A 133,757-nucleotide genomic window follows, 5' to 3' on the forward strand; every position below is an offset into this window, starting at 1 on the left:
TGCAGTCTCATGATTACCGTCAAACATGTACGAAATGACGAGAACTGAAGTACCAGGAGTTTTTTTTCCATCAGTTTCTTGGTTCAAGTTCTACCAACGATGAAGTAAAAAGATTAGTCTTACGACTAAAACAAGATGTAAAGGCAGATGAACATTTTGAAGAAAGACGACAACGATGTTACCATGCAGTACTACTATCAGAAGAAAAGTCTATGTGGACGATAGGCGAAAGAGCTTTATTTTGGAAGCTGCGACAGATTATTTGTAAGATGTAAGCTACTACACATATGACTTACGGACATACGAAAAACAATTTATTGACGCATGGTAATCGAGAAGATGGTTTATATTACGACAAGACACACATGTTGTCAACGTCGATTGAACGGGGAGGGGGGGACAGAAGGTGACATAGAAATACATATGCGAAAACGGGATGATATGACAAGTAAGCTGTTTGGGTGATGCTATGATAGATGGCATTAGCATTATCCCCGATAACAAAGCGCTAATAACTGTTTTAACAAATGAGGAGCGAAACTATTCCAAAAAAACTCACGTTATCTCCGATAAGAGTGCGCTAGTACATAAAAATTTTATGTCAATGTAAGAGGAATGGAACGTCATTAATATATTATATCCCTTAATGTAAGGTAGAAGAAAGAACTGCTAAGTAAGTGTTTTGTACATAATAACTGATAAAAAGTAAGCGGTAGATAACCGCGTCCATAATTTAAGAAATTTAAATCTAGTAATAATGAATATGTTTTACGCAAACAGCCCTTAAAGATAAGTGCCTCAGAAGCAAAGCTCAGGGTTAAATATTTCGATAGTATGTGCTTATGTGTGAGTAATGGCCTTACGAAAATTGAAAGAAAAAAGATATAAAAGTGGAAGTAACGAAATTTGTGTTTTAATTACCTAGGTAAAGTCACTAGGTTGCGTTGACAGGTCTAAGAGGAAAAGTCAGAGACTTTACATAAGTGAAAAACTATAAGATTAGGTATATCTGGATGTGTTGTACACAGGGGAGAGATGATAGATAGGCGAACCCACATAAGGGATAGTCCAATCCGTGGTCAGGTGATTCCATGGAAGGAATGACCTGAACCCTTTTTGTTAGGAAAATAAAATGAAGGAACATTTACATCGAAAATACAACAATGCATGTACACAGTGTCTGCCCAATGAATAAGTTTTAAGTGAGGATAGGACATAGGTACGAAGCTGTAAACTAGCTGAGAGTCACACTAATGAATTATTCTCCAAAATAGTTATGAGCAAATAGACCTACCTGTATGATATTCATCCTTCGAATCTTCATTTCTGTACACGTTGGATAAAATACAGATCCGAGATTTGAAACAATGGAAAGAAGAATAAATTACAATGTCAGCATTTAACTTCTTATGGTAAATAAAGATTGAAACTTTTACAGGAGAATAAAGTTGATGTAGTTATGCTGTTACAAGCTAATGACATGGGATTACCATTGACTAGGAATAATGTAATCATGGTAGAGGCTGATCGCTCACGGCGAATGGTTCACATGAGTTCTTGTGACAACGTGAAGATGTATGAGCAAAGGAATCGTTTGTTAATAATAATGCACTAAAATGACCAATGAAAAATTCGTTTATTGTATTGTAATAAAGGAAACAATTCCCTGTTTAAATCAATAATCCCTATTAATTTAAAAATGGCTGTCTTAATATGTCTGACCGTACATGTTCTGTTGTGTCGGGAAATGAAATTTAATTCATTCAGATGAGACATTACTTTGGGCAATGATAATAATTTACTAAACTTTCCAGGCACAGGCAGTACTATGATGGTAATGAGCATTATAAGTTATTTTACACATCTTTCATCTTAGTAACGGGATCCGTAGTGGTACATACTGTTATTATGTAACCACATACTTCCCTTCTTCCTGTTAAAATGATGAAAGATGGACGAGGAGAAAACTTGTATAGATAAGTAGTGTATCGATAGGACTTCTTACTGTATGCACCTTTTTTTTATCTGTGTACAGATATACAAAGGAACATGTAAGCGCAGAGCATCCAACAAGGATGGAGCGATGGAATATCCCCACTTAGGAGGGAAGGGTCCTTTATACTTTGGCTTCACGGCTTGGAGGTGTCGTGGAAATTCACAGAACAAGGTGAGGTGGCGACAATAGCCGCATCCCGAAACAAACATAGAATATTCTGTAATCTGTCACTTACTTCTGTGATGACATTCTGACAGCATTTGTTACCATCTTTGCTACGTAAATGTAGTCGAATATAAATCTGCATAGCCGACATAGTAATTGTTTTATGAGAGAAGCAAATTACAGGAGAGTTTTTTAAGAGTGGTTACGTGATTTCGTAGCTAGTTGGAGCAGGTGAGAGCTCTCTTACAGTCACATAGTACAATTAGTGCAACTGAACAGCAGGTCCACAGCATCAAGAAACTACTAGAACGTGACCGTAAAAAAAAAAATAAACAAGGTTAAATTTATCACGAAAAGCATCAGGTTGACAGGTCTCTGGTGAAGCTATTGACTCAGTTAACGACTCAGAACTTAAGCCGTAAACACTTCAGTATAATTGTTCATTGAAAACATATCTCCTTTCGTATGGACTTTAAGTAACTGTCCATGTAAACATATACATAACAGAGGAGTTCAATGACAGTTAATGTTTAATACAATCCACATATTTGGATTTGGAGACAATTTCTTGGTTCTCATGCGCACTCTTTCCGCATTTCTAATTACTCTACTTGATGAGGCGATCTATGGAATACAATGAATGAAGGAACCAATGAACCCATGTCTGAAAGAAAGTAAAAGTAAGTTATGTACGTTACGAATACGGCATTATAAAACTTTTTTCCTATGTCGATTCAAAAATATTCATGTGTCTACGGTCATATGCAAACGTTTTTATTTAGTATTATTGCGGGATATTTTCAGAACAATTTTGTATATGACAGAGGCATTGAATATAAAGGAGTTTCTGTTGAAGAGAGGTTTATTAATTTTTTATATCACAAAAAAATCTTACATTGGTCTAATAGAAAATAGACTCTTATCACAGCTTATGGAGAGACGCTTCTCAAAACTGAAGCAGAAACAAGAGACAAGAAAATTTTCACAGATATAATAATGGATTCCTCAGATCCCTCGGTCTCGATGGAATCACATCCTTGTTCATCAAAATTCTTTAGATAATTCACACGAATATCTGATAATACTTCATGTTAAGTTACATTAAGTTATAGTTTCATAGCCACTTCTCTTATATCAGAACTGTCAACCTTCTGTTGTAGGAGTGTTAGTTCATGTATGTTATGATGTGGATACTACATTTTTAATTAGCACTTATAAATTTTGTATCGAATGAAATAAAATATGTTTCCTCCAACCGACGTTGGTATGTTACTCGAGCTGCGGAAATTCTGTATGTTTTGCGTAGTTTTGCTTCCTTGTGCCTTCTTTATGTAGAAAGTTTTATTGCGAAGACACTTATGTTTCAGACACAACTGACGAAGAGTTCCGTAGCTCTCACTATATTCCATGAGACTACTGGCGTCACTTAGACTGGCTCATGCAGCAACTTTCTCTGTAGTTTCTGGAAATGAAAAAAAAAATTCATTTGTTAGTTGTGAGTTAACAATATTGTTCACGAGTTTAAAAGTGCTTCTCATGTATTTCCCGACAGCACAAATTTAAACGCAAAGCTCTCAGCACTCACAAGTGCTCAATCCAAGCATTTGCTTGAACATGGAAGTGGAGAAAAATGGAGACCTGACATTTTTAGGTGTCTTGGTCCGCAGAAAAGATGGCGGTTTCGTGGGTCACAGTGTGTTCTGTAAACCAACTCACACTGAGCTATACCTGCAAGATACGAACCGCCATCACCCATCCCAACGCAGTGGTACATTACGGACTCTCGTTCACAGAACTAGAGTTATCTCAGTTCCAGAGAGCTTATCAGCAGAGCTTATTCATCTTCGCTTTGTATTTGTACAGTACTGGCACTCTGATAAACAGACTCGAAATGCGTTTCAGCCGGCACTAAACCTCAATAACTGCCAGAAGGAACGGAGAATTCCACGAGGATGGTTTTCTACGCGATGTTGGTGTGGGTCACTTCAGATCTACGGACTGTTCAAGAAACAGCCCCCCTCCAGCTAGGTTCTGTTAAGGATAACCCAAATCGAAGGAGACCAGGGATGCACAATATCGCGTGCCAGTGTAGGAAATCATACGTTGGCGGGAAGTGTCGCACAATTAAAGATAGATGCGCTGAACACAGACGTCACACCAGGCTGGGTCAGGCAGGAAAGTCTGCTGTTGTTCAACACCGTCTTGAAACGGGACATAGCATGAAATGTGGAGTGACTAAGATCCTTTCATCCGCCTCCATAATATGGTACTCCACCATTAAGGAAGCCGTCGTAATGCGTATGACTAACAGAGACGCGGTAGTTCAACTTAGAAAGGCATGGTAACTAACACTGACAGTACTAAGACATTTACGGTAGCAGTCACACGAATCATGCAGAGTCCGGACACTTAAATCTGGGCCCCAACACAATGCCTGCGAGCGCGCTGGGCCGCAATTTGCGACCGCCCTTCTCCCTCGTAGCGCATGTGAAGACGGTGGCCTGTTTCTCCGGCAGGAGGCACTGGATGTCGTCGTCCTCTATGATTAGTCTACGGTGACGTTATATCCCCCCCCCCCCATTTGGTGCCTGTGCTTTTCTAGCGAGCCAGCGCACGTATTGGCGAGGCAGGGCAGGCAGCAACACGTCAGTTTGATCAATATTGGGCCAATGATCGAAGCATATGGGAGTCCCATTGTAATTTCTACCCACGCAGATGATGTGCCGTACCTCCGCATTACTCCAGCAGCTTAACGTAACTATCTGCATGCCGTTTCTTAAATAAGAAATAAAACCCAGCATTAGCTGACCTACGTATTCCATAAAACGTCTTTAATAGGACAGAGAAAATAGGAAAATGCAATTACGGGAATTACGTTCCTGTATATGTTGGAGATCTGGCTTTCCACATAATTGCGAGAACATACCGAAAATTTCACAACAGGGCGGAACACCATCTTTGTGACATCTGCATGTTAGAGCGTTCTTTAACAATATCGTCCGAAACAAACGTACGGATCTGGCCCTGCGCCACTGGCATCGAAAGTCGTCTAAATTCACGCTATGTGATTTTTTTCCTGGTGGGGGGGGGGGGGGGGAGGGGAGGTTGTGAACCACTTTGTCTATGTTTCCAACAATGAAACAACTTCGGCTGCATTAGTGAACGCAGTAACTGCAGATATGCTTGCAAAATGTATAGGACGAAGTCGTCTAAAGTCCAATGAAGAGGACACTGAACACGTGCGAAAAGCAAATGAAAACTTTAAGCCTATACGTAAATACAAAGGATAGCCGAAGATTGTATGAGCATACGTGTAAAAATAGACGCTTGTCAAATGGGATGGTTCTTTTCGAAATAACTTGGCAGTCATAACCGTAAGTTAAAATTAAACCCCTGTTTCTATCTCCATTCCCGTAGAACTGTAGTCTTATGAAACAGAATGGATCCTTTGAAACACACTGTATTAGTGACTAGCTGTTCCCAACCACACATTGCTTTGGCTCCGTCTCGTTAAATGGAAAAGGAAGGGAAGAGGAAACATACGTTTTTGAGGTGTCTGGGAATTGGATGTACGTCCTAATCTCTTTTTCTCCCATGTCTCTGTCCTCCTCCTTCCCCTCTCTCTGTCCACCTCTCTCCTTCTGTCCATCATCTCCTCCCCCATCTCTCTGACCTTGAGCCTTATTTATAGTTATTGCATATTCACACTTCCAATGTATTAAGGAACTCACCTGTTTTCTTTTCTTTAGAATAGTTAGGGTCGTTCCAAGGTTGAACTTCGCCTTTAGCAAAAATAACGAAAATCAGATTGCCCACAAAGTAGACTCCAGCTGCCGAGAGGAACACAGTTCCCCACTCTTGAATGGTCTGTTTGAAAAAAATTAAGAAAAATTCTCATAATTTGACAGTAAAGATCTCTAGTCACTAGTTTACATATTATACTTTAACTAACCAGCTCAGAAGTCACAGCCAAAATAAATAAAACTGGCTTCTCACTAATTTATGCAGAAATGCAGCTGTAGTAGTTACAGAAGTAGTGAGATAAAGAGTGTTCTGGCATACTTTTGATATCAAATTGATATGAAATTAATTAAATTGAAAAAATTAATTGCCCTCCCCCTTAACTTATTGTTACATAAATTGATTCAGGACTCCCTAGGTATACCTATTGGTATGGTAATTTAGATATGACCCTCAAAGAAAATCTATCCATCTGAGAAAACCCCCCGCCTTCTCCCTTCCACTCCACCACTCCCCTGGGAAAGAGACGCTTTTTTAACAGCCCTCCCCATTTCACTTCTGAACCTCATTTCAGCCAACTAGGAAATCTCCCATCCCTTCCCTCCCTCCCCCACTTTCCCTCTCTCCATCCCATCTGGAAATTGATGGCAAAAAGTTTCAGTCTGTGCTGAGAGGAAAGATTTCAGGATACGATATTCAAATCAATGTCAGTAATATATTATTTAATTCAATTTGCATATTCTTCATTTAAGGAGAAGCGGAAGGCAAATGGGCTCAAAAAATGGATTTTTTGACTCTTGCATATTTGAAATGCTCACTGATTCCTGCATAAAACAGTCTTTGTTTCATATAAATACGACAAATTGGTCATGAGTTGACGCCTTGATTGTTTTCCTGATACTCTGTGCCATCTGGCATTTAAATGCCATGTCTTCTCTTTTGCACCACGCAGAGATAATGAACAGGTTTCTTTTATTGCTTGAACATTATTTTCCTACTTCTATAGTTTTATCGTGTCAGGGTTTCCTATCCAGTATCTTCTATCGATATTCATCGTTCCGACCGTGTTTGTTATTGTTTACGAGCACTATTGGTTGTACTTAGTGAAGTTTGGTGTGATTGCAGTAAATGCTGATTTATGTTTTCTCTGGATTTGCATGTTTTCTGGAAAAAAAAAATGGCTCTGAGCACTATGGGACTCAACATCTGTGGTCATAAGTCCCCTAGAACTTAGAACTACTTAAACCTAACTAACCTAAGGACTTCACACACATCCATGCCCGAGGCAGGATTCGAACCTGCGAATGAAGAAAGCAGCTGAAAAAGCACTCAAGGAAAGTGATGACAGTGAAAGTGGTGATATTTGTGCATGTTTCGATGGGAGCTGGCTGAAACGTGGCCACACTTCACTAAATGGTGTCGTAACACCTACATTATTTGATACAAAATGAACATAACTGTCAGATGTATTGTATTGGTCCAAATGGTGGGATGTAAGTAGCAAGAGTACTCAGACTTTTTAATCATTCAGTGGCAAACAGAGGTGTTAGATAAACATGTTATTTAGCAGACGATAAGAGCAATGCTTATGACTGGATATGTGCAGAACAACTCTGTGGTCCCAATGTCACAATTTCTAAAATGGAATGCATTGAGTGTATCCAGAAGATAAAGGGGTCCAGGTTGAGAAGATTATTAAAATCAAAGTCAAAAACATTACTGTAAGATGGTAGGAAGGTAGGTGGTAAAGGTCGCCTGACAAATGTTGAGATAGATATATTACTGAATTAGTATGCTTGGCCATAAGAGACGTTGGGAACTTAGAAAACATGAAAAAGGTTTACGGGCTATGTTTTTCCATAACATTTTCACAAGTGAAAATCCCCAGCACTGCCTTTGCCTGAATGAACATGACCCTTGGAGCAAGTACAGGAGAAGTGCAAAATATGATCACAAACATTCTTTACCGGCAGCAGTAATAAATGAAATTAAACCGACATTTAGAGAAATTCATAAAGATGCTTTGCTGAAGAAATGTCGTTATGAAGACGCAAAATGTAAATGAATGTGTGAATTCTGACATTTGGACCCGGTTACGTAAAACTGTACTTGTTCACATTACAATTCTCAAATTTGCTGTTAATAATGCTATTTCATGTTTCAGTGAAGGTGTAACAAGTAAACTGGATGTTCTGCAAGTATTTGGCATTAAATCTAGTGGGAATGCTGCAAATTCCTTGGCGCAGATAGATAAAGAACGAATCTGCAAAGCAGAAATTTCTAAGTTAAATGCACAGAGAAGCCAGATAGATAAGAAGAGGGACCAAGAGAAGAAAAGATGTACATGGTTCAGATGATGCTCAGTATGGTGCAGAGAAATACTGGTGGCAAGTAATTCTTATCAATAACTACACTAAAATTGCAATACTAAACTTTAAATTGATTTCTCTGAATACTATGTTTTTTTTACTTTCTGGTACCATTATTTCCTAAAGTGACTGGGTAATAACTATGAAATTTGGTCAATTTGTACTCAGGATGGTAATAACTTATTACAAGTAAACTGAGAAGCACCAACCCAGAAGGAATTGTTTTATTATAATTACAGTATTTAAAAAAGTTAAATTTTATTAGCGAAAGAATAAAAAAAGGTTTCAAATCCATAAGAGTTATTCTGTTCATTTTAGTTTTAAATGTAAGTATATACGTAATATACACTCAGCGAAAATTTCACTATTTTAACACTTATAGTTCTATTAAAAATGTACCTTTTCAAAGGGTAAAATAGCATTGGCAGAACAGGGATAAAAGTTGCCTTCCATCTCCCATTAATAAATTTGTGGAAGACATGTCCCCTTACCCCTCCCCACCCTCACTTTCCATGATGTAATAATTGTAAGCACTGAGGGATGGAATGAACTGTGGTATATTAGCTGCCGTTTTCGATACTTAACACCACCAACGGTTGACCGGAAGACAGCGTCCTTGGGTATTCGATATCCGGGAAACCACGTCTGCTCTCTGTCATGTGACTTCTTCCCGTCGTAACATCTGCACCTCAAATCTATAGACCAAGGTGACGAGCCAAGGGACCTCCATTCGTTCTTGTGGCTTCAGAACAAAGCACCAGGTGGCGGCATTCCTTTGACCGAGAAATTCCAGGCTCGCTTCCTATCTCTGCCTTGCTGTTGGCGTGAACACATGCATAAACCAACGTGTCCAAACACGCAGCCAGAAGTTTACATCCAGCCTCAGAATACTGCGCTCCTATTGGCTAATAGTGACGACAAAAGAAGAGCTGGCGCAAGTGTGATATCAAAAATAGTGGAAAATAGTCAATTTACACTACGCAACCAAATTAATTGTTCAACAATTTCCAGGAGCCAAATAGATTGCTACCAACACTCACCATCTTATGATGTTTCTTCTTTGTAATAAGACACAGTTTTAATATTTTAGAACCAGACACAAAAATTTTTAAAAGCAAGTAATTAAATTTCCACCACAAATAGATCATAGCACTAAACATATCCGAGGTCTTATATGCACCGACGTTTGAGAACACATGGACCCTCCTCGACCACAACGTTTCTACTAAACACTTCCGACGATAACCTTCCGGTCGCACACACAACTGCGAAGCACGCGAAATCCGCTGACTGCCGTAGAGGATCTGTAGCGCTGGTCCGAAAGTGACAGCACACAGATTGCCTATGTCAGCGGTTGCGTGTACATCTTCAGCCGTATCAGGCGCTCAGAGGTTGTAGAGACTGTCTTTGTGACAGCAAAGAGTCAAGCGACCAATTTACATGGCGGGAATAATCGTCCAGCGCAAACGCTCGGTATATTTCCAGAATGAGATTTTCACTCTGCAGCGGAGTGTACGCTGATATGAAACTTCCTGGCAGATTAAAACTGTGTCCCAAACCGAGACTCGAGCTCGGGACCTACGCCTTTCGCGAGCAAGTGCTCTACCAACTAAGCTACCCAAGCACGACTCACGCCCCGTCCTCACAGCTTTACTTCTGCCAGTATCTCGTCTCCTACATTCCAGACTTTATAGAAGCTCTCCTGCGAACCTTGCAGAATTAGCACTCCTGAAAGAAAGAATGTTGCGGAGACATGGCTTATCCATAGCCTGGGGCATGTTTCCAGAATGAGATTTTCACTCTGCAGCGGAGTGTGCGCTGATATGAAACTTCCTGGCATATTAAAACTGTGTGCAAGACCGAGACTCGAACTCGGGACCTTTGGCGTTCGCGGGCAAGTGCTCTACCAACTGCACTTGCCCGCGAAAGGCAAAGGTCCCGAGTTCGAGTCTCGGTCTGGCACACAGTTTTAATTTGCCAGGAAGTTTCACTCGGCATATTGAATCTTCTCACACAGCTTATACGTACGTTTTTTTGCAGCTCAACCAGAATAATAGTTACTTCGCTATCAGCTATCCAAAGGGCGCTGCCGCTGGGACACTACAAGACAAGCAGGTGCGACTTGTATGTATAGTTCCAGCTGCAGTTCCGGCCCAACAAGATACACCACAGTTAAAAAACGAAATAGAAAACCACTTTACCCTATCCGAGACAGGGATGTTGTTGTCCATAAACCTCGAATTTCACACGTGAAATGTAGATACCTTCTTTTTATATCAGTTATTTTCGAAGACAGAAGAAAAACATATTGTTCCACAGGAGTAGAATATTAAAATCATTTTTGGCTCAAGATGCAGTGTTACGAGCATGCTCTACATCTGTCACAGGATGCCTCCTCACTTTCGAATTCTCTTAAAGTAGTCAGATGCCTCGTCTTCTATGAAGTCTCTTTCGGTAGCATCTCAGACGAGTTGTAAATATCAGGCTTATACTACTATCAGTTTGTAAATCCGATAATATACCGGGTCTAGGGGTTGTAATAAAAACTGAGTGAATGGATCAACAATGAACTTCAACGGATGTCAGGGGACGTCCGTCCAGAACAAATGCAACGAACGATCACGAACTAAATGAGAAAAAAAGGGGGGGTAGCATCTTGCCTTAGTAATCAAAGCGTTCTCGGTGCCGGGTTCGAATTCTGCCACTGCTTAAATTTTGATTAATAATCAGCACTGGCGGCCAAAGACTTCCGGCATAACAAGACACCCTCATTCTGCCAACGGCCTTGCCATAGAGGGCGGAGGGGAGGACAGAGGTTCAGGGCACTCTCTTATCCCAGGGGTAGGAAACTGTCCCTAAAGGCAGCAATGATCAACGGCATGAGGATGCAGAGGCAAGGAAAACCACTGCAGTAAAGACACGCAACGCGTTTGCACAGGACATGTGGCTTGTAATTGAAAAAGTGTCATGATGATCTCTCCATTGGCAAAAGATTCCAGAATATTCCCCAGTTCGGGTATCCAGGAGGGGACTGCCAATGGGAAGATGACCGTGAGAAAAAGACTGAATAATCAACGAAGGGATAACGTTCTACGAGTCGGGGTTTGGCATTTTAGAATCTTGAACGTGTTATGGAAACTAGAAAATCTTAAAAGGGAAATGCAAAGGCTCAATCAAGATATAGTACGGGTCAGTGAAGTGAAATGGAAAGAAGACAAGAATTTCTGGTCAGATAAGTGCATGGTAATATCAACGGCAGCAGAAAATGGTATAACGGGAGTAGGATTCGTTATAAACAGAAAGGTAGGGCAGATAGTGTGTTACTGTGAACAGTTCAGAATCGACAGCAAGCCAACACCGACAACGATACATCAGATATACACGCCCACGGCGCAAGCTAAAGATGAAGAGATAGGGAAGTACGTAAGCATATTGAATAGGTAACAAAGTACGTAAAGGAACATGAAAATCTAATAGTCGTGGGGGACTGGAATGCAGTTATAGGGGAAGGAGTAGGAGAAAGGGTTACAGGAGAATATGGGCTTGGGGCAAGGAATGAGAGAAGAGCACCACTAATTTAGTTCTGTAATAAATTTCAGCCAGTATTAGCGAATACTTCGTTCAGGAATCACACGAGGAGGAGGTAGACTTGGAAAAGGCCGAGTGATACGGGAAGATTTCAGTTAGATTACATCATGGTCAGACAGAGATTCCGAAATCAGATACTGGACAGGCGTGACCAGGAGCAGATATAGACTCAGATCACAATATAGTAGTGATGAAGAGTAGGCTGAAGTTTAAGACGTTAGTGAGGAAGAATCACTACTCACAGAAGTCGGATACGGAAGTACTAAGGAATGACGAGATACGCGACTATACATACAGCAATAAGGAATAGCTCAGTAGGCAGTACAGGTTAAGAGGAATGGATATCTCTGAAAAGGGCCATCACGGAAGTTGAGAAGGAAAACATAGGTAAAAAGAATACATCTGCGAAGAAACCATGGGTAACAGAAGAAATACTTAATTTGATCAATGAAAGGAGAAAGTACGAAAATGTTCCAGGAAACTCAGGAATACAGAAATACAAGTCGCAGAGAAACGAAATAAATAGGAAGTGCAGGGAAGCTAAGACGAAATATCGGCGTGAAAAATGTGACGAAATCGAAAAAGAAATGATTTTTGGAAGGACAGACTCAGCAAATAGGAAAGTCAAAACAACCTTCGGTGACATTAAAAGCAAGGGTGGTAACATTAAGAATACAACGGGATTTCCACTGTTAAATGCAGAGGAGAGAGCGTATAGGTGGAAAGAATACATTGAAAGCCTCTATGAAAGGGAAGATTAGTCTGATGTGATAGAAGAAGAAACAGGAGTCGATTTTGACGAGATAGAGGATCCAGTATTAGAATCAGAATTTAAAAGAGCTTTTCAGGACTTAAGATCAAATAAAGCAGAAGGTATCGATAATATTCCATCAGAATTTCTAAAATCCTTGGGGGAAATAGCAACAAAATGACTATTCACATTGGTGTGTAGAATGTATGAGTCTAGCGACATACAATCTGACTTGCGGAAAAATATCATCCGCTCAATTCCGAAGACTGCAAGAGCTGACAAGTGCGAGAATTATGACACAATCAGCTTAACAGCTCATACATCGAAGTTCCTGACAGGAATAACGTACAGAAGAATGGAAAAGAAAACTGAGGATGCGCTAGATGGTGATCAGTTTAGCTTTAGGATAGGTAAAAGCACGGGAGAGGCTATTCTGACGTTGCAGTTAATAATGGAAGCAAGACTAAAGAAAAATGAAGACAAGTTCATAGAATGTGTCGACCTGGAAAAAGCGTTTGCGATGTGAAATGCTGCAAGATGTTCTGAATTACGAGAAAAACAAGGGTACGCTATAGGGGGAGACGAGCAATATACATAATGTACAAAAGCCAGGAGGGAATAATAAGAGTGGATGACCGAGAACGAAGTGCTCGGATTAAAAAGGATGTAAGACAGGGACGTAGTCTTTCGGCCATACTGCTCAATCTGTAGATCGAAGAAGCAATGATGGAAATAAAAGAAAGGTTCAGGAGGGGAATTGAAATTCAAGGTGAAAGGATGTCAATGACACGATTCTCTGATGACTTTGCTATCCTGAGTGAAACTGGAGAAGGATTTCATGGTCTGCTGAATGGAATGAACAGTCTAATGAGCACAGGACATGGAATGAAAGTAAATCGAAGAAAGACGAAAGTAATGAGAAGTATCAGAAAAGAGAACAGTGAGAACTTAATATCAGGATTAATGGCCACGAAGTAGATGAATTTAAGGAGTTCTACTACGTAACCAGTAAAATAACCAATGACGGGCGGATCAACGACATCAAAAGCAGACTAACAAAATGGGGCATTCCTGTCCAAGAGAAGTCTACTAGTACCAAATATAGGCCTTCAGTTGCTGAAGGAATTTCTTAGAATGTACGTTTCGAACACAGCATTATAAGGTAGTCAAACCATGGACTGTGGAAAAACCGGAACAGAAGAGAATCGAAGGATATGATATGTGGTGCTACAGACGAATGTTGAAAATTAGGTGGACTGATAAGGAATGTGGAGGTTCTGCGCAGAATCGGAGAGGATAGGAATATGTGGAAAACACTGACAAGGAGCAGTAGACAGGGAAGCTTCCCGCAAATCTTTGTTGGAACTGTGAAATGGGGACTGTTTTAATTTACTTCTTGGACAATCGCTTGCAGGCAACACTTATATACCTGACACTCTGAGTCATTACTGGCTGGTTTTGTACAGATCTGCAACCCGCTGTGCTTATCTAAAAAGTGTACACAACAGAAAACTATGGTACTACAGTACCTTCGATGTGGATAATAAGTATGTGCCATTAATATTAACTGTCCTTAAGATGAATGAAGATAAAACACATGGTATTAGATAATGTCAACTAAAAAACTTCGCCCCTAAAAAATGTTTCTATTTGTGATAGGTCCACGTTCGATATTTTTCGGGACACTTTCGCTTTGGCGTCATAGGAAGCAGACTAACAATGCCGCTGAATTACAGTTTATTAAAATAGAGATAACAGTTCTATCAAGTGCAATACAGAACCCAAAAAATAGCGAGAGGTATCCCTTCTGTCCCCATAGCAAAAAAATAAGTAAATAAATTAGCAAAAGATGAACTGTTCTTGCATTTATCTCTTAAACGTTTTAATCCAAGTCCATTTCAGATGTAAAATCCAACTAATTAAAATGTTTGTGACACTTGTGTACAGAATCTGCGGTATTTTTGAAAGGAATCTCTTGTGCACTAGTGTTGTAATGACATTCAAAATATGCAGACCCCTTGCGGGCAAAACATTAAGCCATGCCGTAGTCATGTTAATTTGGAGGCACGAATGCTAGCTATAAAAATACTCTTGTGCGCATTGTAATGTTCAGCCCGTACCTATTCATAGTGTAAGAAAAATACCACTGTAATCAAGTATATATGAAGGTGCCAATAGCAGATACACAGCAGCTACTTAGTATAACAGAGGAGGTAGACTCTTTCCTCGAAAAAGCTGTCATCTTTCTGATGCACTCGGTCAGATTTAGGTGGCACAGTTATAAGTAGCGTTAAGAACTATAGCGATAGTGTACGTTTAATATAGGATACAGGCTAAGTTTCTACGATTCCTCTCTCTTTTGTTCGTGTACTCGTTCCACATCCCTTTTTTATAGAATCTACGTAACAGATGAACGAACCAATGATGTCAGGTAACCTTATAGGTTTCAACACAGAGGTTCTGTAGAAATCCTTTATTTGAAAATAATTTAAAATGTAGAGAAAAAATTATTTTAACGTTTTTCTAAAGTAAATGGAGCTTTCTATACAAGGTGGTGTAGCGATACGCAGTGCAAAATATTAAATCGTGCGACAAAAAGTCAGACACGAAACGAAGTAAAATGAAAATTGTAAAAAAACTCTGAAAATGCGCGTGCAATTAGCTCCCATAACGGAATTTATAATGCAATGAAATAATAATGCTACAAACAGAATCTGTAAGGTAACTGTATAGGATCTCTGTGCTAATTAATTATTCTTTCACTCGCTGACGAAAGAAACTAAAAAGACCAGCGTTATTACTCACTCTTTGTCCTATTCTTGAAGCTAACGCACGCTTCGGCGGACATTTCGCATTGTAAGTTGTAATTTTTAAATAATATATGGTAATTTATTCTGATTGTGTATTTTTTCCTTCATATGCCTAGTGAACTGCATGCAGAAATAAAAACATTATTTGTAAAGTTTTCAGCACGCGGGGTAAACGACAACAACGGTCGAACAATCGACCATTCTTTGCAGTCATCTCGCGTAGGAAAAATTTCATTATATATTTCATTCGTCATCAACGGACGCGTTAAAAGACTCGCATCATAATTATGAAGGAAAAGAAAGTGAATATACTATTTTATATTGTATGAAAGTAAAAACTAAGAACATTCCATTAAGTTCAAATATTGGCCGCTTCTCGGCAAGACGAAGATTATTACGTTAAGAAAGAGAGAAATACTTTATTTCATTAGAAGATTTCTTTTAATTAAATTTCACTGCAGTAAAGATATCCTGCAGCAATATTTTAATGTGATAACACGAAATACAATCCCTGAAATTAAGTTTACGTTTTTTTGTCAGTATGAAAGCTCCGCGTATACCTCTGTTTAAACTAATTCTAAAAGCGTCTCGTGCAATCTTATATTACAAGGCGGTGGGTCGCGCGCTCTTAAATAACCAGGGTTCAGAGAACTATTTTACGAAAGTATAGATTCAGGTTCCACATATTTTCATGATTCTTTCTTGTGTCCGCCCCATCAAATAAGTGCTCTATTCACGCTCTTGTCGGGCGTAAATATCAGTAAAGTTAGGCGGTAAGATCTGACACTCTTTTCGTCGCATTCACTGTGTACACCGTAAGTATATTTGAGACGGTGTTCGGACCTGGGCGGTAAGCACCACAGTAGCCAGAAACAGTCTGAAAATCTTGTAAGCATGTTGTGGGATAGGTAATGCTAAGAAATAATCGTTAAGAAAAAAACTCGACACGTTGTGCCCTTTCCGATTAAATTAATATTGAAGTTAGCCAATCAGGTTGTCGCGCACACAAATTCAAGCACTTGCACGCACTAGCAGAATCCATAGGTCCGTGAGCTGATACTTGTTCAAACGCTCATTACCAGTTAAAATGTGCCTTTTTCGGATGCGATAAATTTAAGCTAGGAGAGCAAAAGCTATGTTTTTTCGCTTTGAGGAAACCGGACGAAGAAGACATTTGGCGACACCTTCTGTGGCAGGCTGCTTGAATCTGAACGCGTGACGACTCGATTGGCTAACTTCAGTGCTAATTAAATCGGAAACGGTGCAAAGTATCGAATTTTTTCCTTAACATTGGTATCTCAGCATAATCTATCCTGCAACATCCTGACAAGCTGTTCAGACTGTTTGTGACCACCTTGTATTTTATGAGGTACTAGCAAAGGACATTCTTCTAAAGCGTCACGTATTAATATAGGAGTTAGAATTGATCAAGAATAGAAGAAAAATACCTATAATACGATGTCCAGAAAGCAATACCTGTTGATACATTGACTAACCTGGCTTCTTATTCCCATATGTCTGGTCACAGAAATACGAGTTAAGAGTATAGTCTTCAGTCTGGAACCCTACGACCACTACGGTCGCAGGTTCGAATCCTGCCTCGGGCATGGATATGTGTGATGTCCTTAGGTTAGTTAGGTTTAAGTAGTTCTAAGTTCTAGGGGACTGATGACCGCAGATGTTAAGTCCCATAGTGCTCAGAACCATCTGAACCATTTGAACAGTATAGTCAGCACTGCAGTTGGTTACTACGCATCCTTACACATCCTTCATCTCTTCGTAGTGAAGCACACGCTCTTTCAGATACACCTGGCTGCAATCGAATTGCGTCACATACACTGGTCACAATTTCCTGTAATGCCAGCATATTGTTGATGGGTTGGGCATACAGCAATGCGTTTGAAAGTCCCATTAGACAGAAGTCCTACATGTCCAGTCCCGCACCCATGGAGTATTGTGGTGAGGCACTGTCACACGATCCTTAGAAAATGTGTCGTTGCCCTTTCGTGCATAAACCATACTCAATGTCTTCCTGCAAGCGTAACGTTCTCCAGTATCTCGGGGAATTCATATAACGCATTACTCGTTGATAGACAGTACCTGTTAGTCTAGAAAGTGTAGTTTCTTCACCGACAATTCCTGACCCTACGCTAATACTGAACCTATCCTAATGCTTCACATCCATGATTGTTCGTGTTTTGGTGATTTACTCATGCATTTCTTGTTAATCCTGCGTCGTACTACAATATTACTCGTCACAAGCAAAATGGTCCATATCTCACAAGGTATTGGTTTCCAGGCATATCTTTATGGGAACTTTTCTTCCAGTTTTGACCTATACCAATACCTGTAGAAATATGTGACGCTTTCATAACACTCCACATAAGTTTCTTTTTATTTGTTTTCTAAAAAGAATATACGATGTTGCCTGTGAGCAATTAGGTACTACCATTCCGTAAAACGTTACTTTACTTATGTACAAATCACAGTAAACATAGATATACGTTTCATCAAAAGTTAACTGACAAAGTCAGCATGAAAGTTAGTCCTCGTTTGCGATCAATGAAAGTAATCAGAAAAAAAGCACATGGTATCCAGCAGCTCTCAGTTCTCGTGCAACCTGTTGTATAATTGCCGTCTGGTGACAACATATTGCACTACGAAAATGAGAGCAGCTGCCAGCTGTGCCCAGCCAAAGGATGACTGATAGTACACTGCCATTTAAAATACTTTAGAATATTAGGACTCCTACAATAACTGATGGAAAGAGGTGCTCCTTATGATATATATCATCAATTAAGCGGTTAAAAAATATGTGAAGTGAGAAATTCATTCCGCTAAGAAGCCGAAATTGAATTTTACTCTGTGAAGCCCGCTGTACTTACGTTCTCGTTTACTATAGCACCCACGTAGAGTGGTGCAGCGACGGACATCAGTGTCCCGATACAACCAGTAATACCCATCATCAGGCCAGAGAAGTTCGGTGCGATGTCGATAAGGTTCATCTGGAAGCCCATGATGGTGAAACCATTAAAACCAACGGAGACAGTCAGCAAGATCACAGCTGCCGTTGGGTCCTCCACTGAGATGAAGCTGAGGGCAACTAAAGCCGCGGCTGGGAGCCAGTAACCTGGAGCACACGATGAACAATATTTTCCCAATCCACAATGATAAAGCTGACTTCATTAAAGAAATAACTGGTAACTATTATGAAACGCAATAAGTAATTTATGTCAGGAGTAACCACGCAAAGTAGAGAAATAGAGATACTATCGGAAACTGCTGTCAAGGCAGAGTAACTAATCTCAGCCATCCGAAATGCCTTCACAAAAGAAGACGAAGTAAATAGTCCAGAATTCGAATCGAGAACAGCTGCCAACATGAGTAAAGTAGAAGTAAATATCCTCGGAGTAGTGAAGCAACTTAAATCACTTAATAAAAGGAAGTCTTCTGGTCCAGACTGTATACCAATAGGTTCCTTTCGGAGTATGCTGATGCATTCGCTCCATACTTAACAATCATATACAACCGTTCGCTCGACGAAAGATCCGTACCCAAAGACTGGAAAGTTGCACAGGTCACACCAATATTCAAGAAAGGTAGTAGGAGTAATCCACTAAATTACAGGCCCATATCGTTAACGTCGAACCTCGAAAAAAACGGTCTATTGACACACAGTCAACATGGGTTTAGAAAACATCGTTCCTGTGAAACACAACTAGCTCTTTACTCACATCAAGTGTTGAGTGCTATTGACAAGTGATTTCAGATCGATTCCGTATTTCTGGATTTCCGGAAGGCTTTTGACACTGTAACACACAAGCGGCTCATAGTGAAACTACGTGCTTATGGAATATCGTCTCAGTTATGTGACTGGATATGTGATTTCCTGTCAGAGAGGTCACAGTTCGTAGTAACTGACGGAAAGTCATCGAGTAAAACAGAAGTGATTTCTGGCGTTCCCCAAGGTAGTGTTATAGGCCCTTTGCTGCTCCTTATCTATATTAACGATTTTGGAGACAATCTGAGCATCCGTCTTCGGTTGTTTGCAGATGGCGCTGTCGTTTATCGACTAATAAAGTCATCAAAAGACCAAAACAAACTGCAAAACGATTTAAAAGAAATATCGGAATGGTCCGAAAAGCGGCAGTTGACCCTAAATAACGAAAAGTGTGAGGTCAACCACATGAGTGCTAAAAGGAACTCGTTAAACTTCGGTCACACGATAAATCAGTCTAATCTAAAAGCCGTAAATTCAACTAAATACCTAAGCATTACAATTACGAACAACTTAAATTGGAAGGAACACATAGAAAATGTTGTGGGGAAGGCTAACCAAAGACTGCGTTTTATTGGCAGGACACTTGGAAAATGTAACAGACATACTAAGGACACTGCCTACACTACGCTTGACCGTCCTCTTTTAGAATACTGCTGCGCGGTGTGGGATCCTTACCAGATAGGACTGACGGAGTACATCGAAAAGGCAGCACGTTTTGTATTATTGCGAAATATGGGAGAGAGTGTCACAGAAATGATACAGGATTTGGGCTGGACATCATTAAAAGAAAGGCGTTTTTCGTTGCGACGGAATCTTCTCATTTAATTCCAATCACCAACTTTCTCCTCCGAATGCGAAAATATTTTGTTGACACCGACCTAGATAGGGAGGAACGATCACCAAGATAAAAAAAGGGAAATCAGAGCTCGTACGGAAAGATACAGGTGTTCGTTCTTTCCGCGCGCTATTCGAGATTGGAATAACAGAGAATTGTGAAGGTGGTTCGATAAACCCTCTGCCTGGCACATAAATGTGATTTGCAGAGTATCCATGTAGATGTCGATGTAGAGTTCTTGACTTACATTCGTGCTGACTTCCTTCTCTGTCAAATAATACAATACAATTTTTCACGAATATTGGATAGGTGGAAATGGAAATGTTTCAGTTTGAGTTCCGAGCTCTATATGAATTCAACATTATCTTGAATCACCTGTTGGTGTTTTTAAATAGTTCATTACGTGCTATTTCACCTTCTTTATTGTCTTTCTGGTGCCATCTGCCTCTACGTTTGGTGGTGTCAGTAGTTTTAACTTTATTTCATCCTTTTGTTTACAGCAGTCTTATAACTTCTCATATACAATTTAATACACAGGGGCGAGTGTTCTACCTTCACATTTCAGACTTTTGTCTCTATGCAACCCAATATCAGAAGTTTAATATATTTCCTTATCCCGTTTTCACAGATGGTATTAACTTTGTATATGCTCCAGTTTTTCTCTGAAATTATAAAAATTACTTCATAAAATTAAAGTTTTTCCAAATGTGAAAATATGTTCGAAGGTAAAACATGGTCATGTACCTATGAATAAAAATTAGGTGGAAATTTAAAAGCACTGCAACCGAGAAAATCTTTTCAGTGCTGTATTTAATAGTCTACCTGTTGTATTATTACTCAGATACATACCAATAATTAGTAAGTGAAATCAAATTAAGCAGAATTATTCTCAAAAGCGAGTTACAAGTTAAAATAAATACATTTTGAAATAGAAGCTATTGGAAACTAAAACCAACTTATTTAAAAAGAATAGTTCATTTGAAAGTACTGTGTGTACCATGTTAAAAGACCTTCTGTTTCAAGGTGGAAGACGGTCCAAGATCGACGCAGTATGGCTTAACTGTCAATATGTTACATAAATAAATCTAAAAACAAAAAACATTTTAATCACCATAAAATTCTGTTCCTCAAGAATTAACAGTATATTCCAAAGAGCTTTAATATACTGTACAGCACTTAAATCAGTTTAACGATAAATATTTACAAATGCTGTGCAAAACACAGTCCCATGTCTAACAACAACAAAACTGTAGAAAATGGCAAAAACTGCTTATGACGGTGTATAGCACCCTTCCTTTATGTGATTCTAAAATTCATCACAAGACTGAAATACCGAACAAAAAACATTGTGTTTTCTTAGGTACGCTATCCTCACAGTACAACACTCCCACCTACAGATCTGTGTATACCCTACTGGTCATTAAAACTGCACATCATGGAGAAGGCCCACAACATATTTAAAATGTACATGAAGCCTTCTGCATGCTTTTATATGCAGGTGTCAACGTTTCAGCGCAACAGCCTAAAGCAGGTTGGAAAATGCCATCTACTTGTTTACAAGAACATGGTTCGTGTCGGCATTAGACAGCGGTTTATTGATCTGCGATATTGCTGCTCGCGTTGTTAGGATCCCACAACTGTCATGCGAAAATATAATTGATGGGTTTCAGGAGGACCATACTCAAAGCCATGCAGGATCTCAACGACCCCACGCTACCAGCGCCCGAGAAGATAGACATCTTTTTCACTTGGCCCTGAGTGTCGTGCAGCCATCTCACGTAATCATATTTTAAGACAGGAAAAAGATTTGCTTGCAGCAAGACAAGTATCCTTATGGGCATTCAGTTGGATCATCTTATGGAACTGTGTTGCATCAATATCAAGGCAGCACTGTGTTAACTGACTGTGATTCCGTAGTCTGTCCATATTTGTTGCTTCTGATAGCATCAGTGTGAAAGGACTCCACTTATCTAGTTCCACAAACCACCCACATGTCAGGATTCAGAAAAACTAATCCCATTCCTTGAGATTCTGACCCTCAAATGAGGAGTGCGTATTGGCACTGCCAGGGGCCGAGGCTGCTAGAGCAGCACCCACGGTGGCCGACGTGGGTGGGGCATCAACTATCAGATCACTCAGCTTCTATATCTGTACAGTGGGCATCGTGATCGAACCTGCAACCTGTAGAAGGATGGGTCCACAGTCGGTCAGACCCACTCACACTCAAGCACAGGCAGCCTTGGACTCATCACTTTTACTCAGTTACGCCAAACTGAACCACAGATTCTAAGCAATGATGCCAAGTCCTTGATGGATGGGACTTGGAATTGAGTCTATTACTACATGTGTCAGAGTTTGGTTCCATGGCATTTGACAAGTAACATTTAAAAACAAATTAAAAGATTTTCTGAATTACAACTCTTTCTACACATTAGATGAATTTTTAGAAATGAATTAGAGACTGTAAAAAAATTAAAAAGTTAATAATTTTGTTTAAAGAAATCTTATGTTAAAATGACGCGCTCCACGCCATTACGAAATGGTTGTATTCATGATGTATGGAACAAGTATTTATGTATGTTTTTGTGTATGTATGTATGAATGAATCAGATCCTCTACTGCACATGTGATAGACTGAGAACGGCCATTACCCTGAAACCAGGGATAGGGCAGTTTCAAGCAGCCATGTAATTTTCCAGCGTGTTCATTGCGTCTCTCAAAGAGAACACAGATACTAGTATACCACATGTAGACTATAATCTCAGAAGACTACCCCAGCAGTTACCTCATGACTCCCTTGCCAGAGCAAATCCTGTACCTGAAGAATTAACAATATATTCCAAAGATCTCTAATATATCATACTGCCCTAAATGTGTATAATGTGAAATAATTACAAATGCTGTGCAGAACACACATAGTTTGGATCCTAGTTCATACTACCTCATGAACCTCTAACGGCAATACCAGCTTTTAACAATTGTTCATATGGCGTTTAACCACCACACTTCTCTCGCTGTGTGTGGTGAGTAACCCCTGAGGTCTTCGACATGAGCCTCTATTTCACTAAAGTTTCTGTCGAGACCACCCTTTATCCTAGCAAGCTAGGAATTTCGTAGATAAGAGACAGTTATAAGGGCAATCGCCTCCCAGTTGACAGGACGACTATCTGGCCACTGCACACTGGCACTCCGTTACTAGCGATTCCCACATTTTGTAACGTGGCCAACATCTCAAACGATGGCTCTGGTTGGTTGTCCTAGTTCCTCATGGCGGAGGGGGTTATTAGGTAATAACCATATTCGCCCATAACCGCAGGGAGTGCACAAGAGGATGTCCCCTGATCCTCGCCCAGCTATGCCTCCTCATATACAACCTTGTTGAAGATCTGAAGCTAGTCACCTCGTGATCCAATAAAACTAGGCTCCCAGAGAGACTGCACGGACGACGAGAGGCTGATGACAGGCTTGTATGGCTGCAGCTTATTCGGGGAGCTAAGCACCTTTATTAACACTGACCCAAAGGTAAGCTCTGAGAGTAAGTCCCGTTATCTGCCGCCTACAGACCCGACTGGTGGCGCGAGGAAGCAACTCCCAAGGTGCCATGTGCCCCCAATTGCACGCCTCGTCAGTCATCACGCCAGAGCGGAAAACTCAGCCAGCTATCAGTTACAGCCGTCCAGTAACCAACACGACAAACATGGTAAATATCCTCACGGACAGCGTGGCGACCACCGAAGCACCATAGATTGGCAGCAAGGTCATCGTTGTTGCAGCTTCCCTTCATTCGACAGCAGTGGAATGTGCGCTTGTAGAGGTGGCACCATGTTTTTCTTCCAGAAGAGTCCCACTTCTGTGCACAACATCACCATGGACGTAGCTGTTTGTGGAGGTTTTAAGTTTTTTAACGTTCCTAGGCTGCTGTCGTCATCGTCATACAGACCTAGCGCCTGGCGCAATCGTATGGGAATATCATTGGGTACATTTCACAATCGCCCCTGGTAGCAGCTAATTTGCAAAACGTTTTAAGACTAGGCCCACAGAGTTTATTCTCCTGTTTCCCGAGCCGGGAACAGCTCCAGATCTCTCGCCCATTCAAATCATCTGGTCGTGGGTTTCCGAGACACAGACTCATCACCACTCGTCAGCATCGTCTGCATAAGCACAGTAACAAAACTTTTCATTACTTGCTGTAGTTTCTGGTGTTGCAACTGCTAATGTATTTTCAGATATTCCCTTGCCTGTCATTTCACTTATTTTCTACACCTTTGGTTATGTCATCGTACGCATATGCGTTTAATAGAAGCATATTTTACTTAGATTATCACTACAGACCCTCAAATCATTTTAATACTGTGACACCTGGGTTTCTCCCGTGGTACACAATGTTCATGTAAATTATGGGAATACAGCCTGGTGACGTCGTCGACAACCGCCGATACTTCGACGGAGTACACACTTCCATTTTCAAGACATAACTGCAGCAAATAAGCGCTGTGCAAGGGAATTTAAAATCTCGGTCTGCGGAGAAACTCCGGACAGATAATACAGACACACACGCTGCAAACACTAGCGCCATCACACAATCCAAAGATGACCTATGTCAGAAGTTATCGGTAGTGAAATTAATACTCAACAGGTGAGGCAGCATTAACTTAGTCACTCTGTTTTTTGACAAGGGCGAGGACCTGATCCCAACAGAACTTAAAGAGAAACTACCACCTCTGTTTATCTGTTTATATAGTTACTTGCTAATTTGATTTCAGCTGCCGCCTTAATAATAGTTTCCCAACAGCTGAAACTACGTGCCAGAATCTCCGTGTTATTATGTTCCATAGGAACACCAGTGTGGCGGATTTTGTCGGTTGTTGTATGCTTGTGTGGCGCTTATCTTCAGTATACCGGTACTCCACGGTCCTGATAGTCCGACCAATACATGACATGCCACAACTGTAAGGAATACGGTAGACACGAACCTTTGACAAACCAACAACATTCTTTACAGAACGTAAAAGGCCTTGGTTGTTGATGGTGATCGGGAAACACATTTCACGTCATACTTTTGCAAAATGTGACCAGACCTGTACGAAATGACTCCGCACAAGGCAAATAGCCTGCAGATTTTGGTGCCACCTCGGAAGTACCATGACTCACCCGGAGGACAGTTGGTCGGTAGTACAACGCACGTCTGACGTGTCTTTCAGTATAAACATTCTGACGAAAGGTGACCTCAATATGGGCTAACTCGGCTGACAAGCTCTCAGGGTCCGAAATGACATGGTCCATGTGAACCATAGTACGAAGTACCCCTTCACGCTGAGCCGGATGGTGACAGTTATCAACCTGTAGATGCAAGTCAACATGAGTAGGCTACGTACAATCAACGTTCTTCCTCGCCAAGACATCAAAAAAGGGAAGGTAGCCATCCTTTTCCACCACCACCGTCAAACAAATGCTCGCGTGTACTAAAGAGTGGTTCAGATTTTCACTTACATAAGGCCAAACAACAAAAGTATCGTCTAACATCTGAAAAAACGCGCAGGTTTCAGAGCTGCCAACTCCAAAGCCCGTTCCTCGAAGTCCTCCATAAACAAACTGGCAATAATAGGTGTCAACAGGCTTTCCATCGCAAAACCGTCTGTCTGCTCGCATTGCTGGTCATTCAATAAAAGGTAAGTGAAAGTCAGAACACGTCGAAATAGGTTCATTGGTTCAACACCAGAGCTAACCTCAATTAGACAGAGGAACGCGAGTGAAGAGAGAGACCACAACCGAACTTACTATAATATGAGACTCATTCAAACGCATTCCTTCTGATCGATTTAAGAAATCCGCAGAGTTCTGAATGTGATACTCACACCGACCTATGGTCCGCCCCCGGTAGCTGAATGGTCAGCGTGACGGATTGTCAATCCTCTGGGCCCGGGTTCGATTCCTGGCTGGGTCGGGGAATTTTCTCCGCCCAAGGACTGGCTGTTGTGCTGTCTTCATCATCATCCTTTCATCCTCATCGACTGCAGGTCGCTGAAGTGGCGTCAAATTGAAAGACCAACACCCGGCGAACGGTCTGCTCGACGGGGAGCCCTCGCCATACGATTAAATAAATGAGACCGAACTACTATAGAGCTCAACAGACTAGCAAGGTGCTTTACTACATGATATGTCGAAGAATCAATGCTATTCACAATCCGACGAAGAGGTTGTAATTTCCCTTACACATCGATTGCTTGTTCCAGTTATGTCTTGAAAATGGCAGGGTGTGTTCCTGTCGAAATATCGGCAATTCTTGACTACCACTCGGCTGCATTCCTCTAAGTTATTTGAACATTTTTATACTATTTGTCGTAAATGTACTTGTTTCTTTTAGGTAACTATGATGTAAAAAAGTAATATATATGTGAAACCCTGTCCAGATCTAAGACAGGATCTGATAGCCCTTATCAGATCATGTTAAATAAATAAATAAATAAACTTTTCGACTTTGTTTATAATTTTCCTTTCCTGTAATTTCATGACGTCTTTCACAACAAGCAGTACATACTTAACTGCGCATTCATTCTTACCAATGGAGTTGAACACCTTCCTTAAGGCCCCCCTGCTGAGTATTTGCTTCTTCTCTACACTGTTGACGATCCAGCTGAAGGCAAGACTCAGGACACAGTTAACGACGTACGGCAGTGCAGAAAGTAGCCCGTTCTGTGAGAAAACACATCAGAAAATTTCAGCTGCAATATGGGAAAATTCATCTTGCATCCCACAGAGTTACTCATAAGTCAAAACCTATTGATAACTCAATACTAAAACCTAAATGAACTGTGTACTTACATAATATATCACACTGAATAAAAGCAGGTTCCTTAAATTGTTACTATTGTGGTAGTTATTACTATTGTAGTAGATAATCCAAATTTCCAACATTGATGAGTGTTGAAGAACGTGGAAAAATTGCCGCAAGGTACAAAGTAATGTAGTCCATTGTCCGAGTTTAACGTCGATGGAGCCCCAAAGAAATGTCAATAGCATGCTCAACTCAGTCATCTTGAACGATCTGTATAAATGAATGGCAATCAGTGCTATCTTTCATTTGTGAAGCTCTGGTTTACATTCGACACTTTTTCATTTCTTCATGCAGATAGTATCTTAATTCGTCTCGAGCAGTGTCTAGAGATTAAACAGCTCACAATAAAAGGCATATTTCATCTGTCGACCGTGAACTAGTCTACAGTAGCCAAATACAGGAGTACCCACCACTAGTTCCAAGCACCGCCCCCAAAATTAGTCAAGAACAGTTACTCCATTTGCGGTTCGACCGTTTCAAGAGGAGTATCTTGAGACAAGAGCCAGCAGTAACAAAATCGCTGATCAGTTCCCAAGGAGAACCACGTGGAGGCAGTGCTGCTGATGCATCTGTACAATGAGTACACATGTGTGATCCCTGTTGGCCGAACTATTCACTTGTGAACTAAAGTTACGTGAGTTTCTCAACCTCTGTCTAGGGAATCCATGGTACTCGTTGTGGAGAGATTTATCTCACCACGTTAAGCAAGTTACCATAGAGAGCACCGAGCGAGGTGGCGCAGTGGTTAACACACTGGACTCAAATTCGGATGGACGACGGTTCAAGCCCGCGTCCGGCCATCCAGATTTAGATTTTCCGTGATTTCCCTAAATCGCTACAGGTAAATGCTGGGATGGTACCTTTGAAAGGGCACGGCTGACTTCCTTCCCTAATCCTAGGGGACCGATCTCCTCGCTGTTTGGTCCCCTTCCCCAAATCAACCAACCAACCATAGAGAGCGCTTACACATTACATTTGTTATGCATTCCTGTTGTTCATAGTGTGGGACGAAGTAGTCCCAGTCTCATTAGTGGCTTAGTCTTGGCTCCAAACGGCTCTTGGATACTGGATAAATCCATAATGTAAGTGGGTCTACATCTCACGTGACATGCCTTCGACATCTTGATCAGCAGATTATATATGGGATTTTTTCGAAAGAAGTTCTAAAGTGCCCATCTGTCGATCATTTAGTCTAAGTTGGATACTGGCCCTTGGAAGCGATGTTCTGCCTAGGAATTTTGCTCCAGGGTTTGTGATCAGTGTACTGTTACGATGGGAAGAATACAATCCTGATCTTTGGATAGTATGTTATGCTCTGATGAGAGAGTTCTCCGTTGGTAGACGGAGGTGAAATATTGTTAATGAGCGTAACTGCGTTATTATTGAAGTACTTCTCCTTTTTTTAAAAAAAATTAGTCGCATCCAAAAGCTACATTTGATGGTGACTCTACCGAATGAGACCTTCTGAAGACCACAAATAGTAAATATGTCTCAGGCAATATAATTTGCAAGTAGGGTAATGTTTTAGACGACATAGGTAACTTCGGGCTTTGCTATTAACACTCATAGCTACATCGAAATCCACATTCTAGGGCGACGGATAGGTTGCCGTTGGCCTGCAAATTAATTATAAATATTATCTAATTCTTTATCGCAATTCCGTCACAGTTGCGTTTTGTTTAACTGGCGTCTAGTTTCGAACCATCAAGCTCATTTTGAAGCCAGGCCTATTAAAGCTGCGCTAGTAGTGCTTGATTAGAGGAAAATCAGTTCACAAACAGGTAATAAACACGTGATGCACAGTCACACGGAAGCCAGACCAGTTCCGCAATGTAGACGTTCATGGAATCTACATTGCAAAACTGGTCTGGCTTCCACGTCATTGTGTATCATGTATGTGTTACCTAAGTGTGAACTGACTGTCGGCTAACCAAGCACTGTTAGTCCAGCTTTAATAAGACTGCCTTGAAAATTAACTTTGTAGTTCGAAACTAGTTGACAGTTTAATAAAACGTAATTGTGATAGAATTACAATAAATAATGTATTATCCAAGTTGCCGGTCCTGCTATGACTTCATGTTGGAAATAGGCACAAAGATTACCTGATTTTATCCCTTGCTGTTTACTGTTGTGACACATGGCAAAAGATGGTGTTTATAATACTCTCCCAATCGAGAGGGGTAGCGCAGTTTTTAGCACACTGGACTCTCATTCGGGAGAACGAAGGTTCAGACTCGCGTCCGACCATCCTGATTTAGATTTATCATTTCCCTAAATTGCTTAAGGCAAATGCCGGAATAGTTCTATCGAGAGGACACGATCACTTTCCATACCCATCCTTCCGTTAGCCAAGCTTGTGCTCCGTCTCTAATGACTTCGTTGTCGACTAGATATTAAACACTAATCAGCTCCTTCTCCACACTCGGCCACATACTGTTGGTGATTCTCTGTACAGAATCTGTGGCACATAGTGGATCAAGTACCAATACGCTTACAACAATTTTGTTGCGTATTTTGAGTTTAACTTGCAACGATAATAACTCTATGCCAATAGTTTACCTTCCATACTTTTTGTTGATGATGTATTCATTTAGCACACCCCAGTACAAACACTAATGTTATCTACAGATGGCGAGGCACCAAAGAGAAGTTTCATCCTTTTCCCACAGCAACATCAAGCTACAAGGTCTACAAGCATCCGAATTTTTAAGAGATAAGACCGTATAATGACTACTACCAGAGTTACGGGTCTCAAACTCGTACCAGTGTTACATAATAATGTGTTCATCTGCAGGTAATTTTATATCTGATGGATTTTTCCAGAAATATAACTCCTATCTCCATTTTTTTTCTTTTTTTCTTTTGAGAAATGAAGATACCACAGAATAGGTGCTTAATCCACAATTCTCTGGGTTCTTCATTTTTCAGAATGGACGTGTACAGTTGCTTCTTTCTTCCAAGAAGAACTATTTCCCTTCATCCTCCAGTTAATAAATAATTTATAAACAGTCTCAAAAGTAGTGAGAAACACATAACTCGACAGCAAAGAAATTGGGTCGCTGCATACAAAATGACAGAAAATTCGGACCATTTGGCAACAACAGCAGAAAAACCAGTCTGGGGCGTGACTCAGAGACGGAGGGGGAGAAAGAGAGAGAGAGAGAGAGAGAGAGAGAGAGAGAGAGAGAGAGGAAATGAGTCCTGATTCAGGTATGAGACATCATATGCTCACTCTGTAACTGCCTAGGCCCCGTGTATAAGTGTGGCGAATTATGGTTCATACACATCGATAGTGTGGGAGGTCGCCTAGAATGATTTGGAGTGTGTGTTATCTATAAAAGAACATTGTAACAACAAGCATTTTGAGATTCAATGTATCTCTCGCATGTCTTGTAAGTTTCAATAAAGCTGTTTAGTTGTTACTGTTTATCTGTCATTTATAGTAGGGTAAAAGTGAATAATAATACAGTGGTGACCCTGTTTTGAAAAATGAGTTCTTTTGCACTGCGTAATTACTGCGCTGCCACGAGAACGGAGAAGCAATACACACAATCATACTAGCTTCCGTGCAAACAAGAAGAAAACTAACATCCTTATCACCAGTTTTTCCAGCGAACTTCGTCGCAAATGGAAAGTCCAGCTGCAACATCATCAACTACAACAGCTTCAGTACGGCTACCGACTTTCTGGACAGCTCATCGCACAGAATGGTTCTTTTATCTTCCAACAAAATGGCTTATGTAACGACAAAGAAAAATTGAACCTAATCTTCACCAACATGAATGAATATTTGGGTAAAGTGGTACAAGGCTTAGTACTGCACCGCATCTCGGAGCAGCCATATCAGAAATTTAAAGACGTACTAAGCGAAAACGTATGCAGCGCATCCCGAATAAAGACCCAGCGGAAGTATCGAGCGACAGAACTGTTAGTTATCTGCATAAATTGAAGGGTCAGAACCTATTTTCAGAAGTATTGCAATCGATATGCCGTCAACAATAAGTATGGTTTGACATCACATGATGATCTACCATTATCCACATTATCAGAGGAGGTGGACGCAATTTTGCACTGTTCCCCGACGGCACTTAATAAATAGATGTGCCCTACAACAAACACAGCCGGAAACTTCGGTTTATGGTGATGTTACATAATGCAACAGGCAACAGTCTTGCCGCAGTGGATACACCGGTTCCCGTGAGACCACCGAAGTTAAGCGCTGTCGGGCGTGGCTGGCACTTGGATGGGTGACTATCCAGCCGACATGCGCTGTTGCCATTTTTCGGGGTGCACTCAGCCTCGTGATGCAAATTGAGGAGCTACTCGTGCGAATAGTTGCGGCTCCGGTCAAAGAAAACCATCATCACGCCTAGGAGAGCGGTATGCTGACCACACGCCCCTCCTGTCCTCATCCTCAGTTGAGGAGGACACGGCGGTCGGATGGTCCCTATGGGCCACTTGTGGCCTGAAGACGGAGTGCGTACATAATGCAACGCACTGGAACATCACACTGATGCCACTCGTGCTGAAAGAAATGGTTCAAATGGCTCTGAGCACTATGGGACTTAACTTCTGAGATCGTGGTGAAAGAGTGGGAGGAAATTGACAAAAAGAGAAACGTGATTCCGCTTTAAGCAACCTACAGCGCCTTTTCACTGTTCTAGAGGAATACTGGTATCATTTTAAATCTGGAGATCGAACAAGGTAGCGCGAACAACTGTGTCGTTAACCACACACTAAAAGAGACCAATAGAGAGCTAATTGACAGCAAAAAAACAGCTTAAGCTCCCCGCATACGCTAAATAAAGTCGATGGTATCACAATCCCACTTCCTTACCGAATATGCGTTCGCAAGTGTCAAGTGTTTTAGTGAGACGGATTTGCGTTAAAGACAGAATGTACGGCATCACGTACTTAATTCAAAGTGATTCAGAGATTAGCTTCCTGTCCATTCAGTGAACCAAGGTCCTGCCTCTTCAATGCATCAAGGCAACACATCATCAGCAGGGCTGCACATCAAAAGTGACAAAAAATACGGTTATTCAAATGAAATGATACAATTTCAGAGACTTTACTGGTCTCATAAATATATGATTTTATGTACACAGACTGAAGTGGTGAGTGAAAATTTGTACTAAGACCAGGAATCGAGCCGAGGGCCCCTGTTTACTAGGCAGGTGCGGTAGCCACTAAGCCACCTTGGGACAACGGTCCATACAACTGCACGGATTAGCCCGGAAGGCCTCCCTCCTCAAACTTCTCTCTCTGCAGTCCCACTCTACTTTAAATTTCCCCTCACAGATAAACAGGATTTCCAAAGCCCTCCATGTTCTGGAATAGCATTCAACATAGAACGTAACTGTGGTAGGTCCGCTGTTTTCTATCTACATAAATGATCTTTTGGATAGGGTGGATAGCAATGTGGAGCTGTTTGCTGATGATACTGTGGTGTACGGGAAGGTGTCGTCGTTGAGTGACTGTAGGAGGATACAAGATGACTTGCTCAGGATTTGTGGGTGGTGTAAAGAATGGCAGCTAACTCCAAATATAGATAAATGCAAATTAATGCAGATGAATAGGAAAAAGAATCCAGTAATGTTTGAATACTCCATTAGTAGTGTGGCGCTTGAGACAGTCACGTCGATTAAATATTTGGGCGTAACATTACAGAGTGGTATGAAGTGGGACAAGCATGTAATAGCAGTTGTGGGGAAGGCGGATAGTCGTGTTCGGTTCATTGGTAGACTTTGGGAAGATGTGGTTCATCTGTAAAGGAGACCCCTTATAAAACACTAATACGACCTGTTCTTGAGAACTGCTCGAGCGTTTGAGATCTCTATCAGGTCGGATTGATGGAGGACATACAAGCAATTCAGAGGCGGGCTGCTAGATTTGTTACAGGTCGGTTTGATCATCACGCGAGTGTTACGGAAATGCTTCAGGAACTCGGGTGGGACCAACACGAGTGGACGAGCGGTTCTAGGCGCTACAGTCTGGAACCGTGCGACCGCTACGGTCGCAGGTTCGAATCCTGCTTCGGGCATGGATGTGTGTGATGTCCTTAGGTTAGTTAGGTTTAAGTAGTTCTAAGTTCTAGGGGACTGATGACCTTGGAATTTAAGTCCAATAGTGCTCAGAGTCATTTGAACCATTTTTGAACTCGGGTGGGAGTCTCTGGAGAAAAGGAGGCGTTCTTTTCGTGGATCGCTACTGAGGAAATTTAGAGAACCAGCATTTGAGGCTGATTGCAGTACAGTTTTACAGCCGCCAACTTATATTTCGCGGAAAGACCACAAAAATAAGATAAGAGAGATTAGGGCTCGTACAGAGGCATATAGGCAGTCATTTTTCCCTCGTTCAGTTTGGGAGTGGAACATGGAGAGAAGATGCTAGTTGTGGTACGAGGTACCCTCCGCCAAACACCGTATGGTGGATTGCGGAGTATGTATGTAGCTGTAGATGTAAGTCGTGGATCCAGGCCAAAACCCAGGCGCAGATATTTACACAAATGAGATGGCACAATTTCAGAGAAGACCACATTGGTACGATTACCGGCCTTGGTACAAATTTTCACTCACCACTTCAGTCTATATACACAAAATACGGTTATACCTTCCTCTGCCATAACTCGCCTGTCAGTAAACATCAACCAACAGATGTACGGCTAATGGACTTCTAATGTTGCTTCTGTCTTTCGCTCTATCCTAGGGGAGGATCTCTTGAATTTAAACTCTTAGTGGGCGTCAGCTGATTACGAAGGATCTTGAGCATAAAATCTCTGCGACTATGACAGCAGTCTCACATACAACCTCCACCAGAAATGAGGACGAAACACGGTTTCAACCACGTCTACGAAGCTAACAAGAGTTACCTACACTATCCAAGCAAGTCATTCCATAGCGCAGTACTTTCGGCTAACATCTGGACCGGCCGAGCGGTTCTAGGCGCTTCAGTCTGGAACCGCGCGACCGCTACGGCCGCAGGCTCGAATCCTGCCTCGGGGATGGATGTGTGTGATGTCCTTAGGTTAGTTAGGTTTAATTAGTTCTAAGTTCTAGGGGACTGATGACCTCAGAAGTTGAGTCCCATAGTGCTCAGAGCCATTTGAACCATTTGAACATCTGGACCGCCTTTCTCCCCCTGCACCCGTCACCTAGCTCCAGAGCATCATGCAGCAGCCGTAGTGATTGAACGCAAGTGTTGTATGCAGATCATACAGGTCCTGGTGGTCACCGCTTCATTTTCTGAGTAAAAAGCATGGTGCTTTAGAGCTTTAAATGCTGTTACTTCTCAACTGAAATCACAAGGGCTGCGTGCACCGCGCTTGCAAACAGCACTCGGCAGACCCGGACGGTGACCCATCCATGCGTTAGCCAAGCCAAACAGTGTTTAACTTCTGTGATCTGCCAGGAAGCGGTGTTAGCAATGTGGAAAGGCGATTGGCCTTTAGAAATTTCCGCAGAACAAAAACGCAGCTCTAACCAAATAATATAGTTATGTGTTCTGTAAGTCAGCCTTTGATCAACAAGTTCATCGTCCTCTGTCTTCGTGCACCATTCTGTGAAGAACAGATCTGCCGATCGTCTATCAAAACCGGAAGGTGCCATCCTTTACTGAAGCGCTTCTGTGCTAAATCACTATTCGGGTACTGGTGATAAAACTCAACACCCATACAAAGCATTCCCATACCCGAAATGAGCTTGACAGTGCATATGAATTACATTTGTCTCTTTAGAGACAGTTATATACCACTGAACTTAAACACCATTTCCTGTGTGCATCTGGCCGCTAGGACCTCACTTGTATCCTCGACGAGGGACGACAACCGACTTGTCGATTCAGTGAGTTCTCAGCAGTAGCTGACATATTTTAAGATGGTCGCATTTCCTCCGGTCGGCGCTGTAGCTAGAATTTGTTTGGCACCTCGCCCTGTAGGAACGAACTGGTGTAGTAGTAATTTGTGCTTATCAATTCCTAAATAGTAGTTGAAATGTCGTTTCCTTTTACAATGGGACTAGCTGTGGGAGCTTCAGAGAATTTCAATCCATGTGTCCAGTAGAGTTATGAATAGCTTTTATCATCACATGTCATAAGAGCAACTTCCTGTCTATAACTCCGTGAGTTTGTCCCAAAAGCAAGACTGGCCCCGTATTACCGCCTTTCGTACCTTGTAAATTAGGCACGAGACTCCCAGTCTCGTGAAAAATTATCTACCATCCATCGTTAATTTAATGAAGCCTGAGGCATCAAGGGATCACCACTTTAGTACTGGAGGGCAGCGTGGAGGGTAAAAGTCTAAGAGGGAGACCAAGAGGTGACTACACTAAGCAGATTCAGAAGAATGAGGTCGGCTTCTACCAGTTTTTCCATTCGTCTGTAAAGAATTCGCGTTAGTATTTTGCAACCATGACTTATTAAACTGATAGTTCGGTAATTTTCACATCTGTCAACACCAGCTATCTTTGGGATTGGAATTATTACATTTTTCTTCAAGTCTGAGGGCATTGCACCTGTCTCATACATCTTGCTCACCAGATGGTAGAGTTTTGTCAGGGCTGGCTCTCCCAAGGCTGTCAGTAATTCTAATGGAATGGTGTCTACTCCTCGGGCCTTGTTTCGACTTAGGTCTTTCAGTGCTCTGTCAAACTCTTCACCCAGTATCATATCTCTCATTTCATCTGCATCTACATCCTCTTCCATTTCCATAATATTGTCCTGCCATCCCTGCTTAGCCATTTTGCACTTCCTGTCGATCGCTTTTTTTAAATATTTGTATTCTTTTTTGTCTGCTTCATTTACTGCATTTTTATATTTTCTCCTTTCATCAATTAAATTTAATATATTTTCTGTTACCCAACCATTTCTACTAGCCCTTGTCTTTTTACTTTCTTGATCCTCTGCTAACTTCACTATTTCATCCCTCAAAGCTACCCATTCTTCTTCCACTGTATTTCTTTCCCCCATTCCTGTCAATCGTTCCATAATGCTCTGCCTGAAACTCTCTACAATCTCTGGTTCTTTAAGTTTATATATGTCCCATCTTCTTAAATTCCCACCTTTTTCAGTTTCTTCAGTTTTAATCTAAAGTTCGTAACCGATATATTGTGGTCAGAGTCCACATCTGCCCCTGTCAATGTCTTACAATATAAAACCAGTTTCCTAAACTCTTTCTTACCATGATATAATCTATATGACACCATCTAGTATCTCCAGGCCTCTTCCATGTATATAACCTTCTTTCATGATTCTTGAACTAAGTGTTAGCTATGATTGAGTTATGCTCTGTGCAAAATTCTACCAGGCGGCTTCCTCTTTCATCTCTTACCCCCATTCCACATTCATCTACTACGTTTCCTTCTCCTCCTTTTCCTACTATCGGATTCCAGTCACCCATGACTACTAAATTTTCGTCTCCCTTCACTATCTGAATAATTTCTTTTACCTCATCATACATTTTATCATTCTCTTCATCATCTGCGGAGTTAGTTGCCATATAAACTTGTACTACTGTGGTAGGCATGGGCTTTCTGTGTATCTTGGCTACAATAACACGTTCACTATGCTTTTGGTAGTAGCTTACCCAGCCGGTCAGTGTGGCCGTGCGGTTCTAGGCGCTTCAGTCTGGAACCGCGTGACCGCTACGGTCGCAGGTTCGAATCCTGCCTTGGGCATAGATGTGTGTGATGTCCTTAGGTTAGTTAGGTTTAAGTAGTTCTAAGTTCTAGGGGACTGATGACCACAGATGTTAAGTCCCATATTGCTCAGAGCCAGTAGCTTACCCGCACTACAAGTTTTTATTGATTGTTAAACCTACTCCTGCATTACTCCTATTTGATTTTGTATTTATAACTCTGTATTCACCTGACCAGAATTCTTCTTCCTTCTGCCACCGAACGTCACTAATTCCCACTTAATCTAACGCTAACCTATACATTTCCATTTTCAAATTTTCTGACTTACCTGCCTGAGTAAGGGATTTGACATTCCATGTTCCGATCCGTAGAACGCCAGTTTCCTTTCTCCGGATAACGACGTCCTTCTGAGTAGTCTCCGCCCAGAGATCCGAATGGGGTACTATTTTACTCCGGAATATTTTACCCAACAGGACGCCATCATCATTTAACCGTGCAGTAAAGCTGCATGCCCTCGGGAAAAATTACGGATGTAGTTTCCCCTTCCCTTCAGCCATTCGCAGTACGAGCCAAGCAAGGTCGTTTTGGTTAGTGATACAAGGCCAGATCAGTCAATCATCCAGACTGTTGCCCCTGCAACTACAGAAAAGGTTGCTGCCCGTCTTCAGGAACCACACGTTTGTCTGGCCTCTCAACAGATACCTCCCCATTGTGGTTGCACCTACGATACGGCTACCTGTGTCCCTCAGGCACGCAAGCCTCCCCACCAACGGCAAGGTCCATGGTTCATGTGTGTTGGTGAGGGAGGGGGGGGGGGGGGGGAGTAATCAATGTGCTTCCGAAATTAATCATTGTGCCGCGCGTGTCTCTCTTTGGACGCTAAGACCTGTCTTCTAGCCTCGAATCAATTGTGTGTGTGGGGGGGGGGGGGGGGGGCGCGTTTGAGTGCGTGTTTGTGTGTTTGCGCTTGTAGGAGTAAGTAAGTAAGCTTCGTGTCAGCTTGCACATGAGACACAGAAGAAGATAGAAAAGACGAAGAAAGAAAGACGGAGAGTGAGGTGGGAAAGGGGAGGGGGAGATAGAGAGAGAGGGAGAAATATGGGAAGAAAGAAGGGAGATAGCGAGGAAGAAGGAGAAGCGTCTAAGTATAAAATAAAATATTTTTAAAAATAAGCAAAGAAGATGTAAATTCCGTTCATTTTAGGGTAGTCAGAAAAGTTTGTGAGCCACAGAAGGTTTGAGTGTGAAGCACGGGTTATGAAACAGGGGATTTGAAACTGAACTATTTCATAGATATTGGCATTAATGATACAGGGGAAAAGTAAAAGGGGTGTGTGTGTATAATTCAAACAAAATCTGCTTAATATTGTTATTATATTTGGTAGAATGGTGTAAAAGGCTATGGAGGGGAGAGTGTAAGAGAGAAAAATTGCTCTCCGAATATTTATTTTGGTGGTGTCTTACATAAGACACCATAAGAAAAAAAATATTTGAATTATAGTGCACTTACACGCAATAAGGCTAGCTACTTCGTTACTCTCGCATTCGATTGCATATTTTGGGTAAACATTCTCCTAATTTTAGCTAGTGAATTTATTCGTTGAAACGAAAAAATACTAAGCATTTGCGGATCGCCACTCCATTCCCCAAAACACAACGGAGTGGCAAAATAAATGTCAGGCGTATTCTCCCCAGTCACAAGAGTCCACATACCCACGGAAGGTAATTTTTTGGTATTAATCTGCATTCCACAATTTTTTCACTTTTGGTTGCTTGCAGTTAAACAGTTAAGCCTGGAAAATAGATATTGAGACGTTATAAACGCATTCTTAAAAGTTTTATGGCCTCTTTGGCTCACAGATATTTATACCCAGTTGCTCTCGTTGTTTTTCGAACGTTTAGTCAGATCTGTAATCTTTCTCGTATGCAATAGGTGTTCTGGAGCGCTCTCTTCCAGTCGGTCAAGTAAGCGGTCGAACTCATGGGGCCGGCCGAAGTGGCCGTGCGGTTAAAGGCGCTGCAGTCTGGAACCGCAAGACCGCTACGGTCGCAGGTTCGAATCCTGCCTCGGGCATGGATGTTTGTGATGTCCTTAGGTTAGTTAGGTTTAACTAGTTCTAAGTTCTAGGGGACTAATGACCTCAGCAGTTGAGTCCCATAGTGCTCAGAGCCATTTGAACCATTTGAACTCATGGGGCGTATAGTAAGCGTAGAATACCTCACGTTTCCTGAATTAATGGCTCACTTTGCCTGTCTTAATCAGTTTCTCTGCAACTGTTGCTAAATGGACCGAATTTCCTGCCGATTTGTCTATAGTGGCCTCTGTTTTTTTTTTATTTTTTTTTCTGCCGACTGTACAAGATACTGAACTGAACACCCACAGTAACTTGAAACATACTTATTACCTACTTTTTCTATGGTTTATTATTTTTGCCTAGGTGGCTGTTGATACGAGCGCTAATTATTACAGCAGAAAGTATTACGGAAGTGTACGAAGACTACACTGAGGTGACAAAAGTCATGAGATACCTCTCAATATCGTAATGGACTTCCTTTTGCCCGGCATAGTACAGCACTTAGATTGGCATGGCAGTCCCCTGCACCAATACTGTCTCTAATCGTCCATAAATGGGAAAGTGTTGTTGGTGAAGGATGTGCACGAACTGACGTCTCGATTATATCCGATAAATGTTCGCTGGGATTCATTTCGGCCGATGTGGGTGGAATTGTGCAGAACGTTCCTCACACCGATAATAACTGTGGCTCAGTCACATAACATTGTTTTTTGGGAACATGAAGCCCATGAATGGCTGCAAATGGTCTCCAAGTAGCCGAACACGACCATTTCCAGTTGTTGATCTTCTCAGTTGGACCAGAGGACCCAGTCCATTCCAAGTAAACTCAGCAAACACAACTATGGGACCACCACCGGCATGCACAGTGCTTGTGGACAACCTGAGTCCATGTCTTCATCCGGCCTGCGCCACTCTCGAACCTTATCGCTCGCTCCTACCAAACGGCATCGGGGCTCATCTGATTATGACACGGCTTTCCTGTCGTCTAGGATCCAACCGCTATGGTCACGAGACCAGGAGGGTCGCCCCCGGCCATGTCGTGCTGTTAGGAAAGGCACTCGCATCGGTCGTCTGCTGCAATTGCCCATTAACGCCAAATTTCGCCGCACTGTCTAATGTATACTTTAGTCGTACGTCCCACATTGGTTTCTGCGGTTTTTTCACGAATTTTTTGCTTGTCTGTTAGCATTGACAATCACTGCCCTTCTATACCTTGTGTACGCGATACTACTGCCATTTATATACGTCCATAACTCTATCCAACGACTTTTGTCATCTCATTGTATATATATCTCCTTTCGAGTCATGTAACAGAAGTGATACAATTGTGACGATGAAGTATATCATATTCCTCATCTCTTGGTACTTCCAGTATTACACTGGGAAATTCTTCCATTCGACTGCAATGCTCAGGACTTTGCATAATTACCGTGCGCTACATTCAGAAATAGTTAGGCGACCTTAGGATTAGAAATAAAGCTTCTTGAAATTTCTTAAACCTTTTTTCCCTCTCAAAACGGAGTGCAATTTCTTTCACTGCATCATCAGATGAACTTCAGCTGCAGGTCTGACATGAGATCACAAATGTTGATGGGCCGGATTGATTTCTTTGATTTTCAGTAACAGTTTCGGTAATTTACACATCTATAATTTTTCCAGACTCATTTATAAAGTTATCAGCGAAGTCTAAATCACGTCAGAGAACTGATATGTGCAGTGGACAAGAGGGTGGAGAAAAGCTCACTATAATCACTTTCTCAGTTAATAATGTCTGTCACTCATTTTACAACCGAGTACAGTTGAAGATGTAAGACGTTTTACTTACAGATGCAATGTCAAACCCAAGAACATTGCTTAAATACGTTGGTGTCTCTGTCAGGAGCGTATAGAATCCCCAGTTCTGCGACATATGGGCTACTGTGAGAGCAATGAAGGGCAGTGATGTGAAAATTGATACCCACGGTGTTGGAAACTTCTGTAAATCACGTACATAAAACCGTCTCAGTCATAATATATACAACATAAATATGTATTTCATAAGTAACTTGTATCTTACCTCTCGTTCACGTGAGACATCCTTGCAAGATTCTTCAATATAAGTAAGTTCTGCTCTAGAAATATGCTTGTGTCCAGAAGGGGTATTCCCTCCAAACCAGAATAACATCACTCCCCAGAGAATGGAAAGTCCACCAAAGAAGTAGAAGATAGATGGCCACCCAACGGCGCTCTGCGCTAATGCTCCTGATATCATCATTGCTACTACTGTGCCCAGTTGATCACCTACAGAAACGTCGAGAAAACAATATCATTATTGCTTCATTTTGAAAGAGAATGGCTGATTGTTCCACTGCCAAAACTTAATTAATGAAATAGAGTAATATTTATTGATATCATGATGCCATTGTAACCAAATAGTTGCAAAGTTATGTTACATCAGCCACTTTTGGTTCTAAATAATTTCTTATTTGGAAAGCATACCGTACTTCCCACCATTAAGATTACAATGCTTGAGACATTCAAGAAAATAGAACTCTTTTATTTTGCAGCTGCACGATAGTAGAAAGTTTCTCTTCCTTCTCACTGAATTAATAAGAGATTTCTCAAAACTGTCCATTCGTCTTTCACTTGCACTGAAACTATCTACTCATGAAACCGTTACTAGCAGATTAGAAGGCCATACTGAACATAAGTCACCTGTGTAGACAGCAGTTCCCAAAACAGCATTTTCTTTGGGTGGGATCCATTTTGCCAGCAAGGAATGCGTGCATGGGAATACGAAACCCTAAAATACCAAGGAAACTTATGGTAAGCCAGAATTTAGGGAAAAAAACATCGCAGCAGTGCTGTCATTACCAGAGATGAAACGGATAGCTGTGTGGCCGGATACCAGATGTCCGGCCATCCTGTTAGCTGCATGTTCGGCCGATATTCGGCTGAACATTTCCACGGAGTATGTCGTAACGTGCAGTGTGAGCGAGCCCACAGAGGTCAGGAACGGACGATGGGGCAGATTCGGGTGAATTCGGGCATTGTCGTTCATGAATGAAGCGAACGAATGACAAATTGATTGACTGACTGAGCTATTTGATATCTTGCGATATTCGATCTCTTTAACTTTCCGTTACTTGAAGTTACACTCCTGGAAATTGAAATAAGAACACCGTGAATTCATTGTCCCAGGAAGGGGAAACTTTATTGACACATTCCTGGGGTCAGATACATCACATGATCACACTGACAGAACCACAGGCACATAGACACAGGCAACAGAGCATGCACAATGTCGGCACTAGTACAGTGTATATCCACCTTTCGCAGCAATGCAGGCTGCTATTCTCCCATGGAGACGATCGTAGAGATGCTGGATGTAGTCCTGTGGAACGGCTTGCCATGCCATTTCCACCTGGCGCCTCAGTTGGACCAGCGTTCGTGCTGGATGTACAGACCGCGTGAGACGACGCTTCATCCAGTCCCAAACATGCTCAATGGGGGACAGATCCGGAGATCTTGATGGCCAGGGTAGTTGATTTACACCTTCTAGAGCACGTTGGGTGGCACGGGATACATGCGGACGTGCATTGTCCTGTTGGAACAGCAAGTTCCCTTGCCGGTCTAGGAATGGTAGAACGATGGGTTCGATGACGGTTTGGATGTACCGTGCACTATTCAGTGTCCCCTCGACGATCACCAGTGGTGTACGGCCAGTGTAGGAGATCGCTCCCCACACCATGATGCCGGGTGTTGGCCCTGTGTGCCTCGGTCGTATGCAGTCCTGATTGTGGCGCTCACCTGCACGGCGCCAAACACGCATTCGACCATCATTGGCACCAAGGCAGAAGCGACTCTCATCGCTGAAGACGACACGTCTCCATTCGTCCCTCCATTCACGCCTGTCGCGACACCACTGGAGGCGGGCTGCACGATGTTGGGGCGTGAGCGGAAGACGGCCTAACGGTGTGCGGGACCGTAGCCCAGCTTCATGGAGACGGTTGCGAATGGTCCTCGCCGATACCCCAGGAGCAACAGTGTCCCTAATTTGCTGGGAAGTGGCGGTGCGGTCCCCTACGGCACTGGGTAGGATCCTATGGTCTTGGCGTGCATCCGTGCGTCGCTGCGGTCCGGTCCCAGGTCGACGAGCACGTGCACCTTCCGCCGACCACTGGCGACAACATCGATGTACTGTGGAGACCTCACGCCCCACGTGTTGAGCAATTCGGCGGTACGTCCACCCGGCCTCCCGCATGCCCACTATACGCCCTCGCTCAAAGTCCGTCAACTGCACATACGGTTCACGTCCACGCTGTCGCGGCATGCTACCAGTGTTAAAGACTGCGATGGAGCTCCGTATGCCACGGCAAACTGGCTGACACTGACGGCGGCGGTGCACAAATGCTGCGCAGCTAGCGCCATTCGACGGCCAACACCGCGGTTCCTGGTGTGTCCGCTGTGCCGTGCGTGTAATCATTGCTTGTACAGCCCTCTCGCAGTGTCCGGAGCAAGTATGGTGGGTCTGACACACCTGTGTCAATGTGTTCTTTTTTCCATTTCCAGGAGTGTATATCTGAAAATTATTTTGTTCATTGCAAGTTAAGTCATAAGAAATCTCATCGGTAATGGAGAGATCGCCCGTATGACAATATTTTGATATAAACAGTGAAAATCAAAATTTTGCTTTTTTGTTTTGTTGTACCAAATTGGAATTTTTCGTAGTGGGGAAGTAAAAAAAAAGCAGATATGTAATAATGACCTAGTTTGTCTTCTTTTATTTCGAATTGTTTTATTACACTTATCAACAAGATGATCGTCCATAGTTATGATTGTTGATACCGTTAGGTGGGTATCTATTTATAGAATATTCTGTTTATATAAAATTTCTTGTGGTATGTACGTGTTTTTGCAACAACTACTTAAGCTAATGGAAAACGTCTAATCTACTTTAAACCTAACGACATATTGTTTTTCCCTGGTAGGTTACTTCTACTATGAAAGATCATTTGACAACGGAACATCCATATAAATTTCAAGCAGTTAATAAAGTTACAGATTCCCTCGTCGTTTCATCGTCTTCAGCCAACCTCAATACAAATTCCTATTCAACAAAAAGAACTATGTCAGAACCGTTTGAAGGCAAATTGCGTTGGGACGTACGCGACGTAAATTACAAAAAATATCATTTTTTAATAGCAGATATGATTGCACTATACAATGAGCCATTATCTATCATAAAAAAGGACTGGATTTCCAAGACTCCTAGAACAAGCTTTACGTCGCAGATGGAACACGAAGTTCTCAAGATGGAGAAAATACAGCAAAGAAGCTTACATAACTCTATTGTGCTGGGTATAGCAGGAGAGCAACTCATTTTTAGATTGTGATGCAACAAGAGACAGCCAGAGTTGCAACTAAAATAGAGGTTTATTTTGTCGGTGACCAGTTTCGGACCACACCCATTCTCAAACCAAACCAGTGTTTGCCAAATAAAATGTCCGCCAAAACTGCAGTTAACGAAGTGTGAACATAAGCGTATGGTCCCAACTAACGGTAGTTTACATGAACGTTGGTTAACGAATGGTAGGAGGGACCATACGTATACGTACGTAACTTCTTTACTGCTATTTTGACGGAAATCACTTGGCAAACATTGGTTGGTTTTAGAACGCCGCAGCCCGAAACCGGTCACCGACTAAATAAACACCCATTTTAGTTGCAACTCTAGTTGTCTCTTTTTACGTTACAAAGAAGCTTAATTTTGTCGCCAATCGCAGGGATATTTTCCAAAGCAAAATGTATTTACTCATTAATGATAGAAACGGTAACACGGACAAAATTGTTCTGGAAGCTGAGTATAATTCTTCTAGATGTTCCACCGAATCGCTTCAGAGGATTATAACTAAGTCATTGAAGGACCAACCTGAAGTAGAAGATATCAGCAGGAGAGGGAATACCACCTTTTATGTGAAAGAACGCCTCTTGAAACAAAAATGGGCTATGTCACTGCATGTTGCTGATCATGATACGCTTATTGATTTGATGTCTCAGCAGGAGTGTTTGAAAAAGAAATGAGCTAAGCTTTTGAAGCCCTTGAAGAAATAACAAAAATAAGTTCTCTTCTCTCCTGCATATCCATAGCAAAATTACATGTTGTGGCATTAAATAAGTGTGATGAGGATAAACAGCTCAATCGATCTCTGACTTACAATAGACAAGAGCATCATTTAAAGCAGGATTAGAGAGTCGTTTCGTAACTGAGGATCCAAATTACTTGACTGCAAACTTCCTAGAACACAGATTGTATGATAATTGTTGAAACTGAAGAAGATCTTACAGGAATTATGCAAAGAATTTTCCATCCATAGCAGGTCATCGCAATTGCCGGCTGAAAGAAGTAGAGAAGACGAGACTGAATCAACTACAGCTCGCAAAGCTCACGATACGTTTTGGGATCGCTTTAACGAGGTGGTAAATGAAAGTAATAACAGTTAGTGTGATGGTCTAGAAAAAACACGATTGCAAATGAGATTAACTATTGTTTGCAGACATTTCAAATCACTCACAATAGCGACTCTTGTATTTGGTGCTTAGCTAATGCGACGCATTGCCAGAATTTGACAAAGCTGCCAGAATTTATCTTTGAGTGCCTTGCAACTGTATCAGTATCAGTAACAGTATGAATACTGATTTATTCTTTCATTAAAATAATTTTTTTCTCAGTTTTTTGAACTGAAGATATTCCAGTTTTCTTTGTGTTTACAGTATGTTGTATGTGAATCAAATAAAGTTGATTTTATGACATTTTAATAATTTATTTAAAATTCACTAGCCTTCAGATCTTGGCCTACTATCAGGATCGAGTCAGACAGTAAACTGTTTCAGATAGGCCTGATACTGGATAGCTGTTGCATATCCGTTTCATCTCTAGTCATTATAGGATAATGATTCCTCCTTCTTGTTGTATTAATATAAAAAAATGATACTTCGTGTATTACATAAAATGATTTACTGAGAAATGCTCACGTTGTATCATAAAAAACTTTAAGTTCTACAGCTTTGAATTAGGTTATCAATAAAAGTAGGCATTTTGTCTTAGTAGTAGGCCTACATAAGAACTAAATCTTTAAATGAATGGAAGTAGCTATGATTTAATACAGATATTGTAGCTAAAGGTATCATATAATATAAAATAATTTAATTGTTAAAGACTAATATATGAATGTTTTAAATTTTTATTAAGTATTGGACAAAGACGTTGAGGTAAAAAAAACTGCGTTTCAACCGACATTTAACATGTTCTTACGTCACAAGTTTCAGAATTCTTGTGGATGCACAAACAAATTGAAATTTAGAGGAATAATTTTAAAATGTATTTTATGGGATTATAAAGAATGTAGCAACCAGCCGCGAAAACAATTTATTTATCTTGTTGCAATCGATTTCGACTGATATCAGTCATCTTTGGTACATTTTTCTAACCGATACATGTCATAAGTAGAAGTACTGTCTATCATGATAGAAATCTGCCAACGACAGTACTTCTACTTATGACATGTATCGGTTAGAAAAATGTACCAAAGATGACTGATATCAGTCGAAATCGATTTGCAACCAGATAAATAAATTATGTTTCCGCGACTGGTTGCTACATTCTTTATAATTTTATATTCCACGGTCGCTGCACAGAAAGGGAACCTTATGGACTCCTACATTCAACATTATAAGGGAGTAAATTTCTAATTTCTTATGCAACTAATAGAAGGAAGTTGATTTGAAATTGGAGATAGTTTTGGAAACAAATTGACAATGTTCAGTTCTATTAATTCTGTTACTTTTAGAAAGAGGTTTATAAGAAGTGCAAAAAGTTTGACAAATGAAAGATAAAATTAATCAAATTGTTCTAAATAATCATGATATTGTATCTTTAGGTAAGTGTGTAGATGATTCCCTTACTGCATTTGGGAACACTTTTCTAGAACTGTTGTGAAAATTTGAATGAGACATTTTCCATTTTTGGTAGAAGATAGGTATGTAAATAAAAAATCAGCGGCCGCATGTGTGTGAAAGATCACTTGAGAACAACTCGAGCTGTTTGGCTGATTCATTTGTTGTGTTCGTAATTGTTCGGACAAGGCTTGTATGAAAAAAAAAAATTGTGGAAAATCCATCCGTAAAGTCGAAAATTTGGATGGCCTTTTTGTATGAAAATCTTAATCAAAGAATCGTGACGGTCGATTTGACAGTTCTGATGTCACATTATTTCATAAAAAGATAAAAATAAATATAACATTCAGTTTGACAGTTCTGCTGTCGCATGTTTTCATAACAACAACAAAGTCCGCATTGAATACTGATGTTTTACGAAAACAAAAAGTTTGACAAATGAAAGATAAAATTAATCAAATTGTTCTAAATAATCATGATATTGTATCTTTAGGTAAGTGTGTAGATGATTCCCTTACTGCATTTGGGAACACTTTTCTAGAACTGTTGTGAAAATTTGAATGAGACATTTTCCATTTTTGGTAGAAGATAGGTATGTAAATAAAAAATCAGCGGCCGCATGTGTGTGAAAGATCACTTGAGAACAACTCGTGCTGTTTGGCTGATTCATTTGTTGTGTTCGTAATTGTTCGGACAAGGCTTGTATGAAAAAAAAATTGTGGAAAATCCATCCGTAAAGTCGAAAATTTGGGTGGTCTTTTTGTATGAAAATCTTAATCAAAGAATCGTGACGGTCGATTTGACAGTTCTGATGTCACATTATTTCATAAAAAGATAAAAATAAATATAACATTCAGTTTGACAATTCTGCTGTCGCATGTTTTCATAACAACAACAAAGTCCGCATTGAATACTGATGTTTTACGAAAAACAATACAATTGAAAGTAATATTTCAGTGGGTTACTGGCGGTGATCAAACCTTTGGTGTGCTGCAAAGGCTGGACTGATGTCAGTTGGTGGTAATTTGGCGTGCTGCAAACATTTGATTTCAGTTCGGGTTAATTTCTTTGGAAAAAATGCCACCAATGAGGCGTTGAAATATCGATCGACTTATACGCAACGCAATCAACTACATAATCGTCGACTCCGTGAGACTGACGAAGAGGTAGACAGCGCTTGGAGGCAAATCGAATAAGAATTTCCCGAACGATATCCATTACGACACCGGAACATCGGATACGGACGAGTTCGACTCAGTTGTAACTTACGCACAAAATAAATTAGATCGTCGAGAAAACAAATTGCCAAACATGACAATTAGAATTAAACGTTTAGCGTTCAGATACGATCCAGCAGTTGACTACGCCGTAGATATACTGGTCGACTTCGGAACAATGTTTGTAAACATTGCAATGCTTTGAGGTTTAAACACAAACCACTAGGATTGTGTTGTGCGATCGGAAAGGTCAAATTACTGGAACTTACACCGCCACCAGAGCCACTGGCACCATTGCTTTCTGGCCAAGAACCTCGATCGAAGAATGTCTCGCAGAATATACACTGATTGGCCGAAACATTACGACTATCTGTCTAATAGCCAGTACGTCCATCTTTGCACGGATAACAGCGGCATGGCGTAGTGACGAGGAAGCAACGAGGCCTTAGCAGGTCGCTGGAGGGAGCTGGTACCACATCTGCACACAAAAGTCATGTAATTTCCATAAATTCCGGAGAGCAGGGCGATGAGTTCTGACGTCACGTTCAGTCACATCCCAGATGTGTTCGATAGGGTTCAGATCTGGTGAGCTAGGATGGGCTAGCACATCAATTGGACCTCGCCAATGTGTTCCTGGAACCAATCCATCATACTCGTCTTGTGATATGGCGCATTAGCTTGCTCAAAAATGTCACTGCCGTTGGGGAACATGCTCGTCAGAAAGGGGTGCATGTGCCTTGTAATCAGTGTGCGATACTCATTGGCCGTCATGGTGCCTTGCACGAGCTTCACTTGCTCCTTGGAAGCCCACGTAGAAGTTCCCCAGATCACAGTGGGGCCACCGCGAGCTTGTCTCCCTCCAACAGAGCAGGTGTAAAGGGGCAGTTCTCCTGGAAGACGACCGGTTCGCGCCCTACCATTTTATGTAACTCTCTGCCACTGCACCAACATCCGATAGTCACGTGTCCATTTCAGTCACAGATCCTGATATCGTAATGTTAACCTTCGTAGAGTGCATATGGGTCGTCGGCTGCGAAGGCCCATCGTTAGGAGTGTTCGGTGCAGTGTGTGTTCAGACACACTGTATCCTGTTCAGATTCTAAGGGTCGTCGAGCAGATGCGCAAAACTATAGGCCCATATCTTTGACATCGATCTGTTGTAGAATTTTATAACATGTTTTTTGCTCGCATATCATGTCATTTCTGGAAACCCAGAATCTAGTCTGTATGAATCAACATAGATTCCGGAAACAGCGATCGTGTGAGACCGAACTCGCTTTATTTGTTCATGAGACCCAGAAAATATTAGATACAGGCTTCCAGGTAGATGCCATTTTCCTTGACTTCCGGAAGGCGTTCGACACAGTTCCGCACTGTCGCCTGATAAACAAAGTAAGAGCCTACGGAATATCAGACCAGCTGTGTGGCTGGATTGATGAGTTTTTAGCAAACAGAACACAGCATGTTGTTCTCAATGGAGAAACGTCTACAGACGTTAAAGGAACCTCTGGCGCGCCACAGGGGAGTGTTATGGGACCATTGCTTTTCACAATATATATAAATGCCCTATTAGATAGTGTCGGAAGTTCCATGCACCTTTTCGCGGATGATGCTGTAATATACAGAGATGCTTCAGCATTAGAAAATTTCAGCGAAATGCAGGAAGATCTGCAGCGGATAGGCACTTGGTGCAGGGAGTGGCAACTGACCCTTAACATAGACAAATGTAATGTATTGCGAATACATAGAAAGAAGGATCCTTTATTGTATGATCATATGATAGTGGAACAAACACTGGTAGCAGTTACTTCTGTAAAATATCTGGGACTATGCGTACGGAACGATTTGAAGTGGAATGATCATATAAAATTAATAAATTGTTAGTAAGGCGGGTACCAGGTTGAGATTCATTGGGAGAGTCCTTAGAAAATGTGGTCCATCAACAAAGGAGGTGGCTTACAAAACACTCGTTCGACCTCTACTTGAGTATTGCTCATCAGTGTGGGATCCGTACCAGGCCGGGTTGACAGAGGAGATAGAGAAGATCCAAAGAACAGCGGCGCGTTTCGTCACAGGGTTATTTGGTAAGCGTGATAGCGATACGGAGATGTTTAGCAAACTCAAGTGGCAGACTCTGCAAGAGAGGCGCTCTGCATCGTGGTGTCGCTTGCTGTCCAGGTTTCGAGAGTGTGCGTTTCTGGATGAGGTATCGAATATGTTGCTTCCCCCTACACCTGAGGAGACCACGAATGTAAAATTAGAGGGATTCGAGGGCGCACGGAGGCTCTCCGGCAGTCGTTCTTCCCGCGAATCGTACGCGACTGGAACAGGAAAGGGAGGTAATGACAGTGGCACGTAAAGTGCCCTCCGCCACATACCGTTGGGTGGCCTGCAGAGCATAAATATAGATGTAGATGTAGAAGGCTGATGTTAGTTCCGCAATAGTTAGCCACCTGTCTTGTTTTACCAGTCTGCGCAGGTTACGACATCCGACATACGTAATGAGGGTTGGTCGCCCATCCCGAAGACATACAGATGTGGTTTCGCCACTTGTTGAAGACATTCACCATAGCACTCCTCGAACATCCGACAGGTCGTGCATTTTCCGAAATCCTCGTGCCGAGCCTCCGAGCCATCACAATATGCCCTCAGTCAAATTCAGATAGATCGGGCACCTTCCCCACACTACACAAGGACAGGTCGCTCACTGATATTATACGCAAGATGAGTGTGTCTGACTAGCAGTCATTCCTCGCCAGGTGATACTGCTACCTCCTGGAAGGGTTTATATCGATAGTAGGTCGGTGGTTATATTATTCTGGCTGATTAATGTATAAAAGTACAACAGTTCATTCCAAATGACATCATTTGGGGGCGAATAATGTCGAAGAACGAGTTTTTACTCCAACTTTTAAGGGAAATTCTTTTTCGACTGAATGACAGATCACTTACACAGACACATCATACTAACAAACATCAACTACTCACAAAGTTTCGCCGAGGCTCATAAATCAATAATTTTTACAGATTCAGGGGCAGCTTCATCATGGTGTAGGAGTATTATTGCCACCAGTGAATGCTGATCATAACTTCTTCAGATTTATTTCCTCTGAAATCCGGACGATAAGATCAATCAATGTTGAGCTATCAGCCACGCTGTAAAGCGAGAGATTATTGCGCAACTACAAATCTTACATGAGCACAATCAGTTGGCCAAATTGTTCAAGATTGGTTTCAAAATGATGCCTTCGGATGATCACAAAATGGCGATCAGACCAGACAAAAGACCAGTAGGCGAACATGAAAGACATATCGGTACACCGATGTTGAATGAATTTTCCATTGTGGTTGTTGGCGAGAATTTGGTGTATCGGGACATAGTGGTTCCGTTGTGTAATGGTGATAACCTTACGTATCTGAAAAACTCGTCATTTGTATGATGCACTACAGTGTCCGCTGATATTTTGCCAAGTAGAGGATGGATATCATTCTCTGATCAAAATGATTAATCCATTAACTGGTACGATGATTCATCCAATAACCTCTACATAGCAATGCTGTTAATCGTGTTTCAATTTGATACGTGACAAAAATTCATTATTCACTTATAGATCAAGAATCAAACAAAAGGTCAGCTGTACGATTTTTTATTCCCGCATTTGATGATTCGTCGAAAATAAAACAATCACATATTTACACGTCGCATATTGTTTCATCAGTTCGCTGTTGATATGCATGTCAAAATTGAAACGAAACGTCTGACATATAAAGTTTCAATCAGCAAAAATTGCGTACAAGAGTAATACATTCACCCGCTTCATACCATGAATGTAGATGGAAATGCAAACAATGTCGGCCGACTCACCATTTTGTCAGCGACGTATGTTAGAAGCGTCATTACGGTCGACCAGACTTATTACATCACTTTCACTTATAGCGCAAAATGGATCGAAATCACGCAACTGCTACTACCCTGTCAATCATCCATCGATCGCCACGATATTACAGCGCCACTGTTCAAGTAGAAACTCATGGTGCCATTGGACTTCATTAAGAGATATTATGTCTTCGGAGACGAGTGATATTGGATGTACTCTGTGGAATGCCAGATCAGAGGACTACCTCATGCGCATTTTCTCATGTGGATGGTCGAGAAAATAAGAACAGATGAACGTGACGCCATCATTTGCGCAGAAACTCCTGATCCCGAAACAGATCCCTACTTGTATGAGGTAGTGAATACGAATACGGTTCATGGACCGTGCGGCGATGACAACAGGGAATCACTCTACATGATCGAAAACAAATGCTCCAAACGTTATCCACGTGCTTTGTTGGCTGACACAACCAAAGGCAATGACGGTTACCCCCTGAATCGTAGTAGCTCTGCACAGGATAACGGCATAACGATAACGCTGAAAGTCAAGACTAAGGACGTTGCAGTTGGCAACAGCTGGACTGTTCCGTATTCGCCGCTGCTTTCCAAAACATTCAAAGCGCATTGCAACGTTAAGACTGCAATTTTGTCAAGTCCATCAAATAAGTTTGCGATTATGCCATGAAAGGTAGCGGCGTGGCTGTATTTCATACTGCTGCTCCTGGTGCCACGGTTGAAGTTCCGCATTATGAGATGGGGAGATGTGGCAGCAACAATGAGGCGATTTGGAGAATCTTTTCATTCTCGATACATGATTGTCATCCCACTATGGACCATTTCGCTGAGAACCTGGAGAAAGGACAATTAGTTTATTTCATGGCCTCTAAAGCAGCGTTGAATGACCACGGGCGACAAAGCTGACAATTTTTTTCACGACATACGTTAAGAGATCAATTTGCAACAACGCTGCTTTGATCGGACATGACGGGATATTTTACATGGAACGCATCGTATAAAAAATTCCAACGTCGGAAACACGAAAAGCCTCCTCCTGAATACGTGAATGTAAGTTCACCCGATGCATTGGGGCGCTTTCACGCAGCTCATTCGGGCAATGACGAGTGTTTCTATCTGCACTTGTTATTGGTTAATGTTATTGCACCGACTTAATTTGATTTTTTAAGAACTGTAAGTGGCGAGTTGTGCGCAATATATCGATAAGTCTGTCAACGTTTACATTTGCTAGAGAATGAGATTCGTTGGGATCCCACACTCGCTGATGCTGTTAATTCGTCTACTGCGCATCAAATGCGATCACGTTTTTCCATCACCATTCAACATGTTTTTCATCCAGCCGAATTGATTTGTAGAAAAAATGCAGAGACAATATCACTGAAGACATTCTACGTGCGTACGACAATAGCGAATCACGAACTTGAATTCTACCAGAAGATCCACAACGAGGTGTTGATTCGGTAGAGTATTTGTCCCGGATGAGATCCGGCAAGATGTTACTCGAATTAGGAATACCAGCACTGAATCGCCCCATGCACGATGCATTCAGTCGAGAAAATAAACGAGAATTGTAATACGATCGAAATGCTATGATTAAGTCAGTGCGAACACAATTCCAACTTTGGAATCAGCAGCAGAAAACAGCGTGAGAAACATTGATGAGAGCCGTCTTCGACGGATACTGAGAAACCTTCTTCCTTGACGCAGCTGGCGGACCTGGGACAACGTTGGTAATCTCATTGTTTTTAGCGTCGATTCTCGCACAAGGACAAATACCGTTGGCCGTAGCATCATCTGAGATCGCTGCCAAATTGTTAGAAGGAGGACGAACAATTCATTCTGGGCCCAGATTGCCACTGAATTTCCAGACGATGGATGAATCGACATGCAATACTACCAAAAATTTAGCAATGGCAAAAGCACCACTTTCATAATAAAATAACCTGTAACACCATAGCTTTAATGCTCTACTGATTTATTTTGCCTTTTGTTTTTGTTTAATGTTACATCGTTGAGCTTCTGTAAATGTGTTTCATTGAATAGATAACACAAAATTGTATACTCCTTTCTTTGTAAAAACTTTTTTTGTCATGATTTGATTCTATGCAATGTAGTATATCTGTCGTTTAAATTCTTTGTCTCAATTGGAGGGAGACAAAACTAATTGTATATAATTGTAATTTCTGTGTGAATAATTTTTTGTAGAAATGTCAATATGTGCAAATGTTCTGTTTTATTTAATATGTTCGGTTGCTGTTATGTAAACTGCTGACCTTCACTTAGGGTTCTTAGTTATTTTGTATGTAAAATGTGTTGTGGTTCCCCTAGGGAACGTAACTGTGTAGCGCGCGCAAATTGTCGTTGGCATGGATAGAAAGGTGGAACAAGAGTCAGTCGGGGTCGAGCTACCGAAGTATCAACTGCTCATGTAAAAGTTGTATATTGTGTACTGTGCTGGTTCCGAGAGAGGCTTTTCCTGACGCTTTCCAATGCCTCGGATGGATGGATAAAGAGCTGAAACTATTCTGAAATCGGTATCTATCATCGCCACCAAGAAATGACAAGGGTCCAGCAATTCTACCTGCAAATCCACCTACCAACATGCAATCGCCACCACATTGCGCAGTCACTGTAATGTAACACTATAGTAATTTACAGTGAAGGATCAGCTCATTGGATGTTTTAGTGTGCGCAAATATAAGGTAACTTATACTCAAGCTCTTATACCTACCTTGATTTTTTATCCCTAGTCACACAACCACCTAGGGTCCTTCCCATGCTGAAGTGATTACCGATCGTCCTTCATTGAAAGCATATTAAAATTAATATGGCAACAGAATGTACAAAAGTTAATATTGTTTGCTGAAAGGAACTTACAAATATCTCAGTTTTGTGTTTCAATGCAGTAAAAGTTCAGAACTGCAACTGTTGAGAGTTATATGTTCATGCTTGCTAAGTGCTTGTTTCACTGATGTAATGAAAGTGTGTTTAGTTTGCTCTTCTACAGTGATCAAGATTAAGGGCCCCTTCCATTGAAAGTAGTTCAAATGCACAAATTTACTTAATTATAGAAAGTTTCAATTGCTATTCAAGTCAAATTCTGTACAATATTGGGTTCCTCTTGTGTATTAAAAGTGCATATTAATGTTGTAACAGGATCCACAGTATGTCTACTGTGCTCATGCTACATAACGATTAACGATTAATAGAAAGAAAACTATCTATGAAAACAGTAACTTCTTTATTCAAAAGACAGTGAGAAGTAATCTGTTAGTGAATTCCATTTAATTTTCATTCAAAGTAGAAAGATGTTTAGTAATGAAAGACTTAATCTATGCACAGTAACTAAATTTGCTGTGGACCATATCCATATTTCATGTGAGATATGAATTTGTTTGATAAGTAATATTAAACCTATGTCCAATTCACGATTCTACAGTGGATATTGATAGTAACGTTATTGAGACCATTTACTTTGATTAAGTCCTCAAGGTAATAGTGTGTTTTGTTATGTGTTATATTTGAGTAAATAGTTTGTTCTGATCTGTTAGCTCCAACCTTAAAGTGAACATACTGTATTCAGGTACCAGAGTTCATTACACTCGCGTGTGGCAAAGTATAGGTTGCGTTTGTCCGTTAAAGTTACTCATACCTATTTTCATGAACAAGAATGGCAATCATTTTCTTTCCTAATTAGGCTGGCGCCCGTTATCTTTATCCTTTGAACAGTGTGAATAGGCTGAATATTGTTTATTACTGTTTAAATATTTACGTACTTCTGACTTTCACTTCCGATAAGCCACCTCCGTTAGGTATATCACGGTCAACACAATTAAAATCCTTTCAGAGGGTAACACTGCTCTGCTTCTTCATACTATAATTACCTGAATAAAAATAATTTGACTATACGAACTGCCTTCAGCTTTAAGGTTATAGTATAACAGTATCGGACGTTAGTGTTATAAACCATTCGGGATGAATGAACGATGGCGCACAAACGAGTATTGGGGGCACTCGATCGAACGTTGAAAACTAAACTCTGCCCGAACAGACCTTGTAAGGCCCAACGGTACTGACCGGCCGCCATGTCATCCTCAGCCCACAGGCGTCACTGGATGCAGATATGGAGGAGCGCATGCGGTCAGCACACCGCCCTTCCGGCCGTATGTCAGTTTACGAGACCGGAACCACTACTTCTCAATCAAGTAGCTCCTCAATTTGCCTCACAACGGTTGAGTGCATCCCGCTTGCCAACACCGCTCGGCAGACCGGATAGTCACCCATCCAAGTGCTAGCCCAGCCCTAACTTCGGTGATCTGACGGGAATCGGTGTTACCACTGCGGTAAGGCCGTTGGCGCGCGAACGTTGAAAGATCTGCACAATAATCTGGACATCTTTGAAGGCGCGATAGTTCTACTGGCCGGCGATTTTCGACAAAAGCTGCCTGTCATTCCAAGATCAACAGCTGCTAATGAACTAAACGACTGCTTGATATCATAGACTTTGTGGAGACACGTGATAACTCCCAAGTTAACAACGAATATACGAGTTAACGTTACAAGACGAAGGAACCGCGGAAGTGGTTTCCAAGCAATTATTAGACAATGGCAGTGGAAAAATTGCGGTTAACGTTCCCACTGGCCTCATTTCTTTTCCACTTCATTTTTGTCAATTCACAACATCGCAAGAAAATTCATCCCGAAAGTGTTCCCGAATATTGCTGCAAATTACAAAAACTATATTTGATGGAGCGAACAAGCCATTTTGGCTTGGAAATGAGGACTTAGACAATATGAACATAAAAATTCAAAGTCGAATCCCTGCTAAATTGCATTCATTTAATTCGATCGATTCCATTACAGTTCCAGATAAAGTCGCCAGTTTTCCAATTGAATTTCTGAATTCAGTGGGTGTGCCAGAAATGCCACTGCTCAATTTACACCTCGAGGTCGCCTCGGTGAAAATCGTGTTACGCAGTCTGAACCAACCAAAACTGTGCAGTGGAACAACACTAGCTGTGAAGCTGACGAATGACGTGACTGAAGCAACGATAATCACAGGGAAGTTCAAAGGCGAGGCTATTCTGATTCCAGGAATAACTCTGATTGTAACCGACTTGTCGTCTCAATGTTTGTGTAATAGGTTTTAAATTGCCGTGTTTTTCCCGTGGGTAGCTGTACATGGCGTGCTCGACATTCGGTTACACATCGGCGCTATTTGTAATTTTCCGAACGGAAAGATCAAAACACCGCACGTTACATTGAACGCATTAAAACACCAACAAATTATTGCCAAAACAATGAATTCGGATTTATTTCGTTTCAATGAATTCATTATCTTACTGAAATTGTTTCGTTGCTTTCAAGGAAAGATTCTATTGTATGAATCATTTCTCGCCAGACAGACGCACAGACTGACAAACAATTCATAGGCTGAACCACTACCGGTATATAGACAAGCTAAACAATAAATACCTCCTGTGAAGCTGGCTGCAAGAAAGAACCTGTTAAGCTCTGATGAGAAAATGTGTGGTTTAGTTTTCGTTCTCGCAGTTATATTCAACAGAAAGCAAGAAAGCAGTGTTCATGGCTAACTTTACAATCCTACATATTCGCACATCAAAACCATGCCAAATACCGTCATTAAAGCTACTATCCCCACAGATGTAGCACCTGGAAAGGTCTCTCTCACACACCGTGTGCTAAAGATTCCAACCGATTTACCCATTAATTTTGACTTCTGTTCCCAATCAAGGTTCCGTTTGCAATAACAATAAATAACATCAGAGAGAGAGAGCGGGAGTTGGTAGACAAGGGAGGAGACAATGGATATAAAAAAGGGAAAAGAAGATGTGGGCAGAAAGATGAGGGAAGAGATGATGCATAGACAGAGTGTGGGGTAAGAGACGTACAGGGAGCGTGGGGAAGGTGATGGACTGAGACAGCGGGAGGGGAGGTTGGATAAAGGGAGGGGGAGATGGTGAGAGACAGAGAGAGGAGGGGAGAAGGAGATTAGGACGCATATACAATTCCCATACATATTTAGCAACTGCGTAGAATTTCTGTGTTCGCTAGTCTTTAGAATAAAAACAAATAAGTTTCTTTACTAAATTAAAAAAAAAAAAAACTTCCAGCTCAGAATGAAAAAGTCTTCGTTCAAACCCTTAATTACGGCTCTGAAACAATTTTCAGAGAAGAATTAACAACTTAAATATCTTAATCGAGGAAGACAATAAAGTGAGGTCGAACACAGGAAGAACGTAAATCCAAGAACCATCGCTTTAATAGAAAGCACTGATGCTCAAATCGTTATAGCTATTGAATGCTGGCTAAAGACGGACATACGTTCAGGCGAAATTTTTGCGAAGAACCTTAAGGTGTTCCGAAAGAATAGGCTAAACGTTGTTGACGGTGATGAGTTTCATGCTGATAGAAGTAGTTTATTTTGTAGCGAAATTGCAGTCGACAGTTCCTGTGAATCAGTATGGGCAGAGACCATTCCTGCAACCGGAATACTGTAAAATACACACATCAAAAAAAGTTTTGCATCACCCTGGTTCCCAGAACTCCTGAAGAGAGACGTTGACTGTGGATACTGTAGCACAGTCACAGTTCCTTTGACTATTCAGAGATGTCACAAAATCCGCCCAAAGATGTAAACAACAATGCATGAGCAGCGCCTATTAGACGGAGGGGGTCCGACAGCCTATCAGTTCCATTCATTCCTTTGTCTGTAGTTCAACCATGCCTAGACGGTCAATACCGCGGTTCCATAGCGTCTGAATTGTTACTTTGTGCAAGGATGGGCTCTGAACAAGGGAAGTGTGAAGTGTCCAGGCGTCTCGGAGTGAACCAAAGCGATGGAGAGACAGGAACTGTCGATGACATGCCTCGCTCAGGCCGCCCAAGGGCTACTACCGCAGTGGACGGCCGCTACCTACGCATTATGACTCGGAGGAACCCTGACAGCAACGCCACCATGTTTAATAACACACAGTTTTAATCTGCCAGGAAGTTTCATGTTGAATTATGCTTTTTGTGCAGCCACAGGACCTCGTGTTACGACTCTAACTGTGCGCAGTAGGCTGCATGATGCGCAGCTTCGTTCCCGAGGTCCATGACGAGATCCATCTTTGCAACCACAACACAATGCAGCGCGGTACAGATGGGCCCAACAACATGCCGAATGGACCGCTCAGGATTGGCATCTTGTTCTCTTCACTGATGAATGTCGCATATGCCTTCAACCAGACATTCGTCGGAGACGAGTTAGGAGGCAACCCGGCCAGGCTAAACTCCTTAGATCCACTGGCCAGCGATTGCAGCAAGGTGGAGCTCCCCTACTGTTTAGGGGTGGCGTTATATGGGGCCGACGTACGCCGCTGGTGGTCATGGAAGGCGCCGTAACGCCTGTACGATACGTGAATACCATCCTCCGACCGATCATGCAACCATATCGGCAGCATATTGGCGAGGCATTCGTCTTCATCGACGACAATTCAAGCCCCCATCGTCCACATCTTGTGAATGACTTCCTTCAGGATAACGACATCTCTCGAATAGAGTGGTCAGCGTGCTCTCCAGTCATGAACGCTATCGAACATGTCTGGGATTGATTAGAAAGGGCTGTTTATGGACGACGTGACCCACCAACACTCTGAGGGATCTATGCGGAATCGCCGTTGAGGAGTGGGACAATCTGGACCAACAGTGCCTTGATGAACTTGTGGATAGTATGCCACGACGAATAGAGGCATGCGTCAATGCAAGAGGACGTGCTACTTGGCATTAGAGGTACCGGTGTGTAGAAAAAATAGTTCAAATGGCTCCAAGCACTATGGGACTTAACATCTGAGGTCATCAGTCCCCTAGAACTTAGAACTACTTAAACCTAACTAACCTAAGGACATCACACACATCCGTGCCCGAGGCAGGATTCGTACCTACGGCCGTAGCAGCCGCGTGGTTCCAAACTGAAGCGCCTAGAACTGCTCGGCCATAGCGACCGGCCCGGTGTGTACAGCAATCTGGACCACCACCTCTGAAGGTCCCGCTGTATGGTGGTACAAAATGGAATGTATGGTTTTCATGAGCAATAACAAGGGCGGGAACGATGTTTATGTTGATCTCTATACCAATTTTCTGTAGAGGTTCCGGAACTCTCGGAACCCAGGTGATGCGAAACTTCTTTTGGTGTGTGTAATAACGGGATCCTTTTACCGACCTCTCAACTCAGATGATACAATTGCTGAATGGCTCAAAGAAAACCTCAGTTTAATTTTGAACATGTACCTGGTTCATCCAATTGTAGTTGGTGGAGACTTTAATTTACCTCGATATGTTGGTGAAAATACATGTTTAAATCAGGAGATATGCATAAAACATATTCCGAAATTGTGTTAAACGCATGGTCGGAAAATTATTTCGAGTAGTTAGTTCATGAGCCCATGCGAATAATAAACGGTTGTGAAATCACACTTGACATTTTAGCAACAAATAACCCTGAGCTAATAACGAGTATCATAACGCATGCGGGGATTAATGAACACGCGGCTTTCGTAGCGAGAATGAATACTGAAACAACCAATCATCCTACCCCCCCCCCCCCCACCCAAAAAAAAATCCTATTCAAAAAAGCCGACAAAAATGCACCCAACGTCTTCCTGACAGAGAATCTCCACTCCTTTCAAATTAACAACGTAAGTGTAGATCAGATGTGTCTTGAATTGACTGAATTCAAAGAAATAATAACCATAGCAATTGAGGGATTTATAAGAAATAAATTAAGAAACGAAGAAGCTGATCCCCTTTGGTACACAAAACGGGCCTAAACATCGTCACAGAAACAACGATACACGCATGCCAAATTTAAACGAACGAGAATCTCAGAGAGTGGCGTACTTTCACAGAAGCTCGAAAGTTAGCACAGACTTACGTGCGAGATGCTTCTAATACTTTCTATAAATAACTTTGTCTCGAAACTTGGCAGAAAATCCAAAGCCATTCTGGTAGTATGTAAAGTATGCTAGCTGCAGGACACAATCAATCCTCTCTCTGCGCGATCGCAATGGAAATACTATCGATGACAGTGTTACCAAAGTAGAGCTACTAAACACAGCCTTCCGAAATTTCTTCACCAAAGAAGACGAAGTAAATATTCCAGAATTCGAATAAAGAACAGCTGTCAACATGAGTAACTTAGAACTAGATATCCTCGGAGTAGTGAAGCAACTTAAACCTGTTACTAAATCAAGTCTTCCAGTCCAGATTGTTTACCAATTAGGTTCCTTTCTGAGTCTGCAATAGCTGCATACTTAACAATCATATACAACAGCTCGTTCGGAGAAAGATCCTTACCCAAAGACTGGAAAGTTGCACAGGCCATAGCAGTATTTATGAAAGGTGGTAGGAGTAATCCACTAAATTACAGGCCCATATAATTAACGTCGAAATTCAACAGGATTTTGAAACATGTGTTCGAACATTATGAGTTATCTCGAAGACAACGGTCTACTGAAACAAACATTATGAGTTATCTCTTAGACAACGGTCTACTGACATACAGCCAACACGGATTTAGAAAACATCGCTCTTGTGAAACACAACTAGCACTTTTCCAAGACGAAGTGTTGAGTGCTATCGGCTAGGGATCTCAGACTGATTCCGTATGTCTAGGGTTCCAGAAGACTTTTGAAACTGCACCACACAAGCGGGATGTAGTGAAATTGCATGCTTGTGGAATATCGTCTAAGTTACGTGACTGGATTCGTGGTTTACTGTCAGAGAGGTCATAGTTCGTAGTAACTGACCGAAAGTCATCGAGTAAAACAGAAATGACTTCTGGCGTTCCCCAAGGCAGTGTTATAGGCCCTCTGCTGTTTCGTATCAATATATAGAAGGTTTAGGAAACAATCTGAGCAGCCGTCTTAGGTTGTTTGCAAATGATGCTGTCGGTTATCGTTGAGTAAAGTCATCAGAAGAAAACAAAACAAATTGCAGAACTATTTAGAAAAGACATATCTATCGTGAGAAATTGACAATTGACCCTAAACAATGAAAAGTGCGAGATCATCCACATGCGCGCCAAATGGAATCCAATGAACTTCGGTTACACGACAAATCAGTCAAATCTAAAATCCGCCAATTCAACTAAATACCTAGAAATTATAATTACAAAATTGTAAATAACACGTAGAAAATGTTGTGGGTAAAGCAAACCAAATACTATTTTTTATTGGCAGAAAATTTAGAAAATGTAACAGAGCTACTAAAGACACTACCTACGCTACGTTTGTCCAAGCTTTATTGGAGAACTGCTGCGCAGTCTGGGATCCTTACAGATAGGATTAACGGAGTACACAGAGAAAGTTCAAAGAAGAGCTGCACAGTTTTGTGTTATCGTGAAATAGGGAAGAGAGGGTCACTAACATGATACAGCATTTGGGGTGCACATCATTGAAACAAAGGCGGTTTTCGTTGCTGCAGGATCTTCTCACAAAATTTCAATTACCAACTTTCTCCTCCGAATGCGAAAATATTTTGCTGACGCCAACCCACATAGGGAAAAACCATCACCATAACAAAATAATGGAAATCAGAACTCGCACGGAAAGATATAGGTGTTCGTTTTTTTTAGATTGGAATAATAGAGAATTATTGTGAAGGTGGTTCGATGAAGCCCTTGTCAGGCACTTAAGTGTGATTTGCAGAGTATCCATGTTGATGTCAATGTAGAAACACTACTTTTTCTGTTCTAAAATGTACCAAGGGTTTTGTTCACAATTTTGGATTCATCGTAACTGATTTCACATGCAAATCAGGGCACCAAAATCTATAATACCTAGCGAAAAAGCACAAATCTTTATTTTAGAATGGTACAGATAAAACCATCACTTTAACAAAACAATGGAAATCAGAGCTCGCACGGAAAGATATAGGTGTTCGTTTTTTATCTTTATTTTAGAATGGTACAGATAAAACCATCACCATAACAAAATAATGGAAATCAGAGCTCGCACGGAAAGATATAGGTGTTCGTTTTTTATCTTTATTTTAGAATGGTACAGATAAAACCATCACCATAACAAAATAATGGCAATCAGAGCTCGCACGGAAAGATATAGGTGTTCGTTTTTTTGAGATTGGTGTGTAAAAGGCTAATTAGCAGGCAAGAAGGGTGCGGATAATTTGAAAATAGTTATAATTTTATCCTGAGATAATTTAAATAGCTGTCATAGCATCTAAAAACTTAGGTAATCTGATAGATGAAGCTATGACTCTAGAGCGTGATATAAAACAAATGGAAATTCATCATTGTCGAACCTGAAAAGAAGTTTAATAATTTAGACATGGAAGTTAAGATACCTACCCTCAAAAGCATGCTGGACGTAATGTAAGCATGTGTTTCAAATATGATTACGAAAGGTTTTACGAGGGTCATCCAGCAGTAAATTTCCCTATTTTATTTCTCTGCAAAATCAAACACCCGTGACATGCGAGGACTGGGGAGTTCGACTAGTAAGTGTTTACAACGCTAACACTGGCTTACCACGATTACTGCAGTATCTTGCCAGTATGCTGCCAGTTGGCATGGAGTCAAGGACTATAACGTTTGTCCACTTGTGAGCTGCGCTCTGTTATTCGGTTTTCCGCTGCAAAACAAGTCTGCCGTCGACATACATCGGGGCTTAACCTCTGTCTATGCAGAAGGCTGTGTGAGTATTCGCATGGGATTGAGACCTGACTCCATCGTTCGACACCTGAGGCGAAACATCAGGGTATGGCATGGAAGAAACCGAGCTAAGTGCCCAAAAAAGGCGAAGGTCGTACATTCCACAGGGAAAGTAATGTCAACCCTCATTTGGTGCTGCGACACATTGTTACTCGTTCACTACCTGCCTCGCAACACCACAATTAATGCAGAGAAGTGCTGTAATGTCTTGAGGAATCTGCGAGCTGCCACCAAAAGAAAATGTCTTGGATTTTTCTGTCGCAAAGTTGTCTCCCATCATGTCAATGGTCTGAATCACTCAGCACGAATGACCCAGGCGGCGGTCGGAAGATTCATATGCGCCAGTTCTTCTCAAAAGTTATTTTCATATGTTCCCTAAACTCAAAGGTCGTCTTGAAGGTAAGCGTGTCAACACTGGTGAAGAAGTCACATTAACACCCAAGAACTAGTTACTAGCACAGAACCCAACCTAGTACAAACAGTCTTGGAAAAGCTTCGGTCACGTAACAAAAAATGCTTGGGAAAACATGTCGACTACGTAGAAAATAACTGAAGCATTGTATAATGCCAATAAAAACTATTTTAACATTGTATATTGTGCGTACTTTGTTTAGGAAATGGAGGAACTTGGTTATTGCACGGCCTTGTACTTTTAAACTAATGGTATGATTGTATTGTGAATGTTTCTAGATATTCATGAGAAAGATATAATTTTCCATGTAAAGATCAAATTTATAGTAGTACCCACATTTCATATCTACTCACGAAGAACAGTTCTTCTGCAAATCATCTGGGTGTAGCAGTCAGCCTGGTCCATAGACCTCTATTGTGAGGTACTTGAGTCTCTGTCCGCCCAAGGATTGCTACCACACTTACGCCTTGCTGATGTCTACAGTATGCTTCTGCAACAATCTTAAGCCATGCTGGTTAGTTTCGTCTGTTGTATGAAATTTAGTTTTGCATCATGTATGTCAATTGCCTATATTGATATTGAGTATGTTGCAGGCATACTGTAAGTGTCCTATCTTACAGCATAACATAAGTCTGCACATATGTGTCATGTGTCACAATGATGCTATAACCTGTTTTATTTCACGCCTTAAGCGTCGTGCATTATGTTGTTTCGCGGATTCAATTTGGATGCAGAATGTGAAGTTGTACCCTGTGTTCATGTAGTTACTCTGAGTGCTGTGAGCGGAGTAGATACTACACGAATAATGTCTTCCTGGTAAGGATGTCACAGCCACGTACCTGAGAGATACCCATGACTACTCTGAACGCACAGACGAGCACCACACCGCCAGTGTCTGCAGCCACCTCTGTGAGCATGGTGAGGATACCGGAGAGGATGAGCGAGGCCGAAAACAAGTTCTTCGCATCGAACCTGTCCGCCACCCATCCGGCAGGCGCCAACATCACCACATAGCCCCAGAAGAAGGAGCTCAGGATGGTGCTCGTCTCAGATTGGCTCCAGCCGTAGTCCTTTGGACAAAATAAAGCCATTCACAAGTCTTTGATTATTGAGTATTCTGCTACATGTGAGACGTGGAAGGTAAATGGTTTTTGATGTTGTCTTACTAGACGTTACAGGATAGTTGTCAGCATACCTTCAGGCTGAGAGGGTAAACAAGACGAGCCAGACAGTATTCAAGACTGAACACCATGACGAAACAGCTATGGAGTCATTAAAACCTCTGTAATTTATTTTAGTTGAATATGTAAAAGGGGCCCAATCTATGGTCAAGTATCAGGAAGCGCAGAAGCAGGTAGTTATCGTAACATTGAGAGGAGCACATATGGACAGTTGATATAACCAAATCCTTGTTTGAGAACTAAGGTAGTCTATAGACATCACTTCCTAACCGAGTTTTCCCAGCATCCCTAATATAATTCGTTTGTACTTCATTACCGACGTTTTATTTAACATCTTTTCAAGAAAGTATGCATTCGGTACAATTCCTCGTCCAAGTCCATTGCATTACCTGCAGAGATACAATTCTATTGGCAATCCCTAAGGCTTTTATTTCTTTAACTTTAATTCATGTTATATCCACATTTGATATTTTCATCTCCTTTTTCAGCTCCACTAACAATGTTGTCGCCTGTTTAGCCAAATCTCGTGTAGCTGTGCGTTGATGCATAAGTAACTTGGCAAGTGTCAAGTCCTGAAATAACTATCTGAGTTCCCTCAGAGCAGTATTCCCATTGTTCTTTCAGACAGGCTGGAATACCATTTTCCCGGTGATCTGCATGCGGCAGTAGGGGTTTCGACAAGCCGCAAATAGACGCTACACATTCCATCTGCCAACTATTCTATTCGACACATTAATTATAGTGCTAAATTCCACTCTTTCAGAAAGAGTTTCATAATCGATTATCGATTACTGAAGCAAAGTCGATCGCGACGCGAAGCAACAGACCCTTTGACACCTATCTGAACTGCAACCACGAAATTTCATTTTTTATACATAAGACAGGACAGTAGTGAAATGTTACTGACTGCTTACTGATTCAGTAGATACCACACAATCCTTCATAAATGGTATTTTAGGATTCCTGTATGAAACCCATATTCCTAGTGTTGAAGTAACTAGTTCATTACACCATGTTTCATTAACATGAATTGAGAATCTATAAAAACTAGAATCCTTAATAGTATAATAGGTTTCATGAGGGACCTTCTAATTTGGCTACTGCTAAAACTCTTTTCCTTCGTTTTCTTCATAGCTGATACCAAAGCAATGGATTTATTGAAAGAAGGTGGCATTTTACACTTTTGCTGTATTTATTTTATTTTTTCACAATTAGTTTCAGTCTTCTAGGCCATTCTCTAGTTATTTTGTGGTTCTCTATAAAATCAGAAATGTTATATTACCTCCAGGAATAGAAATGTAATCACATGTGTAAACGTGTTTTAAATGCGTTTACCTGCAATAGAAAACTGAAATCAGAGGTCTTCGATTTTTTTCTATTCATTTTGGTTCACAAGTACTGTCTTTTTGGTTTGACAGCTTAGCACTTACAAAGGTATTAGACCGATCAAAGAGAAAAAGCTAAGCATGGAATAACTGGAGCAATGATTTCAATTACTAAAACTGTATATTTATTTGTGTAGATGACAAAAGTTAAAAATAGTAAGAAATAAAACAGTGTGTAAAATGACATAAAATGAAATTAAAATAAATATTAAAGTGTATAGTGAGGAGAGATTATATTTCAAAATTTCACTTTATTCTATATATGCTCTCTGACTGGTGATTAGCAGAATGTGCCAGAAGTTATCCAGGGATTTTGTGTTCTGAAGATCTATTTACTTATTAAGAAGTGTATCAGGATGGCTATTTAAATGACTGGAAATTTCGATTTCTTCTAAGATATTAATTTGCTTCCATTTCTTAGCATAATGTAAATTTTCGAGCATTTCATTAATGTTTTTGAGTGTAAGTTTGTTGCCTTGGAGATGTTGTGCTGCCATCATTACATTTTATGTGCTCTCTTGAACATACCTGAAACTCTCTACCAATTTGTTCAATGTATATTCTGTCAGAATCACCACATCAAGTTTTGTAGATCCCTGACTAATTAAATGGCTCTGTTGTACTTGTGATATGTCTTATATTACTAATATTGTTTCTAGCAAGAGACATAATTTCGATATTTGTATTTTTAAAAGTTTTGGCTATTTCATTTCAAATGATTCTTTAAAAGAGCATAACAAAAAATTTTGTTTTTTGTTTGGCTTACTCTCTTTTTAGAGTAATTTTATCTCCATCCGATTTTCGCTTAATTTTCTTTTTATATCTATTCTTTTAGATATTTTTGATCTGAAATAATGTACTTCAGGTAAAATTTCTGGTAATACTAATTTTTGTTTCGTCTCATTTTCTTCAGGTTGAAAATTTATCTCCATATCACTGAATGAAAATATTTCTTCTATGGGTTTGTGTGTGGAATGATTAATTATTGATTAGTGTGTCTGTAAACACTGGTTTTCAAAAAATTGAAAATTAGTGCTGTGAATTTTCTTTTCTTACTGTGACAAGTAAGAAGTTAATAAAGTTATTTAGTTCAATTTTGTATGTGAATTTGATTTTATTGTGCATACTATTTGGTTGTAATGCATGGTGGCAATGTCTTCTTCTTTACCATGTGGTAGGATTAATGCGTCATCACCATACCATTTGTAATAAAATATTTTGTCTGCTGTATGCTTAAATTTCTCAAAACTTCTTACTTTAATATGTTTAATGAATGTTGGCTAAGGTTCCTGCCATGCAATTACCCATCACTCTAAACTGTTTTGTAAGCAAAATCAGTTATATGACAGAGTGAGTTATAATAGTTGAATGAACTTGTGGCTTTCAGCTGGAATTAGTTACATGTATTTAATTACATTATTTTAACTCTATTAATGATTTCCTTAATAGGAATACTTGTGTAAAGATTAATTATGTCAGAAGAAACCAGTTTATTGTTATCAAGTACACATGTATTTTTGATTTAGTTAATGAATTCATGTGTATTTTTATTGTGCGTTTATTTTCATTTGTGTAGAGCATTTTGTGTAGATAACTGAGCTTTTTCCATATAAATAGGAAGAACCATCAATACTACTAAAAATAGGGTTGATAGGTATGTCCTTTTTATGGACTTTTGGTAGTGCTTGTATTGCTGGGTTTTGGGAGTTCAGAACTGTGCATTCCTTTATCCCTTTATAAGTGAAAATTGAAATTTTAAGGACTTCTTTGATTTTTGGATTCAATTTGTTTATAGGATCATGTTTTAACATAATTATATCATTCTTTACAAAGAAACTTATAAATTTTATTGAGATGGTCATCTTTTCGTATTATTACCAATGTGTTGCCTCTACGTGTGTCATGTTTATTTGATTTCTTGTTAATATATCACATTGTATTTTGGTTAGCCCTTATCTGGTAACTGCCTGTGGCATTGTGTTTTGTTTGCTCTGTAATGATTTCAGAGATTTTAGAAGCAATTTTTTTTATTTACAATGGGGAGTTGTGCCATATCTAAGGTTATTTTTTATAGTCTATAAGATTTTTAATCATACTACTTTCGAGTTTGAAAGGTAGATTAAATTTCATTATTCGGGAGATCTAGCTCTGCTTCTATAAATTCAAAAATTTTAAGTTATTGTAGATTACTTCTTCACATTTATAAGTTGCTTACATTTGAACATGAACTATGCCATTGTTCATTTGTTTATATGTGTGTCTAAATTTTTTGCTCACAAGATATGAATACTCATTAACTAATCTGAGTATTAAATTACATTGCACTGAAGTGAACATTTTTCCTTGTAGAGGTGCAAGATGTAAATGACATTTGAACCAGAACTTCTGTTTAAATTTAGCATGAATTTCGTATTTGATCTGCATAATATCACTATACATTTCCACTTTTTAGCGACTTGTGTTATAAGTTTAATAATAACATTGATGAAGCTTAGGAGTACTTTCAACAGTACATTTTATTTTATGCTTTTAATACTCTTCAACAATCTAATTTTTATGTACTGATAACATTGGATTTCACCCTTATTTTTTTATGGTAGCATATCATAAACTTTCTTCACAGTAGATACCACAGCAATAAATTTATTAAAATAAGTTGGTGTTTTCCACATTCATTGCATTAATTTTATTTCTTCTCAACTAGTTTGAGCCTTCTAGGCTGTTCTCAAGTCACTTTGTGTTTCTGTGCAAAACAGAATATGTATAAAGAAAGAGTCTCTGTTGCCAAATTATTCTTATTACAAATAAAGCATTTCACCTGGTTAAGGGTACATCATATTTTATGAAAATTTATCATGAGCATATCATATCGCAGTTTGGTCAGAACTGATGATGAATAAATTAACTAAAAAATATTTCTGATGGACTTGTAAAACATGCACATCACCAAACAAAGTGCACTGTAGTGCCACACATACGTCATATAAATCTGAAAGTAGCTAGTTCCAGTGTTGCTACGTTGTATAAAGCTTAGGCCTTCTTAACCAATTTTCAGATTTATGTGATGCTCCACTTCGTTGGGTGGTGTTCACGATTTACAAGCTGGTCTTATCCAACACAAATCTCTTTTAGATTGTTCATTCACTATCAGTTATGACATCTGTCTTTCCAGCCAGTGGTTTGAAATACTCTCGATAGATTTTCTTAAAACCCGATAAAGCCCTTAACCAGATGAAACACATTCTTTGTAATAAAAATAACTTCCAAACTGTGGATGTTTCTTTACACAGTCATGAAAAACGGATGCTGTAGCGTTCAGCTTATCATGGAGAGGAATAACCTTTACAAAAAAATATATTTTCTCCACGTAATAACAAAGGAAATTGTGGTGCAATAATAAAATTCAATTAAATGACTGTTTTAAAAAGTAATATTCATTCAGTTAATGCAGGAGGACAAATCATCATGTTTTACAGAAAGATTCCAGTTTAATTAATATTACTAAAATAGTATTTATAACATTAAATTTTCCATAAAATGAGAAATATTATGGACTAGCAATATCTCAGACTAGTTTTGGAAACATGACAAAAAATTTCTTTAAGATTATAAGATTTCTCACTCCAATCCCCGGTCGTTTTATAAATTTCGTAAATATCACACTTATTTACTTTTGCTAATATGACAGAACAGGTTGTGTAAATAACAGCTGGCTCAAATAAGGTTGCTACCACATTAATATACATCCTGACAAATTTAATATTTAATTGACAACTTCTTTTGAATCAAGACTATATATCAGTGACCCCCCCATGAACCATGGACCTTGCCATTGGTGGGGAGGCTGGCGTACCTCAGTGATACAGATAGCCATACCGTAGATGCAACCGCAATGGATGAGTATCTGCTGAGAGGCCAGACAAACGCGTAGTTCCTCAAGAGGGGCAGAAACCTTTTCATTATTTGCAGGGGCAACAGTCTGGATGATTGACTGATCTGGCTTTGAAACACTAACCAAAACAGCTGGTACTGCGAATGGCTGAAAGCAAGGGAAAACTGCAGCCATAATTTTTTTCCGAGGGCATGCAGCTTTATTGTATGGATAAATATTGATAGCGTCCTCTTGGGTAAAATATTCTGGAGGTAAAATAGTCCCCCATTCCGACCTCCAGGCGGGGACTACTCAAGAGAACATCGTTATCAGGAGAAAGAAAACTGGCTTTCCATGGGTCAGAGCATGGAATGTCAGATCCCTTAATCGGGCAAGTAGGTTATAAAATTTATAAAGGGAAATGGATAGATTAAAGTTAGATGCAGTGGAAATTAGTGAAGTTCGGTGGCAGGAAGAACAAGACTTCTGGTCAGGTGAATACCAGGTTGTAAATACAAACTCAAGTAGGGGTAATGCAGGAGTAGTTTTCATAATTAATAAAAACCAGGAATGTGGGTAATCTACTACAAACAGCATAGTGAAGGCATTATTGTGGCCACGATAGGAACGAAACCCACACCTACCACAGTAGTACAAGTTTATTTGCCAACTAGCTCTGCAGATGATGAAGAGAATGAAAAAATGTATGGTGAGATAAAAGAAATAATTCAGATAGTGATGAGAGACGAAAATTTAATAGTCCTGGGTGACTGGAATCCGATAGTAGGAAAAGAAGGAGAAGGAAAAGTAGTAGATGAATATGGAATGGGGGTAAGAGATGAAAGAGGAAGCCGCCTGGTAGAATTATGCACAGAGCATAATCATAGCTAACACTTGGTTCAAGAATCATGAAAGAAGGTTGTATACATGGAAGATGCCAGGAGATACTGGAAGGTTTCAGATAGATTATATAATGGTAAGACAGGGATCTAGGAACCAGGTTTTAAATTGTAAGACATTTCCAGGGTCAAATGTGGACTCTGACCACAATTTATTGGTTATGATCTGTAGATTAAAACTGAAGAAACTGCAAAAATGTATGAATTTACGGAGATGGGACCTGGATAAACTGACTAAACCATAGGTTGTACAGAGTTTCAGGGAGAGCATTAGGGAACGATTGACAAGAATGGGGGCAGAAAATACAGTAGAAGAAGAATGGGTACCTTTGAGGGATGAAGTAGTGAAGGCAGCAGAGGATCAAGTAGGTAAAAAGACGAGGGCTAGTAGAAATCCTCGGGTAACAGAAGAGATATTGAATTTAACTGATGAAAGGACAAAATATAAAAATGTAGTAAGTGAAGCAGGGAAAAAGGAATACTAACGTCTCAAAAATGAGATCGACAGGAAGTGCAAAATGGCTAAGCAGGGATGGCTAGAGGGCAAATATGAGGATGTAGAAGCTTGTCTCATTAGGGGTAAGATAGATACTACCTACAGGAAAATTAAAGAGACCTTTGGGGAAAAGAGAACCACTTGTGTGAATATCAAGAGTTCAGATGGAAACCCAGTTCTAAGCAAAGAAGGGAATGCAGAAAGGTGGAAGGAGTATATAGAGGGTCTATAGAAGGGCGATGTACTTGAGGAGAATATTATAGAAATGAAAATGTAGATGTAGATGAAATGGGAGATATGATACTGCATCAAGAGTTTGACAGAGCACTGAAAGACCTAAGTCGAAACAAGGCCCCGGGAGTAGACAACATTCCATTAGAACTACTGACAGCCTTGGGAGAGCCAGTCCTGACAAAACTCTACCATCTGGTGAGCAAGATGTATGAGACAGGTGAAATACCCTCAGACATCAAGAAGAATATAATAATTCCAATCCCAAAGAAAGCAGGTGTTGACATATGTGAAAATTACCGAATAAGTCACGGCTGCAAAATACTAACGCTATATATTTACAGATGAATGGAAAAACTGGTAGAAGCCGAACTCAGGGAAGATCAGTTTGGATTCCATTAGAAATATTGGAAAACGTGAGGCAATACTGACCCTATGACTTATCTTAGAAGCTAGATTAAGGAAAGGCAAACATATGTTTCTAGCATTTGTGGACTTAGAGAAAGCTTTTGACAATGTTGGCTGGAATACTCTCTTTCAAATTCTGAGGGTGGCAGGGATAAAATACAGGGAGCAAAAGGCTATTTACAATTTGTACGGAAACCAGATGACAGTTACAAGAGTCGAGGGATACAAAAGGGAAGCAGTGGTTGGGAACTGAGTGGGACAGTGTTGTAGCCTATCCCTGATGTTATTCAATCTGTATATTGAGCAAGCAGTAAAGGAAACAAGAGAAAAATTCGGAATAGGAATTAAAATCAATGGAGCAGAAATAAAAACTTTGAGGTTCGCTGATGACATTGTAAGATGAACATCAACAAAAGCAAAACAATGATAATGGAATGTAGTTCAATAAAATCGGGTGATGCTGAGGAAATTAGATTAGGAAATGTGGCACTTCAACTACTAAATGAGTTTTGCTATTTGGGGAGCAAAATAAATGATGATGGTCGAAGTATAGAGTATATAAGATATAGAATGGCAATGACAAGGAAAGCGTTTCTGAAGAAGAGAAATTTGTTAACATCGAGTATGGATTTAAGTGTCAGGAAGTCGTTTCCGAAAGTATTTGTATGTAGTGTAGCCATATATGGAAGTGAAATGTGGACGATAAATAGTTTGGACAAGAAGAGTATAGAAGCATTTTCGTAATAAGGTGCTATAGATGAATGCTGAAGATTGATGGGTATATCACATAACTAATGAAGAGATATTGTATTGTTAGAATTGGGGAGAAGAGGAGTTTGTGGCACAACTTGACTAGAAGAAGGGATCAGTTGGTAGGACATATTCTGAGGCATCAAGGGATCACCAGTTTAGTTTTAGAGGGCAGCGTGGAGGGTAAAAATCGTAGAGGGAGACCAAGAGATGAATACACTAAACAGATTCAGAAGGATGTAGGTTAGAGTAGGTACTGGGAGAGGAACAAGCTTGCACAGGATAGAGTAGCATGGAAAGCTGCATCAAACCAGTCTCTGGACTGAAGATTACAACAACAACACGTATCGCTGACCTTCAGGCAGCTTCATTCTACAAAGAAGTATACATTTATACTTCCTTTTTGTGACCTTGTATCTCCTAAACTGGTGGGGAGAGGCATATCTATAAACAGATTTTAGAGAGACGGCAAAGGGCAGTTCAGAAAGAAATGACGTTGTGGTAGGTCATGTACACCTACAATACTTTTGTTTCTTTGTATCCCACCCAATAATAGGTTGGCAACAATGGGAAAACGTGGCAAATGTCTGTTGTTATTATGAAATTCTATTTTTAGTTGTGTTTATGTAATAAATAGTGTGATATGAATTCATGTCATGACTTATGACCAGTTACATGGCGCATAGCTCTTAGCGCAAGTGAACCTTGAGGCTAACTACTGCAAAGGGCTATAGCCAGTTTATTTACTCATATGTTATTAATGAAACCCGTAAGGTGAATATGTGGCAGTGGTGAATGGGGAGCCAGACTGAATCCACGTATAGAAAACGTCTCAACTTTTACCAGAGACAGGTCTCAATAGTCATCTATAATAAAATAAATACACCACTACTTTTCAGAAAAATCGTACAGTTGTGTGGGAATAATGGTAAAGGAATGACAAACGAATTGGACTGGAACCCTGCTCCACACAGAAAGTTGGAGTTCCTGTACTATCATCACATTCAGTCGTTGAGCACAAATACTAAAACCAACTTACATAAGCCTATAACAAAGGCCGTGATTAATACAAAAACTACATATCAGCCGTATTTATAGGAGTTACATGTTGCGTGCACTAGGTGAGTGTTCTGAGGGCCCAGCAGTTCGGCCAGCAGGTACCCACCTTGATGTTAGGGTTGCCACCCGTGTTGTTGGCCATGACAACGACCCCCACCGACATGTCGGTGCGCAAGCTGAAGACCAGCACGTGGGTGACGCATAGCAGCAGTGCTTGAAGGTGCTTCACGCCTAACACGGGGACTCCTAAAACAAAAGCGTACAGACTATTGTTATCTCTACGTGCGGCCTTGTTTAGAGAGTCAAAGTATGTCCAGATTTCTGCCTGCCTTAGTTTCTCCACAGTCAAGTCACTTTAATTTGTTTTTAAGATAGCCAAAGTCGCTATTGAGTGTCGAGAGGGAACCAGAGAAGATCGGTAAACCCCTAGTAAGTCGCGACAGGTATTATGTGCAATGATTCTCACAGTTGTTGGAGCATACTTGTCAGCGAGTCCATAGAGCAAACATGACAAACAGTGTAGCTTGAAACTTGGTTAACTTGTTTCAACAATTCACAATGCTTGACAATAAAAATACATATTCAGCCGTAGAAACTCCGATTTCCCGTGATATTCTTAAACCACTTCATGTAAATGTTAGGACGATTACATCTCATTGCCATGTTCCATCCGGTTCAATCCTAGGCAAAAAAGCAAATGTCTAGCCACTCAGAGTCCACGAATTAACTTGGCCAGCTTTCTGCGTTGGACCACAGATTATCACCACTACAGTCGGTCGTTTGAAATCATCAGATGGATGGAAGGCATTCCAGACTTCTCCATATATTACCGTTTCCGGCTATCAATGTCCATATAGTTCCTGTATATTTTCTGATGTCATCTACCCATCTTCTAACAGGTCGAAGTCTCGTGCTTTTGTTATCAGTAAGCAACTGTTTTGTTTTGGTGGCTCAGTAGTTCAGTGCTAGAATAGAAATTCAACAATCTCTGTCCAGTCCTACAGTTTTTATCTGACACTCGCCACTTTTTTTATTTCTGGCAGTGATAGTTAATTTGAAAAACGCCAAGCTGCAGCACGATGCTGAGTCCGCATTAAGCAGTGGGTCCCACTATAACTAGGTAGATATGTAAGTCATTTCACAGGTCAGAAGAACGCAACAGGCTCCCGCTTCCAATAGCACCCTGCCCAGTAAAGCGTTGTGGTGTTGAAAACACATCCACTTGCCCAGCTGCTTGAACTGTCCATCTCAATTTCATTTTCATTGCAGTCCTACACACAAGGTGTTTCACAATCCATATCACACAGTTTTATAGGTTCTACAGGGGACTCTGCAGATCAAGTTTTACACAGGAACCCATGTCCAGAAACGTCATCCAACGACGCTATAGGGCCTGTGAAGATGTGTATATGCAGGGTGATTTCGTGATAATATTACAAACTTTCAAGGATCATGAAGGCGGATTAATGCATCAGTTTGAGACAAGGATCCCTGGTTCGGAAACGAACGAGTCTAAAGATACAAGCGAAAATCGTTTTGATACCTCTGAAAGTGGGGTACATACACCAGTACTGTTGTTTCTAAGATTGTAGAGAAGGCAACTTTCAGAGGTGGTAGTATAGACCAAAACGTATAAAAATGTCTAGTAAACAGTGGCTCTAAAATGCATACCTTAAGAGATATTAGGACTTGCTCAATAGAGGGGATTCGTCTCACACTAGCACATGTGAACAAGCGCTCGTAGTCCTTAGGTATGCATTTTAGAGCCCATGTTACTAGGCATTTTTTCTTGTCTCAGCCCATACTACCACCTCTTAAAGTTGACTTCCCTACAATCTTAGTAAAAACAGTATTGGTACATGTACACTACTGTCACAGGTATCGGAAAGGTTTTCGCGTATAATATTCGACTCGTTCGTCCCTTGTACAGGGACCCTTGCCTCAGATTGATACATTTATCCTTATCCATAGACCTTGAAAGTTTGAAACACCCTGTACATACACTCCTGGAAATTGACATAAGAACACCGTGAATTCATTGTCCCAGGAAGGGGAAACTTTATTGACACATTCCTGGGGTCAGATACATCACATGATCACACTGACAGAACCACAGGCACATAGACACAGGCAACAGAGCATGCACAATGTCGGCACTAGTACAGTGTATATCCACCTTTTGCAGCAATGCAGGCTGCTATTCTCCCATGGAGACGATCGTGGAGATGCTGGATGTAGTCCTGTGGAACGGCTTGCCATTCCATTTCCACCTGGCGCCTCAGTTGGACCAGCGTTCGTGCTGGACGTGCAGACCGCGTGAGACGACACTTCACCCAGTCCCAAACATGCTCAATGGGGGACAGATCCGGAGATCTTGCTGGCCAGGGTAGTTGACTTACACCTTCTAGAGCACGTTGGGTGGCACGGGATACATGCGGACGTGCATTGTCCTGTTGGAACAGCAAGTTCCCTTGCCGGTCTAGGAATGGTAGAACGATGGGTTCGATGACGGTTTGGATGTACCGTGCACTATTCAGTGTCCCCTCGACGATCACCAGTGGTGTACGGCCAGTGTAGGAGATCGCTCCCCACACCATGATGCCGGGTGTTGGCCCGGTGTGCCTCAGTCGTATGCAGTCCTGATTGTGGCGCTCACCTGCACGGCTCCAAACACGCATACGACCATATTGGCACCAAGGCAGAAGTGACTCTCATCGCTGAAGACGACACGTCTCCATTCGTCCCTCCATTCACGCCTGTCGCGACACCACTGGAGGCGGGCTGCACGATGTTGGGGCGTGAGCGGAAGACGGCCTAACGGTGTGCGGGACCGTAGCCCAGCTTCATGGAGACGGTTGCGAATGGTCCTCGCCGATACCCCAGGAGCAACAATGTCCCTAATTTGCTGGGAAGTGGCGGTGCGGTCCCCTACGGCACTGCGTAGGATCCTACGGTCTTAGCGTGCATCCGTGCGTCGCTGCGGTCCGGTCCCAGTTCGACGGGCACGTGCACCTTCCGCCGACCACTGGCGACAACATCGATGTACTGTGGAGACCCCACGCCCCACGTGTTGAGCAATTCGGCGGTACGTCCACCCGGCCTCCCGCTTGCCCACTATACGCCCTCGCTCAAAGTCCGTCAACTGCACATACGGTTCACGTCCACGCTGTCGCGGCATGCTACCAGTGTTAAAGACTGCGATGGAGCTCCGTATGCCACGGCAAACTGGCTGACACTGACGGCGGCGGTGCACAAATGCTGCGCAGCTAGCGCCATTCGACGGCCAACACCGCGGTTCCTGGTGTGTCCGCTGTGCCGTGCGTGTGATCATTGCTTGTACAGCCCTCTCGCAGTATCCGGAGCAAGTATGGTGGGTCTGACACACCGGTGTCAATGTGTTCTTTTTTCCATTTCCAGGAGTGTATATAAATTTGAAGGCATCGGCTCCTATCACTTCGACGCTCTGTAGCTTCGTTGGATAACATTTCCAGGCATGGGTTTCTACGTAAAACTTGATCTACTGAGTCCCCTCTGCAACCTCTAGAAGTGTGTCACACGAAGTGGGAAACACTCTGTATTTCTTCGTCCTAAGTCTGTTCCCTGATACAATGTTTTCTTTCCCTGCCCCAACTGGAAGCTTAGTTTAGAAAACTCTACTTAGTTTACTGAATGCTCTTCAGGAATTTTTATAGTTATGTTTATTTCCTTTCCTGAACATCCATTTCTTGTCTTCAACTGCATGAATACGAAAACTCGCAGCTAGTTTTATGAATTCCTCGTTCAGTTATACTGATTTATTTTCAATGTGTTTTTTGTATGTTACTCTTACTGCAGTTAGCTTTTGTGCCTATTTCCAAACTTTTCTGATACAAGTACTTACCTCCATTCTTTGTCGACGTTTTTCTCCATTAGAGACAAACAGCACCTGTCGTCAGCAAGAGAAAAGAGGTTCAGATATATTCTACCGTTTGTTTCTCCTCTCTAAGGATCTGAAAACATCTTCTAGACCCTGCTGGGAACAGTTTTGATTTGCAATTTTCTAGCCTGACCTCTAGCTGAAAACTTAATCTCTCACTGTCGTGTTGTAGTATACTGAAAGCTCTAGCATTGACGTATGTGTACACTAACAGAGGTTGAAGCAGTGCCTGTTTCATAAGGGCTCACTGTGCAGATTATATTGCAGTTGACTCTTAAGGTTAGCTCAGAATCTACGAAACCCAAGCTGAGCTAATTCACATTTACTGTTCTAATCCTTGATTTAGCGGAAGATATATTGTCTTCTGGAGTCAACTTATTCATTTGCTTGATTAAGGCTTGGTGATAAATTTAGTGAATTTGTAATACATTACTAAGAGAAGTTTTACAAGCTTCCTACAGTGCTTGAAAAAAAAGTGAAGCACCGAGAAGAAATGATCCGATGTCAAAGTAACTTCATTAGCGAGTAGGTAAAGTATTAGGGTTACAGTTGTCTATGACAGGTAGGACAGCAGCCAGAGTGTTATATTGTTGTTCGTGTTTAAGGATAGGGGGACGCTGCCTATTCGCGTGAGCATAAAAAACTTCCGATTTTATTTACGGAATGTTTTCAGAGGAACATAATTCTCCAACACGCTGAAAATGTTGCAATCGATCTCCTTCAAAAGAACTGAGTCAGTTACGTATTTAAAAAATTGTTAGCTTGTCAGCGAGACCAAAAATCGTGGGAAAGGTTACGCCATTTGAACATCTGCCGTGCATAACGTCCGAATGTTGCGGTCGAATGCGGCGTATGGGGCGAGTGTAGATACACTCTCTGGCACTATAGTACAAACGTTATCAGATAGCGACAGGAGCGGAGCGATGGAGGGTCAGCGGCCAACGTACACTCCTGGAAATGGAAAAAAGAACACATTGACACCGGTGTGTCAGACCCACCATACTTGCTCCGGACACTGCGAGAGGGCTGTACAAGCAATGATCACACGCACGGCACAGCGGACACACCAGGAACCGCGGTGTTGGCCGTCGAATGGCGCTAGCTGTGCAGCATTTGTGCACCGCCGCCGTCAGTGTCAGCCAGTTTGCCGTGGCATACGGAGCTCCATCGCAGTCTTTAACACTGGTAGCATGCCGCGACAGCGTGGACGTGAACCGTATGTGCAGTTGACGGACTTTGAGCGAGGGTGTATAGTGGGCATGCGGGAGGCCGGGTGAACGTACCGCCGAATTGCTCAACACGTGGGGCGTGAGGTCTCCACAGTACATCGATGTTGTCGCCAGTGGTCGGCGGAAGGTGCACGTGCCCGTCGACCTGGGACCGGACCGCAGCGACGCACGGATGCACGCCAAGACCGTAGGATCCTACGCAGTGCCGTAGGGGACCGCACCGCCACTTCCCAGCAAATTAGGGACACTGTTGCTCCTGGGGTATCGGCGAAGACCATTCGCAACCGTCTCCATGAAGCTGGGCTACGGTCCCGCACACCGTTAGGCCGTCTTCCGCTCACGCCCCAACATCGTGCAGCCCGCCTCCAGTGGTGTCGCGACAGGCGTGAATGGAGGGACGAATGGAGACGTGTCGTCTTCAGCGATGAGAGTCGCTTCTGCCTTGGTGCCAATGATGGTCGTATGCGTGTTTGGCGCCGTGCCGGGTAGCGCCACAATCAGGACTGCATACGACCGAGGCACACAGGGCCAACACCTGGCATCATGGTGTGGGGAGCGATCTCCTACACTGGCCGTACACCACTGGTGATCGTCGAGGGGACACTGAATAGTGCACGGTACATCCAAACCGTCATCGAACCCATCGTTCTACCATTCCTAGACCGGCAAGGGAACTTGCTGTTCCAACAGGACAATGCACGTCCGCATGTATCCCGTGCCACCCAACGTGCTCTAGAAGGTGTAAGTCAACTATCCTGGCCAGCAAGATCTCCGGATCTGTCCCCCATCGAGCATGTTTGGGACTGGATGAAGCGTCGTCTCACGCGGTCTGCACGCCCAGTACGAACGCTGGTCCAACTGAGGCGCCAGGTGGAAATGGCATGGCAAGCCGTTCCACAGGACTACATCCAGCATCTCTACGATCGTCTCCATGGGAGAATAGCAGCCTGCATTGCTGCAAAAGGTGGATATACACTGTACTAGTGCCGACATTGTGCATGCTCTGTTGCCTGTGTCTATGTGCCTGTGGTTCTGTCAGTGTGATCATGTGATGTATCTGACCAGAGGAATGTGTCAATAAAGTTTCCCCTTCCTGGGACAATGAATTCACGGTGTTCTTATTGCAATTTCCAGGAGTGTATATTGGACGCCGGCAAGAGCGGAGCAGCAGTCACCACGAACCACCTACTGATGGCAACGAGTTTGCTGAAATATCGCGGAGAACGTGCGACGTAGCCCGTGCGTACATATGAGAATTCTACAAGTTATAAATATGGCAGAAAAAACATCTTATCGATATAATTTCTATTCTCTACAACTGATAAATTGAAATAAATTAACAATAACGATATTACAATGATTATTTCACTTAATGTATGTGATCTATCTTAGATCCGACAAAAAAGTCGTGGCGGATATTACTGTGTTGTTACAAGTTGTCAGCTCTAATCTATTGATCAGTAACTGTTCATTAGCTATAGTATCTTGTTCGTAATACTTTCTTCTGCTTTTATTCATATTCTTGTACTTCTTTCATTTAACTTTCTTAAAGGGTAACCAGAAAATAGACTACGTCACGCCATCTTTCGATAGAACGACGCCATCGGGGCAGCTTTCGGAATATCCAGCTCATGCAGATTCGAAGTCTGATATCTGCTTTTCACCTACATGAGAATATTTGCTCAAGTATGTGGTAGATCAGAAGGCCAGTGACCACTACTGATAATGAGCTCGATAACGAGCATACTTTTTTTTGGAGAGGAAGCTCTGTCGTCTAATCGTTGCTACTTACAGGACTATCTTGATAATTATTAACAGCCCTCATGATTGGCTATCGAAATGAAGAGTACACTACTGGCCATTAAAATTGCTGCACCTCGAAGATGACGTGCTACAGACGAGAAATTTAACCGACAGGAACAAGATGCTGTGATATGCAAATGATTAGCTTTTCAGAGCATTCACATAAGGTTGCCTGCGGCGGCGACACCTAAAACGTGCTGACACGAGGAAAGTTTCCAACCGATTTCTCATACACAAACACCACTTGACCGGCGTTGACATTGTTGTGATGCCTCGTGTAAGGAGGAGAAATGCGGACCATCACGTTTCCAACTTTGATAAAGGCCGGAGTGTAGCCTATCGCGATTACGGTTTATCGTATCGCGACATTGCTGCTCGCGTTGGTCGAGATCCAATGACTGTTAGCAGAATATGGAATCGGTGGATTCAGGAGGGTTATACGGAACGCCGTGCTGGGTCCCAACGGCCTCGTATCACTAGCAGTCGAGATGACAGGCATCTTATCCGCATGGCTGTAGCGGATCGTACAGCCACGTCGCGATCCCTGAGTCATCAGATGGGGAAGTTTGCAAGACAACAACCATCTGCACGACAGTTCGACGACGTTTGCAGCAGCATGGACTATCAGCTCGGAGACCATGGCTGCCGTTACCCTTGACGCTGCATCACAGACAGAAGCGCCTGCGATGGTGTACTCAACGACGAACCTGGGTGCACGAATGGCAAAACGTCATTTTTTCGGATGAATCCAGGTTCTGTTTACAGCATCATGATGGTCGCATCCTTGTTTGGCGACATCGCCGTGAATGCTCATTGGAAGCACGTATTCGTCATCGCCATACTGGCGTATCACCCGGCGTGATAGTATGGGGTGCCATTGGTTACACGTTTCGGTCACCTCTGAAAGGTGGCTACACTGACCCACAGCGCCAGAGATTGCGCCAAAGAGTATTATTCAGCCGCCTCCACTGGCAGTGCTTGTCGAGAACTCGTAGTAGTCAGTGCTTGCTGAGATGTCGTAGTGAAAAGTTCTTGTCGAGAAGTCGTGGTGGAGAGTGCTTATCGAGATGTGGCAGTAGTGAGTTGGTGTTGAGATGTTGTAGTAGGGAATGCTTGTTCCATGTTTTATGCAGTTGTTTGATGGGCTAGACAGCAGATGTTGTTCGAATGGAGATATTGTAATGATCAGAGTGCTTTTCGTCAATATATATGAAGGTAAAAAAATTCCCTTTTCTTTTTATTATTTCAGTGTCTTAAATAATGCGTCATTACAGGTTCAGTCAACAAAGCATCTGGCTTGTGTTCTTGTATTAGAGTGTAATTCTGGTTTCCTTACGCAATTATAGTATTTCTATTCTTTTTTTAATTACTGCAGTATAAATGGTATTTAAAATTTCTTGTCTTATTGAAGAAGAACCGTGCCAGATGTGTACGTTGAATCACACTTCCACACATAGAACAGTTACACTTGTGCTTTGGTTTCGTACGTTTTATAGTTGCTGGGGACTTAATTAATTAATTGTGTTAACGGAAATTTTCATTTCATTCTTTGTTGTTGTTCTATGCAGTCATACTGCGTACAAATACTAGTCAGGGCCAACCGTTTACGAGACTTCGTAATCGGACAGACAGCTACTAAACGAAAATTAAAAAGTATTTGCATTTCATATTTATTTAATTAAGCCCCCATGCACCTCTTGCTGGCATTGCCGGCACTTTGAACAGTGGACTTATATTTCAGATGTGTTATGACCCGTGGCTCTACCCTTCATTCGATCCCTGCGAAATCCTAAATTTCAATAGTATAATGCACGACCGCATGTTGCAGGTCCTGTACGGGCCTTTCTACGGATACAGAAAATGTTCGACTGCTGCCCTGGCCAGTACATTCTCCAGAACTCTCACCAATTGAAAACATCTGGTCAATGGTGGCCGAGCAACTGGCTCGTCACAATACACCAATCACTACTCTTGATGAACTGCGGTATCGTGTTGAAGCTGCATGGGCAGCTGTACCTGTACACGCCATTCAAGCTCTGTTTGACTCAATGTCCAGGCGTATCAAGGCCGTTATTATGGCCAGAAGTGGTTGTTCTGAGTACTGATTTCTCAGGATCTATGCATCAAAATTGAGTGAAAATGCAATCACATGTCAGTTGTAGTATAATATATTTGTCCAATGAATACCCGTTTATCATCTGCATTTCTTCTTGGTGTAGCAATTTTAATGTCCAGTAGTGTATTATGCTTATCATTGCCTCTGTCGTTTCTTTTATATTTTTTCTTTCAAGAGCAATTTGCTTCGGAATTCATCTTCAGGATACCTCAGAAAGATTAATTTCACAAGACTAATTCTTCTACTTGAAAGCATTTCCTAACAATGATCTGCCTCTCGACGCACCGGCCGTAGGTGGCGTACGAAACTCGCGTTGCGCCATTGGCCTCCAAGACCGCTTTTTCTTACGGTATGTGGGTTATTTTCTCGTACTCGTTTGTGAAAGGTTCTGTCTGTGCGCCTCGCCTTCTAACGAATTTACTGCGCGGGATTAGCCGAATGGTCTGGGGCACTGCAGTCATGGCCTGTGCGGCTGGTCCCGCCGGAGGTTCGAGTCCTCCCTCGTGCATGGGTGTGTATGTTTGTCCTTAGGATAATTTAGGTTAAGTAGTGTGTAAGCTTAGGGACTGATGAGCTTAGCAGTTAAGTCCCATAGGATTTCACACACATTTGAACATTTTTTCTAACGAATTTGGGTGCACTTCGACGACGTACACCAACAGCAACGATAGCAGTAACTCCATCAGGCACAAGTATGTAACTAGTCTGGATGTATGTCTGCGTCCAATGGGGGTAATATGGAATATTTGTGAAAGGTAGATGAGATCCTTGATCCCATCCGTAATTCTAAAAATGCACTCCAAGGCTGCATATATAAGCATGTAAAAGATATACCATTGTAAAATTGTGTGATTGTTTTGATAAATAAAAACATTGCCTTATGTGAGGATGGTCTGAACACCGGCAACATCGTTGCCCACGCCACCACTATACAGGGACGAGGCTAGCATCATCAGCGGCCCATCTAATCACCTGTGATTAGTAGTAATACAACTGCCGAAACTGGAAATTCCCTCCAAAAATCGTCCCAATTAAGACTCCTTCGACAGGCAGTAGACCGCTCCATTCGCACCATCAACAGAACAAGCTCTGCTAACGGTATACTACGCCTTCCACGTCGCTGACAACAGGTTCTACACAACGCTGGTGACTACTTTGAAGGACAGTAACAGGTGCAAACATGTAACTCTTTTGTATCGGTTTTGGGTTGTGAATAAATAGTTGCCACTATTTAAGTTCCAACACTCGTACGAACCGTTCGCCACAGTGAAGCAGACACGATCAATGCTACTTCTAGTGCTAAAAATGTAAATGTAAATGTCGTGTGACTAGGGCCTCCCGTCGGATAAACCGTTCGATGGGCGCAAGTCTTTCGATTTGACGCCACTTCGGCGACTTGCGCGTAAATGGGGGATAAGATGATGATGATGATTAGAACAACACAACACCCAGTTCCTGAGCGGAGAAAATCTCCGTTTCAGCCGGGAATCGAACCCTGGGCCTTAGAGTTGACATTCTGTCGCTCTGACCACTCAGCTACCGGGGGCGGACAGTTCTAGTGCTACTTCTATAGAAAAGATACACTGGCTAACGAGCAGTTGTATGAAGCAGACTGTCGATTTTAAAAAAGGCATGTACTTTATTCCCGAACACTTTTATTTCATTTTATGACCCTTTCCATGTATTTCGAAGTGCATGTGTATGAACAGTTAAAGCCAGATACCCAGATGATGGAAACCTGACTCTCGAAACGCGCATTGTGGATAAAAATCCTTATACAGGAAACAAACGTCTACTCACGGTAATTGATGATGATGATGATGATGATGTCCCACACTCCTTGACAGTGCGGTGGGGAACGATGCGGGAGACCCGCACCGCCGTACTAGGCACGGTAATTGGGGACTTGAAAACCGTGGTTAATCGAATTCCGCTGATAATCCTCAATTTAAGTACACAGTAGTGTATTAAGGGTGTTCAAAATCAAATGTGTAATTAAACTCACTTAACCAATATTTATAATACATTTTGTTTGCCGGCTGCTGTGACCGAGCGATTCTAGGGCTTCATTCCGCAACCGCGCTGCTGCTACGGTCGCAGGTTCGAATCCTGCCTCGGGCATGGATGTGTGTGATGTCTTTACGTTAGTTAGGTTTAAGTAGTTCTATGTCTAGGGGACTGATGGCCTCAGATGTTAAGTCTCATAGTGGTTCAAAATAGTTCAAATGGCTCTGAGCACTATGGGACTTAACATCTATGGTCATCAGTCCCCTAGAACTTAGAACTACTTAAACCTAACTAACCTAAGGACAGCACACAACACCCAGTCATCACGAGGCAGAGAAAATCCCTGACCCCGTCGGGAATCGAACCCGCGAACCCGGGCGTGGGACGCGAGTACGCTACCGCACGACCACGAGCTACGGACAGTCTCATAGTGCTTAGACCCCTTTGAACACTTTGTTTCAACCATCGTAGTGCCTGTGAAAATACAACACTTAACAAAGAATTCAGTACAATCCAGAGTAAGATTACAGAACACTGCTTTGAAGCAAAAAAGTGGGTTTTAAGTGTGTTGTTCTGGAGTGTTTTTAATACTGTTGCCGACTTTTAACCTGTGCGTGTGCCTTCAGTGACTTCTTTGTGTTTTCAGAATCGCCAACTGTGTTTTTTAACTTTATGTCGACTTTTTTAATTGCCCCCCATGAACGTCCCCATGTCAGTGTATTTTTACCTCCATAACCTCCCCTTACTCTGTTTCATGTCCCTCTTTTTTATCGCCTTATATGTAACATTTTATTCTTGTCTTAGTTGTCATGTCACTCGGCTGAAGAGCGGCGGATTGTGCCCTGGCAGCCCTCCCCTGCCCATATGGGGCAGGGGAATGAAACCACAATAAAGGAAAAAAATGGCGCAGTTGTTAGATCGGTTACTGCCGCTACAATGGCAGGTTATCAATATTTAAGTGAGTCTGAACGGCGTGTTATAGTCGGCGCACGAGCGATTGGATACAGCATCTCCGAGGTAGCGCAAAGTGGGGATTTTCCCGTACGGCCATTTCATGAGTGCACAGCGAATATCAGGAATCCGGTAAAACATAAAATCTCTGGCATTGCTGCGACCGGAAAAAGATCCTGCAAGAACAGGACCAACGACAACTCTAGAGAATTGTTTGACATGACAGAAGTGCAACGTTTCTGCAAATTGCTGCAGATTTCAGTGCTGGGCAATCAACAAGTGTCAGCATGCAAACCATTCAACGAAACATGATCGCCGGCCTGAGTGGCCGAGCGGTTCCAGGCGCTTCAGTCTGGGACCGCGCGACCGCTACGGTCGCAGGTTCGAATCCTGCCTCGGGCATGGATGTGTGTGGTGTCCTTAGGTTGGTTAGGTTTAAGTAGTTCTAGGGGACTGATGACCTCAGATGTTAAGTCCCATAGTGCTCAGAGCCATTTGAATCATCATCGATATGGGCTTTCGAAACCGAAGGCCCACTCTTGTACCCTTGTAGGGGTATGGAAACAACCTCATGAATCCATGGACCCTGCATGTCAGCAAGGAACTGTTAAAGCTGGTGGAGACTCTGTAATACTGTGGGGCGTCTGCAGTTGAAGTGATATGGGATCCCTGATACGTCTAAATACGACTCTGACAGGTGACACCTACGTAAGCATTATGTCTGATCACCTGCATGCATTCATGTCCATTGTGCATTCCGACGGACTTGGGGAATTCCAGCAGGACAATGTGTCATCCAGAATTGCTACAGAGTGCACTAGGAATCCACGAACACTCTTGTGACTTTAAACACTTCCGCTGGCCACCAAACTCCCCAGACATAAACATTATTGAGCATATCTGGTATACCTTGCAAGGTGCTGTTCAGAAGAGCTCTCCACCCCCTCGTACTCTTACAGATTTATGGGCAGCCCTGCAGGGTTCATGGTGTCATTTCCCATCAGCACTATTTCAGGAATTAGTCACGACCATGCGTGTTCCGGCACTTCTGTGTGCTGACGGGGACCCTGCACGGTATAAGGCAGGTGTACAATATATATGTAAAGAAAATGTAAGTTATTTGCTGGTAACGATGCAATTAAGAAGCTTATACTAATTTACTTGGGACGCAATATCGTAGGTTTATGAATCAAAACTCGAACCCCGAGCCCCATGCGCGTAAGTCGCGTACGTAGGTCCGGAGTCACACCGACGTGAATGCTTAATACGTATGGGTAGAGACGATCAGGTGCGACACATCGAAGTGCTACACCGCTGCACATGTAGCGAGGTATGTCATCTGGTAACGTCACATGTTCAGCACTTGCCCACTTCTCGAGTACTTCCCCGATGTATGCGGTCCCATGTCTCGTATATTACTTGTCCCACAGTCATCTAGATAGCTTCGGGGGTTTTTAAACGTTAATAAGAGTTACTCTGTGTAGATTATTGACAGCAGATGGCCTATAACACTTTCTTGAGGAACATCAAATATCATTTCTGTTTTACTCGAGGACTTTTCGTCGTTACTACGAAGTATGAGCTTTCTGGCAGGAAATCAGGAATTAGTCGCGCAACTGAGAAGATTCACCCAACGTACGCCATTTTATTAGAAGCCGCTCGTGAGGAATGGTGTCAAAATCTTTCTTGAAATCTAGTTATATGGAATCCATTTAACTTCCCCTGAAGACAGCACTCATTACTTAGTGCGACTAAAGAGCTAGTTTCACAAGAACGAAATTTTCTGAATCCGTGCTATGTGCCACTAGATCGTTTACTTCCACGTAGTTCATGATGTTCTAACACTTCCAAAATCGTACTGCTATATCGAACTATTATGATTTTAGAAGTGCCTCTCCGAATTTGTTTGATGTTTTTATTCGTACTTGATAAAGACGACTGAAACACTATTCTATAATTGGTCGAACTTGCGTATTGTACACATTTTACTTTGCAGATGCTTTACATTTTCCCACAACTTTTTCAACAAATCTAAGTACTCCATCCATCTTCACTAATACTGATTTACGTGATTGTCCTATTTCATATGACTTCTTAGTATTAATCCCAGATATTTATACGATGTGACGTACTCAAGATCTTCACCATCGATCTTTTAATCAGATACTATCATCTTCTTTGTCTTTGTTAGAGGTATTTTGTTGTATTTATCAAACTTTAAATATAATTACCATCCAGTACAGCAAGTTTAAATTTTGTCCAAGTCTTCCTGTAATCCCCACCAATAGTCCAACGACGACACTTTCCTGCATGTTTTCATGATATGTGATGCTGCTTATCCTATCCATATTGACCAAAAAAAAGTCGCAACGTCAAAAAATAATTAATGTGGAGGAATGAAATTTCTGGATTACATATCTCTAAGTAACATATTTAAGTGATAAGCATTGCGAAATCGCAGGTTAATGTAACCACGATACAAGCCATTGCAATTATGGAACGATGATTCATTAACAACCGGTGTAACCACCAGATTGTTGAACGGAAGCATGCTACGTGCATGCATTGCGTTGTAAAGGTGCCTGATGTCAGTTTGTGGGATGGAGTTTCATGCCTGATAAAAGTGGTCTGTCAGTACAGGGATGACGCTGATTTCCCATATGCGTTCGATTGGAGACAGATATGGTGATCGCTCAGGCCAAGGCAACATATCGACACTCCGTAGAGCATTTTGGGTTATAACAGCGAGTGTTATACCGTTGGAAAACACCCCTTTGATTGCTGTTGATGAAGGGTAGTACAAAAGGTCGAATCATCAGACTGTCGTACAAATTTGCAGTTAGGGTGCGTGGGATAACCAGGAGAGTGGTCCTGTTGTCATACAAAATCGGACCCCAGATCAGAACTCCTGGTATAGGTCTAGTGTACATAGCACGCTTACACGATGGTAGCAGACCTCAGCTAGCCTTCTTCTAACTACCACACGCTGTAGGGCGTCTGGCTCGGACCTGTCCTTGAAGTAACCGGTTTGTAACAGTTCGTTGTGTCACTGTGGTGCCAACAGCTGTTCAGATTGCTGCTGCCGATACAGTACGACGCGCCAGAGCCATACGCCGAACACGGCGGTCTTCCCTCTTGGTGGTGCCACGTGGCCATCCGGAGCCCGTTCTTGCGACCGTACGTTCTCGTGACCACCGCTGCCAACAATCATGTACATTGGTTACATTCCCGCCACGTCTCTGCAAAGTATCGCAGAGGGAATATCCAGCTTCATATACACTCCTGGAAATGGAAAAAAGAACACATTGACACCGGTGTGTCAGACCCACCATACTTGCTCCAGACACTGCGAGAGGGCTGTACAAGCAATGATCACACGCACGGCACAGCGGACACACCAGGAACCTCGGTGTTGGCCGTCGAATGGCGCTAGCTGCGCAGCATTTGTGCACCGCCGCCGTCAGTGTCAGCCAGTTTGCCGTGGCATACGGAGCTCCATCGCAGTCTTTAACACTGGTAGCATGCCGCGACAGCGTGGACGTGAACCGTATGTGCAGTCGACGGACTTTGAGCGAGGGCGTATAGTGGGCATGCGGGAGGCCGGGTGGACGTACCGCCGAATTGCTCAACACGTGGGGCGTGAGGTCTCCACAGTACATCGATGTTGTCGCCAGTGGTCGGCGGAAGGTGCACGTGCCCGTCGACCTGGGACCGGACCGCAGCGACGCACGGATGTACGCCAAGACCGTAGGATCCTACGCAGTGCCGTAGGGGACCGCACCGCCACTTCCCAGCAAATTAGGGACACTGTTGCTCCTGGGGTATCGGCGAGGACCATTCGCAACCGTCTCCATGAAGCTGGGCTACGGTCCCGCACACCGTTAGGCCGTTTTCCGCTCATGCCCCAACATCGTGCAGCCCGCCTCCAGTGGTGTCACGGCAGGCGTGAATGGAGGGACGAATGGAGACGTGTCGTCTTCAGCGATGAGAGTCGCTTCTTCCTTGGTGCCAATGATGGTCGTATGCGTGTTTGGCGCCGTGCAGGTGAGCGCCGCAATCAGGACTGCGTACGACCGAGGCACACAGGGCCAACACCCGGCATCATGGTGTGGGGAGCGATCTCCTACACTGGCCGTACACCACTGGTGATCGTCGAGGGGACACTGAATAGTGCACGGTACATCCAAACCGTCATCGAACCCATCGTTCTACCATTCCTAGACCGGCAAGGGAACTTGCTGTTCCAACTGGACAATGCACATCCGCATGTATCCCGTGCCACCCAACGTGCTCTAGAAGGTGTAAGTTAACTACCCTGGCCAGCAAGATCTCCGGATCTGTCCCCCATTGAGCATGTTTGGGACTGGATGAAGCGTCGTCTCACGCGGTCTGCACGTCCAGCACGAACGCTGGTCCAACTGAGGCGCCAGGTGGAAATGGCATGGCAAGCCGTTCCACAGGACTACATTCAGCATCTCTACGATCGTCTCCATGGGAGAATAGCAGCCTGCATTGCTGCGAAAGGAGGATATACACTGTACTAGTGCCGACATTGTGCATGCTCTGTTGCCTGTGTCTATGTGCCTGTGGTTCTGTCAGTGTGATAATGTGATGTATCTGACCCCAGGAATGTGTCAATAAAGTTTCCCCTTCCTGGGACAATGAATTCACGGTGTTCTTATTTCAATTTCCAGGAGTGTAATTCTACTACACGACCACATCCAAACTCAACGAGGTGCTGATAACGGCGTCTTTGTCACCTTAAAGACATTCTTGACTATCATCAACTCACCACGTCCAATCTCAGTAGGGCTCACGACCGTTCCAGTGTGTATTTAAGTCACTCTTATGCGACTGACACAAAATTCGAATGGAAATCATCTTTCAGATTTAGAAAGACGCCTACCAACTTTAGTTTAGGTCGCACAACTCCTTCTTGGTGTTGCGGTTTTTTTATGCGTCAGTGTATATTGAAAATTTTAGAGATCATATTACGTTTTCTCGTCCGCTACCGTAGCTCAGTGGTCAGTTCGCGTGGCTGCTACGCGGAGGATTCTGGTTCGATCTCCGGTACTGCCAGGGATTTTTACCTTCGTGCGAAGACTGGAACGGGGTGCACACAGCCTTGTGATGCCAGCTGAGGAGCTACTTGAATGAGAAGTAGCAGCTTCAAGGTCTGGAAACCCAACAACGGACTGGACAGCGGTGTGCTGTCCATATGTCCTTCCATACCACATCCACATCACGTCGCTGACAGAGGGTGACACGGCGGTCGGTCGATAGCGAGTGTCCCGTCTGGGCCAAAACGAGAAGCACTGCTTCCTCCGTTCTCTTACACTTCCCTGGGGCACAGTCGATGTTATAGAGGCCGGACAAAAATTTTGCGGTCGAAGGGCGTGCATTCAAGGGAGCCTGTAGTGTGCAGTCGCGAAGCAAATTCTGTGTCGCATCGTCAGTGTGAAGATGCGGGGACTACAGTAAAGAGGCAGCGGTGCAACAGTTACAAGCTACTAGAGACCTACATCTACATCTACATACATACTCCGCAATCCACCATACAGTGCGTGGTGGAGGGTACCTCGTACCACAACTAGCATCTTCTCTCCCCGTTCCACTCCCAAACAAAACGAGGGAAAAATGACTGCCTATATGCCTCTGCACGAGCCCTAATCTCTCTTATCTTATCTTTGTGGTATTTCCGCGAAATGTAAGTTGGCGGCAGTAAAATTGTACTGCAGTCAGCCTCAAATGCTGGTTCTCTAAATTTCCTCAGTAGCAATTCACGAAAAGAACGCCTCCTTTCCTCTAGAGACTCCCACCCGAGTTCCTGAAGCATTTCCGTAACACTCGCATGATGATCAAACCTACCAGTAACAAATTTAGCAACCCGCCTCTGAATTGCTTCTATGTCCTCCTTCAATCCGACCTGATAGGGATCCCAAACGCTCGAGCAGTACTCAAGAATAGGTCGCATTAGTGTTTTATAAGCAGTCTCCTTTACAGATGAACCACATCTTCCCAAAATTCTACCAATGAACCGAAGACGACTATCCGCCTTCCCCACAACTGCCATTACATGCTGGTCCCACTTCATATCGCTCTGCGATGTTACGCCCAAATATTTAATCGACGTGACCGTGTCAAGCACTACACCACTAATGGAGTATTCAAACATTACGGGTTTCTTTTTCCTATTCATCTGAATTAATTTATATTTATCTATATTTAGAGTTAGCTGCCTTTCTTTACACCAATCACAAATCGTGTCCAAGTCATTTTGTATCCTCCTACAGTCACTCAACGACGACACCTTCCCGTACACCACAGCATCATCAGCAAACAGCCGCACATTGCTATCCACCCTATCCAAAAGATCATTTATGTAGATAGAAAACAACAGCGGACCTACCATACTTCCCTGGGGCACTTCAGATGATACCCTCACCTCCGATGAACACTCACCATCGAGGACATCGTACTGGTTTCTATTACTTAAGAAGTCTTCGAGCGACTCAAATGTTTGGGACCTGAGGGAGGCAAAACCGCCGCGAGCACTGAGGCAATCATGCCACTGACGCACCAGGTTAAAGATAAGCTTTCGGTAATAAGCCGTGACCTGTTGCTTGAAGAAGTTCGTAATTGTCTGTTGAATATCTTCGTTTGACACGAGTCGTCCGCCCTTACAAGGCCTTTTTTTAAGGGGCCGAAGGCGTGATAATCGCATTGGGAGGGATCAGGACTGTCTCCCACTTGGGTTTGCATAACTTCTGCGTTACGACATTTGCATTATGGGGACGTGCGTTATCGTAAAACAGCAGCTCCGAACGTGGCGCTCTATTCAACAACGTAGGTTTTCGACAGACATGCTTCACCAAACACTCTCTTCGGTATTCGATAGATGTGTTTGTCTTTCGCCAGCCAAGAAAAGAATAACAGCACGTTGGTCCTGATTGGATGCATTTAGTAATACCGTCGCCATAGTTCGATTTCTGCTTTCATGGCATACACGTCGGGAAGACACGAATGCCACACTAAAACTTTGCCTCCATGTCAGTGCTTAGGTACCCCCATCGGTGTCGTACTACGTTCAATATACGCTGCAGCAAGGCTCATACACGGAAAATTTTTGATCGACCCTCATTCTTGCGCTTCTGCATAACAATCGCCACCCAGTATGATATACTCGCCCCTTTCATGCTTTGTAAGTTTTACCTGCAGTCAATGTGAGTTTCACTTCCGTAAAAGTAGCACAAATTTATCTCTTTCAGGGTTTTCACGGTGTTCTGACTTGTAGTTCATAGCAACGTATAGGTCTTTGGAAAGCTATTTTTTGACTTAATATCTATGGTCAGTGCTAGCTCCAACTACCGGTCTCCGTTTACTTCTTAAATAGCTTAATCGGCACACTCAACTTGGCGCTGGTTCTCTTCGAATAGACAACGGCACTGCCAAAAAAATGTTCAAATGTGTGTGAAATCTTATGGGACTTAACTGCTAAGGTCATCAGTCCCTAAGCTTACACACTGCTTAACCTAAATTATCCTAAGGACAAACACACACACCCATGCCCGACGGAAGACTCGAACCTCCGCCGGGACCAGCCGCACAGTCCATGACTGCAGCAACTTAGAACGCTCGTCTAATCCCGCGCGGCGGCACTGTCAAATGTGCCCGTTTGAAATGATATCTTAATTGTATTCAGTTTATGTGCTCACTTTCGCTTGCTTTTTACTAAAATTTTGATTTAAATGTAAGTATAATTAATAAAAAATTCTGTGTACGGGTCACTAAGATGCATGCTTAATTAGTATTTACATATTTGCTACACTTTATTCCGCATCTTCAGTCTATGACGAAATTTTGAAACACTGACGCTTAATAAAGAACCACGCAATCGAGACCTTTCTAAACACTATGTGATCAAAAGTATCCGGACACCTGGCTGAAAATGACTTACAAGTTCGTGGCGCCCTCCATCGGTAACCCTGGAATTCGATATGGTGTTGTCCTACCCTTAGCCTTGATGATAGATTCCGCTCTCGTAGGCATACGTTCAATCAGGTGCTGATAGGTTTCTTGGGGAATGGCAGCCTATTCTTCATGGAGTGCTGCACTGAGGAGTGGTATCGATGTCGGTCGGCGAAGCCTGGCACGAAGTCGGCGTTCCAAAACATCCCAAAGGTCTTCTATAGGATTCAGGTCAGGATTCTGTGCAGGCCAGTCTATTACAGGGATGTTATTGTCGTGTAACCACTCCGCCACAGGCAGTGCATTATGAACAGGTGCTCGATTGTGTTGAAAAATGCAATCGCCATCCCCGAACTATTCTTCAACAGTGGGAAGCAAGAAGGTGCTTAAAACATCAATGTAGGCCTGTGCTGTGGTAGTGCCACGCAAAACAACAAGCGGTACAAGCACCTTCCATGAAAAACACGCCCACACCGTAACACCACCGTCTCCGAATTTTACTGTTTGCACTACACACGCTGGCAGATAACGTTCACTGGGCATTCGCCATATCCACACATTGCCATCGGATCGCCACATTGTGTACCGTGATTCGTCACTCCACACAAAGTTTTTCCACTGTTCAATTGTCCAATGTTTACGCTTCTGACACCAACCGAGGCATCGTTTGGCATTCACCGGCGTGATGTGTGACATATGAGCAGCCGCTCCACCATGAAATCCAAGTTTTCTCACCCCCCGCCTAACTGTCTTATACTTGCAGTGGATCCTGATGCAGTTTGTAATTCCTGTGTGATGGTCTGGATAGATGTCTGCCTATTACACATGACGACTCTCTTCAACTGTCGGCGGTCTCTGTCAGTCAGCTTTAGAGCTGTACGTGTCCCTTCACGTTTACACTTCACTATCACATAGCAAACAGTGGACCTAGGGATGTTTAGGAGTGTGGAAATCTTGCGTACAGGCGTATGACACAAGTGACACCCAATCACCTCAGCATGTTCGAAGTTCGAGTTCCGCGGAGCGCCCCATTCTGCTCTCTCACTATGTCTAATGACTACTGAGGTCGCTGATATGCAGTACCTGGCAGTAGGTGGCAGCAGCACGATGCACCTAATATGAAAAACGTAAGTTTTTGGGGGTGTCCGGATACTTTTGATCACATAGTTTATTTCGAAGTTGTGCCATACTCGGTTCTGTTAGTCAAATATTCATCAGGACAAATTAGTCGATGATGTGGAAGAGGGCCTACATCAGTACACATACTCCCAACACCACCATACGGTGCACGGCGGAGGGTACCTTCTATTACTACTACTCCTTCTCTTTTCCTGATCATCTCACAAAAGGAGTACAGCAAAGACGACCATCTATACGCCTGCATACGACCTCTAATTTCTCTTGTCTTGTCTTCTCGGTCCTTGCGCGAAATTTACGGTGGCGGCAGTAGAATTCTTTTGCAATCAGCTGCAAATCCCAGTACCCTAAATTTTCTCAGTCGCGGGTCGTAAAAAGGGCATCACCTTCCCTCCGAGAAAACCCATCTGCGTTCTCGAAACATCTCCGTAATACTTGGATACTGATCGAACGTACCAGTTTAGATTAGATTAGATTAGTACTTGTTGCATAGATCATGAATACGACACTTCGTAATGATGTGGAACGTGTCAGGTTAATAAAAAGTGTCTATACAAGATATTACATTACACAAAATATTACATGATACTTAATATTTTTAATTTTTTTGTGGGGTTGGGGAAATTACACACTTATTATATCCAAAAATTCACCTAATGAGTAGAAGGAGTTGCCATTAAGAAATTCTTTTAATTTCCTTTTAAATGCTATATGGCTATCTGTCAGACTTTTGATACTATTAGGTAGGTGACCAAGGACTTTTATGGCAGCATAATTTACCCCCTTCTGAGCCAAAGTTAGATTTAACCTTGAGTAGTGAAGATCACCCATTCTTCTAGTGTTGTAGCCATGTACACTGCTATTACTTTTGAATTCGATAGGATTGTTAATAACAAATTTCATAAGTGAATACATATATTGTGAGGCTACAGTGAAGATCTCTAGCTCATTAAGTGTCTGCAGGATGATCTTGGATGAGCTCCAGCAATTATTCTGATTACATGCTTTTGTGCAATGAACCCTTTTTTTACTCAACGATGAGTTACCCCAGAATATGATGCCATAGGAAAACAGAGAATGAAAATAGGCATGGTAAGCTAATTTACTCAGATGTATATCGCTAAAATTTTTTAAATGACCCAAATAGCATAAGTAGCTGAACTCGAACGTTTCAGCAGATCCTCAGTGTGTTTTTTTCCAGTTCAATCCCTCATCAATGCATACACCTAGAAATTTTGAACATTCTATCTTAGCTACCGATTTCTGATCGAAGTCTATATTTACCAACGGTGTCATTCCATTTACTGTGTAGAATTGTATATACTGTGTTCTGTCAAAGTTTAATGAGAGCCCATTTGCAGAGAACCACATAATGATTTTGTAAAAAACATCGTTTACAATTTCACCAGTTAATTCTTGTCTGTTGGGTGTGATAGATATACTTGTATCATCGGCAAAAAGTACCAGCTTTGCATCTTCGTGAATATAGAATGGCAAGCCATTAATATATATTAAGAACAGCAGAGGACCCAAGACCGAACCTTGCGGCACCCCATTCTTGATTGTTCCCCAGTTTGAGAAATCACCAGGTTTTTGCATATTATGTGAACTGCTTATTTCAACTTTCTGCACTGTTCCAGTTAGGTATGATTTAAACCATTGGAGCACTGTCCCATTCATACCACAGTAACAGATCTAGTAGCAGGCATCTGAATTTCTTCAACGCCTTCCGTCAGTTCGACCTGGTGAGAATCCCAAATACTCGAGCAGTGCTCAAGAATGGGTCGCACTAGTGCTCTGTGCATGGTTTCCTTTATAGACAAGTTGCGATTCTCCTATTATAGCGAATTCAACCATTCGCATTACCCAACACCGACCTTATGTGCTCCTTCAACCTCACACAGCTTTGGCACGCTCCCGTTGATATACACTCCTGGAAATGGAAAAAAGAACACATTGACACCGGTGTGTCAGACCCACCATACTTGCTCCGGACACTGCGAGAGGGCTGTACAAGCAATGATCACACGCACGGCACAGTGGACACACCAGGAACCGCGGTGTTGGCCGTCGAATGGCGCTAGCTGCGCAGCATTTGTGCACCGCCGCCGTCAGTGTCAGCCAGTTTGCCGTGGCATACGGAGCTCCATCGCAGTCTTTAACACTGGTAGCATGCCGCGACAGCGTGGACGTGAACCGTATTTGCAGCTGACGGACTTTGAGCGAGGGCGTATAGTGGGCATGCGGGAGGCCGGGTGGACGTACCGCCGAATTGCTCAACACGTGGGGCGTGAGGTCTCCACAGTACATCGACGTTGTCGCCAGTGGTCGGCGAAGGTGCACGTGCCCGTCGACCTGGGACCGGACCGCAGCGACGCACGGATGCACTCTAAGACCGTAGGATCCTACGCAGTGCCGTAGGGGACCGCACCGCCACTTCCCAGCAAATTAGGGACACTGTTGCTCCTGGGGTATCGGCAAGGACCATTCGCAACCGTCTCCATGAAGCTGGGCTACGGTCCCGCACACCGTTAGGCCGTCTTCCGCTCACGCCCCAACATCGTGCAGCCCGCCTCCAGTGGTGTCGCGACAGGCGTGAATGGAGGGACGAATGGAGACGTGTCGTCTTCAGCGATGAGAGTCGCTTCTGCCTTGGTGCCAATGATGGTCGTATGCGTGTTTGGTGCCGTGCAGGTGAGCGCCACAATCAGGACTGCATACGACCGAGGCACACAGGGCCAACACCCGGCATCATGGTGTGGGGAGCGATCTGCTACACTGGCCGTACACCACTGGTGATCGTCGAGGGGACACTGAATAGTGCACGGTACATCCAAACCGTCATCGAACCCATCGTTCTACCATTCCTAGACCGGCAAGAGAACTTGCTGTTCCAACAGGACAATGCACGTCCGCATGTATCCCGTGCCACCCAACGTGCTCTAGAAGGTGTAAGTCAACTACCCTGGCCAGCAAGATCTCCGGATCTGTCCCCCATTGAGCATGTTTGGGACTGGATGAAGCGTCGTCTCACGCGGTCTGTACGTCCAGCACGAACGCTGGTCCAACTGAGGCGCCAGGTGGAAATGGCATGGCAAGCCGTTCCACAGGACTACATCCAGCATCTCTACGATCGTCTCCATGGGAGAATAGCAGCCTGCATTGCTGCGAAAGGTAGATATACACTGTGCATGCTCTGTTGCCTGTGTCTATGTGCCTGTGGTTCTGTCAGTGTGATCATGTGATGTATCTGACCCCAGGAATGTGTCAATAAAGTTTCCCCTTCCTGGGACAATGAATTCACGGTGTTCTTATTTCAATTTCCAGGAGTGTATTTAATCGACGTGACTATGTCAAGCAGCACACCACTAGAACTGTATTTGATATTAGAGATTTATTTTCCTACATATCGTATCAACTTACATTTCCCTACATTTAGAGCCGAATGCGATTCGCAAATCTAGCAAAACTGAATGTACTGTTCAGTTACATCTAATATTTGCTAGCCGTGTATGAATAATCCATGTTTCACACTAGTGTTTCTTTCAGAATTGGGAGCTCATATTTTGAAAGCTGCTTCTTTCCATATTGGAATTACATAATCTTTGAGCTCAGAATATGCTCTATGACGCCGCGCAGGCTAGGCACGCAGTCTTGGCGCCTTGCCACGATTCGCGTGGCTCCCTCCATCGAAGGTTCGAGTCCTCCCTCGGGCATGGGAGTGTGTGTTGTCCTTAGCGTAAGTTAGTTTGGATCTGTAAGCCTAGGGACCGATGGCCTCAGCAGTTTAATCCCATAGGAACTTACAAAAGATTTTCAAATTTTTGCTGTAGGATCCTATAACAAACGAACTCAGGAATGCTGGCGTGCAGGTCTGTAAATCCGATCTACTAACAATTTTTTGTAAAAACCACAGACCATTGCTCTTTTTCAGCCTCACCGCAACATTTCACTATGCGAGAGATTCTCGATACTTATGATCTAAAAAAAGAAGGTAATTTCGCAATGTATTGCAGATAGATTGGAATTGAAATTCCGATGGAGCGTGATCCTTTCTCCGTTTTATGTAGTCTTAATTGTTTTTCAATACCGGACTATTGTTTAGTTTCTTCCGAAGTTTAAACCCTGGTATGGCAGTATCTCCAAGCGTAAACACATTTTCAATGTGGAATTGTCTGAGGCACTACTCCTCTTCTCTCTGTCATAAAAGGAAGGTAAAGAGGTTACTGAAAACGTACGTGCCTCTATTATGTAAACAGTCCGGCCCCGGTAGCTGAGTGGTCAGCGTGACGGAATGTCAATCCTAAGGTCCCGGGTTCGATTCCCGGCTGGGTCGGAGATTTTCCCCACTCAGGGACTGGGTGTTGTGTTGTACTAATCATCATCATTTCATCCTCATCGACGCGCAGGTCGCCGAAGTGGCGTCAACTTGAAAGACCTGCACCAGGCGAACGGTCTACCCGACGGGAGGCCCTAGCCACACGACATTTCATTTCATTTTTATGTAAACAAAATTAGGAAAAATCATTGTTATTCAATGAAGTGAATTCTAAAAGTCGCGATAATTTTAAAACTTTCCATCACGCAGTTATCGCTGCAATTAGCTTTGGAAAACAGTGGCCACTTCTAGATAGTTAACTTGCCGCTGCAGATAGACTTAGTTAGGCACTTGTACCGATAATTATCTGTCTCTACTGTAGGGAAACGTAGCTGATAAATAACTATCATTTAATCTTTCTGACAAGCGTTCATGTCGAAATACGTCTGCCATGTAGCACGAGTGCTGGAACCTCCATCTGTGCATTATTCAAAATATTGTATAGCTTACACATGTTGTTGGGGCGATCTCTGTTCATATATATTCTTTGCGAAAGCAAAGATCGCTTGATTTTAAGGCCTTTATTCCAGTTATTAGTTTCGACAGAATCGTGCTGTCATCTTCAGATTGGCATTTCGCTTTGATATTCGTTCACATAGACGTGTCGTCGACATTTTGAGAACAAAGTCTAAACACATCAAAAACTCCACATGATTTGTCATTTATAAAGCAGAATTCTCCCAGATGGGTTGCTAAATGAATAAAAGGTAGAAATACGACATCCATAGCACCAATACAATTAAAAGTACATGTCACGCGAGGTCGTCGACATGGCATTTAGTTTTAACTCTATTGGTGCTATGGATGGGAGCAATCTGCTTTCTAAATGACAAACCATGTGGAGCTTTTAAGGTATTTACACTTCGTTCTCAAAATGTCGATAACACACGTATATGAACATACACGCAAAGTGTAATGCCAATCTGAAGATTACAGTACAGTTCTGTCGGAACTACAATAGTAATTGGAATAAAGGTCTTAAAATCAAACGATCTTGGCTTTTACAAAAAAAAATATTCAAAATATTTCTCTTGTGCTGGATAGAGTAATAATTGGTTGAAAGTCTACTGGTTCGTTTTGTGATGAGTACAAAAAATAGACTGATGTTAATTACGATTCATAGAAACACTATCAACTTCTTGCTCGTTAGTTAGTTTAATGATCCAGAAATCTTTGTTATTATTAATCGTAATAATGTGGAATGAGTCACTTTATATTCAATTTAACATGCATATGCAAAGATGGCTACTTGCTGATCATATATAAGTTGTTTGTAATCCCTACTCACCAACATTTACACACTACAAAAATTGAAATTTTTCTATGGAATACAAAAAGCTGTCAAGGAGAAACTTTATGAGTTTGTTTCCAAATTTAACTTTCTTGCCCGACAGACATTTTGTTTCATTGAAGAGGTGATCAAAAAGTTTAGTGGCAGCATTGTGTCCCGGTTTTGTGCCAGAGACAAGATTAATTGGAGTAAGAAACGTCATTTTTTCTGCTTGTAATTATGTACATCAATGTTCCTTTTGAACTGCAGTTGATTACTTACAACTAACTATATCCGGGAATTAATATGCTGTGAATTAGTAATCAAAATACCTAACTCCTTAAACAGATGTCTAAAACATGATCGTGGGTGAGCATCATACATTATTCCTACAGCATTTTTTCAGCAATGAAAATTTTCCTTCCTATAGATGACTTTCCGCAGAAAATCGTTCCATACGACATTTTTGACTCAAAATATGCCAGTTTAGTGATTGTTTCTTTTCCAGATTTGCAGTGGAAAATCGTTCCATACGACATTTTTGACTCAAAATATGCCAGTTTAGTGATTGTTTCTTTTCCAGATTTGCAGTGATTCGAAGTGCAAATGTGGCTGAGCTGAGTTGTTTTAGGAGTTCGAAAACGTGTTTCTTTTTCTTTCACTTTAAATACTCATCAGTATTGACACCTAAAACTTTTAAAGTTATTTCCTCACCACTATTATGCTCATCAGTGGTATAGTGCCATAGTATCGTTCGATATGCAGAACTTGTTCATTTCTTAGGAAACGTTACTCTGCAACAGGAGCCAAAATTAGTAACATTTTGCAAAACTAGACGTGTTAAGAAAATTTTCTGACAGAATGCGATAGCACACACACATTTGGTTCGTATGAGAGCTCAGCAACTACTGACAGTTTCGTCTGAAGAGTTTCTGTTTAAAGACAGTGCTATCTACGCCAATAAGACTGAGTCAATAGACAAACCGACTAACCTCTTTTACGGGAGGGTGTTTTCTGCATGGTCTCTTTCTGTGTCCAGAGAGCGAGAAAACTTTCTTGATCTCCCTTGGATCGATTTATGTTACAGAAAGGGGAGGACATCAGATTAATCCTATGAGTCAACGAGGAAATTGATATAATGTCAAAAACAGACTTCGCGTCTGACAAGCAGGTAATTGTCCTGTTAGCGCTTAATTAATTAACTGCTTCTGCAAAAACGACATTACGTATGGATAAAGGGAAGAATTCCATATAAAAGGAAGAATAATTCCAATCCCAAAGAAAGCAGGTGTTGACAGATGTGAAAATTACCGAACAATCAGTTTAATAAGCCACAGCTGCAAAGTACTAACACGAATTCTTTACAGACGAATGGAAAAACTAGTAGAAGCCGACCTCGGGGAAGATCAGTTTGGATTCCGTAGAAATACTGGAACACGTGAGGCAATGCTGACCTTACGACTTATCTTAGAAGCTAGATTAAGGAAAGGCAAACCTACGTTTCTAGCACTTGTAGACTTAGAGAAAGCTTTTGACAATGTTGGCTGGAATACTCTCTTTCAAATTCTAAAGGTGGCAGGGGTAAAATACAGGGAGCGAAAGGCTATTTACAACTTGTACAGAAACCAGATGGCAGTTATAGGAGTTGAGGGACATGAAAGGGAAGCAGTGGTTGGGAAGGGAGTAAGACAGGGTTGTAGCCTCTCCCCGATGTTATTCAATCTCTATATTGAGCAAGCAGTAAAGGAAACAAAAGAAAAATTTGGAGTAGGTATTAAAATCCATGGAGAAGAAATAAAAACTTTGAGGTTCGCCGATGACATTGCAATTCTGTCAGAGACAGCAAAGGACTTGGAAGAGCAGTTGAACGGAATGGATGGTGTCTTGAAGGGAGGATATAAGATGAACATCAACAAAAACAAAACAAGGATAATGGAATGTTGTCGAGTTAAGTCGGGTGATGCTGAGGGTATTAGATTAGGAAATGAGACACTTAAAGTAGTAAAGGAGTTTTGCTATTTGGGGAGCAAAATAACTGATGATGGACGAAGTAGAGAGGATATAAAATGTAGACTGGCAATGGCAAGGAAAGCGTTTCTGAAGAAGAGAAATTTGTTAACATCGAGTATAGATTTAAGTGTCAGGAAGTTATTTCTGAAAGTATTTGTATGGAGTGTAGCCATGTATGGATGTGAAACATGGACGGTAAATAGTTTGGACAAGAAGAGAATAGAAGCTTTTGAAATGTGGTGCTACAGCAGAATGCTGAAGATTAGATGGGTAGATCACATAACTAATGAGGAAGTATTGAATAGGATTGGGGAGAAGAGAAGTTTGTGGCACAACTTGACCAGAAGAAGGGATCGGTTGGTAGGACATGTTCTGAGGCATCAAGGGATCACCAATTTAGTACTGGAGGGCAGCGTGGAGGGTAAAAATCATAGGGGGAGACCAAGAGATGAATACACTAAGCAGATTCAGAAGGATGTAGGTTGCAGTAGGTACTGGGAGATGAAAAAGCTTGCACAGGATAGAGTAGCATGGAGAGCTGCATCAAACCAGTCTCAGGACTGAAGACCACAACAACAACAACAAAGGGAAGAACTACCCCTCTACATTCAAATAATGACAACTAACTCTTTGATAATTTAGATGCAGTTTTTATTGCCCTCTAGTTCACAAAAGGCTAAACTGCTACTTCTAATTTTGATACGGCACGATATTTAGGAATTGAGAACACTATTTAAGAGTTGCACATACTGCAGCAGATATGAACACTGAATAGTGGTTAAGTGTGGTAGATTAGGTATATAAGCTAAGCAACTGAAACAGTCGTTGGAAATAGCGTCGAATACATACAAACATAAGGGAATTATCTTTGTCTGAAGATTGGAAATAGCGTCGAATACGTACAAGCATAAGGGAATTATCTTTGTCTGAAGATTGCGCGGAGTTACGATGAAGAGGGAGTCTAGTAAGTTGTGGTCATATTGTCTCACGGAGATTCCGTCGGTAGGGCATCGAAAGTGATGGCCAAAGAATGCTATGTACTCTTCAGAGCAGCGCCCAGCCAGTCACGTGCTTGATAAATCGGAAATCGTTCCGACTTAACGCCTACGATCGCTTATAGACGTTCCTACCATTTCGGAACACCAAGGGTTGGTGTTAAATAGTGCGCTAACACGAAATCACGATCGGAGAACGTAAATGATCAAGACTGTGCTAATGTGGCTGAACAGAATAAAAATGAGAGAGAATCAAATCAGATGCGTCCTTTTATTATTTACGTGCTCCACAGTGTCTGTGTGTCAACGTAACTACCGAACAGCAAGCGATAACACTCTTGTGTTTTCTTTAGGGGCAGCGGAGATGCATTTCCTTTCTAAAGTCGGTACACAACACAAAACCGATGCCGTATGGCCTTGAGGGCGCATTTGTTGGGGGCCTCACATCACTTTTTTAAAACTGAAATCTGCCAGGAGATCACACAACGAAGTGGTCCTTATGGCGTGGTAAAGAAAGACAAATCTTTTGAAATGAACTGTCCGCCATCTTTGTTAAACTGTTAAATAATTAGAAGTTAGATGAAAACTATACAAAAACTCTTATGTAGTTCTCTAGTTCCTCAAGAGCATACTATTGTGGCTTGCCAATTTTTAATCCTTTCAGTTACCACTAAATTAATCTATCGATTTACATGAATTGATAATTAAACACTTAATAGTAGTTTTGATACAAGTAGTAGAATTTAGTAATAGTAGTAGTAGCAATAGTAGTGGTAGTAGTAGTAGTAGTAGTAGTAGTAGTAGTAGCAGTTTCATTCATCCGTAGATCTCTTTCACAACGGTAGTGAACACGTCTTATTAATACAATTTATGAACAACAAAAATAAAGCTATTCACATACACAGACATTTACATACCTAAGAGTCCAGTATGACAAAGATGGTCGTGGCCTTATAGTGATTTGTTCCACATCCGTTTCTAATCCTCACTTTACAATTGTTAATTTTCATTCATGCTACGTTCCCTACATATTGACTGCATACCAGATTCGGACATAACAAGCGGAGTGCGACTCTAAATGGTGTCCATCTCACAATGCCACTCCCCTTCGTTTGGAATCATTGTTTACAGATATCTGATTAATCTATTTTCGACAGCTTTTGTTCGACAATATAAAACTGAAAAAATAATTTACTGATACATGTCATTCATTTTCATGTTCTATGTAAAAGTTGCTTCTGGCTTCAAATCATCCAGATTTTCATGATGTGATCCGCATGTTCATATGAGAAAATTTATTCTTATTGGAGCATCCTCATCGCCCCACCACTACTTCCTCCTACTTTCACATCCAAAACAACAGGCCTCATCCATATTGAATCGGTTAACTACTAACTCGAAGTCCTAAGTTCGATTCCTAGCAATCTGTAGTGGAAAGGCCACTCCCGAGTATGTGAGTAAAGGAACGATACAAGGTATAGCGTCCCCAGTGCCATATTACGAAAAGACAATATTTATAAAGAAGACATTCATAATTTGTAAGAGATTTTTTTTTCATGTAGCCGTAAAATAATAATTTCTCTGTGTAGGTTTAGATTGCAAAGAAATAATTTATGACAGAATGATCTAAAGAGACGCCCAGTTACACTCTTTTGTTAATTTTTTAGTCGACCTTACTTCTTCGCTTGTCTTGAATGTGTCTAGAGGGACATCTTGCGTGTGCTGACGAATGTAAGCATATTTGTATGAGTTAAGCATATAATATACTGATTTAAATTTATTGTACACTTTTAATTTGTAAGAGGTGATCCCGATTTCATGTCCGCCTTCCTTGAATTAACCTGCATTCAAGTAATTTACAGCTCAACAATCGCAGCGGCCGATGCAGCCAACGACGCCATTACGTGGCGATATTAACTTATGGAAAATTAGCGGAAGCGGAAAACTCGCCCGCTATTAGCATAATATCAATTTTTCTCCACAGCCGCACGAAGTTGCAGAAATACTTAGCTTTAAGATTCTTATTTTCAGTACCATAGCCGAGACCCAGAGCCAGGACTCTGACTACAATACAATGGTTAACGGAGGCAAGAAAATACTCTCGCGCGTGTGTGGGCCGCAATTGTAATTAATAACTAAAGATCTTTTGCTTTAACGTCAACTGACTAGCCGAGGAAATTTATATGAAAAGTTTATTACATTGTTCAACTTAAATATCATTTTTATTAAGGCCCACCACGTAAGTCGGCAACAAATCAAAAAAAATAATAATAACAATAATAATATATACATTAAATTACGACGACCGACGGACGCGAGATTGGCGCCGCAACTTTGGGGCCCGATTAATATGATTCTATTGTAATGAATGTAATTATGTATGTGTCTAATTGTTGTAAAATATTAATGCTTGTATGAATTCTTTTACATGTACAACAACAAAACCACACCCTGAGGAGATCTGGAGAGGAAAAAGTGTAGAAAAGAAAAAGGATTGCGAGAAAGAAAAATAAGTAAGGTAAGGCCTATTGTGCAAGCATCCTGTGTAGCTCTGTGCGGAATATCGAACCCATGTGCACATGAGATACCTTCGGTGTTTTGTGTGTTTATGTGTTTATTTTTGGAGGGGATAATTATTCGTTTTGTGTATTTATATGTTTATTTTTGGAGGGGATAATTAATCGTGTGTGTATCAGTGTTAAAGATTTGTCAGTGGCTTAAAGTGAATTTAGTATGGGTAAGATAGGACAACCTAAAGCATCCGTACCAGAAGAACAAAATTCTGTTAATATGGAAAGTGAGGATCATTTGCAATACGTAAACGAATCCCAAGCCACCGCCTCGGATAACATAATTTCCGGAGCGGGGGGCGAGGATCTGTGGACGGTGAATGACGCTCCACAGCAGAATGGGAATAGAGTAACAACTCCACTGCCTGGGCAGGGGGGCCAATCGAGTGCTAGATTAAGCGGGGCACCAGTATGCTCACCGACTGCAGACCCATTTGCAGAATTTCTGCGCAGGTTAGAAGAAAGAGATAGGGAAAGAGATCAGAAACTGGCTCAGATGCTCTATGAGCAAGAGCAACAAAGAGAGCAGAAAGAAAGGGAAAAAGAAAGAATGTTAGAACAGAGGGAAAAAGAGAGAGACGAAAAACTGGCTCAGATGCTACGTGAGCAAGAGCAGCGCAATGAAGCGAAACTAGATAGGATCCAAAGCGAACTAGCCGAGATGCGGGATGCGTGCAAAGAGATCCCCGATCTTGTGCAAAGCTTAGCCGGAGAGATGCAAAAATTACAGATATCGCAGGCTAGGCTTGAAGACAATGTCCAGACTTTAACCAACCGCGTGGATAATGTGGAGATAGATGCACGGAAAAGTATTGACGCATATTTGGAAGTGCAAGCTCAAAAAGTAGAAAAAGAATTAAATGAATGGCTAGAAGTAAAGGATCGCGAGAAATCTGCAAAGATTGAAAGCGACGTAAAAACAGCTGTAGAACAAGCGACTGCGGCCGCGAGTGTAAATACTGACGCTAGCGCTGCCGCACTACATGCCGAATTAACACAGATTAAGTCCCGTGTGACAGCGGAGTTGCCAAATTGGCAACAGGAGGTCGCGCGGAGACTGTCTGCGTTGGAAAGCAATGTAAACAGTGGCGGACAGATCATGAATCAGACTCCGCGTACTGATTACTATAATAACGCTGACGGTAGCCAGGGTGCGAGTGCGCAACCGCAACCTAATGCGAATTATGAGCACGAGCAACACGCGATACCGTGCAGCGCACATCACGAAGTGATGAATGTCCCAGAATGTAGCAATCAGATGTGCAAAAAAGAGGACAATGTAATAAAACACAGGACATTCCAACCCTTCAATAGCGAAAAACGAAATGTCCACCCTGTTGTATTTATTAAGAGCTTCAGGAATGTGTTTCCCAGGACATGGACGGAAAGACAAAGAATACAGTTCGTGGTCTCCTTTATTCAAGGTGACGCGGCACTGTGGGCCACCGACGTGTTCGAAAAATGTCTAACGATGCAACAGTTTGAAGGTGCATTCTTGCAAAAATTCTGGTCCGATAGCGTCCAAGAAAGACTACGAAAGGAGTTGTACAGTCCAGAAATGTACAATCCTAAGATGGGAACGTTACGCAAATATTTCGAAAAGTATATAAACAAAACCAGGTACTGGGACGAGCCAATGTCCGATCGTGACATAATCAGATTAATAAAAATGAAGTTGCCCAGTAAAATTAAAAGATATTTCATCAATGTGCCGGAATACGATATAGAACAATTCATGGAAATAGTGGATTCTGTTGACCTATTGATCGAAGATATGAAAACCGAAAACAAGTGGAACCATGCAGGCTATAATCAACACAAAGCCGATTACAATAGCAGCCACAGTAACGGTAGTAACTTAGTACCAAATGGTAACGGGAATAGGCAAGAGCACCGGCAACAGAATCAAGGCACAAACAATGGCAATGGTTATAACGGCAACGGCTATAATCGTGAAAATCGAAAGACACATCATGATGGACGCATGAGTAATGGATATAATGGTAACGGCAATCCGCAATGGCGGAACAACCGAAACCAGTGGCGTGGTCGTAACGAACCGACACCACAGTGGCAACAAAACACAGCGCCACAATGGAACGCCAACCCAGGTCCGTCACAGAACATGTCAGGAAGTTACAACCGACCACCACAAAACCAGAGCCATACACAATATCAAAATACACCATCGGGGAGGCAGGGCGGTCAACCCAACAGTAGCAACAACAACAACAACCAGAACCACAATGTGAGGTTAGTGGAAGTGACAGACAACTGTCAACCCACTAATGCTCATCCGTTAAACTAAAGACAGCCACAATACGCTCTCCGTTGTTGGCTGCAGGATGGTGTAGTGAGGGCACATTCACAGATGACAGCCATAAACTTTGTATGCTGAGATACAATGAAGGAACAAAAATAGAAAAGGAACTTGTAGACATACCGCAGAAATGTAACCGAACCGACAAAAGTGTTGTGCAGGCTATATTGCAAGCAGATATGTACGGAGCACCAATACACATAATAGTCGATACCGGTGCGTCAACCAATGTCATGAGCGCAAATTTTTACAAGTACTTGAGTCAAAATAATAGAATACCAGTATTGCCAGTGAAGAATTGTCGTGTTACAGGTGCAATAGGTGCACAATCTCATATCATAAAGCACCAGGTGCAAGTCGAGTTTACGGTAGGAAATGAAGCAATGAAAAGCTCGTTCCTAGTAGTTAAGGGATTAGGTGTTGCTTGCATCCTGGGGATGGAATTTTTACGCCAGAGGGACGCAAAAATCGACCTCTTGTGCGGGGAAGTAAGCCTTATGAATGAGGATAGACGTGTAATTTTGCCGTTGTTGAGGACACGGGAAGTGCACGGTAAATATTGCCGGAGCTTTCAAACGAGATTCGAAGGAATACAGGTAATGAATTTATATTCTGACTTAAGTACAAGACAAGTATATTTTAAAGATTTTATTACTGAAGACAAAGAGAAAAAAAGGAAACTGATAGCCATGAAAGTTAGGGAGTCAGAACATTTGACTGAAGCACAACAAAACGAATTGACTCAGCTACTTACAGATTATGAGAATGTGTTTTCGGAAAAACCCGGTGTTATCGAGGGCTACACCTATAACATCGAAGTGGTACCTCACGATACTTTCTGTCACGCAAACTACACCATTCCGTGGTCAAATAAGGAGGCAGTTACCAAGGAAATAAGAGAAAATACTTACAAAGACTTAAAGAAGTTCGCTCAGTAGAGCAACGTTTACATTTGTGTGTAGTAGGTTAAGTTTATAGTATTTTTTTTCTGTGTGTAAATGTTAAGATTTTAGTGTAACATTTAAAGACAATGAGGCACACAAGATTAGTGCGATTCAATTTTGTAGATGTTAAGGAATAATAGTATTTTTAAGCAATTGCATTTTGAAGAAAAAAAATGAACGTAGGTTTAAGAATATGTTAAAAATTTCATTTTGAAAAATGCTTTAAAAAATATTTAAAAAAAATTCAATAGCATGTAACGATGAAAGAATTTTTCATTAGTGTGTCATGAATATTTTTGAACTGTAGTAGTAATGCAACTTATGAAATTCAATATTATAGTGTATAAGTCGTTTCATGTATTTATGTCTATACCGATCTTGAAATATGCTCAAGCATAATTTACTTAACAATGTGAGTGCAGGGTGTACATCACCCAAGGTACCTCATGTGTTGTGGACAAGGTACAAAGCAAATCAGTAAACGCGACTACCGCTAAGCACTGTTAAAATATATTGCCATCTGCTAAGGCAGAGATTTGCACGAATTTGTAGGGCAAACAAAAGTCACAAATCTAACATTAATCTAGGAACTTGCACGCTAGGCCTAGATTATAAAATGTCTACAATAATGCGAGAGGCAAAGTTTTGTAAAGTCGAGCCTGGCTCTGGAGAGCAAGTACGCAATGAGTGGGCAGACATGACATGGGGACTTACCTCAGATGAGACGGAAATACAATTGTATAGTCAAAAAATCTGAAGGCAAGTACGACTCTAAGTGGAAAATAAAAAGAGATAATTAGTGCGAGAGACTGGTAAAATCCAGCACTAGCCAAAATCCAGTTCAGACTGAATGAAATACATTAGTGTTTGTGAACTAATCGAAACAGTTACTTTAAGCAGTGTGAAAAACTGTGAAGGTGAAACTGTGATATGGACAGTGAAGTGGTAGTATTGAACGTTCAACAGCGGTGAGGACGCCAAACGCCAATATTACGCACGAAAAACTGTGAATTTACTATAAATGTGAACTGTTAACGTGAAGTGAACCCACAGTCAATATTTTTGGGACAGACTGTAGTTTCAGTGAGCACAATAATGCGAGATTGGAATGCGATGCGTGGACTGTTGCAAAACAGCGACCGCAGAAACGGCGAATGTTTGTGCTAAGCTCGTATTGGGACACTCACCAGTGCCTGCGAGTGCGGCGAAAACATAAATAATTTTATCAAGACAAAAACTGACGTGTAATGGAAACAGTATTGCATCAAAACTGCATTCACGGGAGAAGGTCCATGTCATGTTTTCTGCAAGACAGTGCTAGCTTGACACTCGGAAACTGGCGAAAACTTAACAACAACTGCCGCACTAATAAATGCTCCTTTCCCACTAGCGTAACCATCTGAAGCGGGAAACAAATATTACGTTGGTTGTGTGTGTGTTTCATGTACTACGTCGGAGATGCGTAGCAGAGCTGACTCCTGCCAACAAGAGCGGGGGGCGGATATCATCCCACTCCGCCACGCCCGGCCGAGACAGAAGCGCATCGCCAACGGTGCAGCCGATCAGCTGATTCTGACGTTCCGCGACGGCGAGACACACGCTGGCGTCGAGCGGGCGTTGACCTCTCCGCAGTCGCCGCGAACGCCGAGCACCGAACACACCAACCGACGCCGTCGCGAGCCAAACGTCGCGGCGTAGATCATCAACGACACCGCAATCAATTGTTATAATAACCTCATTTTTTGCATAGTGCAACAAAAATATTTGTATGCACATCCTGTACTCCAATGACATTCCAGAAACAATTAAGTGAAAGTGACCAAAGCAGATAGTCTGTCGCTCCGCCGAGGTTTTCCCCAGGTTTCCCTACGGCCGCGCCAAATGGGGAGCGAATAGTTGACACCCCTGGGACTTCAAGTTTATGGACTAGCTCGTGATTGTATACCTTTGAACACTGCAAAAGTTGCAACCCTAAGAAGAAGCAACCAAAATAAAACTAGTTGTATTCTATGTCCTTTTGTACATGACTGCATACGTAACCAATTGTATATTATATTGTTGTGTAGATAACTTCATCTGTATTACACTTTGTGTGCAACACACCTCAGTAATTACAACATACGATGTGACATATATAGACTATGAAAGAAAACTCTGCGTGTGGACACTGTGGACATGAAAGTGGAAATATTTATGTCAAAAAACACGAACATTTTTATGACATAAACATTTCGGGGGGCAATATAGCGTCCCCAGTGCCATATTACGAAAAGACAATATTTATAAAGAAGACATTCATAATTTGTAAGAGATTTTTTTTTTCATGTAGCCGTAAAATAATAATTTCTCTGTGTAGGTTTAGATTGCAAAGAAATAATTTATGACAGAATGATCTAAAGAGACGCCCAGTTACACTCTTTTGTTAATTTTTTAGTCGACCTTACTTCTTCGCTTGTCTTGAATGTGTCTAGAGGGACATCTTGCGTGTGCTGACGAATGTAAGCATATTTGTATGAGTTAAGCATATAATATACTGATTTAAATTTATTGTACACTTTTAATTTGTAAGAGGTGATCCCGATTTCATGTCCGCCTTCCTTGAATTAACCTGCATTCAAGTAATTTACAGCTCAACAATCACAGCGGCCGATGCAGCCAACGACGCCATTACGTGGCGATATTAACTTATGAAAAATTAGCGGAAGCGGAAAACTCGCCCGCTATTAGCATAATATCAATTTTTCTCCACAGCCGCACGAAGTTGCAGAAATACTTAGCTTTAAGATTCTTATTTTCAGTACCATAGCCGAGACCCAGAGCCAGGACTCTGACTACAATACAATGGTTAACGGAGGTAAGAAAATACTCTCGCGCGTGTGTGGGCCGCAATTGTAATTAATAACTAAAGATCTTTTGCTTTAACGTCAACTGACTAGCCGAGGAAATTTATATGAAAAGTTTATTACATTGTTCAACTTAAATATCATTTTTATTAAGGCCCACCACGTAAGTCGGCAACAAATCAAAAAAAATAATAATAACAATAATAATATATACATTAAATTACGACGACCGACGGACGCGAGAAAGGGAATTACAGGCCAGTGCCATTAAGGCCATCAATGGTTGGGTCCAAGAACATATTTGTTGAGGAAAAGAATATTTACACAAAATTCTGGAAAAAAGTTAGTCTGTTAAAAACAACAAGTTATCGCCACACGCGAAATCTTGCAAACATTAAATACAGCTGAGCAGGTAGATTCCAGCTTCTTAGATTTCCAAAAGGCGTTCAAAGCTGTATAGCATCGCTGACATAACTATGACATTATCATATAAAGTATCTTAACAATTATGCAGGTGGCTTACAGTACTTTTGATTGAGAGAATTCGGTACCTTGTCCCGAATGATGAATGTTAAACAGAAGGCTTACAGCATTGGTTGAGTCTGTATTTCAGAGAGGCCTCAAATTGACTACAGCTTTCGTGGCAGCTTAAGATACAGTATGGAGAGAGGACCTGATATTCAAGTTTGTTGGTGTAATTTCATGTTAGAAGCTAGTAAATTTGCTAATCAACTTGCTCTCTGATCTACGGTTTTCAGTTTATCTGGATGGAAAAGCTAGAAGATGGAGAATCCTGAGTGAGAATGGTCTTCCTCAAATATCAGCCCTTGCTCTGAATCTGTTTAATTTGTATTTCCATGACATGCTAGTTATTAACTCCAAGAAAATTCAAGTATGTGTGTGACCTGTCATTGATTTGTAAGAACTTCTCTTTTTGGTATAACAAACACGATGCCATGTTGACAAGATGATGGTTGAAACCAGTCACAGGAAAAAATAAAATCTCAACGGGAGATCCTGCTTTAATAATCTTTCTGACCATTTCAACCCCATGATTTTCTATGTCTCCCGTCATAGGACGCAGCATTATCAAGCACTATATCTGTGCGTGCTACGAGACAAAAATAACGCTATAATTATTTAAGAAACTAAGTTATGAGGAAAGATCGGTTTGGATTCCAGAGAAATGTAGGAACACACGAGGTAATACTGACCCAACGACTTATCTTAGAAGATAGGTTAATAATAGGGAAACCTACGTTTATAGCAACTGTAGACATAGAGAAAGCATCTGACAGCGTTGAATAGAGTACTTTCTTTGAAATCCTGAAGGTATCAGGATTAAAACGCAAGGAGTACGAGGGTGAGTCAAATGAAAATATTAAAATTGTAATAACAAACCGAAATTTCGTGCCATTATCTTGTAAGTTGGCTACGTGCTACAAACATTGTGCAGAATGGCATGTAGGTGGCAGCATGGTGCAGATGCACACATACCGTCGCAGTATCAGTATAAAAATGGCCGTCCCACTTGCGACTTGCACCAGGGAAGAACAGCGTTCTGTTATTCGGTTTTTGCGTAGTGAAGCTGTGAAACCTATTGAAATTTATCGACGAATGAAGATTCAGTACGGTGATGCATGTTTGTCACAGCAGCAAGTCTATGAATGGAGTATGAACTTCGAAAATGGTGTGACTTCAGTTGAAGATGCTCCTTGTCCAGGTCAGGCACAACTAGTTGTGACTCCACAGAACATTGCAGCAGTTGAAGCCATAGTGAAGGAAAACCACCGAGTGACACTGAATGACACTGCAGCATGTTTACACATTAGTCATGGGTCAGCACACCACATTGTGCATGATGTGCTCTAGTTTCACAAAGTGTCGGCAAGATGGGTGCCACGGCAGCTGGCTCCTGAAGTGAGAGAACGACGTGTTGGTGCTTGTGAAGAACTTCTTCGGCGCTTTGAACGAGAAGGTGGTGGATTCCTTGCAAGAATCGTTACTGGGGATGAAACCTGGGTTCACTTCCACCAAACGGAAACGAAGAGAGCGAGCAAAGAATGGCGCCATCCCTCATCAACACAACCAAAGAAACTTCGAACAGAACCATTAGCAGGAAAGGTTATGCTGACTCTCTTCTGGGACGAAAAAGGCGTCATTTTGAAGCATTACATGCCTTGAGAGACCACTGTCACCATTGCATCATACACAGATCTCCTAAAAAATCATCTGCGGCCTGCAATCAAATCAAAGCGACGTGGATTGCTGTCAGCAGGTGTCCTTTTGCAACATGACAATGCAAGGCCCCACACTGCCCGTACAACAGTTGCAACAATCACAGACCTGCATTTTGAGTGTCTTACTCATTTACCATACTCACCACACCTTGCCCCAAGTGATTTCCATATGTTTGGACCACTCAAAGACGCAATAAGAGGAAAGAAGTTCCGTTCTGATGAAGAGGTACCCCACGCAGTGCATGAGTGGTTGTGCGGAGTACCAAAATAATTTTTTCTAAAGGAATTTATGCACTTCGTAATTGCTGGAGGACTTGCATTGAGCGTGATAAAGCTCAAAGATAGAGCTTTGTATCACTTCTATACAATAAATAATATTTAAAAAATATTTAAGGTTTTCATTTGACCCACCCTCGTAAAAGGCCATTTACAACTTGTACTAAAACTAGACGGCAGTCATAAGGTTTGAGGGACATGAAAGGGATGCAGTGGCTGAGAAGGGAGTAAGATATGGTTGTAGCCTATCCCCCAGGTTATTCAATCCACGCATTGAGCAATCAGTAAAGGAAACCAATGAAAACTTTGGTGTAGGAATTAAAATTCAGTGAGAAGAAATGAAAACTTTCAGATTTGCCGATGACATTGTAATTCTGTCAGAGACAGCGAAGGACTTGGAAGATAAGTGGAACGGAATGGACAGTGTCTTGAAAGGAGGGTATAATATGAACTTCGACAAAGATAAAATAAGAATAACAGAACGAAGTCGAATTAAATTATATGATGCTGAAGAGATTAGTTTAGGAAACGAGACACTTAAAGTGTTATGTATTTGGGCAGCAAAATAACTGACGATGGCTGACGTAGAGAGGTAATAAAATATAGACTGACAATGGTAAGAAAAGCGTTTCAGAAGAAGAGGCAATTGTTAATCTGAAATGCAGATTTAGGTGTTAGGAAGTATTTTCTAAAAGTATTTGTATGGAGTGTAGTCGTATGTAGAAGTGGAACATGGGTGATAAAAAGTTTAGACAAGACGAGAACACAAGATTTTGAAAAGTGGTGCTATGGAAGAATTCTAAAGATTAGATGGGCAGATCACGTTACTAATGAGGACGTAGTGAATAGAAATGGGGAGAAAAGAAATTTGTGACGCGATCTGACTATAAGAACGGATCGGTTGGTAGGATACATTCTGAGACACCGAGTGATCACCAATTTAGTGTTGGAGGGAAGACGGGGAGAGGGAGGAGGGGATAAATAACGTAAAGGAAGATCAACAGCTGAATACAGTAAGCAGATTCAGAATGATGTAGGTTGCAGTAGTTATTCGAAGGCGAAGATGCTTGCACAAGGTAGAGCAGGATGGAGATCTCCATCAGACATGTCTTCGGACTGAAGACTACAACAGCAACAGTTATAAATGTCAGTCTCTAACTTGACGCAAAAAATCACCGGATATCTGTTGTTATCTGCCTCTGACCTTGTAACAAGTACTTGTAGAATTCACCTATAATGAACCGCATCGAGTCTTAGTTGCAACGTAAGACTTTTCGCAGATGATGGAGTTATGTAAGAGAAAAATATTTCCCGGAAAAATTATAGTACCATCCAGTTAGGCGTCCATAAAATATCAGTAATGGTGCAAAGACTGCCAACTAGCTCTTAATTTGGAGAAATTAAAAAGGCGTGCACTTCACAAAAGATAAATTCTGGATATCTTCAATATTCGCCTTTAGGGCAGAAACTACGAGAATTCCCTCTCACTCCGCACATACACAAAATATTTCCCTACAGTTCATGCAATATAAATCAAGCATGTAACAGCAGTCTTGGTTCTCATACTCCATCTGTGAATGGAACGAGAAGAAACCTTAATATGTGATCGCATAAAAAATACTATCTGCTATGCAATTGAGAGTGATTCACAGAGCATAAATGTAGATCTGTTTTTCGTGCTGAAGGTAGATCTCCACGATATTCAGCGACTGTTCATGATCGGTTGGCCCTTGTGAAAGATATCAGTGTCTTTTGATATCGTTTTCTGTGAGTTCAGCGTCAAAATGTAGTGTTTTCTAATTTTCTTTAGACGTCTCGTACGTTTATAAGCGTGCTCTGATAGATGCATCACTACTCACGGTGTTCTTCTGGGTCAGGCAGGTGTTCCGTCGTAGCCATGACAGCTGACTGAAGTGCGTGTGGTTGATCTGACTGCAATCGTCCGCACCTCCCCACCACACGACTACGCCTGCCGCTATCTGCTACACAGCTGGACTTGCCTCGTGGCTATTGGAGTACTGCTCACCAACGGGCACAGCGAGGCTATGAAAGAGCTCAGTAACTTGAACTGTAATGATGGATGGTAATGAGTTTCCATGATATTTGGAAGTCATTCCCATAGGGCGATTTTGCTAAATGGCTACTAACTGCAGGGAACGATACCTGAGACGTTAAGGAGCAAAAAAGATCGTATGCATATACGGCTGTTAATGGGATCTAATGGAGGTACAGCCCCTTGAAGATGGAAATAAAAGACCGTTTTCAGTGTAGCTTCGATTAAAAAACGCCAGACAAGTGCGAATGTTCTGTCTGTTTAGAGTTTTACCTCCACAGTCAATAAGGCATAATGGTGGTTATGCTAAAGGGTTGCTACAGCGAGTCCTTAGGTAGGAAGGCTTGCACGCTTTGCAAGAAATACTGATAGTGGCAGTTGTAAGGTAACATTACTACCGTACTGAATTTGGAGCTAAAACACTAGTACAGACAGATCACTCCCACTTGCCTGTTGGGTTCTCACATGTGCTTTCAGTCACTGAAGCCAATGCTGTCAAAGATAAAATTGTTAAGGCTTTCGTGGCCACTGCTTGTGACTTCGGTCTCGGACTATTCGGCCAACGTTTGACGATTTTTCTGACGTTTCGCATGCACGAGTGGCTAGCATTGTCAAAGCTTCATTCCCCCTTGCCAGTGGCGGACTGTTGTCGGGGTCGCGGCCGCAGATTACACCATCCAGTTATGTCAATGTCACCACCGCCTACATTCGACGTCAACGTGCAATAACCAATCACAGACGACAAGTGGCAGTGGGGGGTATATAAAGCGTGTCAGAGGGAAGCGGAAAAACAGTGCAGTCGTTGTCGTACTGCAGGAAAGGAGCGATTTACCTGAAGTCCGAAAGGGAATGATCATTGGCTTCAAGACCAAGGCTGGAAGCATTTCCGAAATGGCTAAGTTTGTAAACTGCGTGAAATGTCTGAAAGCAGCGGAGAAGGGAGCTTTATGGCCTGGGGAAAGTTTTCGTGGCATCCCGTGGGTGAACTCGTCATTCTGGAAGGCACAGTGGATTAACACAGGTATGCATCTGTCCTTGGAGACCATGTCCACCGCATATCCAGTTTGGTTTCCCTCGGCACGATGGCAACTACCAGCACGCCAGTGCAATGTGTCACACCTTTTGCAGTGTACGTGCGTGGTTTGAAGAGCATTAGGACTAGTTTAGCATATGCCCCTGGCCACCCAGCTTCACAGATTAAATCCCAATGGGGAATCTGTGGGACCACCTCGATCGCGCTGATTGTGCCCTGGACCCTCAACCGAGAACCCTAGAGCAGCTGGCCACAGCGCTGTAGTCGGCATGGCTACACACCCCCGTCGGTACCTTCGACAACCTCTCTGGCTCTCTTCCTGCACATCTCGCAGTGTTCCGCACTGAAAAAGGTGGTAATTAAGACATTTGACAGGTAGTCACGCTAATGTGACTGGGCTGTGTACGTATTTGCACCTGGCGCGCCTAGATGTGAGGGCTTTTCCGTGGTCATTACATCTAGGTTCTCCCCTTGGTACTTGCTACGCTAGTTCGCTGAAGCACGGTGAACGGACCCTGGATTCCTGTGCCGCCCAAGGAAATAGGAGATCTTGCCGCGTCAGTTCAGGCTAAAACCTCGTGCTTTCGAAGATTTCCACTATCGTCATCGTCAGGAGCAACTGACTGTCAAAATAGCTGCTGTGGTGCTCTTACATAGCCCAGACGGCTTCTGATTGATCGGTAGTTATGTCATGATGTCGCAGATGGTGTCAACGTTTGCACTGGTAGCACCGCTATTCCCGCCGCAGCGTCAACATTGCGGCGAATATCTGTGGCTGCTCTCTGCATCGAGAGCTCGCTTCCATGCACCGCTACCATAATATCCACTGTCAAACTTGAATATTTTCTCACACATTCATAGTTCTACAGCCTCTTTAATTATAGCTTCCCAGTATGTGGGAGCACGGGACAAAATTTTTGTTTCATCAAACAGTATTTTACGTTTGTCTGTGAGTCTGTGCTCAGCGTCTACAGATTTCTCCAGCTCACGATTTTTAATATGCCGTTGATGGTCTGCACTGCGGTCGGAAAAGGTGCAAATGGACTGACCGTGTGATTGCTTCCGCATTCAGATGGTACACTGTACATTCTAGGACTCCTGAGGCCATCACTGTCCTCAACAGGGCGTAACCTCTGCTTTGTCTTCTTAGAAGGTCGGAAAACAGAGATGATACCTCGTCTTCCCAGAACTCAGCCTATTTTGCTGCATGTAACACCGCACAAGGAAAGGAACGCAATCGGTGGCTCATCATGTGAATGTTCAACATTTTCATGTTCCCTTTTCTTGGTGAATGCTGACTAGATATCACCTAACCCATAGCCGTTCTTCCGGAACACATACTTCAGACGACTGATTTAGGAGTCGAAGTGGTCTTCGTTCGAAACGGTATTTCCTCTCTGTTCCAGTGCATTTAAGGCCGCTCTTTCTGTACTGGTTGGTGAAAACTCTGGGTGCTCGGATATAAATCAGTGTGCATCGTTTTGGGGCACACTGAGTGGCCGGGACGTCCATCCCGACCTTCGTTGTACCAAAACATCTAAAAGCGGCAGCCTTCCCTTTTTGTCTGTCTCGACGGTGAACTGGATGTTTGGGTTAAGATCATGTGTATTTTAAATACTTTCCAGCTGATATTACCCAGTTTCATTCCTTCTACTCCATTGTCATCATCATGTACGAAAATTGCAGCCTTGACAGGGATGAACTTAAGAAATTTAACACGTCGGTAGCTGTTAAATGTACCACACTCGCACACACATTTTCAAATTGACAGTCACTTGGACTCATCATCCTGTCAAGAAGTTGAGGACTCCTAGACACTTTAGAGCAGAACTATCATGCACAACTGCGTCGATGAGATTGGAATTAAAGTATTAACACGTGAACCACACAAAGTATTTATGGCAGAAAGGGACACACAGAGTGTGACGATTTCAACATGTAGTGATTGTTCAGGTAAATAAACGTTCCTGCCCTATTCTACCCTGCAACATACTGACAGATGGTCTTAGGTAACGTCCCTGTTCCTAGTACAGTCGGTGCCTAACATCTTTGTGTCATTAAGGAAAGGTTTACTATCTTTTGGTTCAAAAAATTGATTTTTTTAATTGTATTTTTGGATCCATAAAAATGTTTGGAAGCCATCACTGAAATGGTTTTTCCGGATACGGAACGGAAATGTTTGGTATTCGCGGTTGAACAAAAAAATGCACCTGCCTGAAACCGGCCTTTTTCACGCACAGTTTTTTTTCTTTCGGAGGACGAGTTATTGTACCGGTGCTTGGGAGGAAACACACAAAATTCAAGTGAAAGTTTGAATGCGTGTGTTTGGAAGTAGCCCTCAAGCAAGTTCTTTTTATTGACATTGAGAAGAAAGTTGAGAATCCCTGTAAACTGCTAAAAGATATTCTAATTTCTTTGTGTTGTGAGGCTCAGTACTCTACAGAGAGGCTGAACCGGTGGGCAAAATACGGAAACTGTTAAAAAGAAATTGTTGTTGTTGTGGTCTTCAGTCCTGAGACTGGTTTGATGCAGCTCTCCATGCTACTCTATCCTGTGCAAGCCTCTTCATCTCCCAGTACCCACTGCAACCTACATCCTTCTGAATCTGCTTAGTGTATTCATCTCTTGGTCTCCCTCTACGATTTTTACCCTCCACGCTGCCCTCCAATACTAAATTGGTGATCCCTTGATGCCTCAGAACATGTCCTACCAACCGATCCCTTCATCTGGTCAAGTTGTGCCACAAACTTCTCTTCTCCCCAATCCTATTCAATACTTCCTCATTAGTTATGTGGTCTACCCATCTAATCTTCAGCATTCTCCTGTAGCACCACATTTCGAAAGCTTCTATTCTCTTCTTGTCCAAACTATTTATCGTCCATGTTTCACTTCCATGCATGGCTACACTCCATACAAATACTTTCAGAAATGACTTCCCGACACTTAAATCTATACTCGATGTTAACAAATCTCTCTTCTTCAGAAACGCTTTCCTTGCCATTGCCAGTCTACATTTTATATCCTCTCTACTTCGACCATCATCATTTATTTTGCTCCCCAAATAGCAAAACTCCTTTACTACTTTAAGTGTCTCATTTCCTAATCTAATTCCCTCAGCATCACCCGACTTAATTCGACTACATTCCATTATCCTCGTTTTGCTTTTGTTGATGTTCATCTTATATCCTCCTTTCAAGACACTGTCCATTCCATTCAACTGCTCTTCCAAGTCCTTTGCTGTCTCTGACAGAATTACAATGTCATCGGCGAACCTCAAAGTTTTTATTTCGTCTCCATGGATTTTAATACCTACTCCAAATTTTTCTTTTGTTTCCTTTACTGCTTGCTCAATATACAGATTGAATAGCATCGGGGAGAGGGTACAACCCTGTCTTACTCCCTTCCCAACCACAGCTTCCCTTTCATGTCCCTCGACTCTTATAACTTCCATCTGGTTTCTGTACAAATTGTAAATAGCCTGCCGCTCCCTGTATTTTACCCCTGCCACCTTTAGAGTTTGAAAGAGAGTATTCCAGTCAACATTGTCAAAAGCTTTCTCTAAGTCTAAGTAAAAGAAATTATGTCACACGAAAAAAACATTTTTTGGAATTTTTATCAGTCTGCGTTGTGGTCTGTCTTTTAAGACCTCCTTTTTCTCTGGAACAGTTTGGCGCCCAAATTTATGTCACTTACTAAGTTCTATGGTCTCCTGGCGGCGTAAAAACTTCCATTTATGTTACGTATTTTGAAACTCGAAAACTCACTCATCAAAATTTATGCGGTGCTTCCCCTTGACCTAGAAACATGAAATTTAGCAAGAAGAAAGGTTTTATAGTACAAGTAAAGGAAAAAAATGCGAAAATTTTTAATTTGTCATAATATCAGACGAAAAAATATTTTTTGTCATTTTTTATACACCTGTCTGCCTATACGTCTTTTATGACCCCTTTTTCGCTAGAACAGTTTGGAGGCTCAAGTTCTAATTTATGTCAAAAGTCGATGATCCCTTGGCTGTTAAAATATTTAAGTTTCTATGCCAACGCAATAAAAACGTAAAACGTCACATATTTCGATACTCGCGAACTCACTCATCAAAACATACAGCGTACTTACTTCACGTTGACCTAGAACCACGTAATTCGGCTAGAAGTAAGGTTTCAACGTACAAGTAAAGTAAAAAAATTTCGAACTTATTAAATTGAAGTTAACTCAAATAAAAAATATCTTTTATCATTCGAACATACATTGCATTCATCGCTAATCAAAAGCATAATAAACGAACAAGTCTTAGTCATGTTTTAGTAAGTACATAAAAATTCATTATTAAACCTCTCTCCACATGTATAAACTGAAGTCCCCCGCTCGCTTCTTTTCGTATATCCAGGCTAGTCTGAGGATCTACCACAAAGATATCGAAAACAGACGAAAATAGTTGAGATTCTCGATTCCCAGGTTGGATCGGATGCGGACCATGGCTAACAACAGCCCTGGTACGGCCACTAATAATGTGTAAGTTTTTATACGGCCACTCATTAAGCGAACGCCATGGAACGGTCCCCACTATAACCGCCTATGTCGCTGTGTAACCTCTTACCGACATCCTTGGACTTACACCGTCAACCTGCAATACAATGATATCATTGCAAGATTGGAAAATTTTACCCCTACTTGCACTTGACAATTTTTTTCAGCATGTTCCTTCAGCTTGAAACTCGTTTCTGCCATCAGACTGACCAAACCCCAAAAACATACCAAGATTCTCTCAAGTATCCGCTTCATCACACCCCTTTAGTGCAAGTTCAAACTTCCTCCCAGAACTTCATACAGTCGATCAGCTTTATATGGAAATAACGATGCTTAGAAACGTCTATGTTAAACTTTTTAATCCTCATTCTGTAAGCTATATCCACAGATATGTTACATAGACTTTGCCGAGCATAGGAAACTCGACCTCGATGCTATTTTCTTTTTTCTTTTATTTCATTATTAGGCTATTTCGCACCCACGCTGCCAGTTCGCATGTTTATACATAATAGAGGTAAATTCTCTGGTACAACTACTTTTGTTTTTGCAGATATTTTGAGTCTTTACGTTTAAATCAAGTCTTGGCGGTCCAGTCATTTTCAGTTCCAGCTTTTTCTCAAAACGCACTTTTCGACTAACAGTAGTAAAAATACTGTTTGCGCTATTTACACCATTCATTCTAAACAGGAACAAGAACATCGGTTAGTTAACTTTTCCGCACTTTGAAACAAACAATCCCGCAATTGGGTGGTCGGCGCTAGGACCTCCCCACTACTTCTCTACGTCAATCAGCGCATGCGTACCTACGAAGAATCCCGATTAGCGAAGCGTGGGGAGCTGGTAAACAAACGGTCCCGTCACACTCCCTTCTAACGACGGGTAGTCTGAGCATGTTGCATTCGCTGCAACGATTTCCGTCGCACTTTTTGTTCCCTTCCACTCTGTTAAGTTCCTCTTTCGCGGTTCGCGATCATGGATATTGATGAGATTAATCATAGAAGCGCAGTGATTGCGGTCATTGAATTATGGGAACGAAACAGGTGCCTTTGGGATCCGGCTGACACTAAGCGTTACTGCAGAGAGACACGAAATGAGGCCTACCAATCTTTGTTAAACGTATATCGTAAAATGGATCCTTCGGCGACTTTAGAAAACTTGAAAAGGAAATTGCAAAACATGAAAGGTACATACAAAAGGGAACACAAAAAAGTAAGTATCGGTACCTGTCTGCCAAGGTATTTTGAATCGAATATTTTATAATTGAAGTTTCATTGCATGATATTGTTTTGGAGTACCGGTACCCGTTTATTGGTGTAGGTGAAAAGTGGCATGCTTATGACCGGGACTGGAGATGCATATGTGCCAAAGCTTTGGTATTATGAACATCTCCGCTTCCTCGACAGTGGTGATAACGCCCGAAATGACCGGGACAGTTTGGGACTTGAAAGCGACTACAATGATGTAAGTTTTGTGTGCTTCCAGTTTTTACTTAATGCGTTACATTTAGACCACCTCCACTACCGAATGCTTGGTGTCGCTGCCATCGATGTGGAAGGTTCGATTCCTGGTACCTCCTCAGATTTTTTTAATGTAGGGCTGGAACGGGGTAACTTCTTCGTGAGACCAAATTAGGGACTGCTAAAATAATGAAGCATTTGCAGGCAATAACGACTGGAGGGATTGCCCACAGCTTATCACATCCCACGATTATAGGTCCCTCCTCCTAAGCACACTCTCGTGTAAGCTGCAATCGGCTTGTCGGAACAAGAGTAATCTATGAGTAGTGTTTATTTTTTTGCTTGGTTATTTCTCTAGGACTATCATATTAAAATTATCGTCAGGTTTTGTTTTGTCGCTCGAGCCAGATGTTTTTCACCAACGAATTATATTAATACGGTGTAGATAACACCATATATGTCACAAGTTTTTCTTTTCTCGTCACGGAAGTTCAAACGTCTTCACAGTAGTTGAGATGATATTTCGTCGCTTTTGTGTGTCTTACGGTTATGCAGGGCGACTCAACATTCCTGTTACAGGCTTCTAGGGGTTGTAGAGTGGATACAGTAGATGAATGTGTTAAGTAATACATGTCCGGAAATGTACCGTATGGATATGAAATAAGTTTGAAGATCGGATCACTTTCAAATTTCCCACTTCACGGTACACTGAGAAGAGGGCACCGTCCTTGTAATTATGAAATCACGTAACATCTTCATCCTACTACAATGGCTGAGAAAAATTGGTACGTTCGAAATTAGGAGGGTTGGCTGTGGTGTTTCACTGACGCGTACTCTCGACTTCGAAAATGACTACTTTCGTCACATAGAAGAGAACCCGAGGACACGCACGCGAAACATTGTCCATGCCATGTGCTGCTAAAGCACACAAGTCGGAGCTCAGTGCTAACAACTGCCTCGCAATAAATCTCCACATTCCATGACATTTGTTGTGAAGAATCGGACACTATTCAGAAATGATTGTAGGGTTCATAAATATAGCACAAGGAGCAATACTCAGCTTTCATTTCTCAGAATTTTTCATTGCCGTTGACCGCATACAGTAGAATCGTCTTTAATAATATCAGGTAATATCTTGGTAATATCAAGTTAGTTGTCCTTAAATTATAATTAACCTTTACAGTTATTGTACAGATTAACTATCTTATATACAGCTATAATTTAAATTTTAATGTCAATATTGTCCATATCATAGAGCTCTCTCATATTGTATAATGGATTTTTTGTCAGTCATGTAATTTTGTTTTGAATTTTTTGAATGGCAGGGATCGAGCAGTGAGAGGTAGACTGTTAAAAAACACTTGAGGGCATTTATTTTATGGGAGTTTCCTGTTATAGCTAGCCTTTGCCTCAGGATGTCAATGTTCGTCTTATTTCTGATGTCATGTTTGTGTATTGTTTCCCCTAAAACACATTCTTTAATGCTGTTCTTGACAAAGAATGCAAGCTCATAGATGTACAGGTTCACAGCTGTAAGTAGTTTAAGCCTGATAAAAAGAGGGCGAAAGTGCTCTTTAGGACCAGCTGTGAATAATATATGGACAACTTTTTTTTGGACTTTTAAAATGTTGCTGATATGAGGAGAATGTCCCCATATGCGATGCGTGACTGAAAGAGCCCAAAATATGCAATGCAGAGGCAATTATTACTGACCGTATCTCTGTTCCTATGTGAGGCAGGACACTCGTGAGATCTTTTTACAGACTTGATTGATATGTTCTTCCAAACTGAGTTTGGTGTCAATATTTATTCCTAAAAGTTTGACTCATTTATTTTCCATTTCATCAGTCATTTTTAACATATGCTTTTGAGACTTGTCTGGATTACAGCCAAGTTTGTTGGTTGCGCACCAATTCAGTGCTGAGTCAAGAGTTTCTTAAAGGATCTCATTAAGGCTTGGGACGTTATGATGCAAAAAAAGTAAAGTTGTATCATCAGCATACCTCTTCCTTCCCCTATCCACAACATAACTTTATTCTTGCACAGAAAGGAGAAATGTTCTTGTATCCAGCTGTAAAAATGTTTGAACACACCTTTTGTGAATTAAAGGTACTGATAGATAATGAAAGTTTTTCTCTCTATTTGAAAACATGTGTTTGACAACACTTTGTACTTCATAGAATAATTTGCAAGCAGACAATATGTGACAGGGTTACATGTGTAAAATTTCATTGCTGTTTAGGATTAAAACAAGATACAGTTATGTGCATGGCCAGTTTGTAGCAACATTTTTACAAAACGTTTATTATAGCAAAACGACTGTACACACGGGAAGTTGTCACAAATATCATCTATAAAAGAAAAGTAACAATTTGCAGAGTGTATCAACTGTCTCATTCAAACAGAAAACATAACAGATGAATTCACTATGCCAGGGTTTGTATTTTATCACTAGTTGGATACTTCCCAAACATCCAGAACTGAGGGCTAAGTTAGTGGATAAATTCCAGAGATCCAGTGAAGTGACTTCTTGTAGCTGGAAGATGAATATTTTATCAGTGTGAATGGTGTTCTAGTGCCCTCTAAGATCTTTTGGTACTGCTACTAGTGTGCCTTCACTCTGGTTTACACTGGAATTGCTGTAGTTATAAAGTCCTCATATCTGACAAGTTTTTAAAGTTGTTTCTTAGTTATGGCAATGTCAGTGATCTACACTTCCTTTTTCTTCACAGTTTTGATGTCTGGTATACTCAGTTAGAACATTGTCTGTCTAAAGTCAGAAGTTCCGCAGTTATTTCACATGTTTCATTTTGGCAAAATTTTCTGGTTGGTAGTCCTATCAGCTTCTTGTCACTGACAGATGGGAATTTTAGCATAAGTTCTAGTGGATCATTTATACCACCACGGCGTTCCTCTGGCTGTAATAGGTCTGAGCAATCTGTTTGCAACAGCTGAAGATACAGTCAGAAGGCTTAGATATTTGTAAGCATCTGCTTGGTGCCACTTGATAGTATGTCCGCTTTTGCATTTAGGTCCTCAGCTTCCTGAAATTTTGCCCTACTTTAGTGCTATTGTCTATGCCGAATTCCATGCTGAAGATTCAAACTGTATTCGTAAGACTGGATTGCTGTTTCAGATTTTCCATCCAGCTTCAGGTCATCCATGTACAGTAAGAAGGGTATGTTGTCTGAGTATTGTTATTTTACACCTTTTCATTACGTAAAATCATAACATACACTGTTGTATAAGTTTTGAACCCTAAAATAATTACTATTTAATGACATTTACTCTTTAGTTGCAGCAGCAGTTTGCTCCCTTCCCCAATCTTTTAAACCAACCAACTTGGATTGCAATAAGAACTATTATGGTAATGGGTCAGGTTTTTTCCACCAGGCAACAACTTTCATTTGGGCTGCCAGGTAATAAATTCCTAAAAATACAAGAGTTCGTGAAGTAGGAATTAATGACAAATTTTCAATGGGCAATCATTACCACCTTTTTGTCTTGGAAGTACTTTTTGCTGATGATACAAGTATAGCTATCACACCCAACAGACAATAATTAACTGGTGATATTGTAAATGATGTTTCTCAGAAAATCATTAAGTGGTTCTCTGCAAATGGGCTCTCATTAAACTTGTACAAAACACAGTACATACAGTTCCACACAGTAAATGGAATGACACCATTAATAGATATAGACTTCAATCAGAAATCGCTAGCTAATGTAGAATATTCAAAATTTCTAGGTGTATGCATTGATGAGGGGTTAAACTGGAAAAAACACTCTGAAGATCTGCTGAAACGTTTTTCAGCTACTTATGCTATTAGGGTCATTGCAAATTTTGGCGATACACATCTCAGTAAATTAGCTTACCATGCCTATTTTCATTCTTTGCTTCCATGTGGCATCATATTCTGGGGTAACTCATCATTGAGTAAAAAAGTGTTCATTGCACAAAAGCCTGTAATCAGAATAATTGCTGGAGCTCATCCAAGATCATCCTGCAGACACTTAAAGAGCTAGAGATCTTCACTGTAGCCTCACAATATATGTATTCACTTATGAAATTTGTTATTAACTATCCGAACGAATTCAAAAGTAATAGCAGTGTACATGGCTACAACACTACAAGAAAGGATGATCTTCACTACTCAAGGTTAAATCTAACTTTGGCTCAGAAGGGGGTAAATTATGCTGCCACAAGTCTTTGGTCACTTGCCTAATAGCGTCAAAAGTCTGATAGATAGCCATATAGCATTTAAAAGGAAATTAAAAGAATTTCTTAATGGAAACTCCTTCTACTTATTAGATGAATTTTTGGATATAGTAAGTGGCTAATTTCCTGAACCCCACAAAAAACAATATTAAAAGTATTAAGTGTAATGTAATATCTTGTGTAGACACCTTTTATTAACCTGATGCATTCCACATCATTATGAAGTGTCATATTCATGATCTATGGAACAAGTACCTTACTTAAGTAATTCATGAATATTTTCATACTTCTTTCCACACTTCATATCTCTGTCCCATGCTACTAATAAATCTTCATAAGTAGCACTCCCATGAAACAATATTCATTGTGAACACTGTAGTTTCCAGTTTTTCATAGACAAACAACAATGCAAAACAGAACGGGCAAGTATAGTTTTGTACATTGTGTCAAAGTGGACAGGAATCACTTACTAGAACACTATCATCATGCTTTCAACATCCCAAAAGCATTTTCTTGCTAGTTGTCCTGCATGGGACAGCCTGTAGTTGAACTCTTCTTTTGTTGAAAGTAATATCTTTAAAAGGTATGGCTTCATCAAGTATTTACTTACAAAAGAGGCACTCCTCTCAAGAAATATAAAAGCCACATGTTTCATGCCAGGGAGTGGTATGTATTTGGGCAAGTTGATATTCCGAGCAGGTGACTGTTCGTAAATTCCCCCTCCCCCCATGTAGACCACAACTGGCTGTTGCAATATGTGCTTGATTGAGAGTTTGATCATGAATTACTCCATTGTTTCAATGCGCAGCTGCATTTATTGGAGTACAGGAATTCTTAGCTCTCAAGATGGTAGTTCTGAAAATACTTATCACTTAAGAGTCTCTTCATGATGATAAATGGTGTGCAACCAGTTGTCTTCACCATCAAATTCGCCTGATCTGAACCCAGTAGAATACATATGTAACACTAGTGGGCATCAATTCTCCACCCACAACCTTTCAGCCTATAATTTAGGTGAGATGTGTGTGTGGACATATGGAGCCCAATACCTTTGGAAACTCTCCAAGGACTTGTTGAATCCATACCATGCAGAATCACTACTGTATTGATTACAGTGCTGGACTGACTTGCTATTATGCAGATAGTAATGTATTGTCTCAATAGTATAAAATCATACTTAGGCTTACCATTGAAAGATTCTTTATAATTTTAATAGATATTCTATTAAGTTGTTGTTTAGTTGTTGTAACATGTTTGCCATCCATTGCTCCCAAAAAAACTGCTGAAGTTGCACTTTTCAGAGCCATTCTTCATCTCTTTCAATTGATAACATTTCCAACATAAATTTCATTCTAATAAATAAAATGTGCTTAAAAATATTGCAAATTGGTGGTACTTTTATTATTTTTTTAGATACAACAAAAAGCAAAAACTTCAAATGGAGATAACATCAGTGTGGTGAGTCAGCAGTCTACTCAAGAAAAGGTGCCTGTTCAACAGCAAACCCACGAATCACCTTCAACATGTACAAAGGAAGCTGGACAACAGCAATTTGTACTGGATGATGTAACCAGCCCACTGACATCTAAAGAATGTGAATGGGAAGTTATAGCAAATTCCATTGGGCTGCAACTGAAAAATCTAGATACGCAGCAGCAGGATTTTGCCCAGAAACTGATTTCAGATGTCATTTTCTATGGAAAACGTGGAAAACTTAGTGACTCGACAACTATCTTGCTAGAAGCTCATGACCCCTCTCATCTCAGACCTCCAAAGTATTCTGATTCACTTGGAGCATGTAACTGGAATAGTGGTGTACCATCACCTCAATCCCTTAGTTACAGTCCCTACACATCATCTTCATGCATGTCATCTCCTTCTATAATAGCTTCCCAGTTGGACTACAGATTTTCGTCTGCAACACCCCTGAAATATTTACAACAGCCTAGAGCACTACCTGCTTTACTCCCTCTGGAAAAAACTCTTCACCACACATATGTGGAACAATCACCAATGTCCATAAATGTCACATCATCAACAGAAAATAAATATGAGGAAATTATAATATCTGATAATGAAGATTCTAACGACTAGGTCTTATCCAGTTCATAATGTTCGGCAGAAAAGTAAATTGGGTATGTGTACCTTCATAATTTTAAGATTTACTACATGACTCCAGCACTGGTAACTTGCACGATATATAATCATCTACCAGGACCATTTCAAATAAAAAAGGAATGCAGTAACATTTTTGTTTTACCTGCCCTTATATATTTCCCAAGGCATTTGTATACACCTGCACATTTCTGGTGTACCTGGTGTTAACATCTACTGCTCCATATTTCAATCAGAAATATCTACAGTCATAATCTGCAAACCATTGTGAAGCACATAGCAGATATTATTTCCCAGTCTTATCTTCATGATCCCTATGGGAGCAATACGAGGCAGAATCCAAAATTTTCGGGACTGGTGCTGCCACCTGGAAAGTAGGAGTAGTAGATCTTTGCACTGCTAGGTGGTGACAGCTGCCTATCTGAGGAGTCAGTGTGCGTAGTGGCATTCAGCTGGGAGGATGCGTTGCATGTCCACAGTGATTCTGTAATACTCTGAGTTTGTTGTGTGGCAATTTTACGATGGATCTGTGAACAGAACAGCACGTATGTATCATATTCTGTGCGAATCTCACAAAAAGTGCTACAGAGACCCTTGCAATGATTCAACAAGTGTTTGGAGACAGAGCATGAGCCGTACGCATGTGTTTGAGTGGCATGATCTGTTCAGGGCTCGCCAGATTTGGCATCTTGCGACTTCACACTATTCCCAAAACGTTGAAGATGATGCTCACACTGGAAGGCCCGTTAGTCACACTATGCCAGACATTACTGCCAAACTTCAACAATTGGTTCATGTGGCTTGATGTCGAACCATTCAAGACCGTGCGGATGAAGTGAGTATTGGTTGTGGGACATGTCAACGAATGTTGATGGATGAATTAGGCATGTGTCATGTCGCCTCAAAATTTGTGCCCAGAATCTTGACTGCCGATCAGAAGGCACAACGTGTTGAAGTGTGGATGGACCTTCATCAGACCACATATGATGATCCAACCTTCTTGTCATGGGTTATCACCGGCGACGAGAGCTGTATTTACAGTTATGACCCAGAGACAAAGCAACAATTGTCCCAGTGGAAGAGCCCGGGCTCTCAAAGACCCAGAAAAATGACAGGTGAAGAGCATGATAATCATTTTCTTTGATACCAAGGGAAATGTGCACAAAGAATTCATCCCACCCAACCAAACAGTGAATTCTGCATGCTACTGTGACATTTTGCGACAACTCTGTGAATGTGTGGCAACAATGGCCTGAACTTTTGTCATCAAGGGAAATGGCTGCTGCATCACAACAACACGCCCTGTCACACGTCGTTGATCACCAGGACCTTTTTGGCGAAAACATGGCTGTTGTACCCCACCCACCGTACTCGCCACATTTGGCACCTTGCGACTTCGAACTGAAACTAAAGTTGGAAGACTGTCAGTTCGACACTCTAGAGAGGATTCAAGAAGCATCACTGGCTGTGATAAACACCCTCAGAGAACAGGACTTCCAGAAAACATTTGACCAGTGGCAGAAGCACTGGGCCTGGTGTGTACATGTGAATGGGAACTACTTAAAGGATGATGGTGACCATTAATCCAAAGATAAGGTTTTAAACAGCTGGAAGCACCAGTCCCAAAAATTTTGGATAGCACCTTGTATGTAGGGGCTGTAGTACATTTCTAGATTTCTCTGTTAATACTGCTTCTTGAAACTATATAAGTAGCTTTCGCATATTAATTGGTGCCTACCTCCAACTGTCAGCCAGTTTAGATTTTTGAATGTGTCCTTGATACTCTGACAGTTGAACAAACCTATTCGTGCAAGGGCAGCACAAATTTTGTTTAACCAACATGACAGCTTGAAAGATGTGAATTTGCTCACTATCACCTGTTACTCTGATTGGCGTGAATGCCGCACACTAGAAACAGGAGTGTTTAAAGGGTCCAGAAGTGTTTTATAAACAAACTCCATAGACTTGTTACATTATCCCAGCATCCTACTGATGACTCGGTCTGTCAACTGCTTTACCTTTGTTTGAGCCTATGTGATCATTCCATTTCGTACTCTTAAAAGTTGTTACACTAAAGTATGTGTATGAGTGGACTGATTGTGATTATACTGTGCTCACAAGAGACTATTCTGCTTTTGTGAACTGCACAGTTTTTCAACCATGAAAATTTAAATAAAGTTGCCAATCCTTGTACCACCATGAAATCTTTCCCGAATCCACTAGTTCAGTATCTTAAAGAGTATGTCAGCCTTTCTTCACTACTTTTTTCACTGTCCCATCTACATCTACATACACACTCCGCAAGCCACCTGACGGTGGTCCATCCAAGTTGAATAGAATTCAACCTTGTTGAATAGTTACAAATCTTATCTCATACTAATATGGTCAGCAGCTGCAAGAGGTCTGTTCAAAAAATTTCGGAACTTTTGTAATTTCATACCAGTTGTGTGTTGGAGCGAAATGTGATTGGTTTGCCAGCACTTGCCTGTGTTTAATGTGTTACTGCCAGAAGTTTCATTATTGTATATTTAATTATTGTTCAGTGCTGTATTTAGTAGAATGTCATACAGTTTGTGAATTTAGAGATGGCAGAGTTAGAGGAGTGATCTGTCTGCATTAAATTTTGTCTGAAATTCAAGAAAACATTGACAGATGCACACCAAATCATGCAGAAAGTGTATGGTGATTATTTCTTAAGCCATACTTCATGTTATGAACGGTTCATGTAGTTTAAACATGCCCAGACAGATAAAGGTCACCCTCATTAGGACGCCCTGCGATGTCTACCAATGACTCGTATGTCAGGAACATCAACAAAATTGTGTGACAATCAAAGACTGACTGTCCAAGAGATTGCATAAGAATGTAACATTTCAGTTGGATCATGTCATGAAATACTGACACACCATCTTGGAATGCATCGTGTTGCCAACAAGTTCATCCCACAGCTCATGAGTCAACACCAGAAAGACCTTCACCTTGCTATAGGTGGAGAGCTTTTAGATTGTGCTAATGCGGAGGTGGTGTTCCTCAAGAGAATAACTGGCGATGAGGCAACGGTCTATGGTTATGCATGACGTATCATAATTATGTAAGTAGAAGGAATGAAATGATTGTAATGAATTATAACAATGATATTGACACTAAGGTCCCGTTTTCACAATGGATTGGGAAAGGTTCTCAAAGACAAAACTCGTCAGTCAGGTTAAATGTCAAAACCATGCTGATAGTTTTCTTTGACTTTGAAGCATTAATTCACCATGAATTTATGTCACAGTGATAAACTTTTAATTGAAGGGACTACTGGGACATGTTGTGATGCCTATGAGAAAATGACC

At 41.7% G+C, this 133,757-nt stretch overlaps 1 protein-coding gene across 1 annotated transcript; it reads right to left on the reverse strand.

The window, feature by feature from the left end:
* Positions 1–3,597: 3,597 nt before the first annotated feature.
* On the reverse strand, positions 3,598–74,208 carry LOC126455956 (vesicular glutamate transporter 2-like). Its single transcript, XM_050091716.1, has 7 exons — positions 74,152–74,208; positions 74,026–74,031; positions 64,605–64,835; positions 26,597–26,729; positions 18,306–18,550; positions 5,893–6,028; positions 3,598–3,623 (listed from the first exon to the last, which is right to left on the reverse strand). Exons 1-7 carry the CDS (start codon positions 74,206–74,208, stop codon positions 3,598–3,600), a joined length of 834 nt encoding a protein of 277 aa, XP_049947673.1.
* Between the last annotated feature and the right edge of the window lie 59,549 nt (positions 74,209–133,757).

The sequence above is a fragment of the Schistocerca serialis genome, chromosome 1, assembly GCF_023864345.2.
Source record: "Schistocerca serialis cubense isolate TAMUIC-IGC-003099 chromosome 1, iqSchSeri2.2, whole genome shotgun sequence".
NCBI lineage: Eukaryota > Metazoa > Arthropoda > Insecta > Orthoptera > Acrididae > Schistocerca > Schistocerca serialis.

Excerpts from the sequence above, each read along its gene's own strand:
- LOC126455956 (XM_050091716.1), bottom strand. The coding sequence starts at position 74,208 with ATGTCGGTGGGGGTCGTTGTCATGGCCAACAACACGGGTGGCAACCCT. Across the intron at positions 18,551-26,596 it reads GAAGGTGTTCAACTCCATTG|GTTACTGGCTCCCAGCCGCG; the intron begins GTAAGAATGAAT and ends CGTGTGCTCCAG. Across the intron at positions 3,624-5,892 it reads TTCTAAAGAAAAGAAAACAG|AAACTACAGAGAAAGTTGCT; the intron begins GTGAGTTCCTTA and ends TTTCATTTCCAG.